This window comes from Parambassis ranga, chromosome 24 (assembly GCF_900634625.1).
Source record: "Parambassis ranga chromosome 24, fParRan2.1, whole genome shotgun sequence".
NCBI classification, from domain to species: Eukaryota; Metazoa; Chordata; class Actinopteri; family Ambassidae; genus Parambassis; species Parambassis ranga.
Window position 1 is genome coordinate 12,371,133 of NC_041043.1, and position 121,896 is coordinate 12,493,028.

The following is a 121,896-nucleotide window of genomic DNA, read 5'->3' on the forward strand; positions in this document are numbered from 1 at the left end:
CTATCTGGATTGTTTTGTCACACACACTCACTTTCTCACAATCCTCAGGTTAATGAAATGGAGTGGCAGAAGCCGCTGTACTCTTGCTTTTCCCAGCCACATGCTGACGAGGAAATTGATTTTTCACACCCACCTTCTCTTCATTCCTTCAAAGCTCCACCGGTTGTTTTGCTTATCCACTTGGGGGCAGCACAAAGAGCCATCACCGACATACTATATTATACAGGCTTTGTTTGACTCTATGTTTCAGGTGTTGTAGTTGGAGACTTAACAAAATATATGTGATGTCAACTTTATAGTTTTTTTTTGCAGTCTGTGTTCATGTTCAAGCACTTTATTTCCATTGTGTAGCACAACAAAAATGTAGCTCTCAGCGTAAGTTCAGCCATGAAGACTCTATTTCACATCATCCACCACTTATCTCTATTCGCTTCCCTCTACCTCTTCACCATCCTCGCACTCTCTCTCTCTCACTGCACTGCACTCCCTCTAGTGACATAGTTAGGTGTTTAATAGATGGAACCTCCCTCACCAATCAGCTGTCGATCTGTCCCTCTCCTGCCCAATCATAGCGTAGCAAGAAATTTAAAAGCCTCTGTCTCTTCTCCAGCTGCCTCCTGATCGAATCCGGCAACCCTCCTCCACCCCAAGCACCTCCCGATACTTGCAGTTCAAGGCCTCCTCTCTCCTGCTCTCCTGCTTCTACACCACAACCAGGTCTAGACCCTATTGTATTAATAAATCTTTCTCATTCAGTTCACTGAGTCTCTCATGATTGAAATGACTGTTGCTTTGTGAGTGGTAATCACAGCTTGTCCTCACCAGGAGAAGGTAACATCAGGTCACTGTTTGAGTGTTTGAAAAAAGAACATTAAACTACAACAATTAGCAGCAAGTGAATACACAACAGCTCAGGGTGTCACGGTACTCGAACCCTGGACTCCTGAGTTAAAGTCCACCTTGTTGTATGTATCTGTGGCTGTATTAGTCCTATGATCCAACGGACAATACGATCATTGTGTCACATTTCGGGCAACATGTACTGCATAAATGTAACCATGTGTCGTATATGGTGGATGTATTATCAACTCCATGTGTTGTATATTTTCGCAAGGTCGTGTTTACAAAAACAGTTATGGTCTATATTGACAAGTTACTGGGGTTGAATTCTGAAATAGCTTACTCCATTGAATGATAATACCTGCCTTCCCTTTTCACCTTTTCACCTATATCCTGATTAACCAACCGTTTAGGCTATGATGCCGCTGAAAATCTTTTTTTCTTTGCAGAATATGTGCAGTTAGTTAGTAAAAGCTATCGTTGCAGTCTCCACCATCCCCATCCTACCCTCTAATGGCCTTTCTACACTTTGCGAATATTAATATCTTAAAAGACCATTGCATGACGCACTACACAACGTGAATCTAATAAACTTTGGTACGATCGCCAAGTTTGATGCATGTAGATTGTAAGATGACCATTCACTGTTATGTCATACGTCAACATGCGAGGAGGAGGAAGACGTGGATGCAGGGTTACAGGTCGTAGCAGCTGTCACACTGTGAGTCAGTCATCCTAAATTTCTGACACTGCTAGAATTTTATCTCAGCTTGTCTTTGGTCGCAAGACACTGAAAACGGCCGTCGTAGAACCTGTCTCACAGTGCGATGTAAGACCACCGATTTAGAGCCACGACCAAAGATATCTCCACAATTCTCCTGCGAAGCTCGTCTTTCAGCCCAAACTCGCACAGTGTGAACCGGGCATTACACAGCTGCTGTATCAGTCCTATGATCAAATGATGTTTTGAGGCTAATTGATCATATGTTCCATAACCATGTGTTATATATGGTGAATATATTTTTGACCACATCTGGTGTTTTTTTTTTGTGAGGACATGTTGAGTAATCAGAATAAAGTTACACACTTTAAACCAATATTGGCATCAGTATAGTAGCTAACACAGTCATGTCTAGCTAACAAGCAAACCCCTGCATGAAAACAAATCAATTTACAGCTTGCATGATGTGTAAGAAGATTCTAATTTATTAATTTACTTTTATTTTCAGAAAGCCGCATGCATCCATCCAAGAAGCACAGTTTAGAACAAACACTGCCCTGGCTCACTTAGGATATAAAGCCTTGTTTTTTTTTAGCAAAGCACCATTGGAATTCACTTAAATGTGTGTTTCCGTGGTTTTCATGGCTATCGATTAATAAAGAAAATATCACTTTCTACAGCTTTGTGATACGTCATCATCAAAGCTAATGGCTAAATAACCGAAACTAAAACTGATCCATGCTCCTGCAGGTCAAAGACATTCTCCATTTGACAAAAAAAAAACATGACTACCCTGAAATATTTATTTAGTCATACAGATAATTTATGATTTATTTTTCTGGATTTTATAGCATGTGGTTTGCTGTAAAAACTCTCACACTGTGAGCTGCAGGGCACAGCCAGTCTTAAGCTGCTGCCGATGGATTATTACAGTACGGTAGCTGCATTCCAGTCATACAGCCAAGACACACACAGCACAGTATACAGCTACGAGCACTGCTTTTTATCTGCTCTTCCACTCTGTCTTCACCTCCTATTCCTCTGTTTTTTTTTACTTTGGTGTATTCAGTGCATTTCCTTAGCAAACCATGTTTTTCTCTGTTCCATATACAGTAGTTTTTTTTTGGTGAAATGCCTTTGCAGTCTGTCTCCATGACATGTTCTGCCTCTCTTTCATTCTCTTTGCCTTTTTTTTTTTCTTTCATCTTTTGCTAAGTCCTCCTGTCTGGAGAAGTAAATGAGAGAGAAGATGAACTGACATTTGGTCAGGACGGAAAATAAAGACAGGAGGAAATAGAAAAATGGGGGGGGGGGGGGGGGGGGGGGTGAGAGAATGAGAGAGTGAGGGGGGGGGGGGGCAGAGGTAGAGGAAAAGGGGAGGGGAGTTGGGGGAGTGAAGAGCAGCTGCCAAAGCCAGTCAGTTGGAGGAGAGTGAGGAGTAGGGAGATAAGGAGACAGCCAGAGAGTGGGAGCTAGCAGGCACCCAAAAGAAAGACACTGATACCCCCTCTCTCTCTCTCTCTCCCTCTCCCTCTCTCACTCGCCCCACCACCACCACCACCACCTCCTCCTCCTCCTTTCCCCTTCCTCCCTCCACTCCCAGCCTCCTCTCCTCCTTTGTGCAGTGTCTCAACAGAGCTGCGTTTGAGTGGCAGGCCGTCACAGATCAGCTAGCAGCTAAAGCAGAGGGCTCTGTGTGTGTGTGTGCGTGTGTGTGTGTGTGTCAGCCAAGGCAGGGGGCTGCCAGCCTAGAGTGAACAGATCAGGGGAGAGTCTAAGTGGGTTTATCAGTGCCGCCGAGAGCCAACACACACACACATACAATACATACACACACACATCATACATACGAACACACAACTGTCACACACAACCCAAAAGTAAAGAAACAAAGAAGTGAGGAGTATAAGACAAACATGAAGTCAGATTTGGGCATATGCTCATGTGTGGATACACACACATATACACACATAGAGAAAGGGGTATTAGACCCAACCAAAGCAAACCTGTGAGCGTGAAAGCGCCTTACTGCCTGCCTGCTAGCAAGAGATGTGACTGGATTCTTAAGCAGCCAGCTAGAGAGTGAGGACTGCTAAATACACTCTCTCACACACACACACACTCTCTCTCACACACACACGCACTCACACACCCTGCTTATATCTCAAGGTTCAGACGAAGGCTGGTGCCTCACTCCTCTTGTAGCACAGTGCCTCGGAGCCCCACCATGCTTGCTGAAGTAACGATTAGGTGTGTCTGTGATTTCCCAGTGTGTAATATCTTCATTTTGATCACGTTTATTGACTTTTTTGGGGGGGTTATTTTTAAGACAGTGAGGCTTTTATTAGATAGTGCAGTTTAGATTACAGAACCAAAAGAGGAGGGGGTGAGTGGGATGTAAAGCACACCTGCAAGGACATCCCAACTGATGCAATTTGTTTGACTCAACAGTGACTAACAGAGCTGAACACACTCTACTGCAATATGTTCAGATGATAATTTGTAAAATGAAGTGCTGCTTTTCTATTTCTTCTCTTCATTCAACATTTTAGCATCTTTCAGCTCATCATTTTGGCCTAGAACTTTGCTGCACGAAATATAAACACACAATGATAAAGTTTAGAGGTTTAAAACAATCAAATATATTTATTTCCAAATAGTTTTTTTCCCCTATATGTTACATTTGCACCCCTAATAACGATAATTAAAATGCATGTTTGCAAAATGGTTTGAGCCTCCTCTCTCCACGAAGTGTCCTCCTATAGTCTCTGTTATATCTTTGTGTAGCAGAGGAACAAGCAGGCCTAATTACATCTTTAAGTGTGTAATTAGAGGCAAGTTAAATTGGTGGTTTGCACACACAACACACTCCTGACTGGAAAACACAAATCACATCTGACACTGTGCCTAACATGGCTGTTTGCTGCACCCTATGACAGGTGGTGCAAATATATATCTGTATAAATACATTCACACAGTGGATTGCACACACACACACAAGTATATGCAGTTTCTTTAAAATCAAATAAAACATATTTGTATAAATTAATGTGATGATGTAGTAGTTGCAGTTATTAGCATCTTGGATTAGCATGGACCATTTGTGGTGCATGTGGCTTACACTATTACTCCTGAGCAGTGGTGGAGGAAGTACTGAAGCTTGGTACTTAAGTAAAAGTACAATTACCCTGCAAAATATATACTAAAAGTATAGTAAAAGTAGAAGTGCTAGATCAACAATCCTACTTAAGTAAAAGTCTTAAGTACTTTTAAATGTACTTAAAGTATTAAAAGTAAAAGCATGCACCAAATATATATTATTAATTTCCATTGCAAAGGATCTGAACAGGTTAAAATAATCAAAGAAATCATCTTAAAATTAAAATGTGTAGTTAATTTACATTTCCAGTACCCAGAAGCAGCTATGGACAGGTATGTGTGTCATGAGGCAGGCTGTGGGCATCAAGTGAACAGAGAGGCTGCTGATAACAAACAGGCATTCAGCATGTTTACTGTGTCAGTATTCCTGCTTCAGATTAATGTTATGATTTATGTTAAACAGACATTAATGGTTGGATCTGTGTTAGCAGACAGTAGCTAACTAGATAGCTAACTGAGCCAGAGCACCGGCATCATGACTGAGGCTCATTATAGAAGCACAGCTGGCAGCGTGACACCACCTCCATGCAGAGTCTGACCTCACATCAGTCCAGCACTGTGTTCATCACATGTAACAAGTAACTACAGACACTGTAGAAATGTAGTGGAGTAGAAAGTACAGGTAACAGCTGCAAAATGTAATGGAGTAGAAGTATATAGTATGCACTGTTATTTTTACTTAAGTAAAGTATAAATACATAAAAAAATTACTTACCGTAATTACAAATACTTACACTTGTAGTGGTACAACTAGGCATTATGTGAGGCTCGTATAGACTATACATGATCATGTACACATGAGTGAAGCCAAAACATGTTGATTGTCCCCTGGTAGATAGGGTATTAGGTCAAGTGCTAAGATGCTAATGTGTTTTCTGGTTGCGGGCCTTATTCCTTCAGCTCTCATACTGCTGCAACACAACATATATTAGTGAAAACAGGCATTACGTAGGCATAGCTGGTATTTCTTCACATTCTAAACTAACTTTACAAATTACTCCTTAAATTTAATACTTCAAAAAAAAAAGTTAGAAGACAGTATAGTAATAAATCTTCATCTTCAGTTTCCCAGAGGTTGTTTCCAGGTAGTGGGACAGTGAAATATGATCCAGAGATGCATTATCAAGCTCTGAAACTGAGCACAGCAGTTTTCACTGACACCATAATGCTAATACTGAACTTGCTCTTTCATTTACAGTACTCATGCACACAAATCATGCACACACCCTCTCTTAGACACATAGAGGAGATAGAGGAGGACAGAGGGAGGCAGGCAGAGGGCGAGTGATTGACAGGGCAGGCCTTCAGCCTCTCTGCTGTCCACAGAAGGTCTGTTTGTTTAGAGGAAATGACACATGCTGCCGAGGAGGAAATGATCTGCTTGGCCCCATGTAAGATCCTCCCTGGCACAGAGATCACTACACTCAGCTCTTTTTCTCTCCTCCAACACGCCCTCACACACACACACACACACACCACCACCACCATCAACACCCCACCCACCCACCCTCCGTCCCTTTCTTCCCTTCATCTTCTCAGCTCTCCATCCATCGCTCGTCTGTCACGGCAGGAGTGCAGCCAATCCATCACGGGTCGGAGCTAGGCGAGCCGTTAGGGTGTGCGTGTGTGTGTGAAAGACAGAATATGTGAGTTAGGTTTGTGTATCAAAGTATCACTGTAGTGCACACATTGAACACCCAGTCCATTTTATGTTTGTATGCAAGCTTTTGTACACACACACACATACACACACACACCTTTCCTCGCTCTTTCACCTTTAATAAACAGTGTGTGTGTGTGTGCATCCAAGGAAAGGAAGTAGATTGGTGCTGCCTTCCCTGTGCTCTGCTGACAGATTGTTGGACCATGCAAGGCTGTAAAGAACCACACCATGCTGCGATAGAGACTTATGATGAAATATCAAATTATGTACTGGGGGAGTGTGTCTGTGCGGGGGGCCTTGCCTGCACACACACACACACACTCACATATGCACAGCGACATACCTAATCGAACTGTTGCTGTATTCAACTAAAAGTCTCCCACTGTGTCATTATGATCTGCTGGTGGCAACAAGCCAGCATTACTGATGGCGTGTTGTTTTATTTACATAATACATCTCCTTTAAGCCGCTGATGTGGTCTCTGTAAAACCACTTTGGATTTATGAGGCCATTTTCATGCTTGTTACCACAGGAAATATGAGGGTCTATCAGCATGTGTTAAGAGAGGAAAAAGAGTGAGAGTCCTAGCTTCACATACAGTACACACACATACACACACGCACACTTCCAGGTCGCTGTGCTTTGTTTTCTGGTGACAGTGAATTGTTGCTGTGTGCTGAAAGCCAAATTCAGGCTCATAAAACATAGCAGAGCTGAAGCTGTGCAGGGCACTATAGGAAGGAGTGTGTGTGTGTGTGTGTGTGTGTATACTGTATGTATTTCAGGTTAACTGCAGAGTAGATCTTCAGAGTTGCAAAGCCATCAGGGGCACACTGGGATCAAGCTAAGCCCAGCAGGGAGCACTTGGTGAGGTATCAGTATGCATCACCACAACCTCTCTACACTCACTTTTCATCAGTTGGATGTGTGTGTGTGTGTGAGAGAGAGCACTGATCTTACGTTTGTGGCTATATTTATTTCATGTAAAAGCACCAGTGTGCGTTTTTGTGCTCGTGGTTTTTGTTTGTAGAAGACTCTGAGTGAAGGGTGTTCACAGCTGCGCTGAAGGCAGAACGATACTCTTTATCCAGACTCATGATAGCATGAAGTGGTCAGCTGAGAGCAGTCATAGTATCCAGTTTGACTCTAATCCCATTACACATTTCATGCAGTTGTATGTAGCCGCTTTTAAAGTGATACAAAACAGTGAGTGTGACACTGTGTACAAGAGGTGAAGATAAGAAGATAAGTTATTGATCCCAGAGGGGGGAAATGTTCCAGCATCACAAAGAGATGAATGAAACCAGAATAACAGTTTTAAAATAAATATTCACACAATAATCTATCATTGCAGAGGATTAATAAAAATTTAGCCCAGCGGCCATGTTTGTGTTGAATAATAATAATACGATTCTACACATAAAATAGCAACAGAGAGACAAGAAGACTATGAAATATATTTCCAGTATAATGATTAAATGTTAATTTGTTTCTGTTAAATAGCTCAGAGATACTTAAACCGTTTTCATCATGATCAGCTCTGTTATATTGTACAAATATTTGCATTATGCTGACTGAAAGGTAATTAAAAGCAACAATTATTTATTTAACTGCTATTTTATATTATAATCTATAGCAGAGACCTGAACTGAAGAGACAAGGCGCTTCTCCATCAGTGAGAGAGAAGCATCGACAGTAACTGTGGATGAAACTTCTGTAACGTCACCTGTGGGTTTCTCAAGCTCTGTTTTGAGTCTCTGAAGGCTCCAGCTGTCACCATGTTGGCAGCATCACAAACTACAAATGCAGATAAAGAGGGGGGAGTTGAGGTGGGCGGGCAATCACCAAAGCAGGAAGCTCGAGCTGTGACACGGCACAAGCCTGTCAGTCAAAGCGGCCACGTCCATAATGAATGAATGAATGGATAATTTTATTTTTGGTTTTATACAACGCAGTACAATTACACAATACACCTCAAAACCACAAAAAAGGGAATAGGCTGAAGCACCTAGCTTATTTTTGCTTATCCTTAAATTCCCTAAATTCACCCAAAATGTCAGCCAAACAAAGATTTTACTAAATTATTTTTGTATTTGTATTATTTTTTTGTACCAGGCTGTGAACAGTACCACTTTAAAAACAAACAGAGAAAGGTGTATGTTAAGGGGGTTTAAAGACATCTTGTTTGAGCAAGTTCCACCTCATTATGAAAATACTTAAAAATATCTTAACACTTCAGTGATTATTTCTCTTAATGAACCTTAAGGTGTCACGATTTAGAAACTCAGCGCTGAATATAAATATGCAAGAATACACCTGGCCTGAACATAATAACCTTATTAACTAAGATTGTAGATCTGTATTTCAGAAAATGTGTTTTTTTTTTCTCACCCAAACCTGAGCCAGGTTATTTGGAAACTCTTAGATTATTAATTTGTAACAAAACAAAACGGTTTCTCTGCACTAATTCATGAGGTGGTGGATTCATTTCTGTGTGCCACAACTCAAATTACAACAACAAGATGACTTAAATGACAATCAAATCCAGATCACTGGGGAAACACACACACACACAGAGAGAAGCAGAAACCCTGTGAATCAAAAGCAATTTCAGTATTGATGGCTCATGTTTCAATAAAAATCAATGGTGCTTGCCTCGTGTCAGGCAGGGTCAACTCTCCAATTCAATTTCCTCCTGAGGTAGAGCTACACCGACAGAGGTTACACAGAGCTGTGTGTGTGGTGGGTATATGAGTATTTGTGATGTTGTGAGATCACACCTCCACCTGCAAGGTGCAAAATAAAGCCCTTCTCGTTGGCTACAAATCATGTATGAATGTATTTTTTTCCCACATTTTCATCAGGATGTCGTCCTTAGGTTTTAAAAGGAGGTATTTAAGTGTGGTGTCTGGCTGTCACCACTCTGGTTTCACCTGACTAAATCCTCTTTAATCAAACAGAAAACACATACTAAACATGTGAAGCAAATGGAGGAAACAGCATCAATATGACACTCTGTACAGTGATATACAACACAGCAGATACACTGTTAATGTGTATTAACATTAATGTATTCATAGAAATACAACAGTCAGTAAAGGAATTCAGGGTCTGAGGTTCGAGTCCCCCAACACTGCGTGCTGTTTTGTTTTCACCTGGTATTAAATTTACTGGTTAAGGTTGGGCATTAAAAGCAGGACAAGGAGTTAAAGATCTAAATGCTATAACACACAAATTTATTAAAGCAACATTAAACACATTTCACAACCATCTGGAGAACACATGGAGATGCGGTCGGCGTAACACTCAAACTGACTGAAATATTGACCTCATGTTTGTTTAAAGGTCTTGGGCCCAATATGTTTTTTGTGCGAGGCTGTAAAAATATTACTACCTGTGTTTGTGTTGCTGTTTGACCTTTTGTCGCCTCCTGTAAAGAACAGTGAACTTTTTTCGCACTTTTACTACTTTTTGGCTGATCAGCTTTATGCCCAGTTTGTGACTTTGAGCTGTCGCAGACGAAAGACGAGCATCGTAGGAGAATCGTGGCGATATCTTTGGTCGTGGCTCTAAATCGGTGGTCTTACATCGCACTGTGAGACAGGTTCCACGACGGCCATTGTCAGCGTCTTGCGACCAAAGACAAGCTGAGATAAAATTCTAGCGGTGTCAGAAACTTAGGATGACGGTCTCACAGTGTGACAGCTGCTACGACCGGTCACTCCACGTCCTCCTCCTCGCATGTTGACGTACACCATAACCTGTGATTGCCTGCGATCAGTAAATGGTCATCGTACAATGTGCACGCATCAATCTTGGCAATCGTACCAAAGTTTATTAGATTCACGTCGCATAGTGTGTCATGCAATGGTCTTATAAGATCGCTAAAAATCGCACAGTGCAGAAAGGCCATTAGATGGAAGCATTGTGCCATTTCTTTACATTTATACTTGAAAATACTTACTCTGCACCATGTACTTTCTGTTAAGCAAATGTAAATATTAGGAATACATTTTTTCCTGAAAGTGGAAACATGGCAAACACTCTGTCTCTCTCTCTCACACACACACAGACAGTGAACAATTTTCATTTGCTGTACGATCACATACAAAAAAAAAACATCACAGATGAAATGTAGCTCTTCAGAGAGAAGGCAGAAGATCACCTCCAGCCTCCACTCAGACCCCCTTCTCTCTCTCACACATACATGCGCTCCCTTTACACTGGCTACGTGCTGATTGGACATGGGCAGGGGTTTGCAAACAGAACTGCCAGTGACAGGAACTACACAGGGAAAGGGAGAGATGAGAGGAGCCCCTGCAGTGCTGAGGATTGGTCCACAGTCCTTCATACTCTTAACGATGAAAACATCAAAAACGAGACGAGACAAGACACACACACACAGAGGCCAGCAAGCGTCTTGATACACACATAAGGATATACACCTGACTGGCCCTGGGTTTTTATGTCTGCCTTGTAAACTGGAGACGCATCTCTCTGTTCTCATGTGAGTTAAGAATGTAAAGGTGTGTTACAAGAAAGAAAGAGCCAAAAGCAGGATGGATTCCCATTCCCATTCAGATTGTGTTGCTATTTCCCGTCTGATCTATGCCATCTGGCTGTGGATCTAAATTTTGGCACCCCATCCATGTGGAATGCCCCGACACACGGCTCAGCTCGCAGTGAAATGAAGGGAAAATGAAAATGAAATGAGCTGAGCTTCTCTCCTGATCCTGGTCTCAGCTCTGTCCTCTGCTCAATCTCATCACCCCCACCCCCCTCACCCCCTCTCCTCGATCCCCTCTGTATCATCATCCTCCTCCTCCCACTCCATCCTCTCTCATCCCCCCCCCCCTATACCACCCTCAACCACCTCCTCCTCCTCCTCCTCCTCCTCCTCCTCCTCCTTCTTCCTCCCACCACCCCCCCCTTGGGTAATCAGTGTGCTCTCTCATTCTGTGGCACACGGAGACACATTGATCTGGCACTCGCGCACCTACACACACACACACTAGAATTGTCTCACACACACACACATTGATCTGGCCCGCAGGTCAAGTTCAATAGGAACAGCCAAGCGGCCCTTTTTTTATTTTTTTTATTTTACTGACTTTCTCTGCAGTACACTGCAAGGAGCTTTCAATCTCTATCTATCTTTCACACACACACAGACACACACACATACAAACAAATACACACTCCTTTTTACTGACCATGCCATCCGAATCTGACACTATAAACTACATCAAACGAAATGAGCTCACATACACCCTGTGATTTTAACACTTCTTGTGGTTAAATTTCCTGTCATAATTATTATTATTATTATCTACAAAATAAAAAAACACCAACTTTGATCCATTTCTCTACAAATTAGTGTGTATTTCCCTATGAGATCTCTCAGAGAAGCACAAATACTATAAACACACGCGGCGTATATAACCAAAGACATGCTGAGGAAGACAGACAAAAAAATCACAGCAACTCTCACAACACGCTGGAGACACATAAGCCAACATCTCAGTAAGCAAAAACATGCTGGGATTGTTTGGGGAGGGAGAATCCCACTTGACTAAAATCTCTCTTTGCCTCTCTCTGTAATGTTTTTTTTTAAGTCTTTTATGATTCTGGAGTAATTTATCCCTCAGAGAGAGACAGAGACAGACAGACGGACATACAGAAAGGATGAGAGAGAGAGAGGCAGAGAACGTCCCACATTTGGCACTACACTTTGATTTAGCGAAGCAAATTTAATTTTGTTTGCTTTATGCAAAAAAAAAAAAAGCGGCATCGACCTCCACTTGTGTTGATTTCCACTGGAGGCAGAAACATCGCTAATGGGAGCTATAGCGCCGCGCTCACCACGGCTACAGGGCTATACGACACTAACCGAATTAGCCTCATGCATATATTTAATACAGACCTGCTACACAAATTAGCCTAGTGGTATGTAGCCTAGCACCTCTCCAGCGAGACTTTGAGATCTGAGCTGCAAATTAATTGGCTAGGTTGCCTCCAAGACTAGCTTCTGTGTGTTTTCTTTTTTTTTCCCTCCACCCTGAATTATGCTTTTCAATTGCTGAAATGTATTTGATATGCACGGAGGAGGAGGAGAGAGCGTGTTAAATCAGTGTTCCTTCACAAAGAGCAATGTGCGCTTTCATTCCTTTACTGCCGCTCATATAATAGGTTGTATATGAGTCAACATATAAGACATGAGAAACATACACACATCCTCTGCTTTTATTTGAAGGTGAATTTGTGCGTTCATTAGGAGTCACACAAATTCCACATGCTGAGAGACACTGTAATGAACTTGAGCACATCTGTATCCCTTGGTGACTACTGTAGAGACTGGAAATACTGCCAGACAATCCCTTTGAAGATCTGACACCCAGAAACACACACACACACACACACAGTTCCTCCAAAGTAAAGGTGGTGCAAGGGAGAGAGAAAAAGAGATACTGTGATTGTGCTGGTGTGTTAGAGACAGAAAACAAGTAAGAGAACAAGACAGAGATTAGTTTGATTACCAAGCGGAGAACAACCATTATTGCTCCCCCAGGTCTCTCCCCTCTATCCATCTTGGTTCGATTCCTTGGACATACATCTTGGCTGAGTTTCAGGGTCTTTAAATGTAGTTGTGCTTTTGGTTTCTCGCCGCTGCCTGGTTGTCATTGTGTCTCACATTCTGACCTTCACTGTGACCTCGTAGAGGATGGATTTTTATACCTGCTTCAGCAGACGATGATTTAATGCTTTTAAAAATGTATATATAAATCATGCTGTTTACTCTCAGGTTCCCATAGATTTCTGGCATGTCTACTGACATGGACTTTAACACACTCCACAGATTTTCCTTCAGATTCAAGTAGCTTTGTGCAGAGCAGTCAGAAGTCAAGTCAACTTTTATTTAAAAGTGCTATACAAATACAAATTGACTTGACTTTGCCCTCCTGCAGTTAGTTCTTCACCAGAACAGACGTATATGCTCTGGGTCATGTTTTAAGAGAAAACCACGACCAAGACGGAGCATTGCTGCCGACTGCTTCAGGTTTTCTTTCAACACATTCTGTCTTCTTTTGATTCCTTTCCCAGTTCCAGACACACTGAAGCGTCCCCACCCCACAGCATGTTACTGCCACCGCCGTGTTTGACTGAAGGCAACTCCTCTATAACCAAACCGCTTCAAGTTTCATTCCTTCCAAGCAAATGGCACACTTCCAGTGTGTGTAATCGTTCTCCAGGTTGTCTCTAGCATCCATCAGTCTCACTTGGAGGTGCCTTTTCTGCAGAAGTGGAGTTTTTCTTGCTCTGCAGCCTGATAGTCCACTCCTCTGCAGGACTCTAGTGACAGTCTGACACCCTCAGTGTCTCAGCATTTTAGGCAAAAGAGTAAATACATCACACACGGAACTAAATGGGGTTCATGTATTTGTGCATCTAAGTACATGTGTGCACTGTGTGATGGTTTAACTTGGAATGTGTCGGCCCTTCAAATATTCTAGATGATGCCACCCCACCCAGCCCAGTGCGTTAAGGTAGGGTAGAAGATTTCAATTTGATGTACCTTTCGTTAAATTAGTGTAACTTCTCTTCCGATAGCAACCAATTAGTTCGGCAATTTCTCATTAAAACGAAGAATATGAATCATCTGTGGAAGCTATAAAACACTAAAAACATCAGCCAATCCTCCGGGTGGACCCTGCGCGGAGTATTGGCTGGTTGTCACTCTCTTCCTGCTCTGCGCGCACCAGAGAGGTACGTGCATGATGGCCGAAGTCACAGACCGCAGCTCGTCTTCAGGTAATGCGCGTCCGTGTGATTGGGAGGCGTGGCTTCGGGGTGAGCTCCGAGAGAAAGGGGCGTGTGTTTACTTTCCAAATCTGGCTGACTCTCACTGAGTTTTCAAAATCTCCTACCCTACCTTTAAGGTGGTGGTAATAAGGGGCGGGGAGAACGAGGAAGCAGGAAGTGTTTGAATGTGTGGCGCCAGCGGAGGTGAACAGCTGCAGGCCGCCGAAAGCTGCTCTGTCCGTGTCAGGTGTGAACTGTATGTGGAAATATGACAGATAGAGGAGACCCGCTGCGGCACAAGGGGAAAAAGGAGTGAGGTCGGCCGGCGAAGGTGCGTGGGAGTCCAGGTGTCGTACCAGGTGGAGGCCGCGGTGACTGGATGTGTGCGTCGAATCCAGGATGGAGAGCCGTGAGAACTCTGGTGAGATTGATCCGTTTCTTTTAGTGTTTTGATTTTAGGCTCTTACTAGTTTTTCTACTGCGCTGTTTGATCATGGTAACATGTCTTTGCTCTATTAGACACAACACAGAAAATATGTTGTTCTATTTTCATAGGGGACAAATAATTGTGTTTCCAACTGTGTGCCACGTTCTCCAGTCAAAGTCTCAAAGCCTGGGTGTCTGTGGTTGGCAGCAGTAGCTGGGGTGGAGTACAGGTAAACAGCTGGGGACTCCAGACATTAAAAAAAGTGTAGGTGATGAAGAATAAACACACAGCAAGTGAGAATAAATAGACATTTCACAGTAAAAATGTTGATTCTTCTTCAGCAGTATATGTGGAATGTGTATTGTTTCCTTGATATAATGTATTCTGTATCTGTAATGGAAATCTAAAACAATTTCCCCACACGGTGCGATAAGTTGTAGTCATGAAAGAAACAGACCCGATAACTGAAATAACAAAATAATATCTGCCTTGTATGCATTTAGCAGGATGATACAGCCTATAGTCCACACATAAAATATATTTTTTTATCCAGGTTCCAAGGTAGAACTCTTCCTCCTTTATACTGTTTTCTCCATCCTCTTCTTCTTCTGCATCCACTCATCCTCCCCAAAAACCAGACCTGCACCTCACATCTTCTTTTCAAATTTGTAAGAAATCAGTTTAGTTATTCAAACCATCACTGTGGCCGACTGTTTGTCTGCATGAATATGTGAAACTTTATGTGAGTGCGATTTTGAATTTGAGCTCCTTCGTTATGATCTTCATTCCTGGGTGGCTGCCGCTGTGGACCGCTGGGCTTGTCTCGATGTAAGATCGCTCCCTTCTTGATTTTCTCTCTCTGTTCGGAGATCAGTGTGGCACAGGCCTGTATCGGCAGCACTTTTTTCATGTAGCCCACCAGCACCACACACTTCTCAACCTGCCTGCAGACGTTACCAGTGAAGGGGTTTTCACCCCGTATATTTTTCATCAAGAGTTTAAGGACCTTGCAAACATCATGGATGTTGTCATTGGTCTCCAATGAGGCGACTTTAAGAGGTCATACTGGATCATGATCATGGGCTGAGTTCATTTTCTCAGACATTGTACTTCAGGCTTCCCAGCTTCGTATTTTATCAGTGTTCTTGTCTTAGGCCTTGTCCACACAGAGATGAGCGTAGGTGTATTTGTAAAAGGTTTTTTTTATCGTATTTCATTACAGATCTGGCGTTTTGGGAGCCTGAATACGCAAATTTTTGAAACTGGGTCCCAGAGTAAATAGATTTCCCTAAACGCAACTTTTCTGAACAGATGGCGCCACATCCCCACCTCTCTATGAGTTTTGTGCGCATGCCTCATGTATTCTTCTGTCTTTGCCATGTGTCTGTGGTAACGTTACAGTGCCACCAACAGGCCTGGCATATATACTACAACGTTTTCAGTGGTTTTGTGTAAATAAGTCTGGACACACACTATTGATTTTGGCGATAAGTGCCTCGACGTGATGACGCATTTTTGTGTGCGACGTACTCTCTCCATCACCCGCAGGCGCGCACATGTGAGCTCATAATAACAAAAATGGCGGAAGGCAGTTGTTTTCTTCTGCTGCTGTTCTACAGTGTGAGTGAAAACATGCACTAGTGTGCGACATATTCCAATCACAGGTTAATTTGGACAGACACATTTTTTTAACTTGAAATAATCACTGATGTGACTTTTCTGAATGTATTTGTCCTGTTTAATTTTAATGTTGATATGCACTGCTTTGTGACCTTAAGATCAGAACATTTGAAGGACAAAGTTATCTTTAAATGTTTGCTTCATTATTATTTTGAAGCAGTTTGTGCATCTGTTATCAATACATATTTCAAACATGGCTGGTTTTAGACTAATCACTACTTACCAGCTTAACCTGTTAGAATGAAGTAGTTACTTGACTGAGGATTTGTCAGTATCATTTTAGAATAATCTGGTGATTTAGAGTCAAAAACATGTCAGTGCAATAGTCAACAATTAATCGTTCTCCAGTCAAAGTCTCTACCTGGGTGTCTGTGGTTGGCAGCAGTAGCAGGGGTGGAGTACAGGTAAACAGCTGGGGACTCCACACATAAAAAAAGTGTAGGTGATGAAGAATAAACACACAGCAAGTGAGAATAAATGCACATTTCACAGTAAAAATGTTGATTCTTCTTCAGCAGTATATGTGGAATGTGTATTGTTACGAATTGTCACGAATTCAAAAACATGTCAATGCAATAGTCAACAATTAATCGTCAAATTAATCATTATCGGCTAAATGCCACAAATAATCGTGATTCTTTTTTTTAGTCTTAGTAAGAATGGCGTGTCAAGTGTTATTACTGCACATTAACCCTAACCCGACCACCATCCTCAGCCTGCTTTGTCATTCTGTGTTTGAGTGACATGTCCTGTGATGTCAGCCAACATGTCAACAATGTCTTATTTTGGCCAGATACACCTTATAATAATATGCAAGTAGCGTAAAACGCAAAAGTTACTGCACACAGCATGTTATTGAAAGTCAGGTGCTATTGATACACTTTGGATTATAGAAGACAAAAATATAAAATTTCCCAAAATGTAAAGCTTTATTCCGTTACTTCTGTCATCAGTCTTCAGTCCGGCCTTGCTTTGTGTTTAAAAGTCTGTCATCAACGATTACAGGAAACATACTGATGAAAGAGACACAATTATAGCAGTTGGTAAGAATATAGATGTCCAACAGCCTTTCCATGCCACTGCCTGTCCACATGGCTTCATTGATCAGTATTGGTAATTGATACGCAGTCCTGTGCTTGTAGAATCAATCAGTTGGTGTGAAACGGTCAATCATGCATGTCAGCTCTTTGTCTATTCGTCATTCTCTCCTCCATTACAGCTCGGTGGTGTGCAAACAAAAAAATATGACACACCCTGCACCTCCTTCACCAGAGCTTTACTCACAAATTCAAATTTATTTCCTCAATCTTCTGACTGAGACAGAATGTATATCCAGGTGGACACTGCCTGATGTGTCGCTGCTGAAGGCCTTTACAGCGCTCTGTTATATTGACCGTGCTCACACAGTAACCCATTGTGTGTCCATTTGCATGGATAGCTGTAGATTTATCTGTACTGTAGGCCACAGTGCAGACTTGTGTATGGACATGTATGGAGATTTACTCCTGTTTTAACCCTGGGGTTAGCCATCAGTATTGATTGGAACAGACTTAGCCTGATTTTAATCCCTGCTTGGCCCAAGTCTATCGATCAGGGCGCTGAGCTTTCAAGTGGGTTTAACGACCTACCTGCCCCCTTCTCCCCTCCCTCCCTCCCTCACCCATCCCACCCCCCTCCTTTTTTATTTTTTTATTTTATCGGACGTGCTCTTTTTCTGCTCGTGAAGGAAAGGGAGAGGTTTGTTATCGCATCCCAAAGCAGAAGAGACGTGAAGCTTGAAGCCCCCACCCCACACCACATACACAGACTCCTCCTGCAACACCCAACCCTATACTGCAGAGTGTCACAGCAAGCTGCCAGTAAAATATGACTGCACTCATGCTTCTCCTATCTGGAGTTTGTGTAGGACATTATAAAGCAGGAGACGAGATGAATCTGTGCACCTCGACAGCAATGTCACGGTAAAAATACCTGCTGGTGAATTATGACCACTCAGCCGGTGGTAGGAGCGTCCCTTTATGTCTTTATGGGTTCTCGGAAGACATTTATATGGGACAACATGGGAAGTCTTATAGTGGCCCCGGTGCCTTGGGACTTGGGAGAGTGTTGTGAATTTATTGTCCTACAGAATGGTCACAAGTCTGATTGGTCCGGTACAGTAATGCTAGAAATGGACATCCAAGTTTTAGAGGTATTTGTTTGCTTGTATTTTCCAACCCTATGCAGAAATATGAATTTGAGTGTATCTTTGCTTGTGAAAACATTTATCACCGCTGGTGTGTGTGTGTGTGTCTGTGTGTGTGTTTGTGTGTGTGAGTTACTGTGCTTGGCGTTTCTCCTCCATTTGTCCTCCCAGAGGCAGATCAGGCGAAGGGGAAATAAATTGGAGAAAGAGAATAAATCAATGCTAAACTGAGCACCAGTGAGACCTTCTAACCCTGACACTGTCACTCTTAGCACACACACACACACACACGCATACATGATGTCAAACACGTCCAGGGAAATTAGTGTATACGTCCATATATCTATACAAACACTATACAAGCTGAGAGAAGAGAAAGTGACTGCTGCATGCACGAGGTGTTTACACCTACAAAGGAGGAACTCATGGTTACATGAATATTCTGATTTCTGATGAAGATGAATATTTTAAAAAAATCAGTAAAATGTAGGTGTTTTTTTTTCCAACCTGACTTTCACATTTTACAAGATTCACCAAATTGGCACAAATGCAGCTTTGCTGCGTTTTTATTTTCGCTCTCATGTTCCTTTAGTTTGGCACAGTGAACGTTTTCTGACAAGCATTTGTTGTTTGTAACACAACAGCAAAGCAGGCAGCCTGGTGGCAGCCATGTGTGTTTTTTTCATCCACTCTGGGACATAAACATAATTTGAAGCTGAAACTCAACACATCCACTGACACTAAACTCAGAGGTGGTTGTGGTCATTTTACCTGCTTTAATGATTATGTGCTTAAATTAAACGTAGCTGGACTTGATGTGTGATCCTCAAAACATTTGGCCTCAAATGGTCCATGAACATTATCATGTGTCCAGGGTTAGGGTTCTGACATTTATATATGTACCCAATATGCACTCAACAAGCACTAATTTATAATAAATATATTTATATTTATTTGCATCTTTGTACAGGAAACATACATGTTTCATTACAGCAGGAAGGTTCTCGTGTGGGTTTTCTCCCACATATCAAAGATGTGCATGTGTGGTTAACTGGTGACCCTAATTTGGCCCTTTTCATGTGATTGTGGCTGGTTGTTGATCTTGTTATGTTAGCCCAGTAATAGACTGGTCACCTGTCCAGAGTGTATCCCGCTTCTCACCCAGTGACAGCAGTGATAGGCTCCAGTCCCCCCTGTGACCCTGTAATACAGGACAAAGTGGTTGCAAAAATGGATGAAAGGTGGTCTTGTGTATTATTATTATTAACACTTATATAATGATAGTAGAAATGCAAATGACCGTCCCTCCCTTTGTTTTAAGTAACAAACGGCTCAATCTCATTGCTGTTTTTTTTTAATATATGGGCCACAGTTTTCAACACAACACTGCAGCTCAACAAGCTTTTTGCCAGTTGGTGGGTGGAACCGCAGTGACATCGCATGCACACCCTCCATATAACGACCAGTTAGCTTAGCTTAGCTTAGCTTAGCACAGCCACTGGAGACAAACTGGCTCTGCACAGACTACTGGAACCTCTAGTTGACAAATTAAGTAGCTTGGAACTGCGGTGTCTTTATTTTTGTTTTATGACTTTTTATGATAAACCTAAACTGAAACTATGCTTCATTTGACTTTATTAAATTGCTTTTGAACTTCACTAAATTTCAGCTACTTTTAGTTCTTTATTAAACTTCCAATGAAAAGACAAAGATTTTGTTTAGTGTACACTTAAATGTGTAACTTTTTAAAGTATTGTCTTAAAAAACTCTGAGTGTATTCTCTATTAAAGCACTGACACAGAACCTCCTGACTTTACTGAGCAGGTTTTACAGACGCTGCATAGTTCAGGCTGCAGATGGAGTCGAGCACAGGCGGTTGGGGGCCAGAGGGAGTGTATAGATTGGGATTATGGGGGTGCATTGGGGAAAGGCCCTTCACTGTGTTTTCTATTCAACCTAAGTCCTCTAAGACCTCCTCATCTCTTCTGAGAGCAGCAAGCTGAGATCTGATCTAATGCTGAGTGCCACATGTGAGTGAGAGAGACACAACACTTTGATGAGAGCCTGCTGGGGATGGGAGTGTGTACGGGTAATGAACGAGCCCGAAGTGTGTGTGTGTGTGCGCTTACATTTAGGGGTAATGAATTAGTCCTGGGTTTATATATATTTCTGTGTGTGTGTGTGCACTCTCCTGGTTCTCTGAAGGGTTGTTTGGGGTATTCTGTGCAGGTTTTGCTCAGGGGGGGGAGGAGGAGGAGGAGGTGGGTTCTCGGGGTCTTGCATTCAGATGTAATTAGCCCAGACAATGGCCTGGTTAAAGCTGGAATCCTCCGAGCCCCCTCTTCCTTTGATTGTGTGGGCCAGCTGTGGAGGAATGGCCATTATCTCCCTGTGTCCGGCAGCATAAAGAAGTCCCCCCCCTAGCCACCCACCTCTCTGCCCCAGTTACCCTTGTGTTAGGGTTCCCACAGGGGGAGGGACATGAGCCGGTCACATAGCGGTCTGAAGAAAGTGAAAGCAGCTAGAATGCGGCTTGGATTGCAAACATCCACTCCTATAAATGGCTTCACCTCGCACTTGAACCATTCTTTTTTTGCTAAATCAGTGGAGGAGAGTGGTTGGCACAATTTACACAAGAGCAATAAAAAAAATGGCTTTTCACATCTGGATCTGAATAGTCCTGGCCTTGAATATTGCTCTTAACTTTACAATGACGCTTCATAACTAATAGTGAGAAAGATAACAGATGCTTTTATTCTCTAGGTGTTTTTGTTTTCGTTCTGCCTGTGTGTGTGCCTTTCAATCCTAAATATCTCATACAGAGTTCTGCCTCCGCACAGGGACGCTTAGGCCCATTAGACCTGCGAAGAAATTGAATCTTTACAGCACTGGGGCCATATAATTACTGTTAATTTAACGCTCAGAATCTCTGTCATTAACTCTCGCTCTTGAATACAGACAGGGAAACGGAGACAGCATGTGTGTGCGAAAAGGCTGCCTGTGTTGACAGCGTACCCAACCCTTTGACTGAATTAACAGCGACCTCTTCGTCTTGTAAGAACAGGACTTGCATCGTTTATGCGTTATTAAGTCCTGTAATTGGGCAGCCAGTAGTTTGCATATTAGTCTATTAGGGTAATATGTTTTGCCTCTCTCAACACACGGCTTGCCACAGCCCCTGGCGACACATTTGGTAATTCTGCGAATTACACCCTAATCATAAACCAGTGTTCTTTCGATCCCTTTAATTCGGTGTGCGTCAGTTTGTGTCATCGCGTCCATGGCGTTATCAAAGGATTTGTTGGTAAACCTGTCAGTGATTTTTATGTATATGGCTTTTAATAAGCTGTACAAATGTCTTTGTGTGCGATGTGTGGCTTATATTTCCGTTGGCGTCCATGTTGTTGCACCATCCATGTGTGAAGGTGAACCACGGATACTTTTTGTCCTTTGAGGTTCCTTTTAACCTCATAATAGCTGCGATGTTTTACAACCAGTGCCCCACTTTGAGCCAATAAAATCGCATCTCCTAAATACCAGTAGTTGCCAAAGTAGGTCCAGGGACCCCCCCAGGGGGTCTGAGATGGTTTCAGGGGGACTCAGCAGAATGGAGAATAGTTTCATTTCAATATCACTGCATTAATTTAAAGCTAGGACCAGCAGATACTGCAGAATTAATGCACCATTGTGATCTTGTGTTACAATAAGGGAAAGGGAGACTTTTATTTTGGTGGCAGTGTAATACCATAGTTTATATCAAAAGTATTCATTCAAGGAGGGACAGTGATATAACAGTGATTGTATAATATTCATAATGATGATTACTGCCATTGTATTATAAAATGAAAGAAAAGAGAATTTGGCCAGTTTTGGGTAGTTAAATCCTAGCAAAGTAAAGAGACTATTAAGTGCTGGAACTGCATCAAATATTCAAGTAAAGTTCCCCCAAAGTCTAATTAAATAGTAATTAAATGTTCTGTTCCTCATTTGGGAAGCCCAGCCCCGCGTGTGCCAATGTGGCTGCATCCATCTCAAAGTTTACCCAACAAGCAGGTGGGAAGGGGGGGGGACACGGCGCTGTGCAGAGCAACCCTGAAGGATCCATTCTTGCTGTCTCCTCTCTTTGGCCCCGAGCTGCCCTCTCCGCTCAACGCCCCCCCTCCCCGCCATTATTTGTCCCGACGGCCGTGCGCGCTGCCCCAATGAACCCTTTTGGAACGGAACGAAAAGAAGGAGCGAATTGCAGCTGTGACGTGGGCGTTGTTGTTCCATTCAACGCTCTCGCCATGGCAACGGGGCAAAAGCTGGAAGCACGCAGCAAGCCCCTCTCTCCTGGACGGCGTCCTGAGGGCAGAGAGGCAGCTGGAAGTTTCTCTTTCATGGTGCAAAAGATCCTCGAAATACACTTAAATACACAACAAAACTGTGTTAAAATAAGATGTAGATTTGGCACTTTGACGCAGAAACTTCTCATAATTGGTTATTAACCTGCATCATATACCGAACATATCAAATCCAACTTTTACGCAGCGTTTTGACGCACGAATCTGGTAAATTTGACCCAGTGACCCAGATCAAAGTTATTAAACTATGTTCAACAAAAAGGGGGAACAAATCTTCTTTTTCTTCTATCCGCTGGTGTTCTGTGTGTTCTGTGTTTACACTCCGCAGCCTGATTTCTCCCTCCACTTTGTACTCTAGCGTGCTGCAGGACTGCTAGTATTGTTGGGCAGAGTGATTGGGGTTTCTGTACAATCTCCCGTGACCAATGAGCGGGGTGCTGTCAGGGGTAACCACATCTGTCAACCGTTCTTGGCCAATAAAGAGCGGAGCGAGGCGGACCACAGGTGCGCGCCTCTGCGTCCCCTTGGCACAGCGCCCGGGAGATGCTGGAGAGAGACGCCTAGCTGCCCCGTGGCGCAAAAGAGTTACTGTCAAAGGCAGCTTCCTTTTAACTCCAGCTATCACTCTGGCTCCGATAGTTATGGCGACCGCAACGTCCAACCACTACAGCGTCCTCACTACCCCCAGCAGCGCGCCGCCGCCGCACTCGGAGTCCGGGAGCATGCAGCAGGCGGCTGCGTACAGGGACGCGCACACACTGCTCCAGAACGACTATAGCACGTTACCGGGCGGTGGACATCCGCTCAGCCACGCGCACCAGTGGATAACGGCGCTGTCTCACAGTGACAGCGGAACGCCCTGGCCATCTAGTCCCCTCGGAGAACAGGACGTGAAGCCCGTACTGCATGACAGTGACCGAGAGGAGCTGCAGAACTCCAGCAGTCTGCAGCAGCAGCAACAGCAGCAGCAGCAGCAACAGCGACACCCTCACCTAGCGCACCAGCAGGCGCATCACGACGCCAGAGCATGGCGAACCAGCACGGCCACCACGCACATCTCCGGTATGGCGACATCTGAGGGCCAGAGCCTGGTCTACTCCCAGTCCGGTTTCGGTTTGATGCCGGGGGGAGAGCAAGGGGGAATGCACCACCACCCCCTGCGGGATGAGGACCACCACAGCCACAGTCCGCACCTCAGTGAACATGGAGGCGGCCCAGGGGCCCACCAACAGTCTCTGTCACATCATCACCAGCACGGGGGCCATCAGGACCAGTCAGACGAGGACACGCCGACCTCAGACGAGTTGGAGCAGTTTGCCAAGCAGTTTAAACAGCGACGAATCAAGCTGGGCTTCACCCAGGCGGACGTGGGACTGGCTCTTGGGACCCTGTATGGAAACGTGTTTTCTCAGACCACCATTTGTAGGTTCGAGGCGCTTCAACTCAGCTTCAAAAACATGTGTAAACTCAAACCGTTGTTGAACAAGTGGCTGGAGGAGGCGGATTCCACCTCGGGGAGCCCCACCAGCCTGGATAAAATCGCGGCACAAGGACGAAAAAGGAAAAAGAGGACCTCCATTGAGGTGGCTGTCAAAGGGGCTCTGGAGAGCCATTTTCTCAAATGTCCAAAACCAGGAGCAGCGGAGATCAACTCCCTGGCGGACAGCCTGCAGCTGGAGAAGGAGGTAGTCAGGGTTTGGTTTTGTAACCGGCGGCAGAAGGAGAAGAGGATGACACCCGCTGGGGGACAGATACCAGGAGGAGAGGACATGTACGGAGACACCCCTCCTCACCACGGAGGACAAACACCTGTGCAGTGACGCCAAGTCCGTGTTTCTGAGCAAAACACGGACCCTGAACGGAGGTACAATACCTCCTTATTTGTTTAATTCTCTGTGCTGGACCGCTCGGAACTGGACCTCCATCCAGTTTAGATGTTGGACCCACGGACACACACACACGGTCACAGTGGCGCTCGAGCACTAAAAATACTCATAGCAGAGCTGGATAAGGTTCCATGCCAGGCACACATCGGGCTGCTGTGCGCTAACCAAAAAAAAAAAGAAGAAGAAGAAGAACACAAAAAAAGCAGCGACGTCGAAACGCTTTTTTTCTATATCTTCTACCCAGGCGCCAGTGTGTCATTATGTAATGTGTCATTAAAGAAAGGCAGTGTGATGTGGACAGGAGGTGTCCGCAGGGGGACAAATATATGAAAACAAGCTTCGGGCATGATGATTTAGTCGCAGTCAGTGTGGGTAAATAAACGCCATCTTTCCATCATAACAAAAGCAACAGGGGTTCTTCGCAGCTTGTGGCAAGAGAGGTCTGAAATGGCAGACACCTGCTGTACAACGTTCAAAACGAAAGCCAATACCAGCCAGCTGCTTTTATATTATTATTATTATTATTATTATTATTATTATTATTATTATTATTATACGTTCAAAAACCACATTTATTGTGATTTATTGACTGTAAATTCGTTTAATTTTTAAATAAATAAGTGCAATTTCTTACATTTTAAATGTAGTAAATAATAATATTATTATTAATAATAATAACAATAATAATAGTGCTTTTCTGTGAAGACATCTCTGTGCGCCTGTTTACAGTGAGCGTGTTTTTGCTGTTTGTTATTTCTGTACTTTTCCAAAATGCTGTGATGAGAAAAGACCGAGACTGTCCGGCTGGAAACACTCAAAGCAATCCAGCCCATTTTGCCTTCCTTTCCTAAAAAGAAGAAGAAAAAAATAAACACACACACTCACACACACACACACACACAAAAACACTGAATATATCCTGGTACCAGCTCTGGCCACAGTGGCTACACTACTACTGCTGTATGACTCATTCATTCACGGAGATTCGTGGGATGTATCTGCATTCGTTTTTGTATTGCTTCGTTTATTTGTTTGTTTGTTTGTCTGTCTGTTTTTTTTCTCTCCTGTCAGTCTGTGCCAAAGCACAAACACAGACACGTGTTGTTGTGCCACTTAAATCCTGTGATTAATAACCCGGTCTTGTGTTGGAGATGAATTTCTCTGACCAAATTTAAAAATATAAAAAAAAATCAGAAACTCAAATGCAGCTGAAAAAATGTCAATAAATGTCAGCAGGAGAAAACAGATGTTTTTTTTTATTTTAAATAAAACACTTGAGTTTTTGCACTTTAAAACTTTTTAAATATTAATTAACCACTGTTTCGTCAAACATTTAAAAATAATCAGTTATGTTTGACGTAATGATCTGCAATACACACACACAGGTGCGTTTTCTTTATTTATGGTTACACACAATAATTCGTCTTTAATTTAAATAAAAGCCTGACTACACCACACCTCTGCTGCATTTGAGGTTCTGATGTGAGGAGGAGGGGGGAGGGGAGGGGGAGAAAATTTAAAAAAACCAAAACAACAACAAAAATATATCATCGACCTGAAATCTGTGAAGAGGAAATACAAATCAACGATTGCACAATTTCTATATGCTTTTTGTCATTAAATCGTATTTGTTTTCTAGAACACTGCAGGTTTCTTTATTGAGCTTCAGGGGGGAAGAATTATAACACAATACTTGTCAATAAGCTGTTTAATGCATTTATTATTGTTCTCTTTCTAATGTGCGGCGTGGCATTATAATTCTGTATTTGATCAATTGGTTTCGGTTGTTTGGAAAATTTGTCCTTCAGCTGTGCTTCGGTGAAGTGTTCAGTGCCGCTGATGCAGCTGAGGAGAAGATGCTCAGACAGGCGGCGCACGATGAATGGCCTGAAATCCATGATTTGAATCAATTAATATTTTCATCTGGATAAATGTGGAGACTAATTGATAGTCATGACGAGACGCAGTTTACAATATCAAAACAATAGAGTGTGTGTGGGTGAAAATGTGTACAGGTGCAGCAGGTTATGCAACACAGATATTATTGGTGTGTTATGGAGCCTATAATCAGGCCTGTTCCATCACAAATCATTCAAAATGTGTCATCCCGTAATGCTGTGAGCAAATGTAAAAATGTAAAACAAAGTGTGCAAAGACTGCACTCAGATTTATAGAATGACAGATTTTTATTCAATTAGAAATCAAAGAAGTTTGAATCCTCTGCCGTTTTTACATTTTCACCTGCTAGATGTGTTACAAATATATATATATCTATATATATACATATAGATATATATATTATAGCACCCTGTGTTTTCACCAATAGGCCTGCATATTTTATTTCCACCTGACCTAATCAATGGTGAAATCTGAAGCGGTGTGCTGGCGCCACCTGCTGGTTAAAGGATAGCTGTGTGTGCAGTCAAACTGCTGCATGAATCGTGAATATGGATGTAATCAGGTCGTTTTGTTCCGACGGGACAACACTTGCTTTCAATCTGCTCCTTACACACCTGTTCACTCAGTGCTGTTTGATCCAGTAAGTTATTTTTATTTAGTTTTGTTGTTTTTGTTTTTTTAACATTTAAATCAACAAGTCTCCACCTTTCCTCCATCCTTCCTGCATGGCTGCAAAAAATAGGAACTCCTTAAATATACATTTCTGAATCTTTCCTAATAATTGTATTTGTAACAAAAAAAAAACAAAAATCATTTTAGTGTTCAGCTAATGTGTTAAATTTTAAAGTAATTTTCCTTACACATACATTTCTTCGAATAGCTTCTCTGAGGAAATAATTTTTAGTTAAACGTGAGAATTTATTACCTTATTAAAAGTTTTTAAAAAAGAGAATAAAACACACTGTAAAACAAAAACAGATTTTTACAGCCCAACATGAAATGGTCAAAATCTCTAGGCTAATTTTATTAATGTATATATATGAATAACATATAGAGGAGAAAAAAAGCAGCAGAAAAACTTCCATCTTCAAATGTTTTATTCATTTCCAATCAATCTTTAATCAATAACCAAAAAGTATATACTGCAGCTTTTATTTTGAAATCCGAGCCAGTCTGTGCAATTCTGTTGCAAAAAGAGAGAAACAGAGAATTCTGTGTGTGTTTCTGTGTGTTTCCATGTGTGTGTGTTAAGCTCGGTCTGAACCCAGCTCTCTGGAGGACCCGGTTGCCTGGATTCTGTCCTATCAGCAGACGACCATCTGCCCTCCTCCCGGCCCTCACGCTCCTACAGGCATCTTCTGCATTATTCATAATTTCACGCGTGCACACAGACACACACACACAGACTCACCCCTCACTGCACACAATGTGCCATCTCACACATAATGCATACAGCCACGTGTTAGACACACACACACACAGCTGCTACCTCTGACACTGTAGCTCTGACCCACCAGAGATGGTTTATACTCTGGTGTCATTGTCAGTTCTGAATTGTCTCCTCTGTCTTGTGCTCGATCTCTGTGGTATTTTCACACAATGCTCTCAGAAATGAAACCAGCCAAAGCCATCAAATATCATTCATCTGCTCACCACTGTTTGTCTCTTTTTCATGGCCTTTTCTCACCCACAAACCCACGCTCCGTCCCCACAGCAGCAACAGCAGCAGCAGCACTGCTCCCACATACTCGCCTTTTATCCATCTCTGCCCTTCTCTTTTTTTTTTTTCCACTCGGGGTTTCTCCAGAGCTTCAGCACGAGCACAAAGAAAAGGGCACAGAGCTAATCCTCCAGCATTGTTGGGTGGGCTTAGCATTGTCATACGGTAGCAAGCACAGAGGGAGAGGGATTATGAGACAGATATATGCAGGAGCATACCCACCTCAAATGCTGATAAGTTTTTAAAAAATATGTTTTCTTCAGGTGAGTTAGACACAAAAACTGACACAACACCGGAGTAAAATATCACAGCTATATTTAATGAAATAGAAGTTGTCATACAGCCTCTAGCTATGTTACATTCATAAGACCTTACACAACAGTTTTCTTTTAGGTCATTTTCTGGCTCTCTTATTTACAGTATGATGAGATTCTACAAGTGTTTCAGCACACCGACACACAATGCAATATGGCTTCTACAAGCAAGGAAAGGGTCACTGAGGACGAGGCAGGGCTGTGACCCCTGACCTCTAAATGCTGAAGAACACTGAGACAGATGGTCACAGACGCTGAAGGATTTCTGCAGTTTTGTCCTTGCAGTGGGTGAAACTTTATGGATCAAGTTGATCTGACATCCAGCAGGAGGCTTATAAGGGTATAAGGGATATAAAACATGCAGAGTAGAGCATGTTTTTTTTTTTTTTTTTTTTAACAGTTACAGAATGGCATCTCAAAAATGTGGGCGTACATGCACTGAGTGGCAGCACAATATGCAGCGGTTACACGTCAGTAGACGTCTGAGGAGGATCTACAGTATTTTGCACTATAACAGACAGATCAATAAATCTGAGAATAAAAAAAAGTGAATGTAAAAATTGCAAAATCACACCATTGTTTGCTAAAATAAATAAATTAAAAAAATAAATATAAAAACAGAAGTTATATGCTGGCACTGGTATAAAGTAAACAGTTCTGTTTCCATAAGGCTAAATCTGAATACTGATGATGAGAGAAGGCATGCAGGAAGAGGATTTATGTATTTTTTTTTTAGTTCAGTTTTCAAACCGTGAAATTCATCTGCAGTACACACACACTCAGAGAGAGAGAGAGAGGCTGCCCACCTCCTAAAGGCTTGGGTTTCAGCCCAGTGACATTATTTTGAGAAGCAGAGAGCACACACATGCAGGAAAATTGTGATTTCTATATCATCATCCTCATTATTAGCAGCAGCATCTTCAATGATCAGAAGACCTTACACATTTTAGAACCTTCAAATTCAAATTCCATCCATGATTCCTATTTCATAATAAACTGCTACATGTTAATGCTACATATTTTTGTTTTAAGGTTCACACGTGTAGCAGCTTCACAAACAGAACCAGGCTAAATGAATGGATTTCAGGCAAATGTCAAAAAATACACATTTTCATCCCGTAAATTTAGAATTGTGACCAATATGTCTGGAAAATATGTAGAATCATATTTTTGGAATTAAACACAGACCTGGTCTAACTGCACTGGCAGATACACTGATCACTGTGTGTATGTGTGTGTAAGTAAAGGTGGAGCTGTGAGTCTGCTTACTTTATGACCAGCATGTTTGCATCCATACTCTATGAGCATACTCAGCATACAAAGTGTTGTGTTGATATGTGCGTTTGCTGAACGACCAACGCACATAAAACCTGCAACACCCATAACAACCACCAGCTTAGCATAAAATTAAAAAAAACACATAAGTGGACTTGTCTGCTCTGTTATTGCTTTTTTTTTGTAGCGACGTCAGTGACAAAAACCTATATGGCTACATCATTGTGTGGCTAATTAGGCACATGTAAACTTAAAAAAGGCCAGCTAAAGAATCAGCAGTGTAAAGGGAGATTATCATGGGCACGTACCAGCCATGCATTTTATATATTTTATATATATATATATTCTGTTTCTACATTGATTGTTTGACTCGCTCTCAATGCTTGAATGTAATTTGGACCTAAAGTTACTCTCCTCAGTGATAATTCAGGGATTTTTTTGGCAAAATAACTGTCTTAACCAGACAAAAAGTGCTTGTGGAAGTTCGCATCCAGTATCTTTAACATTTAACTGCACCGTTTGAAGACGTTAATGTAATTTCTATGGCGTGGAAACACATAGTACATAACAGCAGAATGTGTATCAACACATGAAACACCTACAGTATTTACACCATAAGACAAGAGGAGATGACCCTACATACATCTATACTATTTATATATATAATCAAATATTCTACCCAGCAAATCAGATTCATTTATATATTTACACTGACTTCATTCACATGAATCCTGTACAGGGTTCCAAAAAACACACACACAAGGCTAGGTGGTGCTACGAGGGACAACTGGCGGGGTGGTGGTGGCACACACACACACCCACTCGTCGTTGCCATGGTTACAGCTATGTGACAACAGGCAGAAGGCCGTGACTGCAAATGATGTTGAACCATGTGGAGGAGTTTCTCAGCAGCGGCGTCATTTACTCCTGTTTCTCAAGCTGTTCTTCTTCACTGTGTTTTCTCCTCCTTTACTTATTTACTTATTTTTCCTTTGACTAAAGTTAAACTCTCCACCAACACAGGCAGCACCCCAGACATTTTCTCTTCTAAGAGGTAGGAGGAAGAGTAGTGGGGTGTGTGTGCACCAGAAGGGATGCAGCTCCTTCCTGTGGTTGAGTGTGTACTATGAACACATCAGTCATCAACACTTGAGCTGGTCTGTCTCGGAGCACTCTGTGTCCATGTCGGAGTCATACAGAGAGTGGCCTGTGGGGTCACTGTCAGGCGACGGTGGGTCTTGTATTATGTGAGTGTGTGGAGGAGTGTGTGAGTGTGTATCGTCCTGGGAAGTGTCCGTGCGGGAGTAGAGGCCCAGATCAGGAAGTTTGGAGGCTGAGTCGCTGCACTCTGTGGTGCAGTCGTTGTAGCGGAAGTCCTCTAAATCCACAAACCATTCGGGCCAGAATCGGCGGCGGATGCGATCACAGTACATGGCCAGGTTGATCAACTCACCTGGGTGAGACAAACGTCTCAGTGAGTTTAAATTGTTGATAGATTAACCTTTCAATTAATGGTGTGTTTTATTCTTCTCACCTTTGATTAGCTGCTCCGGCCGTGAACCAGGTAGAGTCCACATAGCAGGGGCCAGGTGGCTGAACACTGCAGCATCTACTGTTGAAAGCTTAGAGCCCATAATGTACTTCTTGTCACCTTAAATACCATACAGAAAAAATACATGTCAAATAACACATATAAACACATAAACTAGAATGAAATGTATCACAGTTCAACAGATTAATCAATAACTCCAAGATACATTTTACCACCAGAGGTCAGTGTTGGGCTATCATTGCCCCCATTGAAATCTACGGGGTCATTCCATGTGAAATCAGCCAGCTTCAGGCTAAATGACCCCCTCAGATATTTTTCAAAACATTCACTATCAATATTATGGAGAAATCCAGAAATTTGGGTATGTAATATTTATTTTTCTTAGTTTTAGGCCGATTTGCTTTCAGCATCGCCTTTACTGCACAGCCTCTGTTACATGTAGGAATCTGGTGTTTGCTCCACAGGGCTATCTTTTCCCATAGAATTAGAAAATGTAATCATTTTTTTCCTACCTCGATAAGTTTGGGTGTGATAAAGGCCAAAAAAAATGGCGGAGAACCAATTAACACAAACAATTTTCCAACTTTTATGCATCACTGGTCTGCAAATATGCAAGATGGAGAGTTTATAAGCAATTTCCCTTCTGGGATTATTAAAGTATTTCTGATTCTGATTCTGATATTTGGTACAGTTATAGTGTTAATATGTCTCTACCAGGAAATACCACCAGTATATTTATATCTTGCAAAGAAATAGTAGTATTTTCTATGTCGTCTTTTTTCACAGCCATATTTGACCGTGTTGACAGTAATCCAGCTCCACAGGATCTCACTAATCTCAGCATGATGTGGCATGAATATGGTTTCGAGGCTAAGTAAACCACTCACCTAACAGAGTGGCCAGGGTGCGCATGTCTTTCTCCATCAGGGCGTAAACCTCCTCTTTAGAGAACCGTCCGATCCCGTGTCCGTACATCTCCCTCTTGACGATCCCACCTGTCAGGTGACTCAGGATCCACTTGAGGAGGTCGCTCAGTGGTCCGCTCACCGACAGCATCTTCTGGGTCTCCTCCAGATTGTCCACCCACTGACAGTAAGCTATTGTCCTGGGACACAAAAGATATGTTTTTTTTTCTTAATACAGTTCACTCAGTCACTCAATGTTTTCTTCTGCTTCGTGTTTCTCTTACCAGTACAAGTGTTCTTCCACCATTTTGGTGATGGCGCGAGACATGGCCTTCTCCTGCGTCGTCAGGCTCTTGTTGAGGCCCACGCCCAGCCTCTCCTCCAGGAAGTCGATGATGAATTCAGTTCCGTACACCTGCTCCTGGTTGTACTCAATCCATGGCATCTTTCCCTGCGGTGAGAGCTTCCCATCAAAGTAGTTCTAGAGGAAAAACAAGAGAAGAGATTTGGTAAAGTGATTTTTAAGTGAATTAGTACAAGAAAAAATACTGAAAATGAAACTCCAGAGTCTATTTTTACATAATATCAGACAGAATCAGCAGCCTTATTTGCTGTTTTAGAAGATCAATCTGAAACAGTTGAATGACATGTTCTGTTGAGGGACCCATACCTGGTAGGGCAGGTCAACCATACGGAGGTAGGTCTCCATCTTAAGGCAGAAAGGGGACAGGGACGGGACGCCAGTTTTGGGCCTGGAGAACTGGTGGAGAATAATGGCATCTTTAGAGTCCAGCTCTTCTTCCTTTCTGTGTGAGGTAAAGAGGAAGAAGCAGGAGAGAAGTCAGTGTAAAATCTAAGTTTATGGTGACAAACTACAGAATCATAAAAAAATTAAATACAAAGAAAAAGGGGTAAAACAAGCACATGAACTGTTCCCTACTACATGAACCCAGGATGAACTGACTCAGTGCAAGAGCTTTTGTTTTGACTCTGCCTGCGTCACGTTAGTTTCTCTGAGTGGTTGTATGTCTGCACAAGTGAATCCAGAGATCAGACTAATTCTTTTTATAGAAGAAAAAAAACAATTAAGATAGCTGCCCAGGCTAGCTCTAGCTTTAGCATTGCAAACCGAACCCAAACATGGCTCCAATACTGTGATGTATCACTACACCCCGAACCACTGCTGTGATGATCACTTTGTGCTAATTCTACAAGGTCACTGATCAAGAGGACTTCCATCCATCCATCTATCCATCCATCATCTGAACCTGCTTTGTCCTGCAGTGCAGTGTCACAGAGGGCTGGAGCCCATCCCAGCTATCTACGGGTGAGAGGTGGGGTACACCCTGGACAGGTCAGCAGTAAATCACAGGGCTCAAGAGGACTTCCTGACCTCTTTTTGTTTGTAACAGTTCTTTGACTACAGTTACAGTTGTTACAGTCAGGGCCACCCAAGAGCCAACAGACTTCAAATCATAGCAGTGGCTAATGACAGTAACCCTAAATCCATTTACTCATGCTTTTATTGTCATTTATTTTGAAAGACAATAAAAGCAAAATAAGCGAACACATTTTTGTCAATGTTAGTGTACTTTTAGCATAATGGTGCTACTGGTTAGAGAGGCCCCCTGTCAACGTTTGCCTGGAGCCTCATCAGACTCTTGTTGCACTTCTGACTTCAGCTGCTGTTGACGCTGCACTCCTTATTTATTGAATTAAACATTAAAACAACCCCTTTAGATGGACTACCATACATGTGTTATTGTGTCTTTATTCATAATTAGAAATTTAAATTTTAGGTTAGTCTCCAGTAAATAGATGTAAAGATAAGCCTTCTGTGTGTGTGTAAAATAAACTTTCCCATCTAGTCATGGTCAGTGGTGGAAAGTAACTAAGTATTTGTACTTCGTTACTGTACTGTACATTTTTATGTATTTATACTTTACTTAAGTAAAAATAATAGTGCATTCTCAATACTCCATTACATTTTGCAGCTATTATCTGTATTTTCTACTCCACTACATTTTTTTACAATGTCTGTAGTACCTGCATTTATGAATACAGTTGTGTTCATACAGCTGTGCTGGACTGATGTGAGGTCAGACTCTGCATGGAGGTGGTGTCACGCTGCCAGCTGTGTTTCTATAATGAGCCTCAGTCATGATGCCAGTGCTCTGGCTCAGTGAGCTAACTAGTTAGCTGCTGCCTGCTAACACAGGTCCATCGATTAATGTCTGATTAACATGAATCATAACATTAATCTGCAGCAGGAATACTGACACAGTAAAAATGCTGAATGCCTGTTTGTTATCAGCAGCCTCTCTGTTCACTTGATGCCCACAGCCTGCCTCATGACACACAGACCTGTCCATAGCTGCTTCTGGACTGGACATATAAATTAACTACACATTGTCCATTTTAATTTGAAGATGATTTCTTTGATTATTTTAACATGTTCAGATCCTTTGCAATGGAAATCAATAATATATATTCGGTGCGTGAGTAATAATTAAGTAGGATTGTTGATGTAGCTCTTCTACTTTTACTTGAGTATATATTTTGCTAGGTAATTGTACTTTTACTTAAGTACCAAGCTTCAGTACTTCCTCCACCACTGGTCATGGTTAAGATGAGGCTTTGAATGTCCTCTTGTGTGTGTGTGTGTGTGTGTATATGATTGATTGAATAAATCAGCCGAGGTCCTCCGGCCCTGAGTGACTGTCAGCCCGGAGCCATTTATACCAAGCTAAGACAACTGCAGTGTCAAAATAATGCAGCACCGTCCTGTGAGGGAGTCACGTGGACGACACACTTATAACTGAACAAAGCACGAGCCTCGAAATGGCAACAAATTCACGTGCGGAATTAACAGGGAGCTGTCCACTGTGCGCGGTGCTGAAATGTGAGCAGGCAGCAGAGGAGCTGCTGACATGCGCCCTGACGCACAGAGGCTCTGTTGGGTTTATTTTTCATAGAATATCCTAAAGAAAAAATGGTTATATGAAACCCAGCACACACGCGCGCGCGCGCACACACACGCACAGACATCTGCAATATTTCACAACACAACACTCTGCCTGCCTGCATGTCTGCCCACCGCACATTATTAGATGAGGTTTGGGCTTAACCCCATCCCCTCCCTATTAACATTAACCCGTGACTCAAACATAATAATTTACTTTTTTTTGTGTTACAAATGAGAAAAAAGAAGCCCTTTTTATCCATATATGCAGATTGGAGCAATGAAGTAAACACAGCCTGAACCTATAGAATGCTTCCTCGTCCTTGAAAGACAGACAAATGAAAGTGACCTGTACTGTAGGCCGTGTAGTGTCATTTCAGGGCTGTTTAGAGGCCTGCAGGCTGGCTAACTTCAACACACACACACACACACACACACACACACACACACACACATAGGAGGATAATCAAGGTTTCGTTATAATGAGGTTTAATGGCCAGGGAGGAAATGGAAGCTGCTCTTGTTTAGCGCAATTTAAACACAAAAATAAGACAACTAGAGATTAAAGATCTCTAATATTTGTGTGTGATTTTGTGTTTGTGGGGGTGGGGGTTCCGTTACATCACAACCCACCCACTCACGACTCCTTATTCTCCACCGACTCCTCGCTCTCACCCCGCCCAACCAGACGAGATTAAGTAATATCAAAAAACCCAGTGAAAATGCAGCAGCAGAGAGAAATTATAAACAGATTATAATCCACAGCCTGAGCTCTGGCCCTGGTGCAGCGTCTCCTCTGACAGCCTCTGTGCTGTTGTTGTTGTTGTTGGTACCTGATGGCCAGCAATTCGTGCAGCAAATAAGCAGCGGCAGCCAGCAGAGCCCCTCCGGTTATATACAGCGTCTTCCGCCACCACGAGTCCGAGCCCAAAGCTGACATTATCCCGCCGTAGTCCTGCAGTGGGTAGGCGATGATGTACCCATAAAACGAGAGCTGCTCATCGGAGCCCAGCAGGCCGAAGGAGAAGCTCTGGTTCTGGCCAAAATCAACCACACACGACCGCGTCCAGGCGAACCCGACGCGCCAGTACATGCTCTCCGTCTCCGGCCACTTTCCGCCTCACTCTGGCTGCTCGAGGCTTCATCAGCGGGGGCTTCATGGATGCTGACGGGTGGAGGTACAGGGCACCTGGACAAGGTGCAGCCGACTGGACACAAGCATCCCGCCCGGAGCTTGTCCCCGCAGCGGGGTGGACATCCTCCGAAGCCCGCTCGGAGATCACTGTACGATCTCTGCTCTAATTATTGTCAAGTACCAGACTGCACGACGACGCTTCCGGTTTGGTATTTCAAAATAAAAGTGGGGTTGCAGGTCTTACAAAACTCACTGTCTTGTTTACATTACCTTTGCAAACCCTTAGTGGATTATTAAAATAAAATTTATACACGTGAACCATCAAATCTGAAACTAGATCGTGTAGAAGAACTTTATGGAAGCTTAGTTACTTAAAACAGATACATGCATTGATACAGCCTGATTGCTCACTTCCACCCAGTTCTGAAGCAAAAAAGTGTGTGCAGGAGAGCAGGTACTGAAACAAACATCCTATTACTGGTGCCAAATTTTTAACGTTCACCGCAGGAAGCTGCAGGTGGTGCACACCTACCATTAGAATATATAACCCAGTTACATGTTACTAATGATGTATAATTGAATTATGTTATCTAATAATGTCTTGAAGATGTTGTTTTTCTATTGATTGGGTTTATGTTACACACAATCTTAGAACAATCCTATTGTGATGACATAAACTACTGTCTGTTTCGTTGTGATCCAAATTCTGATGTCAATCACTGCTGGTACTACTGCACACTAACCCTAAGTCAGAGTTAGGAAGGTCACAGAGTTGGGGTTCAAAGTTTATAACATTCGGCTCACTGAATCCATTATGGAAATGTCTCACTTTGAGGCTCTAACCCTAACTCGCCAACCGTATGTCCTAGAGCAAAGGAGATGTGACCCGTCTTACATAATTCGGCCACGGGCTTTCCATCGGCGCCATCCTCAAGCCTGTGCGACCTTCCGTTCCGGAGATACCGAATAGAGATTGTAATAATAATGACACATTATAAAGTCTATATCTCCGGAACGAAAATACCTACGAATTATGGGGGGTAGGTCGCGAGATATCCAAGTTTAAGTGCCTTATTTGTCTTTATTATTACTTCCGGTTCTATGGTTGAAAAAGGACCACTTCCGGTTTTATTTTGAAACACTTCCGGCGAAAGCGGAAGTACTGCGCAACGGTGTTGCTGCGAGTTTAGCTTTTGCGCACACAGCTTGGCCCCAAGTGACAGGAAAAGAACAAATGTGACGTATCTCTGAAACGGAAGCTCTCAGCGACTTGGGAGTGCCACCAATGGAAATTTCACCCACGAAAATGGGGGGATAGGTCAAGGTTTTATCAATCTAGGTCATACGGTTCAAAAGTTATTCAGGACTTGAGAATCGTCACACCGCTCTAACCCTAACCCTAAAAGACTGGAAGACCAACAACACAGCTGTGTACAAGAAGGCCTGCAGCAGACTGCACTTCCTGAGGAAGCTGAGCTCCTTCAACGTGTGCAGCAAGATGCTGGCTGGAGATTTATTACCAGTCTGTTGTTGCCATCACTCTGGTCGAAAGTAAAGCTGTCGACATTTTCAATTCAGCTCTTCCGGCTTTATTTTTGAAAAGAGATCACTTTCGGTGTTATTTTGAAACCGGAAGTACTGTACAACGGTGTTGCTGCTCGTGTTACTTTTGCGAACACAACTTGTGTGCCAACAAGTGACAGAAAAAATTAAATTCTGCTCTTCCGGTTTTATTTTGAAAAGAAAAAACTTCCGGCATTTCCAACGTAAATAAATAGGCTACAAGTGCTCCACCACAGAGAGTTCGTTGTCCAAGCCTTGCAGTGGAACCAACAGTGAGTATGTGTGCACTTGGTTTATATAGTTTCGTGGCAATGCAATTTTCAAGGTGATGTTTAAGATGTTTATGTTAAGTTAAACAAAGACCACGCTACACTATGCTAAGGCTAACCGTTAGCAAGAGGCTAGCTAAGCTGTTAAGATGTTTATGTTAAGTTAAACAAAGACCGCGCTACACTATGCTAAGGCTAACCGTAAGCAAGAGGCTATTTTAGTTTATTGCTGAGTCTGTATGTGTGTGTTTATTGCAATGTAGTATGGAAAAGGTTTTTGTGTATCTGTGCACTACACCGTGTATTTCTTGTGTTGCAGTTTTGCAAACACTAACTGAGAAGATTCAGTAAGCAACCTCAGTCAAATCTACTGGGTCTCTCACTTTGTTCGCTATCTGTCAGCCAGCACAGAATAATTTATTGGCACTAAAATTATTTATCTTCGAAAATCATAACTGTAAACTGAGTCAACTGGTATTATCTTTGGTGTGTATGACATCACTTAAGCCATCTCACCTTTATTGGCTTATAGCTGAGATGGTCACAGTGTTTCACACATTGTACTTTAAGTCTACCTCGTATGTAACACGGGTAACACCCCTTTTTCAGCTTTCAACTTAATAGTTTTGCTGTGCTCATTACAGGTGAAATGGAGAGGCACCCAGTGTTCTGCCTGCTTTGCAACACACGCCAGATGGCAATTCACTCCCACCTGAAGGTTGTTTGCATGAAGGGCAGCAGTCCTGAGGAGATTAAAACAGAAGCGGCTCGAGCAACTGCCTCCCAGAAGGCCTTTGCAAAGGATGGACGACTGTGGGACTTTTCTGAATTGCAGGGATACTGCAAAGATGAAGAGTCTTGCATTCGGCTGTGCAATCGCCTTCAGAGTCGGGGGTTTCTGGTGACCAACGCTCCCCAGGCTTGCCAGACTGACCAGCCAGCATCCAGGTATGGTGATGGTCTGCTCACCTCAGATTTATTAATGGACTATTTATGTATCTATGTTGGTTACTTTTTAATGCTTTCAGTGATGCCATAGATCTATTTTATTTATCACCTCTGTGATCTATGTGTGTCACAGGTCCACAACAGAGGATGTGCTGGCTTTTGCCAAAAAGGATGTGGGATACATTCACCAGAAGATTGTCAAGGGTGAATTTGTATCTCACACGGCAGGTACTACCTTGAGGTACTACTGTGAGGCCATCCTCCTGCTGGAGCACAAGCTGCCACGGATGGCGGTGATGGAACTCTGTGTAAGGACCTTTTGCATTTAAAATGACAATTTCAACAATGGCTGTATTTGTAATTTCACCCCACTTTGATACAGGTAGCATCTGTAATGAAATTGTCGCGCGCGTGTGTCTGTTTGTTTCTTCTTGCAGGTGCAGGACTGGGTGAACAGAAGGCACATCGCAAATGGGGTCACCGTTGAGCTGAGTTCCACGCACAGACCAGAGACCTTCACGCTGACTAAAGAACAGGAAGAGGTGCGTCATTTAACCTTGCACAACGTGCGTTCCCTTTACGGAGGTTCATGCGTGGTGTAGTAACAGACGGTTCCTCTGTCTGTCTCGTGCAGATATTTGAGAGTTATTTCAGGAGCATTAGGCCGCTCTTCATTCACAAATCAGGGCAGAGGAATGACATGGGGAAGTTCTTCGTGACGGAGAGCGGGGCACCCCTGAGCAACCCATCTTCAGACCTGAAACGCCTGAAACTCAAGTGAGTGCTCAACATTTCCATATTTGAAAGCATCGTTTAAAACCCCCACACTGCACCTGTTTTGTGCCTTACACGCACCCTCGTTTTTACCACAGGTACCTGCCATTGGATCAGGAGGAAGCCAGAGCGGCCACCTCTCCACAGGCTGGACAAAGTACAGAAGAACAGGCCAGGTAACCAATGTGAAACAGCAGGCGGGCTGCAGAGAGCAAACCTGTATGACCAGACTGCAGAATCTGACGTCTGTGTTTTCTTTCGTTTTTCTTTTTGTTTTTTAACTTCAGTTTTTCCTTCTCTTCTGTTTCCCCATCCTGCAGTGCGATGCCCCAGAGTGCCCACAAAACCCCCCTCCTGGACTGGGATGCATTCCGCCAACAATTCCCGGTGACACTAACGGATGAGCCACCATCAAAAAAGAGAATTTCAGAAGCTGGTTTCCCAGTTAGCCGGAAACTCTCCCACCGCTGGAGGTATCGGCAGCGACAGGAGCGCATCAAATATGTACTGAGTAAGTTTTTGCACGTGTTTTCTTGGAAATACTCTCATTGTGTTATTATTTACCACTTATTCCCTGTTTGTCATCGATCTCCTGCTGCCCAGCTCGTTCCACCAACAGGAAAGGCAAAGCCCCCCTTAAGAGCCGCATCCAGGCAGTGCTGGACAAAGAAACCACGTGGGAGGGGAACAAACCCACTTGTAAAGAGGTTTTGGCTGCCTGGGTCCCTCCTAAGCAGAACACGGAGGAGGAGAAAAACAAGTCCCAGGCCAGAGCTATCACAGAGCAGGACTGGAGAGGCCTGACAGTGAAAGATTTTGGCATGGCAAAGGGCAAGGGTAAGTTGTCCTCCCATCTATGCTGTATCCTCCACTGGTGAGGCAAATGTTGATTTGCGCGTGCTGACAGCTCTCTGTTCATCCCTGCAGGTGTGGTCGCAGCCATCCCCTTCAGCAAAGGGGACATCATCTGCGACTACCACGGTGAAACCATCACAGAGGCTGAGGGGAAGAAGAGGCAACAGTCGGGGTACTTGTTCTTTTTCAAGGCTGAGGGAGGAGCAGGCCTCTGCATTGATGCCACCGCGCCCCATTGTGAGTGCCATCCGGAAATGCAGACCTTCGGGAGGCTGTTAAATCACTCCCGCAAAAATCCAAATGTCGCACCACGCAGGACTTTGGTGGATTTTCCCGGTGGGCCGCAGGAAGTCATCCTGTTCGTTGCGCTCAAGACAATCAACATTGGCGATCAGCTGGTGTGGGATTGTGGGGAAGCGCATTATTAAAACAATATAAACATTTTCACGGGTGACATTGGGGGAGGCACGCTGCATCACCTCGGATGCTCTCCTTTTGTGTTTTAAAGATGTCTTTATCTTTTCATTCAAAAAATCCAGCATGGAGCTGCAGCCCTCTGGCTTCCAACCAGGCAGCCAGATATTGGCAGAAGTACCCTCCTGCAATATGCGGGCCGCCTTCTTATGAAGTTCCCATGCATCTGTTATGAAACAAGACCAAGACAGTTAGTGAGTTATGCAGTGTGTGAGCTGTGCCGCATGACGGCAACATGTGGATGCTGCAATAAGCTCCGACTGCTGCAGGGTGTTTTTCAGCAATTTAATACAACAGTTACCTGAAATCTGGAGCTTCTCCATCTGATACTTGAAGAAGGCGAGTTGCAGTGGTGACAGCTTCTCCCGAGGGGAATTTGGACTTTTTTTCATATAGCGCCGGAGCACAGAGGCCAGCTGTGGTGGCAGGTCACGGAGACGTGTATCGGCAGCGCCTCTGCTGCACCTGGACGGGGAGGAGAAAGGGTTGCTTCCTCATGAACATCCGTGCTGGGCAGCGGGGTTGACGCACGCTGCGTGGTCTCTGTCTCCTGTCGCTTCAGGTGCGTCAGGATGTCAGTGTGAACATCCTTCATCCTTCGCTCCACAAGCTGGATCATTTGTCCCTCCAGTTGCCCCATGCGCTCTTCTATTCTGCCCATGGCCCTGTCCTCCAGCCGTGCAAAGTTTTCACTAAGCTCTCGGCTAAACGGATCCAAGTGCTCCCTCATCTAAAAAAAAAAAATTAAATTCATACATATCTATTGAAAAAACACAGAAAACAGGGCTGTGAGCCACTCGAGGAGCGTCCTGTGTGTCATTTGAGCTTTATTTTCTTGATACAACTCCTAGTGTAGACTGCTGTTAGGGGAGGGGAGCAGAACTGGGGTGTGAAGGTAACACCGTGTTTGGTATACTCGTTTCGTATACGACACGGTATCGAGTTGGTACTCAAACTAACTGCTAACATTAGCAATGTTGAAAATCACACGTGCAACTGGTGCCATCACTCTGTACAGGCTACATACACGATTGCACTCAGTGAAAAATTTAATATTGCTGTAAGTTAGCAGACTCTTTGCTTTGCTGTGTTTTTTATTTTATTTGTTGTTCATAATATGTTCATATGTGTAAATTGTAAATGACACTGTTATAAATAAAGATTAAAAAAAGAACTCCTGTTGCTGTGAAAAAATTCAAAACTGATCCCAGGGCTTTAGCTACCGAATAGAAATTGTTATAATAATGACACATTATAAAGTCTATATCTCCGGAACGAAAAGTCTCACGAACTCGCCGATGGCAGCGTTGGAAAGCCCGACTACGAATTATGTCATCCATTTCTTCACTGGCCGGTTGAAAATTGCTAAACCTGGCATTTGTAGCAGGATTCAACCGCCAAGCGCCCCCTAATGGCTTCACGCGGAACTGCCTGTGTTGTACAAGAAGGCCTGCAGCAGACTGCACTTCCTGAGGAAGCTGAGCTCCAACCATTGCACTACTACAGATATATTTGGATGATATTTGGGGTGTATGGACTTACTCTGAGGAAAATTTTACGGTGTTTCTGGAGACCCTCAATAACCACAATGCCTCAATTGAATTAAAAGCCACGACACGCAACAATTTGGTGGATTTTTTTCGACACGACTACATTTAAAGGCCCTAAATTTACAATTGATAACAAATTAGATGTTAAAGTTTCTTTCACGGACACAGACACACATGCACAAAACAGTTACCATCCTAAACACACCTTTGCAGGACTAATCAAATCTCAATTGTTACGATTTTACAGAATTTGCACACAGCCAGAGGATTTTAAACAGGCCACTAAGGTGCTGTTCTTGGCTCTGTCCACTAGAGGGTAGTCAAGGACTTTCCTCAGGAGCATGTACAAGTCCTTTTCTCAGAGTAAACCTCCCTCTCATCACCACCTTCTCACCATCCACTACAAAATTGGTCTGGAACATTAAGAATAATTTTAACAATATTATGGCAGCAAATTGACCAAATAACAACATAAGAATCATTGCAGCATTTAGAAAAAATTTTTTTTAAAGGACTACCCTGTAAGGTCAAAGGTCATATCTTCCCAACAGCTCAAAACTGGTCCACAGGATTCTTTTTTTTCAACAGGAGAGATGGGTTCATGACTCCTACAGTAGAAAGGTTCATAAAACAGCCACATTTGGGAGTATTTTTTCAAAGAATTGTGTGTATTTAATTACTTGTGAAGCATGTGGCAAAAAAATACGTAGGGGAAACAAATTTGAAATTGCATATTCGGTTCACCTGTCACAAATATAACATCATTAACCAAAAACAGACCTGCCGCCATGTAGTCCACCATTTTGGATCCCATGGATGGAATTCAGTGCAGGCATTAATATTGGAATGTAACCCACACTGGTCCACAGCCCAGCGAAGGAGAGCGGAAAGAAACTGGATAAAATTAGGCCCATTACATCCACAGGTCCTCAATGAGAGGTCATATTTCAGACAATAAGGACAGGATGGTTTATGACAATGTCTCTTTTTGTTTTTTATTGTTTTTCCCTGATTTTTGTTGATTGATTGTTTGGTTTATTGGCCTGCACTGCAATCCCTATTTGAATACCTGCTCTGGGGACTTCACTTACTGGGCCTCTTCCTCTAACCCTAACTCCCAGGGCCCCCAGCCATCAACTTAACCACATCCTAGGGGCTGGCCCTAAACCTAACCTCACTGGAGCCCCGGCTCTAACCCTAACCATATTCTTCTGTTTCTTTTTCTTTTTTTCCCCCCCAGAGGGAGGCTGGATGGAGCATGCACGGAACCCACACGCTGTGTAGTTTTCTTTTTAAGACTGCACTGAAGGAGTGTTTCTCACCCAAACCTACCGGCAGACACACTCACAAGGACACACACTGAGTTTTTTTTCTTCCATTTTGTATGTGTAATAAGTTCACTTTAAATGATAGCTTCCTGTATATCTCCGGAACGCAAAGTCGCACAGACTTGAGACCTAGGCCGAATGAAAGCCCGTCCTGACAAACGGGGGGGCAGGTCTTGATCCCGGGGCTCTAGCTCGTACGGTTCGGGAGATCCGAGCGATCAAAGGAAACAGCATAGCGCAAAATGGAGGTGTCAAATTTAAGACGCTTTCCTTCATAACTCGCCAACCGTACGTCCTAGGGCAAAGGATATGCGACCCGTCTTATATAATTCGGCCACGGGCTTTCCATCGGCGCCATCCGCAAGCCTGTGCGACCTTCCGTTCCGGAGATACCGAATAAAACTTGTAATAATAATGACACATTATAAAGTCTATATCTCCGGAACGAAAAGTCACTCGCCGATGGCAGCATTGGAAAGCCCGACTACGAATTATGGGGGGTAGGTCGCGAGATATCCAACTTTAAGTGCCTTATTTGTCTTTATTATTATTACTTCCGGTTCTATGGTTGAAAAATGACCACTTCCGGTGTTATTTTGAAACACTTCCGGCGAAACCGGAAGTACAGCGCAACGGTGTTGCTCGTTGTTACGAACAAAACTTGTGTGCAACAAGTGCTCCACCGCAGAGAGTTCGTTGTCCAAGCCTTGCAGTGGAACCAACAGTGAGTATGTGTGCACTTGGTTTATATAGTTTCGTGGCAATGCAATTTTCAAGGTGATGTTTAAGATGTTTATGTTAAGTTAAACAAAGACCACGCTACACTATGCTAAGGCTAACCGTAAGCAAGAAGCTAGCTAAGCTGTTAAGATGTTTATGTTAAGTTAAACAAAGACCACGCTACACTATGCTAAGGCTAACCATAAGCAAGAAGCTAGCAAGGCTGTTAAGATGTTTATGTTAAGTTAAACAAAGACCACGCTACACTATGCTATGGCTAACCGTAAGCAAGAGGCTAGCTAAGCTGTTAAGGCTATTTTAGTTTATTGCTGAGTCTCATTTGTTTTGGGAGACTTTATATCTTAATTGCTGCACTTTATACTGTGATTATTTCCCTGTGAGGAATTTATGTGATGACAGTATGTGTGTGTTTATTGCAATGTAGTATGGAAAAGGTTTTTGTGTATCTGTGCACTACACCGTGTATTTCTTGTGTTGCAGTTTTGCAAACACTAACTGAGAAGATTCAGTAAGCAACCTCAGTCAAATCTACTGGGTCTCTCACTTTGTTCGCTATCTGTCAGCCAGCACAGAATAATTTATTGGCACTAAAATTATTTATCTTCGAAAATCATAACTGTAAACTGAGTCAACTGGTATTATCTTTGGTGTGTATGACATCACTTAAGCCATCTCACCTTTATTGGCTTATAGCTGAGATGGTCACAGTGTTTCACACATTGTACTTTAAGTCTACCTCGTATGTAACACGGGTAACACCCCTTTTTCAGCTTTCAACTTAATAGTTTTGCTGTGCTCATTACAGGTGAAATGGAGAGGCACCCAGTGTTCTGCCTGCTTTGCAACACACGCCAGATGGCAATTCACTCCCACCTGAAGGTTGTTTGCATGAAGGGCAGCAGTCCTGAGGAGATTAAAACAGAAGCGGCTCGAGCAACTGCCTCCCAGAAGGCCTTTGCAAAGGATGGACGACTGTGGGACTTTTCTGAATTGCAGGGATACTGCAAAGATGAAGAGTCTTGCATTCGGCTGTGCAATCGCCTTCAGAGTCGGGGGTTTCTGGTGACCAACGCTCCCCAGGCTTGCCAGACTGACCAGCCAGCATCCAGGTATGGTGATGGTCTGCTCACCTCAGATTTATTAATGGACTATTTATGTATCTATGTTGGTTACTTTTTAATGCTTTCAGTGATGCCATAGATCTATTTTATTTATCACCTCTGTGATCTATGTGTGTCACAGGTCCACAACAGAGGATGTGCTGGCTTTTGCCAAAAAGGATGTGGGATACATTCACCAGAAGATTGTCAAGGGTGAATTTGTATCTCACACGGCAGGTACTACCTTGAGGTACTACTGTGAGGCCATCCTCCTGCTGGAGCACAAGCTGCCACGGATGGCGGTGATGGAACTCTGTGTAAGGACCTTTTGCATTTAAAATGACAATTTCAACAATGGCTGTATTTGTAATTTCACCCCACTTTGATACAGGTAGCATCTGTAATGAAATTGTCGCTCGCGTGTGTCTGTTTGTTCTCGCAGGTGCAGGACTGGGTGAACAGAAGGCACATCGCAAATGGGGTCACCGTTGAGCTGAGTTCCACGCACAGACCAGAGACCTTCACGCTGACTAAAGAACAGGAAGAGGTGCGTCATTTAACCTTGCACAAGGTGCGTTCCCTTTACGGAGGTTCATGCGTGGTGTAGTAACAGACGGTTCCTCTGTCTGTCTCGTGCAGATATTTGAGAGTTATTTCAGGAGCATTAGGCCGCTCTTCATTCACAAATCAGGGCAGAGGAATGACATGGGGAAGTTCTTCGTGACGGAGAGCGGGGCACCCCTGAGCAACCCATCTTCAGACCTGAAACGCCTGAAACTCAAGTGAGTGCTCAACATTTCCATATTTGAAAGCATCGTTTAAAACCCCCACACTGCACCTGTTTTGTGCCTTACACGCACCCTCGTTTTTACCACAGGTACCTGCCATTGGATCAGGAGGAAGCCAGAGCGGCCACCTCTCCACAGGCTGGACAAAGTACAGAAGAACAGGCCAGGTAACCAATGTGAAACAGCAGGCGGGCTGCAGAGAGCAAACCTGTATGACCAGACTGCAGAATCTGACGTCTGTGTTTTCTTTCGTTTTTCTTTTTGTTTTTTAACTTCAGTTTTTCCTTCTCTTCTGTTTCCCCATCCTGCAGTGCGATGCCCCAGAGTGCCCACAAAACCCCCCTCCTGGACTGGGATGCATTCCGCCAACAATTCCCGGTGACACTAACGGATGAGCCACCATCAAAAAAGAGAATTTCAGAAGCTGGTTTCCCAGTTAGCCGGAAACTCTCCCACCGCTGGAGGTATCGGCAGCGACAGGAGCGCATCAAATATGTACTGAGTAAGTTTTTGCACGTGTTTTCTTGGAAATACTCTCATTGTGTTATTATTTACCACTTATTCCCGTTTGTCATCGATCTCCTGCTGCCCAGCTCGTTCCACCAACAGGAAAGGCAAAGCCCCCCTTAAGAGCCGCATCCAGGCAGTGCTGGACAAAGAAACCACGTGGGAGGGGAACAAACCCACTTGTAAAGAGGTTTTGGCTGCCTGGGTCCCTCCTAAGCAGAACACGGAGGAGGAGAAAAACAAGTCCCAGGCCAGAGCTATCACAGAGCAGGACTGGAGAGGCCTGACAGTGAAAGATTTTGGCATGGCAAAGGGCAAGGGTAAGTTGTCCTCCCATCTATGCTGTATCCTCCACTGGTGAGGCAAATGTTGATTTGCGCGTGCTGACAGCTCTCTGTTCATCCCTGCAGGTGTGGTCGCAGCCATCCCCTTCAGCAAAGGGGACATCATCTGCGACTACCACGGTGAAACCATCACAGAGGCTGAGGGGAAGAAGAGGCAACAGTCGGGGTACTTGTTCTTTTTCAAGGCTGAGGGAGGAGCAGGCCTCTGCATTGATGCCACCGCGCCCCATTGTGAGTGCCATCCGGAAATGCAGACCTTCGGGAGGCTGTTAAATCACTCCCGCAAAAATCCAAATGTCGCACCACGCAGGACTTTGGTGGATTTTCCCGGTGGGCCGCAGGAAGTCATCCTGTTCGTTGCGCTCAAGACAATCAACATTGGCGATCAGCTGGTGTGGGATTGTGGGGAAGCGCATTATTAAAACAATATAAACATTTTCACGGGTGACATTGGGGGAGGCACGCTGCATCACCTCGGATGCTCTCCTTTTGTGTTTTAAAGATGTCTTTATCTTTTCATTCAAAAAATCCAGCATGGAGCTGCAGCCCTCTGGCTTCCAACCAGGCAGCCAGATATTGGCAGAAGTACCCTCCTGCAATATGCGGGCCGCCTTCTTATGAAGTTCCCATGCATCTGTTATGAAACAAGACCAAGACAGTTAGTGAGTTATGCAGTGTGTGAGCTGTGCCGCATGACGGCAACATGTGGATGCTGCAATAAGCTCCGACTGCTGCAGGGTGTTTTTCAGCAATTTAATACAACAGTTACCTGAAATCTGGAGCTTCTCCATCTGATACTTGAAGAAGGCGAGTTGCAGTGGTGACAGCTTCTCCCGAGGGGAATTTGGACTTTTTTTCATATAGCGCCGGAGCACAGAGGCCAGCTGTGGTGGCAGGTCACGGAGACGTGTATCGGCAGCGCCTCTGCTGCACCTGGACGGGGAGGAGAAAGGGTTGCTTCCTCATGAACATCCGTGCTGGGCAGCGGGGTTGACGCACGCTGCGTGGTCTCTGTCTCCTGTCGCTTCAGGTGCGTCAGGATGTCAGTGTGAACATCCTTCATCCTTCGCTCCACAAGCTGGATCATTTGTCCCTCCAGTTGCCCCATGCGCTCTTCTATTCTGCCCATGGCCCTGTCCTCCAGCCGTGCAAAGTTTTCACTAAGCTCTCGGCTAAACGGATCCAAGTGCTCCCTCATCTAAAAAAAAAAAATTAAATTCATACATATCTATTGAAAAAACACAGAAAACAGGGCTGTGAGCCACTCGAGGAGCGTCCTGTGTGTCATTTGAGCTTTATTTTCTTGATACAACTCCTAGTGTAGACTGCTGTTAGGGGAGGGGAGCAGAACTGGGGTGTGAAGGTAACACCGTGTTTGGTATACTCGTTTCGTATACGACACGGTATCGAGTTGGTACTCAAACTAACTGCTAACATTAGCAATGTTGAAAATCACACGTGCAACTGGTGCCATCACTCTGTACAGGCTACATACACGATTGCACTCAGTGAAAAATTTAATATTGCTGTAAGTTAGCAGACTCTTTGCTTTGCTGTGTTTTTTATTTTATTTGTTGTTCATAATATGTTCATATGTGTAAATTGTAAATGACACTGTTATAAATAAAGATTAAAAAAAGAACTCCTGTTGCTGTGAAAAAATTCAAAACTGATCCCAGGGCTTTAGCTACCGAATAGAAATTGTTATAATAATGACACATTATAAAGTCTATATCTCCGGAACGAAAAGTCTCACGAACTCGCCGATGGCAGCGTTGGAAAGCCCGACTACGAATTATGTCATCCATTTCTTCACTGGCCGGTTGAAAATTGCTAAACCTGGCATTTGTAGCAGGATTCAACCGCCAAGCGCCCCCTAATGGCTTCACGCGGAACTGCCTGTGTTGTACAAGAAGGCCTGCAGCAGACTGCACTTCCTGAGGAAGCTGAGCTCCAACCATTGCACTACTACAGATATATTTGGATGATATTTGGGGTGTATGGACTTACTCTGAGGAAAATTTTACGGTGTTTCTGGAGACCCTCAATAACCACAATGCCTCAATTGAATTAAAAGCCACGACACGCAACAATTTGGTGGATTTTTTTCGACACGACTACATTTAAAGGCCCTAAATTTACAATTGATAACAAATTAGATGTTAAAGTTTCTTTCACGGACACAGACACACATGCACAAAACAGTTACCATCCTAAACACACCTTTGCAGGACTAATCAAATCTCAATTGTTACGATTTTACAGAATTTGCACACAGCCAGAGGATTTTAAACAGGCCACTAAGGTGCTGTTCTTGGCTCTGTCCACTAGAGGGTAGTCAAGGACTTTCCTCAGGAGCATGTACAAGTCCTTTTCTCAGAGTAAACCTCCCTCTCATCACCACCTTCTCACCATCCACTACAAAATTGGTCTGGAACATTAAGAATAATTTTAACAATATTATGGCAGCAAATTGACCAAATAACAACATAAGAATCATTGCAGCATTTAGAAAAAATTTTTTTTAAAGGACTACCCTGTAAGGTCAAAGGTCATATCTTCCCAACAGCTCAAAACTGGTCCACAGGATTCTTTTTTTTCAACAGGAGAGATGGGTTCATGACTCCTACAGTAGAAAGGTTCATAAAACAGCCACATTTGGGAGTATTTTTTCAAAGAATTGTGTGTATTTAATTACTTGTGAAGCATGTGGCAAAAAAATACGTAGGGGAAACAAATTTGAAATTGCATATTCGGTTCACCTGTCACAAATATAACATCATTAACCAAAAACAGACCTGCCGCCATGTAGTCCACCATTTTGGATCCCATGGATGGAATTCAGTGCAGGCATTAATATTGGAATGTAACCCACACTGGTCCACAGCCCAGCGAAGGAGAGCGGAAAGAAACTGGATAAAATTAGGCCCATTACATCCACAGGTCCTCAATGAGAGGTCATATTTCAGACAATAAGGACAGGATGGTTTATGACAATGTCTCTTTTTGTTTTTTATTGTTTTTCCCTGATTTTTGTTGATTGATTGTTTGGTTTATTGGCCTGCACTGCAATCCCTATTTGAATACCTGCTCTGGGGACTTCACTTACTGGGCCTCTTCCTCTAACCCTAACTCCCAGGGCCCCCAGCCATCAACTTAACCACATCCTAGGGGCTGGCCCTAAACCTAACCTCACTGGAGCCCCGGCTCTAACCCTAACCATATTCTTCTGTTTCTTTTTCTTTTTTTCCCCCCCAGAGGGAGGCTGGATGGAGCATGCACGGAACCCACACGCTGTGTAGTTTTCTTTTTAAGACTGCACTGAAGGAGTGTTTCTCACCCAAACCTACCGGCAGACACACTCACAAGGACACACACTGAGTTTTTTTTCTTCCATTTTGTATGTGTAATAAGTTCACTTTAAATGATAGCTTCCTGTATATCTCCGGAACGCAAAGTCGCACAGACTTGAGACCTAGGCCGAATGAAAGCCCGTCCTGACAAACGGGGGGGCAGGTCTTGATCCCGGGGCTCTAGCTCGTACGGTTCGGGAGATCCGAGCGATCAAAGGAAACAGCATAGCGCAAAATGGAGGTGTCAAATTTAAGACGCTTTCCTTCATAACTCGCCAACCGTACGTCCTAGGGCAAAGGATATGCGACCCGTCTTATATAATTCGGCCACGGGCTTTCCATCGGCGCCATCCGCAAGCCTGTGCGACCTTCCGTTCCGGAGATACCGAATAAAACTTGTAATAATAATGACACATTATAAAGTCTATATCTCCGGAACGAAAAGTCACTCGCCGATGGCAGCATTGGAAAGCCCGACTACGAATTATGGGGGGTAGGTCGCGAGATATCCAACTTTAAGTGCCTTATTTGTCTTTATTATTATTACTTCCGGTTCTATGGTTGAAAAATGACCACTTCCGGTGTTATTTTGAAACACTTCCGGCGAAACCGGAAGTACAGCGCAACGGTGTTGCTCGTTGTTACGAACAAAACTTGTGTGCAACAAGTGCTCCACCGCAGAGAGTTCGTTGTCCAAGCCTTGCAGTGGAACCAACAGTGAGTATGTGTGCACTTGGTTTATATAGTTTCGTGGCAATGCAATTTTCAAGGTGATGTTTAAGATGTTTATGTTAAGTTAAACAAAGACCACGCTACACTATGCTAAGGCTAACCGTAAGCAAGAAGCTAGCTAAGCTGTTAAGATGTTTATGTTAAGTTAAACAAAGACCACGCTACACTATGCTAAGGCTAACCATAAGCAAGAAGCTAGCAAGGCTGTTAAGATGTTTATGTTAAGTTAAACAAAGACCACGCTACACTATGCTATGGCTAACCGTAAGCAAGAGGCTAGCTAAGCTGTTAAGGCTATTTTAGTTTATTGCTGAGTCTCATTTGTTTTGGGAGACTTTATATCTTAATTGCTGCACTTTATACTGTGATTATTTCCCTGTGAGGAATTTATGTGATGACAGTATGTGTGTGTTTATTGCAATGTAGTATGGAAAAGGTTTTTGTGTATCTGTGCACTACACCGTGTATTTCTTGTGTTGCAGTTTTGCAAACACTAACTGAGAAGATTCAGTAAGCAACCTCAGTCAAATCTACTGGGTCTCTCACTTTGTTCGCTATCTGTCAGCCAGCACAGAATAATTTATTGGCACTAAAATTATTTATCTTCGAAAATCATAACTGTAAACTGAGTCAACTGGTATTATCTTTGGTGTGTATGACATCACTTAAGCCATCTCACCTTTATTGGCTTATAGCTGAGATGGTCACAGTGTTTCACACATTGTACTTTAAGTCTACCTCGTATGTAACACGGGTAACACCCCTTTTTCAGCTTTCAACTTAATAGTTTTGCTGTGCTCATTACAGGTGAAATGGAGAGGCACCCAGTGTTCTGCCTGCTTTGCAACACACGCCAGATGGCAATTCACTCCCACCTGAAGGTTGTTTGCATGAAGGGCAGCAGTCCTGAGGAGATTAAAACAGAAGCGGCTCGAGCAACTGCCTCCCAGAAGGCCTTTGCAAAGGATGGACGACTGTGGGACTTTTCTGAATTGCAGGGATACTGCAAAGATGAAGAGTCTTGCATTCGGCTGTGCAATCGCCTTCAGAGTCGGGGGTTTCTGGTGACCAACGCTCCCCAGGCTTGCCAGACTGACCAGCCAGCATCCAGGTATGGTGATGGTCTGCTCACCTCAGATTTATTAATGGACTATTTATGTATCTATGTTGGTTACTTTTTAATGCTTTCAGTGATGCCATAGATCTATTTTATTTATCACCTCTGTGATCTATGTGTGTCACAGGTCCACAACAGAGGATGTGCTGGCTTTTGCCAAAAAGGATGTGGGATACATTCACCAGAAGATTGTCAAGGGTGAATTTGTATCTCACACGGCAGGTACTACCTTGAGGTACTACTGTGAGGCCATCCTCCTGCTGGAGCACAAGCTGCCACGGATGGCGGTGATGGAACTCTGTGTAAGGACCTTTTGCATTTAAAATGACAATTTCAACAATGGCTGTATTTGTAATTTCACCCCACTTTGATACAGGTAGCATCTGTAATGAAATTGTCGCTCGCGTGTGTCTGTTTGTTCTCGCAGGTGCAGGACTGGGTGAACAGAAGGCACATCGCAAATGGGGTCACCGTTGAGCTGAGTTCCACGCACAGACCAGAGACCTTCACGCTGACTAAAGAACAGGAAGAGGTGCGTCATTTAACCTTGCACAAGGTGCGTTCCCTTTACGGAGGTTCATGCGTGGTGTAGTAACAGACGGTTCCTCTGTCTGTCTCGTGCAGATATTTGAGAGTTATTTCAGGAGCATTAGGCCGCTCTTCATTCACAAATCAGGGCAGAGGAATGACATGGGGAAGTTCTTCGTGACGGAGAGCGGGGCACCCCTGAGCAACCCATCTTCAGACCTGAAACGCCTGAAACTCAAGTGAGTGCTCAACATTTCCATATTTGAAAGCATCGTTTAAAACCCCCACACTGCACCTGTTTTGTGCCTTACACGCACCCTCGTTTTTACCACAGGTACCTGCCATTGGATCAGGAGGAAGCCAGAGCGGCCACCTCTCCACAGGCTGGACAAAGTACAGAAGAACAGGCCAGGTAACCAATGTGAAACAGCAGGCGGGCTGCAGAGAGCAAACCTGTATGACCAGACTGCAGAATCTGACGTCTGTGTTTTCTTTCGTTTTTCTTTTTGTTTTTTAACTTCAGTTTTTCCTTCTCTTCTGTTTCCCCATCCTGCAGTGCGATGCCCCAGAGTGCCCACAAAACCCCCCTCCTGGACTGGGATGCATTCCGCCAACAATTCCCGGTGACACTAACGGATGAGCCACCATCAAAAAAGAGAATTTCAGAAGCTGGTTTCCCAGTTAGCCGGAAACTCTCCCACCGCTGGAGGTATCGGCAGCGACAGGAGCGCATCAAATATGTACTGAGTAAGTTTTTGCACGTGTTTTCTTGGAAATACTCTCATTGTGTTATTATTTACCACTTATTCCCGTTTGTCATCGATCTCCTGCTGCCCAGCTCGTTCCACCAACAGGAAAGGCAAAGCCCCCCTTAAGAGCCGCATCCAGGCAGTGCTGGACAAAGAAACCACGTGGGAGGGGAACAAACCCACTTGTAAAGAGGTTTTGGCTGCCTGGGTCCCTCCTAAGCAGAACACGGAGGAGGAGAAAAACAAGTCCCAGGCCAGAGCTATCACAGAGCAGGACTGGAGAGGCCTGACAGTGAAAGATTTTGGCATGGCAAAGGGCAAGGGTAAGTTGTCCTCCCATCTATGCTGTATCCTCCACTGGTGAGGCAAATGTTGATTTGCGCGTGCTGACAGCTCTCTGTTCATCCCTGCAGGTGTGGTCGCAGCCATCCCCTTCAGCAAAGGGGACATCATCTGCGACTACCACGGTGAAACCATCACAGAGGCTGAGGGGAAGAAGAGGCAACAGTCGGGGTACTTGTTCTTTTTCAAGGCTGAGGGAGGAGCAGGCCTCTGCATTGATGCCACCGCGCCCCATTGTGAGTGCCATCCGGAAATGCAGACCTTCGGGAGGCTGTTAAATCACTCCCGCAAAAATCCAAATGTCGCACCACGCAGGACTTTGGTGGATTTTCCCGGTGGGCCGCAGGAAGTCATCCTGTTCGTTGCGCTCAAGACAATCAACATTGGCGATCAGCTGGTGTGGGATTGTGGGGAAGCGCATTATTAAAACAATATAAACATTTTCACGGGTGACATTGGGGGAGGCACGCTGCATCACCTCGGATGCTCTCCTTTTGTGTTTTAAAGATGTCTTTATCTTTTCATTCAAAAAATCCAGCATGGAGCTGCAGCCCTCTGGCTTCCAACCAGGCAGCCAGATATTGGCAGAAGTACCCTCCTGCAATATGCGGGCCGCCTTCTTATGAAGTTCCCATGCATCTGTTATGAAACAAGACCAAGACAGTTAGTGAGTTATGCAGTGTGTGAGCTGTGCCGCATGACGGCAACATGTGGATGCTGCAATAAGCTCCGACTGCTGCAGGGTGTTTTTCAGCAATTTAATACAACAGTTACCTGAAATCTGGAGCTTCTCCATCTGATACTTGAAGAAGGCGAGTTGCAGTGGTGACAGCTTCTCCCGAGGGGAATTTGGACTTTTTTTCATATAGCGCCGGAGCACAGAGGCCAGCTGTGGTGGCAGGTCACGGAGACGTGTATCGGCAGCGCCTCTGCTGCACCTGGACGGGGAGGAGAAAGGGTTGCTTCCTCATGAACATCCGTGCTGGGCAGCGGGGTTGACGCACGCTGCGTGGTCTCTGTCTCCTGTCGCTTCAGGTGCGTCAGGATGTCAGTGTGAACATCCTTCATCCTTCGCTCCACAAGCTGGATCATTTGTCCCTCCAGTTGCCCCATGCGCTCTTCTATTCTGCCCATGGCCCTGTCCTCCAGCCGTGCAAAGTTTTCACTAAGCTCTCGGCTAAACGGATCCAAGTGCTCCCTCATCTAAAAAAAAAAAAACATTTTTTTAAAAATTAAATTCATACATATCTTTTTGTGAAAAAACACAGAAAACAGGGCTGTGAGCCGCACTTTCTGGTTGAGATAACGGTCCCCTACGCGTCTATGACTGCGTTCAGAGCCGCTTTTCAGATGTGCAGACGACTCAGCTAGTCAGGGGAGAGACTTAAAAGAGCCCGACTTGGAAAGCCTGACTTCGAATTAGAAGGGGGGGGGGGGGGGGGGGGGTAGGTCGCGAGATATCCAAGTTTAAGTGCCTTATTTTTCTCTGTCATCCATTTCTTCACTGGCCGGTTGAAAGTTGCTAAACCCGACATTTGTAGCAGGATTCAACCGCCCAGCGCCCCCTAACGGCTTCATGTGGAACTGACCGGTTGAAAGTTGCTAATCCCTGGCATAATCCCGGCATTTGCAGGATTCAACCATTGCACTACTACATGATATTTGGGGCACATGGACTTACTCTGAGGAAAATTTTTACAGTGTTTCTGGAGACCCTCAATAACCACAATGCCTCAATTGAATTAAAAGCCACGACACGCAACAATTTGGTGGATTTTTTTGGACACGGCTACATTTCAAGGCCCTAAATTTACAATTGATAACAAATTGGATGTTAAAGTTTCTTTCAAGGACACAGACACACATGCACTCCTCCATAAAAACAGATACCATACTAAACACACCTTTGCAGGACTAATCAAATCTCAATTGTTGTCCACTAGAGGGTACTCAAGGACTTTCCTCAGGAGCATGTACAAGTCCTTTTCTCAGAGTAAACCCATCCAGATTTCTACTTCTCTCCCTCTCATCACCACCTTCTCACCATCCACTACAAAATTGGTCTGGAACATTAAGAATAATTTAAACAATATTATGGCAGCCAATCGACCAAATAACAACATTGCAGCATTTAGAAAAAAAATGTTTTTAAAGGACTACCCTGTAAGGTCAAAGGTCAAATCTTCCCAACAGCTCAAAACTGGTCCACAGGATTCTTTTTTTTCAACAGGAGAGATGGGTTCATGACTCCTACAGTAGAAAGGTTCATAAAACAGCCACATTTGGGAGTATTTTTTCAAAGAATTGTGTGTATTTAATTACTTGTGAAGCATGTGGCAAAAAAAAACACGTAGGGGAAACAAATTTGAAATTGCATATTCGGTTCACCTGTCACAAATATAACATCATTAACCAAAAACAGACCTGCTGCCATGTAGTCCACCATTTTGGATCCCACGGATGGAATTCAGTGCGGGCATTAATATTGGAATGTAACCCACACTGGTCCACATCCCAGCGAAGGAGAGCGGAAAGAAAAAAAATTAAATTAGGCCCATTACATCCACAGGTCCTCAATGAGAGGTCATATTTCAGACAATAAGGACAGGATGGTTTATGAAAATGTCTCTTTTTGTTTTTTTTTTTATTTTTTATTGTTTTTCCCTGATTTTGGTTGATTGATTGTTTGGTTTATTGGCCTGCACTGCAATCCCTCTTTGAATACCTGCTCTGGGGACTTCACTTACTGGGCCTCTTCCTCTAACTCCCAGGGCCCCCAGCCATCAACTTAACCACATCCTAGGGGCTGGCCCTAAGCCTAACCTCACTGGGGCTCTGGCCCTAACCCTAACCTCACTGGAGTCCCGGCTCTAACCCTAACCCCAGGGACTCCTGGCCCTAACCCTAGATTTCACCCTAACTCTAACCCTATTGCAGAGCTTGGGTTAGGTTCTTGGCCGTCATGTGGCTTAGAGACTCAAGTGAGTCAATTGAGACACCAGCCTCCAATTCGTACTTCTCCTGGACTGGCAAAGCACCACTTAACATCTGACTGCAGTCCTTACACCGGGCCGCAGCAGGCCTCCTCCATCCATTTGTTTTTTTCCTCATAAAAGTAACATCTGACCCGAACAGAGAAGATTTCAGCTTTCTGGAGCTATTGCCTCCACTGGCACCCTACAGTCAATCACTTCCTTTCTTTTCCAAACACGGCAAAACATTGAACCACACCCACCCACCCACCCACAAGGTATAAACACCTACAGGCAAATAAAGGTAAACACATCCTGATCAAACTATTCATTGAATTAAATAAACTGTGCTAATTCGAAACAGGAGCTTGTTTATTTCTTCTTGTTAAATGGGATTTTTTTTTAGAAATGTCAAAGTAAAAACTGCAGACTTTAAACCAGGTCTATAAATTATTTCTTGCATTCACCACTAGGGGTCCTTGTAAAGCAGCTAGTGAGCTGACATTGAAGTTAGGTAAAAGGGCTGTATGTGACTTTTTTAACATGCTGGAAGATTCTACATGACATGAATATGACATAAGAGCTTGAATAACAACAGCAACCTGCTTTGTTTTGCACACCTTACATTTTATTAACATTACTCATGTTCAAGTATGACTTAATTAAACAGTCTGTTTTTGTTGTCATCTTTTTCCAAGAATGGTAAGAATATTCAGGTGGGTGAAGCCCTTTTGATTTCATGCCCATTCATATAACCAACAGCTGGAGTCTGCGAAGCAGAACAAGGCTGCATCTGATTTGCCTTCAAGGACTCATGTCGATTTAAATAAATCTGCCATGAACAAGATGTTTTTGTACCTTGTTTATCCTGCAGATGCAACCAAGTCCTGCAACAATCCCTCACATATGTTTAACCTGAATGGGGCAATGTGCTTTTCTTTTTTCTCTGTAAGCAGCAGCTTTTATTTTGTAAGGCTTTCAAGCACCTTTTTTGAGTACAGCCACACACACAGCTCCCACTGTGATACAACACAAAAATATAGATATCTACAGGTATATACACATATCATCACAATTCAGTGATTAAATATATGACAGAGGGATGACAGACCAAATGTACAACCAAATCTTGAATGATTGTTGATTTGCATTTACTTAAAAAAAACAAAAAAAACAAGTACATCCGACTGAAAAACCTTTTACAAAATAATGCAGCTTCACAAAATAAACCACTAAAATTAATAAGCTTTGCAGCAGGCAAATAGAATCATGACAGAGAAACAAACAGGGGCACTTTAATGAGAAGCACGAAGCTAAACCAGCTAATGATCGCCATCAAAGTTTCCACAATAAGCAAAAACATGAAAGATAAAATAAGTGAAAAGAATTATAAGGCTATTTACAAAAGGGGAAGAGGGAACTGGAGCTGTCACGATTCAAAAAACAGTAAATTCTGGTATTCAAAGAGCTCTTTTCTACCTTAAAGAGGAGGCTCTCTTGGGATTAAACCTGCCACAGCTCTTCAATGAACCAGCACACACCCTCTAGAGGGGGAAGGTGTATCCTGGCACATTGAAGCTGCACAGGCTGACATCCAATGAGATCCACACTCAGAATCAAGCCATTTTACAGAGAAGACTACTGCAATCCCTGAGGAATGATAACCCACCCAGACTCATGCACAGGCACACACACACAGACACACACACACACAGTACTTGTGATCAAGTTCTTGAATCCCGCGGAGCTCCACGTGGAAAGACTCGGCTCCTCTGGGCTGTTCAAGGATGTCAGGATCATCGCAATGACAAGTTCCTACTGAGCCATCACATCTGTTCTTCCATCCGGTTTCCACACATTCCCCCTTCCCCAGTTTTAGTTCATTTTCAAGTCCGAAGTGGAGAGGAAAGCATCAAACAGCACCGCCGTCATCAATTCACTGTGGCTGTCTGCTCGATCCATAACGACCCAGAGAAGAGGAAAGTGGTTTGTTTTTGTTGGGGTTTTGTTCTGACATTGCAAACATTGTGTTGTGTGAGACTTTAAAGCAATCCATTCCTCCCTATGTCGACATTATGGAATCCAAAGAAAATACAGACACTGTGCTAAGACTGGCTGTAGGAGTTGCTCTGGCTTCCATTGGAGCTCTGATCACTCTCGCTGCAGACAGACAGAGAGAATAATTACACACAGCTCACTGACAAATGTGACAGATGTGTTTTCACACCTGCTGCTTTGGTCTGCTGACTCCAACACGCTTGGTTTTAACCTTTTCTCATTGCTCTCTGCTAATTTTGTTTAAGTGGCATAAAGGCATTCAGCATCTAGTCGTTCTGCTGGTAGATAAGAACACCCACTTTGTTTAGTTCTGCTTCAGGATGTGAGCCTAAATTCAGCCTGATGTTGGTTACATGTTGCTTATTTTATCCACTGTTCTTTAAGATGTATTCCTTATAAAACCTCAATGGGTTAAATAAAATGTGCATGTGGCAAAGGCAACATTATGATCCAAGTCAAACACACCTGTTAGGGGGTGGTTTGGGTTTTGGCATCTTGTTTAGGACAGCAGCAATCTCCTTCCTGTCATCAAAATTCTTCCACTGGTCGTAGAGCTTCAGAATGACACGGATAATCTCCAGGATCTAAACAAGCGCACATGAACACAGGTTAACTTACATTAAAGCAGCTCAATACAAACAAAATTACTGTCAATGGGATCTCTTTTTATCTATAATTCGTTTCCTTGTTCAAAGTTATAAGACAATAATGCTTTATCAGCTTATCATTCCCGAGTGAAAATTGTATTTTAATTAGTTTAGTCTCATTTTATGGGGACACACACTATTAAAGGTAGGGTAGGAGATTTCATTCTGATACACTTTTTGTTAAATTGGTGTAACTTCTCTTTACAATCCGATAGCAACCAATTAGTTCGGCAGTTTCGCTTTAAAATGAAGAATATGAATCATCTGTGGAAGCTATAAAACGCTAAAAACATCAGCCAATCCTCCGGGTGGACCCTGCGCGGAGTATTGGCTGGTTGTCACTCTCTTCCTGCTCTGCGCGCACCAGAGAGGTACGTGCATGATGGCCGAAGTCACAGACCGCAGCTCGTCTTCAGGTAATGCGCATCCATGTGATTGGGAGGCGTGGCTTCGGGGTTTTCAAAATCTCCTACCCTACCTTTAAAGGGTTAGGGTTAGCATTGGTGTTGAATGTGTGTATGAATATGTGTGCTAAGCAACAAAACATTGAAAGAGAAATGAGTCTAACTTTGTCCATGTCGACAGAAAGCTCTGCAAACCACTGCCGGGCATCTTTTTGCTGCACTACACAGGCAACATGTAGACAGGCTGTGGAAGAAAAGAAGAAGAAAAAAAAACACATTTGAAGTCGGTAACTATATTTACTTTACCGCACTTAGAAATGCATGGGTGAAACTCTTACCCAGAGCAATCATGAAGGGCGGGTAGAGCAGACAGAGATCTGTCCGGTATGTGTCATTTACTATTCGCCTGGTAAAGACAGACGACACGATCGATTACAAATAAGCACACCAAATATACCTAAAGGACATAAAGCTTGCATAAACGAAGGCGCCATAAATACCAGGCCAGAGGCAGCAGCATGTCCTCCTGTCCCATATCCTGAACATACTGCAACAATGGTCTGTAGGGGTGGTACACAATCAGGCAGCAGTCCTGAAATAGAAATATTATCAATAAGTCATCTAGGAAATTATTCCAATATCAACAGCTCAGCTTTCTCTGTCGTTCTACTCACCATCAACTCCAAAAGGTAGAACTCACATTCTAATATCTGTTAAGACACAAATTAGAGCTGTGTTCAGTAGGTAAGACATCAGATGAGATTCAAACAAACTACTGTGACACAGTAAACACACAGCAGCTACATGTAGAGCCTCACATAAGTTAGTACCCGTCTGAGACTAACCTGTCTAAGTTAGTCTGTAGTTAGTACCACTCAGTGCAGATGTTATCGTTATATTTGCTTTGCATAAATTTATAGTGTGAAGTAAAAGGAACCCCGCTAGCGCATGCTGATATGAAGGATTGCTCTGAATTGCTGGAGAATCTGCAATCTGAATTTAATTTGCTGAAACACGGTTAAGAATTTGGAAAGATGAAGCTCTTATTTAAGTCATGACCTTACAAAGAATAGCCTGTGAATATACCATATGAAAGGTCGGAGGCTGGAATAATACCATAAGCTTATAAGAAACACAGGCTGTGTGATTTGAATGTAGAAAAGTAGTATACAGCTGAAGGATGATCAATATGACACATATAATGCTTAAAATGTGATAAAGACTACAAATATGGCTGCTTTGTATGCTTCTTGTGTGTCAGCCTGTCACTATGGTAACAGCCCTGCCTGCCATGTTAAACTCAGACCTCAAAAACCACCTCAACTTTGAGAGCCTGGCGCGTGAAAATGACTTGGAATTAGAAAATTATGAATACAAGTTTGATAGAGCAGCATCTAATGAGCGTTTCAAGACTAAACTGGAGTCTGTAGCTTGAAATTTGTAGGAGGAGATACATTAGGCAGATGACGCCAAAATTGCCTAATAATTTGAAAAACTATAATTTTTTGACCCGGAATGTCCTCTGTGAGATGAACATTTTGATAGTTGAATGGTTGAAATCGGTCAATGTATGCTGAAGATACTCTGCGCCAAAAAACGTACGGAAGATGAAGAAGAAGAAGAAAGAGGGTGAAGAAGAAGAGTTCGACTTGCAGCAATCAAACTAATAATCACCGCTGTATGTTCATATGTCACCATCACTCTCTTTTATTATGTCTGCAAAGTAGGCATGAAAAATAGTTTCGCAGTCACAGCACCTTGCAAACTCATTCCCTGCTGTGTGAACCACTCCCTCCTTTTATCGCTTTGCGGTGGCTGTCTATAAATAATGGTCTTCACAGCATTTTAGACAGGCAGCGTGTCAGGACAGCTCAAGTGACGTCCTGGCAACTCTGCTGTGATGCAGGATAAATAAAATGCTGCCATCTAATACGACTTGCCACCACAATGAGAGATGCTCTGGTGGACAAATACGTGTACCGCTGCTCATGGGACGACACCATCTCCCACACCAAACACGTTCTTTATCATAGAAGTGCGAACATTAGCTAAGGAATCTCACATATTGATACACTAATGTGGCAACACCGTGATAGGGTGTAAGAGGTTCTTGGTATGCTGTAATGCAGCATGGGAGTGCATAAATAACTGCAGAGGAAGCAGGAAAACAAATATGGTTTAGACATAACCGGGCTAACCTACAGACATGTGTTTGAGTGGTTTACATCCTTCTCAGAATTGCAGTTTAAATCTGTTTCAGGATAAAAAAAAGGCTAAAAACCTAAACTCCACAACACCCGTCATCTCTAATATCATTTATACTCCAAGTCTCATGTTGTTGCATTTACTGTATATCACTTCTAGCCTTGGCCTTATTGTTATGAATACATATTTTACTTACATGATTCATTCTGTAAGGGAACTCCTTTGGAAAGGCATAGGAAAACCTTGTTTTCACTGTGTGAGAAAATCAAAATGTATTTATTTTATCACTGCACAGGAAACAGCTTGAAACACCTTTTGGTTTTGGGAACGTGTACATAAATCTGGTCACTTACGCACAGACGTTGCTGCAGAGATCAGCCTGGTATTAGAGACAACACCAAATTCCTAAAAAAAAAAAAAAAAAACAATTATCTTAAATTTGCAACAAAAATTAAATGAGCTAATTGATTAAGATTTTCGCCTCCCTGGCAACATAAGCATGTTCATACCTCCACTTTAGAGGCCAAGAAAACACAGGTAGGAGCCATGAGCACCGGATCTATACTTTTCAAAGAATACCTGTGTGCAAAAAAAATACATAAATAAATAAACAACTTGCATATTGATGGTAATTTATGTATCCCCATGTACTGTTAAGATAAGATAATCCTTTATTAGCCCCCCCACAGGGGAAATTCAGTGGCACACATAAGAAGAAAAATGTATACATGTACATTGACAGTACAAAGCTAATATATTCACATTATGAATATTAGCTGTAGCTGTAATAGGCAAAAAAAGCATAGTCGTCCCATCATCAACATTTCACAGGAGAAGTATTCTAATGGTCCTTACCTGGCATAAAAGCGCTTAAAGTACACAGTTGCAGTAGCAATGACCTGCTGCCGCAGCTTCAGGTGTTCACCCAAAGCCTGAATCACTACAAAGGACATAATTAAATAAATTACTTCTTATTTGATTTATATTTATCAACTAAAATACACCCGTTTTATTTACGATGACACCAATCAATGTTTTTAACAGCAACTAAAGAGCTAAATTAAGTAGATTAATTTCACGTATAATCTAATAACATTAATGGATCCATGCTTAGGTACATGTATAACGATGCTGTGTAACTTAATTTAATCTGCATCGAAAGTCTATGTTAATAATTGTTTTTTAGCAAATACCATTGGCAAAGAATATCTGTAGTTTCCAGTACTCCTCCTCTGTCAGGAACTTCAGGTCCTTTTGTCGCTCTTTCATCAGGTCCTGTTTATCGAGGACCCACTGCAGACTTTAAGGGATACATTAAATAATGTTATTTCAATTTCTGACGCGCTTAACTGTCAAACTATAAGACACAGAGCAAGCTAGCTAGCAGGTAGCCTAAGAGTTACAATACAAAGCACTGCGTCAGCTACTGATGTAGCCGTAGTTACAATATAAAAGTAACCTCGCATAGTTAAGTCTTTAACAGCAGGGCTTTTACCTGGCATCGTTTTATTTTTAGTAACTGTTTATTTAATATTATAGCGATGGTTCGAAAGATAGCGTTAGTTACGATGTAGTCGCTCAGCCACAGCTAGGCCTCACAACAAAGACGGCGAATTACAAAATAAAGACGTAACATGTCTAAATGTTCGTGAAAACTTACTAATGAGAACTCTGCCAGAAGTTCCCCGCCATGTCGTAGCAGTTGAGGTAGAGAAATAAGACTTAAATGTCTTGTTTTTCGCCGACAAAGAAGTGAATACCTATAGGAAAGTAGTTATGCTAAGCAGAAGCCGGAGTAACAATATAAACCTTCCGGAGAGCCTAATACAATGGTTCCCGATCCTTGGTTCCGCCTTTAACAAAGAATTATTTTTTTGCCTTCATCTAGTTTTAAAAAAAGAATTAAATGTATTTTACTGATTAAATTAAATTGTACTGCAGATAAGAGACAAGCCATGATGATTAAATTGAATAAATATAATTTCATTCTGCATTTACTGACAAAAGACTGCATTACATTAGTCAACACAGAATCATAATTGAAGAAGTAATATTCTTCCCACTGTCTGCAGACCTAATGAATTCCTTGACGTAACCTTGATAGATGTTTGTAGAGATATTCAGCCTTGGGTTGGGAAGGTTCAACATTCCTCTGTAGTGTTAAGGGAAGGGCTGTGGGGGGATATAAAGACCCCAACATGGGAGAGACAGAGGGACACTTCCAGTCTTCAGCTGAATTGTTCAGAGTTAGGGCGATCAACATGAGCCGCAGTCCAGAGAGGATGTCTTCATACCGCCGCCATTTCGAGGGCACTGTGGCAGCTGCTCCTGTGTACCAGCTCCGGGTGTCCAGCCCATCTCCCACCCGCAGGGAATCCCGCCACCGGTCAGCAAGCTTCACCCGAAGTGCTGGGACGATGGGGCACAGGGCCTTCACTTCCAAGACTCGTATGACCAGGTGGGTCACCTATACTAAATTCATGTTCACACCTAGCTTCCACTGGCTCTGCCAATCTGTTTAAAACCTACTGCCTTCTACAGCAGCACCAGTATGGGAGCACTGTGCTTTGGTATGTCCTTGGGGCTTGGGCCCAAATTGGACCTGGATGCAGCTGCTGCAGAGAACCAGGCCTTTATGTTGACTCGCACCAATGAAAGGCAGGAGATGGTTACCCTCAATGACCGCCTGGCAGTGTACATTGAAAAGGCAAGAGGAAATCCACACACACACACACACACACACAGCTGAAAAAACTGACAGTTCTGTATCAACTATCCTCTTTTTTTTCTGTAGGTGCGAACACTGGAGTCAAACAACAAGCTGCTGGAAGCTGAGATTGAGGCCCAGAAAGGTCGCCATGTCAGACCATCAGGCCTCAGGCAGCTCTATGAGTCTCAGCTGAAGGAACTCAACAAAGAGGCTGAGCAAATGAAAGTGCAGAGGGTAAGAGAGAACATGTTTTAATCACGGTTAAGAGGACCCTTGGTTGTATAGAAGTGTGACCACTGTATCCCTGGCCGGTACAGAATTCCTCTTTGGTGGCAAAGGAGGCCATGATGGCGCAGCTGGACATGCTGAAGGCCAAATATGCCGAAGCTGTGGAGGCCAGGAAAAAGACGGAGCATGACATTGAAGTGCTTCGTCCGGTAGGACACAATGAAAAGTTTTTTCACAGTTATGAATTAAGCACCTGACAATTGCCTGTCTGTCTATTTGTCCCAGGATGTGGACAAAGCTACCTCAACCCGAATCGCACTGGAGAAGCAGCTGGAGAACCTGGAGGTGGAACTGGCCTTCCTGCAGAGAGTTCACAAGGAGGTGACACATTCTTGTACATACTGTGTATATGAGTCAGTGGCATGCCATTCATTTTATCGTTATTGTTTCAATGGGAAGGTAATTATTGCTGTGACTGGTGAGTAAGACCATGAACATGGTAGTAATCAGTATCATGAGAAAGTCTCAAGAAGCTGAAGGGGGAAGTTGTGACTGACTTGAAAAAGGACCATTCCCCTTTTTGTGTGTATAACAAACTATTCAGGTTTGTAGTCTGAGTGATCTTACATGGGAAAAAGCCCTGCCACAAGCTGCATATCAAATACATATTAATTATTTTATGGTCCCTTAATAACCAAAATACATCACTTTACAACTATAGCCATACCACATTAAATATATAATATATATATATATATATATAAGCATTTAATCAGCACCCATCTCAATTATCACTTTTTCCATAACTGTGACCCCTTGAAAGGAAATTGAGGAGCTGATGCTGCAGATCTATTCAGTAAACTCCGTGGTGGATGTGTCCTTCGGCCTGCCAGACCTCTCCTCTGCTCTAAGGCAGATTCAGTCTCAGTATGACAGCATTGCTGCTAAAAATCTACAGGTATGTTATTTTTTAACTTTTTCTTTTTTGTTGTTGTTGTTGTTGCTCAAAATATCATTTGTTCTCCATCAGGAAATGGATGCTTGGTACAAAGCTAAGTTTCAAGACCTGAACAACGCCTCCAATAAACACGTCCGCAGTGTTCGAGGCCTGAGGGAGGAAATCGCTGGTTATAAGAAAGACGTGAGTATGATTTTAATCGTCTTATTTTATAGATGATTTTACTACCTCCTGGTATATGTACTGTACACGTGCACGTTTAGATCCTTAACAAGACCCGTGATTTGGAGGCGCTGAAGACGAAGAACGAGTATTTGGAAACCCTGATCCATGAGCTAGTGGAGAAATACAAGCAGAAGGAGGAGGGCATGCAGGTGAGTGACTGCAAGTACATTTAATTAATTAAGGTCCCAAAAACACAGCGTAACTGTATCAGTGTGGTCTGTTGCAACAGGAGCGCATTGAGGAGATTAAACTGGATCTGAAGGTGACCAAGGAGAAAATAGCCCTGCTGGTGAGGGAATACCAGGATTTACTGAATGTCAAGATGGCTCTGGAGATTGAGATCACCACCTACAGGTGAGCATACTGTTAATATGTGGTTTAAATTTAAAAAAAATGGACACTATAGAAAATAAAAATTTGTTTTTTTTTAAATTGCCTGTTCATTAGGAAGCTGATTGAGGGGGAAGACAGTCGTCTGAGCACCATGGTGCAGAACCTCTCCCTAACAGGAGGTGGGCATCTCACTGCCAGTGTTAGCAGAAGCACCACCTCTGCTTCAGGCTTAGTGTCAGCCTCAGATAGCTCATCTGCCACCGCAGCGACCTCAAAAGTGGATGGAGGTCCCAGCAACACAATCAGCAAGGTGACTGAGAAAACTGCCAGCGCTGCCCGAGTGAAGGTGGCCTCGGCAGACACCCAGACGGACGGAAGCTTGGAAGAGCAGGCAATTGAGATGTCTGAGAGGAAGACAGTCCTCATCAGGTAAAGGATAACTTTAGCACAGGATGCTTATTGCATAAAGTTATGACACAATAAACGTTCTCACCTGTATTCTTTCCCCTGTTCTCACATTTCCCCAGAACAGTTAAGACAGACGAGGACACTTACGAGAGCAACACACAGCAGTGCACCATCATCATTTCTGGGGCAGCTGATGACACCGATGAAGAATAAACCATTTACACCTGCTGCCTGTGTGCTGTACACCGATGTTTCCTGCCATGCGGAGTCAGATATTAAGTCTCAGTAGAAATGAAAACAATGTACAGCATCACTCTGTCACTCTGCCCTGCCTGCTCCTAACTCCCTGCCTCTGTGCTTCTTTAATCCTCCCGTGTGTGTGCTGTGATAATAAAAGTAACAAAAATAAACAGCAAGCAAGAGAGTAGTGTTGTTGTTTTCATTAAAATCAAAGGCATCTTTTTTTTCACCCTTTTCATTATTTATTTAAAATGAAAGCAGCTGTTTTCATGTAAACTTTTGATTTCCCCATTTTAAAAAGTAAAAATAAATTACTGAGAGCAATGATTCAAAAAAGTTCAAATCACAATATAACAAGAAGATAATGTATTAAAATGTGTGATAATCACAGTGTATATATTTACACTATAGGAGCTAATTTCTATCACACAGAAACCTGCCTAGGCACGTGGCAGCCTTTTTGAGCTACAATCACATCCTGTTATTGTCCCCCGTATTGTGTCCCACAGCATCTGAGTGACAGAAAAAAGTAGTACCAAAGTGTATTTTACATTATAAATCCATTTGGCACCTCCCTGCAAAAAGGCAATTCTTATAAACTGTAGTAAGAAAGAAAGTAAGAAGTGCAGTAAGTAAGTGCAGACTGATTGGTAAACATTGCCTGCTTAATGCGCTTCTAGTGAATCGGTTTGGGTTCATCTCCCACTCCCCCAGCAAGGCGATACACAGCCAGGCTAACTTCATGTGCCAGTGCATCAGCGCTCTCCTACAAACACATAAACAACATGGAGAACAACAGTGTTATTCATCAGCACAGCCCTCTCTGTAGATAAGATTCAGATGCAGAAGAGTTCTCACCTGTGTGTCTGCCTCTGCGTAAACTCTCACCACATCCTCAGTGCCCGAGGGCCTCACAAAGGAGCGAGCCTGTCTGTACTTCTTCACTAAACCGTCGATGGCCTCCTGCAGTCCTGCTGGGCTTACTGCCCGTCTCTCTGCATCAGTTGTGTCTATCACTCTGCGGTCTGCCACCTACAGAGGAAAATATCGCTGCCTGAGAACTCCTTAAAAGACACTGAAATCCCTTCGAGGTTTCAGTTTAGTGTAGTACCAGGTGTACCAAATTCAAGTATGTTTTTTTGAAATATGTATATTAGGCTGTGTTCACCTAATATTGGAGACAGCAAAACAGAAATATATGAACATGTCAATAAGCTCGACTGGATTTAACAGTTAACAAGTGTTTTAATAGCTGCCCCTGCACATTGAAAGAGTAGTGTACCAACAATCTGTAACGGATATATGTGTGTACCTTAACTTTAAGCTGCCTGTTTGGCAGGTCACTGTAGATGGCGTCCCACTGCTGCACTGTCATCCCTTTGATGGTTAATATGGCTTCAATCAGCAGCATGTCGGAAATGGCATCTCCTACAGTCTTTAAAGGAAAGACAAAAGGAAACAGTAGGATTATCAGTATTATTGTCTTTTCGCCATAACAAAGCACCACATACATTAATTCAACATGGTTGTGGGTGTGTGCACGGTACCTGGTTGATGACACTGACAGTGTTCTGCAGCAGCAGAGCTGCTCTCTTCTTCTCGTCACTGACGTTGCCGTCTTCAGCTTGCTGCTGGATTTTCTCTTCAGCTGCTTTACTGAACAACACCTGAACACAAACTCACTGTGACACACTTATCTCAGTGTTAAATTCATTACACCATGTGTGTGTCCACTCACAGTTCCGTGTCCATTGGCTTCAAAATACACTCCAATGTCAAACTCCTGGGCTGCATGATGTAGATGCTTCACTCCAGTCTTAGTACAACACACTGTTACCTAAGTCACATCACAAGCTATGAGAACTTCCATCAACACAAATATATGTATATAGAATTGCACTGCGTGTGTTTGCTCACCTTCATTGTGTCCTCCAGGTAGCATGTAGAGCTACCGTTAGCATAAGCAGTTTGCACCACTGCGATCTTCAAGTCTAAACCTGCCTGTAAATTCAAAGGAAGAAAAAACAATTTAGAAAATGTGTCTACATATTGGTTAATAACATGTTTTGTATTGAATATACCTGCATGAGCAGCTCTTTAAGATAGGTGCTGATGAGAGTGGCTATCTTATCTCCATCCAGCAGGTGAAAGGTTCCATCAGAGCCAGTGTAGTAATAAACTATTCGGTCTGCATCGCCGTCAAAGGAACAGCAACGTTCTCCTGGGTTAATCTCAACGCCTTCATGCAGGGAAGAACAGCATGCAAGACAGAAGAATCGGATGACATTTTTTAGTATATGACCTACAATCCAGTGACCCATGCATGGGTTTACACTGGCTCAAACTCAAATTATTGTACATTCTGATTGTACCTGCAAAATTCACTAGATGGCTCACATTTTAGGCTATGCATCAAATACTGCAACAATATCTTTAATCTGGTAGTTTACTCCCTCTTGTGGTGAAGCTCTACACTGTTTTGTTGGTAGGATGTTAGCTGTAGCTGATGTAACACTGTGTTTTCTGCTGTGGCTTCTACTGATGTGTCTACAGTCACACCTGTGGGAGGTTTCTGCTGCACTTTAACAAAGTCGGCTCCGCACTGGTGGTTGAGCTTCCCTTTGTTTCCGTCATTGAAAAGGGAAATCTGCAACTCATTCCCAAGGTAACTTTCCATCTCTCGCACCTTCAGAGCCCCGATACCATTTGCACCATCTATACAGAGGTATTTCTGGTCATCTGTGCGGTTGGATGCCTGAAACAAAGAAGACAATGTTGTTGAGTGTTGCAAAAAAAAAAAAAAAGTCCACACAACCCAAACATGCAGTACTTGAATTCCATACCCTATTTTCTTACATTCTTGGTGAGCCGGATGAAAGCTTGGCAGAGTTTCTTGTAGTACCCTTCCACTGTGGCATCTCCATATTTACCTTGAGTGTTCTGACAGCAAACCATGTAGTGGAGTTGTGGCGTGGTCACCAAACCATAGTCTGACAAAGGGCAGATAGAGAGTAAAAACAGAGCAAAACAATAAAACTAAAACAAAGCATGCAAAAAAGGGAACATTATTCGTACCCTTGCTGAGACCACCAAGACAAGAAACTCCATCCAGCACTGCTTGTGAAAGACTTGCACTGCTGCTCCTACGGGGAGACAACACATAGAATGTGAACACATATTTTCAGCATTTGCTTTAAATCTATTTGACTTTTTTGGGGGGAAGTATTAGTACATACCTGGTATCTTTTCCCACAAACACATGAGCCTCTTGGCTCATGTTTATGGCCTCCTTCTGTATAATATCCTTCAGAGCTGTGAGTAAATCTTCCTGCTCTGCATTGGCCAGCTGAGTAGCGTAGTCCTCCCATGCCGGTGTCACCATCTCTCCCATTGGGTCAATCAGCTTCACCCCATTATCCTCCTACACAAGTGCAGATAAAAACAGACAGAGATAAGAATGCTTATCTATATCATATCATAGGTATTTATATCTAAACAAGCACTGCAGAGCTTATAATAGAGCATTATGATTATTTCTAACAGAAACATGTGAAACCAGTCAATTTCCAATCACTAAACAAGTCTATGAAAACCGTCAAAGATGTCTGAACACAATTCAAACTGGAAAACAGTATTGCTGAATTCCTGTCTCACCTCAGGGTTGTGTGATGCAGTCACCATGACTCCGATGGTGGCTTTGGTTTTTTTGGATCGAAGCGTGGCCAGCAAGCCCATCCTGAACATGATGTGATCCAGCTGTTTGGCATTGGTCCTAAAGCCTGCAGTGCCGTACTGCAAAATCAACCCTGCAGGCTTCGGGTGCAGACTGGACTGCCTTGATACCTCCTGAAACTGGGCCATCGCTAAAAAAAAGCACAAAAACACAAACCTGTGAGTGATGGAGGACGTATTTAATTACATTACTTTCTTTTTAAATAAAAGGCTTTCTGATATTTTGTTTGTTTTAATTTTTTTGTAGGAGAAACAAGGAACTATTGTTTCCTTAATCTGAATTTTAATGCTGACTTTAGACTAAATGCACTAAGTTGAATTCTGGGTTAAACACTGACAATTAATTCGCCAAGAATACGTATTGTCAAATATTTCTACACATTTGAATCAGAATTAAAACAATTCCTGAATGACTGATCATTCACAATTCAAGGAGAGGGCAAAGTATGCAGAAAGAAGATAAGGCTGATAAGTTCATTGAGCAGATCTTCATATTAAGTGAATGACAGATTCTCCACTACTACAGGACAGTTGAAACGACCTTATATCGCTGAACAAACTGTGCTTCCGGCGCTAAAAGTAAAGAATGTAACTAAAACTTAAACAGTTCTCGCATTAAGTTTTTAATCAACTTACTGTTTTCTTCTTCTGAAGGATGAGAAGTGTAGCGTACCTAATCAAATGAAAGACTTCCTGTTTCTACCCACCACGGTTCCGCCTTCTTCTGACTACGTGGCTACATTTCCGCCTACGTCACGTGACGCACATACGCTAAGCACGCCTGTCAGAGCTGATCCTCTCCATTCTCTCTTTCAATGAATTCTTCTTCTGCTCTGCTGCAGGGACGCCACAAATACGCCAAAATTAAACGATGTTTTCACTCGAGTCTGTTTTTTTTCTGTGAAAATAAATTTGGAAAACATATTTTTAAACGAAATTACCTTAAAGAAAATCATTAAAACGTCAAACATGGATGCAGCCTAACAAAATACTGCCATCCAGATTCCATTCACCTTTATCATGCTGTACGTGCACAGCCGTGTGATATATAGCCTACATGCAGCAGAGCAGAATCCACAGTCACGCTCTCATATATTAACCCTTTGGCGCATAGTGATAGCAGATTCTGTACAGTGACCCCCACGTCGACACCCCCCCTTTTAAGAGAGACGTGCGGATGCGACGTGTGCCATCCAACCGTGTGCAAGAACCCGCTGCTGGGGGGGGGGAGGAGAGCAGAGTCTAGATGGACATATAGATAGACCAAATAAATAAACAAACGACAGACAGAGGGGGGGGGGGGGAGGGGAAAAGGAAATTCCCTTCTGCTCTTTTTCCTGTTCCTGTACATCTTGCGCTGCGCAGTGTTGGCGACACCATCGGGGAGCGGTGCGCATTTTTCTGTCGGTTTGAGGAAAGAGGGACACGGCAGCCGAAACGGACAGATCAAAGAGGGAAGAAACAGCGCAGTCCGCAGTCAATACGCTCTGGACATTGCGGGTTCTTCTCTTATTTTGAAATCCTTGGAGGGACTGGGAGGGAAAGGTATACAGCCGAACTGGATGTCCCCTCCAAACGGAGTATTTGACCGACCTAAGGAGTATTAATTCACAGTTTTTTCTAAATATATATACAGCTGAAGATCAGGGGGGTTCTCGCTGTCGCAGGATTTTGATTGGCCTGTTTTTGAAATCATTGCTGCGGGGTGAGGAAACAGCTCCCATCGCCAGCTGAGTGTTACATAACCGGGTGGCTTTAGCTGTCCAAGGTGCTGAACTGAACGGACGGAGCCTATAACGGGACGAGCCGTGGGGAATTCACCAACCTTGCGTAAGTCTACCCATGTCATCGCGCATATTATCAACGTGACCACACCGTTTTGATGAGAAATTAACATGTATGCGGTGGTTTGTGCTCATATTTTGTGTGTTTTCTTCCGCCCACACAGAAGGTCACGGGCCTATAGCAGTCGGGAAGACCCCCCCATCTCACTGAAGCACCAGGAAGCCTCTGGGTTTTATTCTGATTTTTTTTTTAACCATCGTCCCGTGCTGAAGTAGATTTATTTCTGAGGTGGTCGATTCAGCGGAGAGAAAATGTCGGGGCAGACGCTCACGGATCGCATTGCCGCTGCGCAATACCAGCTAACGGGATCAGATATGGCCCGGGCTGTCTGCAAAGCCACCACTCATGAAGTGATGGCGCCCAAGAAAAAGCACCTAGAGTGTGAGTGTGGTCCTCCTTCCTCTTTCCTATAATGCATGGGCTGTAGCTACAGGCCTCTCTCTCTGTCACTCTCTCTTACACACACAGACACACAGGCCACATGCCATCACCAGCACTCATTTGTTAATTCCTTTCACTTAAATGGGTGTGGTGCAGTAATGAATTGATGTAGCCATGGTGATGACCTCTCTGGTGACCCTTTGTGTCCAGTGAAGATGATGATGGAACCATAGAGAAGGAGAAAGAAAAAGGTCATTTCATGTGTTCATTGTAAAGCCACTGTTAATGTGCCCCTGAGGTGTAATTATTAAAACCCAAGCTAGAGACATTTTAGACTTTTTTTCAGTAAATTTAAAGTCACAGCTGAATGAAATTATCAAACCTCACAGCTTTATTGACACATCTACAGATGACAGCAGGGGCCACCTTATGACAAATCGTGATTAATCACTGACATCCACCACAAATACTGAGTCAAACCAAAGCAGTGGCATGGCACTGAATACAGATGATGGATGGTCTGATTGGCTCTACATTACATGTGCCTGATTCTGGGTCTATGTGTGTGTGTGTCCATGAATGTGTGTGGTCGCCGGGCAAGCCTGGTCCTGTGTCTTCTGCTATAGGACCTTATATCTTGTGATCCGCTCCCGTGCTGAATAATTTAATAATCAGCCAATGACTGCCTTGCATTATTTACACAGCCAAAGGTGACAATGCTAAGGCTAGAGCACACCTGAGACTGCTGTGTTCTCTGCTCTGTCCATGTGTTTTCTGCCTTTAGTGGCCTGTTTGTAAAGGAACCACCTTTTTCCTCCAGCTGTATGAAAGTACTTGTTGATCATGTGTGGAAATGTCTTCATGAGACACAGCACACAGACATGTTTTCCCATTTGGATTTTATAAAATGGGGTTATGTTGTGTGCCTATATCTAGGACAATTCAACGGGCCTCTGGTATGTAGGCCACTGTGCTTCTGTTGCAGCCTTTGCTGGAGGAAATTCCTCACCTCGAAACACTTTACGCCAAAATCAACAAGACATCCAAGGACAGGAAAAATGATTGTTTAAAAAAAAGAAAGAATTGTTATCATTTAAAAAGCAGATATTTGTGATATTGACCCTTGGGGTGTGTGTGTGTGTGTGTTTGGTGGTGCAGAGTAGTTGCCATGGAAACAGATTGAGAGTGTCAGGGTATGGCAGTGTAATGACAGAGAGGAACTGTGAGAAGGAAGAGGCCAAATGACAGGCCTGTCATCTGCAGAGTGCACGGACAATCACCCACTGTGATTGTCTGTGCACGGAAATACTGAATAGATGAGTGTGGCTAAAAAAAATATAGAAAAAAAACCTGCTGTCATGTTCGATTCACTGACCTTCCATGGTGTTACAAGTGTTTTTTTGAGGGGGGAGAGGTACAGAATAAAACTCTGTAAGACAGAAGAAGTGTGTAAACGTACGACTATAAACTACAAAATAAAAGCAGCTTATAGTATATCAGATTTCCCTCTATATGAAACAAAACTATAGATGTTTAAATAGTATGTACACAGCTGCATTTGATTTAGTAACAGACATTGGGACATAGACACGTGTTACAAATTTCTGAACAAACAAATGTTCACAGGTTAACTTAATTTATATTGTATATATATATATATATATATATATATATATATATATATATATATGCATTTGTGTTAAACAGTCAAACGCTAACCACCTGCTAGCTGTAGTGTGGATCTCTTTGATCAGTGTTCAGAAGGCAGATGTTTTTCAAAAAATGTGTACAAAAAAATTAATTATTTTTTTTAGAACAACTTGTATGAGTGAGAGTCTACCAAGACTTGTTGCCATGGTAGCCAAGAAAATAGGCTGCAGATGAGTGGTTAGTGTTGTTAAATTGTCTGCTGTAACCATGAAGCATGCTCTCTTTTTAAACCTAGCCAAGTGGTTTGTCTTTTCTGAGAAACAGCTGACGATCAAGGTGATGTTCAGTCACAAGATACTAGCCCCTGGCTGAAAAATCTGCATTTGTGTGTTAGTACCGCCATCCACCCCACCATCCCTGTTAGTGGACATGGCGTCCTGGTGTTTCAGGAGCAAATGACTGTCTCTGTTGTTTATCATGTGTAGCTGTATCCACTCTGCTGTGGTGTACCAGCCACGTCAGATGAGAACACTTGAGGTCACATAATGAGACATCTGGGTCAGTACAGAGACCACAATATTAATAGACCACCATTTTTCTTGTATCTAAATTCAAAATGGTTTTATGTTTAAAATGCAACTCCTCATCTCTGTGTGTGTCTGTAGTGCAGACCGTGAGCAGCCCTTTGTGTTGTAAAGCCTGGTGTAAAAAAAAGTGTAAAACACAAATGACCAGACAGACTCAAGCACAGCCACACACAGACATACGTACACTTACACAGCAGGAGGCCTCACAGTTCATTCTTAGAACTCTCCACTGGCTGTGGATTACTGTAAGAGTCTTTATTTAGCTCAGCCAATCCTCATTATGCACACACACCACTTGTAGTGTCAGTGTGTGTGTGTGTGTGTGTTTCAGGTTATAATAGTACAACATAAAACATGGATTATAGCCTGTGATATGGCCCATATGGCAACACAATTAACACCCACAAAGACAAGTTATGAGCTCCTCAGAGACTGAAGAAATGGATGGAGCTGTGTTCATGACGCTGCTGCAAATATTATCTTGTAGCTGTGTCACTGATATGATAATGTTATATAATCCAATTTCAGCTATTGTGGTGCTTGTCTGTGAATGTGTGTGTGTTACATGGAGATTGTCATCTTTAGCTGTTTTATAGAAAAGTGAGAAAACTTCCTGTAGAAAAACAAAAATCCTGAATGCTGTCTTAGCACAGATAGAGGGAAAGAGTCTGATGTCACAGCATCCTTCATTAAACATAAAAAAAACATCACAGCAGTAACACTGTGGCTCTCACCATCTGGTCAGGCTGTACAGATGGATCTGTGTATAATTAGTTCCACAAAGATCAGAAGAATATTCGTGACTACACCACTCCCTTAAAGCCAGATTTAAAAAACTCATAAAACTCATATCTCACAATATTTTGTTGATATTGTTGTTTTTGTTTAGGTCTGTAAAGCAGGTTTGTGCAGTGCTGTGCAGGATCAGTGATTAATCTGCCCTGTTAAACTGCTAAACACCCCCCAACCCCCACATCCAACCTGTCGCCCCCCGTTATGACTTTGACCAGCCTCACTGCTCTCATGCCATCTCAGTTTACTCAGACTCTTGTTCCCTTGTCCGTCACCTTACTGTATTTTTGGTCCAATATAGTAAGTGTAGTATATTTGAGTCAGGTCCAAGGCCTATTCAATATAACGACCTTCCTCTTCTTCCATTTAAGATGCCAATATCAGCATGCAATCATCTCTGTGTGGATACACTCAGCCTGTCCTTCCTTTTCAGTCAATGTCTGGTAGAAGGACGTGATAGTCAATTCAGTATGTGAAAGGAAATTATGTTTTCATTATTTATATCCGTTATATTATGCTCCGTGTCTCTATTATGTCTTTTGCAATAATCCAAAATGTATTTTTTTAAATATTTATTTATATTTTTGTATTTTTGTTGTTCTGGGCAGCATAAATCGGCTTGGGTAGGACTTTTTATGTCTTTATCTTTGCAGTATCTGTGCACTCTATATTCCATTTTGTATTGACACAGCAGTCTGGACACGTTACTTTTAGAAACCTCTCTGTCTGAATGTCTGAACTGGTAACCAGGGAGCAGAGATGACAAAGCATCTTTTTGTCTTTTTTGCACAGTCAGTGGGTGTGTACCTGCATAAAGTGTGTGTGTGTGTGTCTGTGTGTGTGTGTTTGGAAGTGTTCCTGCACAAGAATTATTTTGTATGTGCATCAGGTCTTCCATAGGGATTAAGATTCTCATGGGTGTCTAGAGCAGCTCTGCAGCAAATTATGTGGACATTTAACTGAGAATAAAGCAGCCATGACTTCACTATTGTTGCAACACAGGAAGAAACACACACAGTGAAGCTTTGACACATTAAGCAGCATGTTTTCTGTCTGTGTTGCAGACCTGGTGTCAGCCACCAACACCACCAATGTGAACATCCCTCAGATGGCTGACACACTGTTTGAGCGATCCACCAATGCCAGCTGGGTGGTCGTCTTCAAGGCACTCGTCACCACTCATCACATGTGTGTCCACGGCAACGAGGTTAGTGACTGAATTACACTTTTTAATTAACTGACTAATATAAAAGTCAATATATAAACAGTCATATATGAATAAATGACTTTAGATTGAGCGTCCAGTTGTGATTTATATTGTGGTTTCTTTTCCAGAGGTTCATTCAGTATTTGGCTTCCAGGACTTCCTTGTTCAACCTCAGCAACTTTATTGACAAAACTGGCTCTCACGGTAAGACTGCACTGTCTACTCCTTGTGAATTAAGTAAACAGATCATCTGACTTATAGATAAGCATAATGGCTAGGGTCTTTCTCACTATTTGGCAGGACCTCAATGTAGGTTTAGTCAGTTACATGACTTATCTTTACGTTACAAGCTTGGAAAACATGTTGTTTGACCCAAAAAAGCCTACATAGGAAAAAAGGTTATCACACATGCTGTTGAGGATAGGCATCAAAACAGGATGACAGGTTTGGTATAGATCAACTTACTAACACAGGAGAATACCACAAAAAAACCTCAGCCTCCGATCAAACCCTTCCTGACATGAGTTTCACTCTCTTCAGGCTATGACATGTCAACATTCATCAGGCGGTACGGACGATACCTGAACGAGAAAGCCTTTGCTTACCGCCAGATGGCTTTTGACTTCACCAGAGTCAAGAAAGGGTAGGTCTCAGCATCAGTCATTCCCAGCCACACACCTCCTCCCTCTGTCAGCTCAGTCATAGCCTGAGGCCCGGTGCTATATACAGCATTTGTTCTGAAGTGTTCTCTCTCTCTGTTTGTTGTGTTGCCTCAGTGCCGATGGAGTGATGAGAACCATGACCACGGAGAAGCTGCTGAAAGGCATGCCTGTCCTGCAGACACAGATTGACACACTCCTGGAGTTTGATGTGCGTCCCTGCCTTGATTTACAGTCTTCCCATGTTTTAGACAGCTTTACTCACATTCCGTCTCCTCTCAGGTTCATCCCAAGGAGCTGAACAACGGGATCATCAATGCTGCGTTCCTGCTTCTCTTCAAGGACCTGGTCAAACTGTTTGCATCCTACAATGACGGAATCATCAACTTATTAGGTCGGTAGTTCACATGTGAATAAACGGATGGTTGACTCTTCTTGCGTGGGAACCTCACAGATGATGATCAATCTTCTGGTTTTCAGAGAAATTCTTCAAAATGAAGAAAAGTGAGTGTAAGGATGCACTGGAGATCTACAAGAGGTTCCTGACTAGGGTGACAAAGATTGGGGAGTTCATGAAGCTAGCGGAGGTAGGGATCAACTTTTCCGAGGACTCCTATGATGCAATGTGGATCCCATGATAGACCTGATCATTTCTTTTTTTCAACAGACAGTGGGAGTTGACAAAAATGACATTCCTGACATCAACTATGTAAGTTTTACCATGACTGTTACATTACTGCTTTGTTTATAAGAAGGATTGGAAGAACAGAATAAACATGAATGCTGTTCACACCATCTCACACACACACACACACACACATACATGCAGACACACAGCTGTCTCAACCACCACCATCTCCCTACTTAGTGTCTCCACCCGGGGGTAGTGGTGGATCTAGCAGACTCAGATGACGAAGACTGTCCCTTTAAACCCCTTGAGGACCCGGTAACCACAGAAACAAAGGGTGCCCTGGCTGAGTGCCTGTTTACAGGATGAAGTGTCGGCATGTTGACCTTAATTTGATTTGAAAGACACGTCAGACAAATCATAAATGTGTGTGTGTTTATATGTGCATGTGGGAAGTGCAGTGAGGTTTTTTGAGGATGAAGAGTTGCGAGGAAAATATTGTTTATTGATAATTCCCATTTTAAATTTGTTGTCAGGCTCCCAGCAGTATCCTGGAGTCTCTGGAAACACACATGAACGGCCTGGAAGACGTGAAAGGAGGAAAGAAGGGGTAAGAAAGTATTAAACGACATGTTTTTTTGAGATTTCAGGCAGGTCAGATAACAACAAGAGAGAATGAGATCTGGGAAAGTCAATTCAAAAATGCTGGAGGTGTTGTACTTCTATAATATCTTTCCTCCTCTCTTATTCTTCTTTATGTTGATTTGGAAACACCAGTGAAGGGTGAGCATATACTGTATGTTTTATTTGGAGATTTCAGACTTAGAAAACTTTAGGAGTATTAACCATCACCCCCCACCCCACCCTATAGGTACAATGTACACATTATTCACATGAGAACTGTGAAGGTGTGCATTAACACGCACCACATCCATGTGGAAATGTGTGCTTTGGTGTGATTACATATGTGTTCTCTGATAGAGACACATGTTCCGAGTCACCACATGTGGACTCTCATTTCAATATGCAATGTGAATCAGTATATGAAGGGTTCGATTCTCAAGTTAAATTGATCGTTAACACACAAATGTCTGAGGCAGCGTGTTGCCTTTTTGCACGGATCTAACATGCAGCTTTGGAAATGAACTCTTCATATGATCACATATGATGCAATCTAACGTCCACATCTTGTTTGATGTCAGAGTTTTAGACTTTTTCTGAGCGATCGTAATTATTTTGAGCAATCACATTCACATTTCTTCCTTCTCTCACACCTTCAGGTCTCCAACAAAGGTGAGATGCACATTTAAAATAATCTTTATTTTTTTCCCTCAGGCTCTTCTAGTTTAATCACTGATACGGAGCTTTTCTGTCTGTCTTCCAGGGGTCTCCAACAAACAATGTGTCTCCAACATCCACTCCAGCCAAATCTTCAAACGCTGTTCCCACACTGCAGCCTCCTCCTGGGGAGAGCGCTGCCGGTGCCGCCGCATCAGCTGCTCCAGAACCAGCCGAGGAGTAGGTTTTTCTTTTCATTAAAACCTTCAACCAGCCTCTGTGGTCCGGAATGATATATTAATAATGATGAAAAACCATCAGATTCATGGATCCTTCTAGATGAATCCCCGACAATTTTGGTTTAGAGGGAACATCTTGACATGTTTTCATCTTGCTTGCATGTGTTTCAATAAGTAAAATTGTACAGATCTGTGCAGAGCCAGATGCAGACCAGTTATCAACACTATTTAATGCTTGAGTTTGGATTGGACAATGGTGACAGTTGTACTTTGGACTAACAAATCAATGCAAATGCAATTCACAGGCACTCCATCAGAACACATCTCTGATTTTAGATTACTTCCCTTCACTAAAGGACCAATGTGTTGGATTCATTGACATCTAGACATGAAGTTGTAGACTGTGGTCGTCATCATTTACTACCAAGAGTAATAGAACATTTCCAATAGCTACCACTTAAACATAAAAACTGCAAAAATTGAAAATAATAGCAGACTGATAGGGACAAATGAACGTGCTTAACGCAGCAACAGTTTTTTACCTGAGCTGTATGTTGTCATTTTCCAGTTCGTTGTTGGACCTGGATCCACTGTCGTCTTCTGGACCCTCCGCACCGTCAGCTGCCCCCACATCTTGGGGTGGTAAGTAGTCCCATTTTCTGCCAAATAAGCTGCTCGTCCACCTGAGAGAATCATCATCATTACTGTGAATGGAAAAGAAAAAACAAGTAACACACATATATTTCATCTCCTTGTATTCTGCTTGCATAGATCTTCTCGGATCAGGTGAGTGTCTCTCCTGTCTTACTCCTCCTCGACGTTCTAGTCTAGACATGTGTGTGTAGTCTTCATCCTCCAGGTTACCTCAATTTCTTTTTTTTTTCCCAGCACACCTAAAATGAAATTGAGGTGACATGGAAACGTTATTTTAATTAAAGTCGAACATAAAATTAGTCTTTTGTAAATTGTACCGATGTCACATGGTTACCTCCCTGTTTGTCTCCTCAAGCTGTTCTCTTTAGTCTGAGTACTCTCTTTGTTTCTCTTTGCCTTCTCTCTCCCCTCCCTCCACATACTCCACTGTCTGTTTTTGGTTTATAATGGGGGCTAATTTGGTTTATTTATTCTTTGGTTATGATGGATGATGTTTTTTTTCATGGTCAAATCTAAAATGATCTGACCTGGGTTTGATTTGGATTGGACCTTTGTTTTGTTTCTTCTCTGTCACCACGGGGACTCCTCTGGTTATTTTGGTTGCACTTTTTTTGGGGGGATTAAAAAAAAAAAAAAAAAAAAAAAAAAACCTGCTGGTACTGGCAGAAATGGGCGATTCCTTGCTATCTGAACCCACCCTCACAGCAGAGCCCACCCCTTCCTCTGCAGCAGCAACACCCACTCCTGCAGCAGCAGAACCTGGAGTCTCTCTAGCTCCTCCCACTAGCACAGCAGCCGCCACCTCCCCTGGTGCCGCCAATATGGATCTGTTGGGAGGTCAGTGGGCTTCCAGAAAATTCTCTACGAAGGAATCACTCTGGGAAGCTCAGATTAAAACTCATCACACAATATGATACAACACATGACGACTGCATGCTCGAACACATACTACACTATGTAGGCTGGACTTTGCTGGTTTATTGTCTGCACACTGCAAGCAAAGTTGGATCATCAAAGACACACACTGCCATCATTTTCAGCTCTCTGTTGATTACAGAGCCGTGAATCATTTAGTTTTAGTGCTTCTTTTGAATTATTGCACGGTATTATTGTTGATACTGCCTTGATACTGTCTGATTTGGAGCTCCTTTCCCGGCAAACTCATTTAAAAGCACATTTTTCCCACACATAGACTCAATGTTTGGCCTTGACATGCTGCTACACTCATTCTCCACGTGCATCCTGTTTGATAGGCCTTCATGCTTTTCTTTGATTTCAGTGAAAAGCAGTTCTATCAAACCCTACAGATGGCTGCTGTAACATTTGTAGATCTTTGGCTCTTTGTGCTGTAGATAAATCCTTACTCTAGCGCCTCCTGTCTGTATTCCCATTTGTCCATTCACCTGTCAGTCATTAATGTTATATCACAATGCTTTTTAAAATTTCTCACACATTTTTCTTCTGAATCTTTGCAAATTTACCTGATTTCTTTTCATCTTTGTGTCTACATTTCTGTCTGTCTGTCTGTCTCTCTCTCTCTCTCTCTCTCTCTCTCTCTCTGTTGGTGCTTCTGTCCTCTCCTGGGTTTTGGGTGAACCTCAGATGCTTTTGGAACACCTGCTCCTGCCACTGAGGCCTCTGCAGCAGCAGCAGCAGCTGATGGTGGGGCTGCCGCTACCTCCACCCCAGCTGCCACCGCTGGAGCTGGTGGGTGACTTGTAAAAAAAAAAAAAAACTGCCTGTGTGTGTATGTGTGACTGAGTCAGCTGTGTATATGTGTAACACTGACTACTTTGATTAGTACAAAATGGATTATAAAGAAGCTACAGTAAAGAAATGCTTAGCTTAGCATAGCCTGAGGGCTAAAGATGTGATGCAACTGTGAAGGGCTGCATCCTTCGACGGATGCATTTGTAAGCTGATTGCATCACCGCATCTGGAACTTTATCAGCTGTCAGCAGGTTGCTAGGCTACCAGAGCAGCACACCTTGATAAACAGGAAGTCTTCCACAGACCAGACCAGCTGTTGGTGTGACCTTTGTGGCCTAAATCACATCCTTTAAGGGATGCAGCCCTGCAGTTGTGATACAGCTTCCATTAAAGCTATAATAAAATTGCATTATGAATTGCTGGATAAGCTACATAACCTGCCTGATGCCAGTAAGTGTGTGAGAGAGTAAACCATAGCCTGCTGAAGCTTTGGTTTGTCCTGTCCATTGATATCTACTCCCTGATTGATCTCATTTATTTGCATCAGAAAAGCAGCCATGAGCTGCTGTGGTGGCTGTTTACAGCAGCTCAGGCTTCTCATTGCTGGTGCAGTAGTGGATAGATTCAGGTTTTGTTGGCGTTACTCGTAGTAGTTCCTTGCATTACTTCTGCATGATTTATTTACCCCTTGAGTCAGTTTGATTTACAACCTTGGTATCTATAAATCGTTTATATTTATGCAGTTTGAGCAAATGAAGTTGTGTGGGTGTGTGCTGTATGCTTGTATTCTTGGCATACTTTTAATAAAGGTTTCATTTTAAGTCTTTGTGTAAGAATAGAAGGCAACATAGATTTGCTTTTCTCTGTAAGGGATGTTGTTACCATGGCGATCAAGGACAATAGTCAGAACGGGAATATATCAGAATCAGAGTCAGAATTTTTATTAATCCCAGGGGGAAGTTGCTTACATGCTGTCTGTTAAGGAGAAGAGCGGCTGTTTTTATCTGTGTGGACTGACAGCTGGAGTGTGTTGGAGCCTCTCTTCTTTACACTTTTCTGTCTCTCCCTCTTCCTCCTCCTCATCCTCCTTTCATGGTTACTGCAGTATTTTCATCATCATTATGTGAAATTTTGTCTAACATCCCCCTTTCTCTCCATGTGTTGGGTCTCTTTCTCACCCCTAACCCCCCCCCCCCCCCCCCCCAAAAGACCCATTTGCTCCTTCGGACGGTAGCTCCATTACAGCTTCTTCAGGTCTAGATCTTTTCAGCATGATGACCATGGAAAATAATAACCCGGCTAGCGCACTGGACGCCTGCTTTAGCTCTGCGGTGTCCCAGCCTTCCCCGTCCCCTTCCCCTTCATCACTCTTCACCTCCACATCCAGCACCATCACCACCACTGCAACCATTTCAGCTCCCAACTCTGCGACTGACCTTTTCAGCGGTAAATGTTAAAGAGATGTGTGTGGTCCGGTATTAATCTGCCTGTCCTGTCATACTGAATTTGCATCTTCTTAACTCTCTGGTTTGATGCTGCTTGCCATCCTGTCCTCTCTCATCACACCTCTTTAAATCTGTGCACTGATTATTAGCTTGCTATGAGTAAACAAGAGTTGGAGCATTTTAACATTCCTGTTGTTGGGTGCGCATGTGTTCGTAGATATCTTTGACTCCATGCCAGACACCAGCTTCTCCACAGCAGATCCCACTCCCAGCACTGACTTGTTTTCAGCAGGTACCCGTTTGCACTCCATCTTGTGTGCGCTCTCCCTCTCATATCCTGTCCTGCTGTGTCTGATTTGTCCTCAGCTTTGATCGAGAAAAAATAAAAGGGAATGAGATTGCTTTCTTATGGGTCAGCTGAAAGCTACTGAGCTCTCTCAAACATTTAGGGAATGACTTTCACCTCGGTCCATTTCCAGCATGTACTCTCTGTGGCTGCAGTTTGTTCTTATAGTGCATTGTGCATCATATTGAATCTGTGTGAATAGTTTGGTGTCTAAACATCATCTCCACCTTGCCTTCTCCAGCGGATGTGTTCAGCTCCCCTGCCCCTATCCTCTCCTCCCCAGCACCAACACCTAAAATTGACACAGGAGCCATCATGAACCTGTTTGGTGGTGGGTACAGTAATCCACATGACTTCCTGCCCTCATTCTGTCTTCACTGAAAACACCATCAAAGAAGAGAAGCACACAAAACAACAGATGAAGTTTTTTTTTGTGGTCATGGTTGCAGGGTTTGTTGCTGTGTGAATAGTTAACCTTAGACTACCTTCTGCTAGCAGATGTTGAGTAATGGCTTTGGTTTTTGGCCTGAGCAGGTATTTAAAAAAACAAGTGTTAATATGAAAAGGCTTTATGGTGTGTGTGAGTGAGTGAGCGTGTTTAAATCCATGTTTCAGTTTGACTTGTGATGCTTGTGTTTTTTTTTTCTAACTCTAAACATTTTGTCTGGTGTTACTAGTGTGAAGCCGAAGGCTGATTATTACCCCTTCTTTGCCCCAAATGCTGCGATGGAAATGGCCTTAACCTACTTTGGCCTGGCATGGAATGGAATGGTGTGGTTATTTTTTGGTTGACCTACCAGATTCCACAGGAGGAGACGCCCCAGCTGCTGCAGCCGCTGCCGCCCCTGCTGCCCCAGGAGCTGAGCTGATGTCAGGTAAATCCTCAGATATGCCGACCTGCATGTGTAAAGCGAGGGTATATCAATGTGTTGCAGACGTAGAGTGCCACAGGGATGACAACTTATTGCAGGTTATAAGCTTAGAGGCATAAAATCGATCAAAATGAATTTGGATTAAGGGTCACTGGCTGAAAATTCCTTTCAAAATAACCATTAGATTAACTTAAATATAAGAGCAGTGAGTCTTCAAATGCCATCGTGGCTAAACAACTAAATGAGGGTTGGTCAAATGTGTCCTTAATACATGCCAGAAGTAAAACAAAACACACACTACACTACAGTGAGTTGCTCTCAGCATCAAGGGCAGCTTGACTTGTTCAGTGTGACCACACACACTATGTCTAACCATTGTATTTTCCATTACTCACTTGTTTACAACCAACCAATTAGTGGAAGATTTATTGACCAGTTTTCAATATCAGGCATTTAACCTTCAAAAAATACACTGGAAGGAACCAGAAAGGTCATTCCTGTAGCACTCTTATTTCACATTATGTACACTATGTCCATTTCACTGACTGCAAATGTAGCCATGGTTCTCATAAGTACATGCATGATAGTAATCATAGTATAACTTAATATTCTTGGTGGTTGTTTTGTGGTGACACATTGTCAGTCACTGTTTCTATCAACTTTGGAAACAGCTAATGAAAAAGCTTATTAGCTGCGTTCATCCATAAACACTGTGAAAACTACCACAGAAAGCTTGAGTGTAAGTTTTGCTTCTGGTTCGGTGTCAGTAAAGACACTGAATCTGATGTGTACGTACGGCCATGCTTACTTCACGCCATCACTGGACATCTCACCCATTTGTATATCACTGCTGAGGTGATCCGACTTTCTGGGGGGAAAATTCCTCCAAATCGGTCTCACCTTTCATGGTAACCCCACGGTTACCATGAAACTGACATACTTGTTACCATGGCAACATGGCCCACAGCCTCACCTGGTCATCTCTCCCTCTTTTGTGCACATATTATATAACTGATGGTCTGCTATATACCAGTGCTTAAAGGCTTAACTCTTTCCCTCTCTTTCTGTCATTCATGCAAAATGGTTTCATTCTGGCCTACTCCTTTAAAAACCTCACTGCCTTTTTTTTTCTTTCTCTCTTGCATTTGTGCCTTTTTTACCCTCCTCTCCTCTTTTTTTTCTATCAACTTCGCTCTCTTTCTCCATCTGGCTCTTGGGCTGGCTCATTTCTTGCTTCCTGCCATTTGATTGGGTGAGTTTCCCTGCTCTTTAACACGCTAATTTCCCACAGTGCACTGCAATGCAGTGGTGCAAGGCGAGCTCAGCTGCACTGTCCCATCCACCACCAGATGCTTGATGGTTACAAAGAGTTTGTGAAGTAGCAGTAATATCTTGTGCCCCAGTAGAAAATAAACTAAGCGCCAGTCGAGCTTCAACGCTTTTGGTCTCAGACATACAACAGAGAATTATTAAAATAATTTATATGACCACTAAACATTTGTTTGTTACTGTAGAAAGTTGCAGGTCTGTTTGCCACACATGACTAAATATTGCTGTCTAATTCTTATTTTGTCAGACCATGGTTTAAATTACGACAAATTACTCTTAATATTACTATACTGTCATTTTACAGTCTACACAAAAATGATTTTTACTACTGACGATCTGATATACTCTACACAGTAGTTCACATTCCAATGCATCTCCCTTCCCTCTGTTGTCATGGAGACATCTATTGGTTGTCATGGTAATGCCCAGTAGTAGGGAGGCCTGCTACGTAGTAGTGGTAGAGTGTGAAGATAGCCTGCTTTGAAGGATGCTAATGTCTCCCCCCTTCCCTTTCCATCCTCTCCCCTCCTTGTTTTCTCCTCAACTCCCTGCTGTAGTATTTGATGGCTTAGGGGATGTAATGAAGCCCACTGTGACCCCTCAAGGAGGGGATGTTGACACCTCCATGGCTAACATGGCAAGTAGTAAGTAGTAGTAGTAATACTTAATTTTCCCAAATTTTCAATCAGCTAATGTAATTTCATCATATAGAAAAATGATCACAGTTATTTTGCAGCATCTCTCTCTGTCTCTCTTACAGATCTCACAATGGGAACCACAGCGGCCCCACAGGTAGCTCCCCCCAGTTGGGGTGCTCCCATGGTAAATGTTGTCTGTGTCTTATAGCATGGAGTGGAGCCGCATGGCAGCGACAGACAGGGCTTTCCCGTAGCTGCACTCACAAGCATTCTGGCTTCATCCATCTCTCCAGGTGTAACCACAAACATAGCAAAAAAAAAACAGATGGGTGTAGCTGCATAGAAACCAAGGAAACAAGACACTATTCTATTCTATCCAGCCTATAGCAGAGCTGATGGATGACAAATCTGCAACACTAACCCTAACCCTAACGCAGTTCTTAAACAGAGATATGAAGCCTGGTTCTGGAGAACTTACTGGAGAGTGATGAAGTGGCCAATGAAAACTAAGAAGCTGTTGCTTGGAAACAGCTTCTTATTCTTCTAACTCTATGAAGTCTGTTTGAATTAAGGCTCGCCACCCACTTCTCCCTTCATAGCTCAACTCACCTCTTCATTTAGAAATTTTGCAACAAGTTTTAAAACTTCCATCTGAAGACTACGTGCAACAGGCTTCCCCTCTGCTCTCGAAATCCTCGTGCATGTGCTAAATGTTAGGGGTTTTGTCTTGGCGTGTCTTTGTTTCTTGTGTGCCATGTTTTTTGTTTTTGAGCTTGTCTGTCTTCAGCATCACTTTTGTGTGTAATTTGAAAACATGTATGCATCCTGTATGTTTGTTTTAATGTCTGTCTTATATGTAGTGTAGTAACGTCCCGACTCCTCCTCCTCCTCCTCTCCATCCCCTCCCCTTCACACCTTTAGACCATACCCATGGGTGTCGCTCCTTTTATGGGGACTTACCCCAGCTTCACCATGGTAAGACCACAAGTCCACTCCAGTAAAGTCCACTTTGGACATTACTGGACAGTGAGATGGACAATCAACCCCTTAGGTGGCCCTCACGCATCCATCAGATGGCAGACATGTTGTCTGATTGTCTCATCTTTTCATCTGTCTTTATGTAAGGCTGGGGCACCAGTTGCTGGAGCTCCGATGATGCCAATGGCACGGCCAGGCTTCCCTGCCCAGGGAGCGACACCTGGAGGACCGGTAAAAGCACTCAGTACAAAATAGAATCAATTTTTATATATACATATGGAGAGGGATCAGAGCTAAAATGAGATGTGTCTGCAGATCGCCCCTGGAGTGGCCCAGAGCCCGAGAAAGCCTCCACCACCCAGGAACGCCCTGGATGACCTCAACATTAAGGACTTCATGTAGACTGATTGACCCCAAAACCCTCAAAGGTACCTGTGTGCTGTGTTCTTGTGCATGCATTACTGCAGATTGACAGATGTCAGCCTGTGACTGTGTGACTATAGTACATGTTACTTGGTTAATAATTCACCTGCCAGATATGACACATTGTGCTAAGAGAACATATGATCAAATTGCCTGATGTCATGTGACCAGTCGTTGAGTTGGACTTTCACTCCATTTCCATTTTAAAAGACTGACATATCGACCTCATTGGGTCCTTCAATAATGTATGAGGCGTTCTGTTGCATCAGTTATTATTAACCACACACACACATAAAGCTCAGAAGTCATTGCTTTAGGTGCACACTGTTACACAGTAATGTAAAGTTTTTAAAGTGTATATTTGAACAGTTGAACTTAAACAGACTCTGTATTTCTCCTGAGTATCTTCTCTCTCCTCTGCAGGTTTGTCATCATGTCTGGAGCTCTGTGGATGTGGATGTCTGCACTCCCACCTTCCTCCCTCCTCGTTCTTTCTCTCTTACCCCCTCTCAGCCAACCAGCCATTGAACTCTTTTACCCTCTGACCTCCAACCAGCCACTACCCCCCCCACTCCACCTCCACACACAACAACCCCCTCCTTTATCTAATGTTGTAGCACAACTGTGAATGTGAACCCTAGATACAAGAAAAGCAGAATTCCGTTTACGTGTGTGTGGGTGTGCGTGTAATTCAGTGTTAACCTTTACTTAATATACTATGGAAAAAACAAAAAAACAAAAAAAAAAGAAATAAAAAAAAATCAATGTGTATTTAGATTCATTCTGGATTTTGGCGTATCAGCTGACTTGGAATGGTGGATATATATGTTGGTTTCTTTGCGCATCTCCCCGACGAGGACTGTGTTGTTAAATGTGGACTGTGTTCAGTGTGACTTCACTGGCCGACCCCCTTTTTCTCTCCCACTCCCTTCCTCCCCCCTGCCCGTCTTCCATTCCTCTACCCCTTGTCGTCCAAACTAATACTGAGCTGATGTTTAATGTCATTGAAGACTTGGTTGTACCTATATCTGCTTAGCCATCCATCCATCACACAGCACCTGTCTACTTCAAGTTTTTTTGGAGAACAATTATCAAAAAATGTACCTTAACCACAACCTGCACTGCAAATCTGGACTTATCATTGAACACAGCAGAGAGTGTTCAGTTTTATTTTTACTTTTCTTTTTTATTTAGTGATTGTATGAAACATGCAAAAATTTGTGAACTGTGTTCAAATTGACATATGCATTTTAGACTATTTTAAAAGACAGATTATACATATTTTCTTTATTTTGAGTGAAAAAAAAATGTATCATATATTTTAGTTACACTAAATTGTATGGTTGGAAAAAAAGCAGGTAGTTAAAAAAAAAGGTTTCCCACTTTCTTTGTACATACCTCTCAGTCTATATTAAGAGGCGGTAATGAATGGAAATGATGCTCAGAGTGTGTACTGTTGCGCCCTTTGCTGGTGTGCAGTGGTACTGCATCATAATGTCCCCGCCCAGGTCGATCTGGGATGCATTCGAGTACTCTGAGAGGGCTCTTTTCCACAATGAGTAAATCTATTAGTCCAAGATATGAGAGGAAGCTTTTGTGTTTGTGATTGGAAAGCTTTTATCAGGTCATTTTGTGATGCAGCAGTGGATGGCAACGTTCGCCGCCGCCGCTGAAGGACTCACTGTAAAGCACTCAAGTATACGCTGGATGTTCTGTGTGTTGTTTATTTCCAAAAAGTGACTGTATCTTAGTCCATTGTGTTGAAAGAAAAATAAAGGTGACTATGACACATATAAACAAAAAGAATGTGGATAAATAATGTTTTGCTAAGTATTCATAGGAAGACTGTTCTGTTCTTGTTTTGTTTTTGTTATCATGGATGGCATCGTCCTCCCTCCCTCAACTCAACCTGCATGTGAGTCCAAATGAGATGCAATAAAAGACAAATACACGGATCTGAATGACCCTCATGGCTCATCACTTATCTCCACCTCAGTTTCTCAATTTTATGTTGTAAAATTACCACATTTGTACGAGTTAAATGGTCTTTTTGTACAAGATAAAGGTTCACTCACAAACAAAAAAACAATACAAAAGATAATGTTACTCCTTTTTTAATACATCAGAAAATGCATTGTTACGACAACGAAACATGATGACCGTAGCGGCCTTGAACTCAAGGTTGGTCAATGAACATTCCTGGAACAGATGGTGTAAAATGTGTCTTTTTTGTGTGTATGTATGTTGTTTTTGTTTTTTGCTTTTTACTATTAATAACCCACATTTTGACTGTGACTTACAATTAAACATTCACACAGATACGAAAGGTTGAAGACCTTAAAAAAAACAGTAATAAAAAAGTGGCATGTCAGAAACCTTGCTTACTGCATACAAGTTATAATTGTATAAAACTTTTTAAAGCCACAAAACAATGGTCACCCATTTTCTTTAAGCTGCTCTCAGCTGCTATTGGTGGCACACATCTTCCTGAATCTCCATCTAAAATGTGAGTGGTTGAACTGCATTGTGGGTAATGTGGTGTGTTTTGCTTTGACATGAGACATGGGCTGTGTCACAAAATCACTCCCTACTTCCACATACGGGGAGTTTAATGTAGGGCACCATATAGTGAATTTATTGTGAAAGCATTTTTGGACATTTTGGACACTACCTTTGTCATTTTCGAAGGTAGTGTCCGAAAATGTTCACCATATGGTGCCCTACATTGAACTCCCCATATGGGGAGTAGGGAGTGAGAGTGAGTGATTTCAGACACAGCCATGATGTGATTACTACATCCTTCTGGAGATTGTTCAGATTTAACTGATATCGTACAGATACTCTCATTAACTGTTTTATTTCTGCAAATTACAAAGCACTGTAGAATATAAACTGCTGTTGAGTAACTCCTTATAGTCACTGCTGTCTGCACTTTGAAGAAAAAAGTTACTTTTGGCTTCTTCTTCCATTGTTTACCCAGACTTTGCTGAGATAATGGTTAATACCATTCAATGTACATTTACGCAAACAGGCCCTGATCTCTGAGCACCTTTTTCTCTACAGTTCTGACAGTTTAAATCTCTTTACAGAGACTTGGATCTCCACGGATCCACTGGCAGATCTGAGCGTATTTGAGAGGTGTGATCCTCACTGCAACATTAAAGTCCTTTTCGTCTCCTCCCTCAACATCCACCCACTGATGACCTGCAAACACCCCGATCACCCTCCTCTGCCACTTCCCTTTCTGTTCCTCTTCCTGTCTCAGACGAATGTAAACACCAGCGCCCATCGCCCCGGGCTGTGCGTCGCAGTGCTGATACATCAGATCGTTTGACTCCTTTGCCACTGAGCAGAAGCGATAAATGACCTTTTCGTCCCCGTGCCCGTCCAGCAGGCTCTTATCAGCGTCAAAGCCTGAGAAGTGGATCCGTGTCAGGGGTGCAGCAGCAGGTGCCACCCCAAGCTCCATGTACCTCTGCTTGACTGGTCGTCTCAGCTCCAGAAGGGCGTAATTATAGTCAGAGGAGACAGAGTTGTTGGAGCTCATGCTGAGGATCCATCCCTGAGGGATTCTGGTTTGCTTAACTCGGGTCCAACGAAACACAGGCTGCTTTCCGGTTTCAGTGCTGCGTCGTATACGACTGAGGGTTCTTAGCTTCCTTCTTCTTCCCTCAAATCTATCAGTTACTCCCTCCTTACCACCTCTTCCCCCTCTATGTCTTCTGCCTGCTCCTCCTCTTCTCCCTCTCTCTCCATCTATACTATTCTTCTCCTCACCCCCTTCCATCAGCTGCTCCTCAGCTTTTTCCTCACCCCCACTTCTTCGTCGCCCTCCTCTCCTCCTGCCAAACCTTCCTCTTTTAATCTTCAGCTGTAAAACACCCACTTTAAGCTTCCTGGAACTCTCCAGGTAGTCTTTACCATCGTGGATGCAGCGTGCTGCTGTTAGCACATGTTTTGGAGATATCAGGACTCCAGAGCAGCCTGTGGAGAGGCGGACGGCTGCGGAGAACGGGTAGTTGGTGATGAAGTGGGAGTCCGAGATTACAAAACGTCCATCTACTCCGTAAACCTGTCGTTTCCTGCGGGTATGAAAACTTGTGTGTGCTCCAGATGTCATATTGAACCCCAGCAGACTGACATCTGTATGTGTGCGAGTGCCATTTTCATACATGGTTTCATATCCCAGAATCCTCTCTTGCTTCACCTGATCCATCGGTGGTAGGCTGCTTTGACACTCTATTCCACAAATTGTGGTTCCTTTGTCTTCTTTTTCCTCCTTTCCTATGAACAATGGCGTGTTTACAGGTGCTGTGTGTCGGACTAACAGCTCCGGGAGGCTCTGCCTCGTCCACCGGTACACATCACTTCTCTCATTCTGACCTAAAACAGCAGACACTGTCAGGGCAGCTGCACAGAACAGCACACACATAACATATCTGAGGTCCATCCCTATAAAAGCAGAGAACACGGAAATGATTAAAGGGACAGTTCACTCTTTCTGTGGCTTGCAGCACTGTGTATCTGTTTAATTCTATTGTATTTGAAAGCTAATACAAAACTCACAGAATAAACCTCACTGTATGCTAGGGGACAAATAGCCAGCAGATGGCGCACCATCTTAATGTATAAACAATTAAATGGCAGCTAAATGTCTCTAAACTTTTACTGCAAAATTTACCATAATAGTTCAAAAATAGCATTATTACATGCAACACAAACATCCTGATATTAATATCATCTATGATAAGGCTGCAGTAGACAGCTTGGGTGATGAAGCGTTATTTAATGATAAGAAAAAAATACAATAAAAACATACATAAAAAATAAAAACATAAAAAGTTTAGAAATCTAAAATTAAATTGGTGAAATCATGCAAGTCAATGCAAAATATTCCTACCTGCAAACATTCAGAAAATCTCCTCCAAAACCTTCAGAAATTGTGGTTTTCATTCATGAACAAAACTCCAAAACTTTCAGCAAATGTTCCTAATTAATAAAAAACTTCCCAGCACGTAGGTGCCATCATTTCCTGGGTTAGACCAAAAAAAAACTGAAGTGCAAGGAGAGGCTGCGTGCAAGGTTCTCATAGAAATCTACATCCCACTCTGATGTAGAGGAGTGAGCCAGCCCAGCAGCATGAATGAAGGTTTTGATCATGTGACGACATCACAGTATATATAAAAAAAAAAAAAAACGAGGCCATGTGCAGTGCTATTTTTCCCGGATTCTGCAAATGTTTTCATTATCAAACAGTGACAACATTCAGCTGGAAGTAAATGAATTTAGAAGGAGAGCTATTTACAGACAAAACGATCATTTGACTGCATGTTTATTCGGTGCTTTTGTGGTCAAAGGTGTGAGTTTAAATTTATGTCAGATGGTGTTTGAACGTGCACAGAGAGGATGTGAAGACCACTGACTTACTGCTCCATGCAACAGGAGCTCATTCATGCATGAAGCAGAATATACAAATTCAACTGATCAAAAATAGCCATGCCATGCAGAGACGGGCGGCAGTGATGGAACAAGTCATAATGTGTGATTTTACTGCATTTGCACCAGCATTATAAATTCCTTCCTCTTTGCATCAAGGCAGAGCATTTTGTTCCAGTGACTGTGCAAGTTTCTATCATCATTTTGTTCAGTGCACCACACAGAGATTCTCAGTCAACATGGAGACAGCCAACTTCACTGCAGTCACTTCTAACATGTCCTCCTCTGCTGCTGGACATACTCCTCACCTCGCCTGGGTGTCCACCGGTCTGGTCCCTGCAGTGCTGATGTCTTTCTGCTTCCTGCTGGGAGTTCCTGGAAACATCGCTGTGATCATTCTCAGACCTAACTGGCAGCACCTGTCCAGTCAGAGTCAGAGTTTGATGCTGAATCTGGCTGTGTCAGACCTGTTCTGCCTGCTTCCTCTTCCCGTGTGGATATACGCATACCTCTACAGCTGGACCTTTGGCCTTGTGGCCTGCAAGCTGGTGACATATTTGATATATTGCTGCGTTTATGGCAGCATGCAGACTGTGACAGCAATGAGCGTCCAGCGCTACCTCCTGGTGGTGCAGCTACAGCAGAGGTGTTTCCAGCTGGTAGGAATGAAGAGGCTGCTGGTCCTACTGTGGCTGGTAGCCGTGATCCTGTCCATCCCTGTTCTAGTGGTTCGACAGCTGACAACAGTTCAACAACAGATACATTGCCAGGAAAAGTACTCTTCTGATGCCCAGCGGCTGGCTAAGCTGCTAACAGAGACCATAGTGGGAATTTGTTCAGTTACTATTGTGGCATTAGCATACCTCTGCCTCCACAGGAAGGTGAACCAGGCAGCCCTGTTCAACAATCCACAAACAACCAAACTGATCACCAGTATCATCGTGACCTATGTTGTCTTGTGGACACCATATATTACCATTAATGTGTTGGCTGTGGCAGCTGTTGCTCTTGGGCATGAGGGGCTGTTGAAGTTTTATACGGATACATGGAGGATAACTGGAGCTGTGACATTTGTCAATAGCTGCGTAAATCCGTTACTGTATGCATTTACTTCTTGCAACATATGTACAATATGCCAGAAACCTAAAGAGTTACTTCAAAAACTCAGATTTCCACAAATTCCACCTAGGCCACAGGAGAACTCTTAGAGAGATAACTGTGAAACTAAAAACATATCCTTTTAGTCTGAAGATCCAATTTGCTGTGCTGACACACACAGGCGCAGATGAATTGACTATTCAGTAAAAACTACATTATTGTGCTTAAAATATATTTTACATCTAACATCACTTTCTAAGTATGGAAATTGGATGTTTTAAATTTTCACATCCACAGAGCTGGTGGTGTGATGCTTTCAGTGCATGAAGCAGAATATACACATTCAACTGATCAAAAAATAGCCATGCCGTGCAGAGATGGGCAGCAGTGATGGAACAAGTGATAATGAGTGATTTTACTGCATTTGCACCAGCATTATAAATTCCTTCCTCTTTGCATCAAAGCAGAGCATTTTGTTCCAGTGACTGCACATTTTCTATCATCGTTTTGTTCAGTGCACCACACAGAGATTCTCTGTCAACATGGAGACAGCCAACTTCACTGCAGTCACTTCTAACATGTCCTCCTCTGCTGCTGGACATACTCCTCACCTCGCCTGGGTGTCCACCGGTCTGGTCCCTGCAGTGCTGCTGTCTTTCTGCTTCCTGCTGGGAGTTACTGGAAACATCGCTGTGATCATTCTCAGACCTAACTGGCAGCACCTGTCCAGTCAGAGCCAGAGTTTGATGCTGAATCTGGCTGTGTCAGACCTGTTCTGCCTGCTTCCTCTTCCCGTGTGGATATACGCACACCTCTACAGCTGGACCTTCGGCCTTGTGGCCTGCAAGCTGGTGACATTTTTGATATATTGCTGCATTTATAGCAGCCTGCAGACAGTGACAGCAATGAGCGTTCTGCGCTACCTCCTGGTGGTGCAGCTACAGCAGAGGTGTTTCCAGCTGGTAGGAATGAAGAGGCTGCTGGTCCTACTGTGGCTGGTAGCCATGATCCTGTCCATCCCTGTTCTAGTGGTTCGACAGCTGACAACAGTTCAACAACAGATATATTGCCAGGATAACTACTCTTCTGATGCCCAGCAGCTGGCCGTGCTGCTGACAGAGACCATAGTGGGAATTTCTTCACTTACTGTTGTGGCATTAGCATACCTCTGCCTCCACAGGAAGGTGAACCAGGCAGCCCTGTTCAACAATCCACAAACAACCAAACCGATCACCAGTATCATCGTGACCTTTGTTGTCCTGTGGGTACCATATATTACCACTGATCTGTTGGCTGTGGCAGCTGTTTCTCTTAAAAATGAGGGCCTGTTGAAGTTTTGTTCATATGCCTGGAAAATTACTGGAGCTGTAACATTTGTGAATAGCTGTGTAAATCCGTTACTGTATGCATTTACTTCCCACAACATAAACACCATGTGCCAGAAAACGAAACAATTATTTCAAAAACTCAGATTTCCACAAATTCCATCTAGGTCACCAGGTATCACTATGGATACAGGACAATAATAGAACACTTAGAGATAACTGTGAAACTAAAAACATGTGCTTTTACTCTAAAGATTCTGATTTCCTGTGCTGACACACACAGGCGCAGATGAATTGACTATTCAGTAAAAACTGCATTATTGTGCTCGAAATATATTTTACATCTAACATCACTTTCTAAGTATGGAAATTGGATGTTTTGAATGTTCACTTCCACAGAGCTGGTGTGTGAGGAAGCAGGTTATACAAATGCAGTACCTGATCAAATATTAGCTGTGCCATGCACGGTCCAGCAGGCCCAATGGCACACATGGTTACTTGTGATTTCACTGCATTTGCATGAGCATTGTGAATCCCTTCCTCACTGAACCTTTGACTGCGCATCATCACTTACTGCATGCACAACACTGAGATCTCTGCAAGCAAGCGTATGGAATGGAGCCATCAGACTACACTGTGGATGTGTCGAACATCTCCTCCTCTCCTCCTCGTCTCGCCTGGGTGTCCACCGGTCTGGTCCCTGCAGTGCTGCTGTCTTTCTGCTTCCTGCTGGGAGTTTCTGGAAACATTGCTGTGATCATTCTCAGACCTAACTGGCAGCACCTGTCCAGTCAGAGCCAGAGTTTGATGCTGAATCTGGCTGTGTCAGACCTGTTCTGCCTGCTTCCCCTTCCGTTGTGGATATATGCATACCTCTACAGCTGGACCTTTGGCCTTGTGGCCTGCAAGCTTTTGACATATTTGATATACTGCTGCATTTATGGCAGTATGCTGACTGTGACAGTGATAAGCATCCAGCGCTACCTCCTGATGGTGCACTTACAGCAGAGGTGTTTCCAGCTGGTAGGAATGAAGAGGCTGCTGGTCCTGCTGTGGCTGGCAGCTGTGATCCTGTCCATCCCTGTTCTAGTGGTTCGACGGCTGTCAACAGACGAAAACCCGACACAATGCTGGGATCACTTCTCCTCTAAGGCCCAGCACCTGGCTAAGCTGCTGGCAGAGACCATAGTGGGAATTTCTTCATTTTCTGTCATTGCATTAGCATACCTCTGCCTCCACAGAAGGATAAACCAGGCAGCCCTGTTCAACAATCCACGAACAACCAAACTGATCACCAGTATCATCGTGACCTATGTTGTCCTGTGGACACCATATGTTATTGTAAATGTTCTGGCTGTGGCAGCTGTTGCTCTTGGGCACGAGGGCCTGAGGACGTTTTATATGGATACATGGAGGATTACTGGAGCTGTGACATTTGTCAATAGCTGCATAAATCCATTATTGTATGCGTTTGCTTCTCAGAATGTGTGCTGTGTGTGCCACAAAACCAAACACTTACTACAGAAACTCAGATTCCCACAAATTCCATCTAGGTCGGCCGATATCACCACGGATACAGACCATCAATAAGACGTAGGGCCTGGCACTAAAAGAGTTGTGGTTCAATTAAAGATTCAAGAGGAAGATTGCATGATACAAAATGTGTGCAGGCTGTAAAATAATGCAAATGCTTCTTACTGATCTGTCTTGGCATCTTTAGTGGGAGAGATCCGGTCGGATAGGAAGAAATAATTAATAAAGACATTCGATAAATGTTTGCATTGGACTTCATCCAGAGATAAGAACGAGCAGCTGTCTCCACGGTTTAACTGTGCTCCTCCTTAAGTAACATAAACAGATGATTATCTTTTCTTTTGACATTTTTCCTACATGTTCTTTGGGCTGTATAAAACAACTATACGCTGTAACATATTCAATATTATAGAAATATTTAAGCTTTTAAAAAGAACAGCTACAAAAACATTTTTTCATAGAACAGATAGGATGATGAGTGGGGGCAGACCGGGGCTTGTTGTCACATGGGTACGTTGTCACACTTGCAATAACTTGACCACAAAGGGGGTCTACTCAAAAGTGGAATACTAGTTTTGTGCTTAAACATAATGTGATGTCACATCCTGTCTGGGAAAAACAAAGCACACTGTCAACTGAACTTTTTCTAGCTAAATTTAATTTGGAATATTAATTAAACTGAAGTGTTCTTGTTTTATTTATGCCAAACATGTGTGACGTATGCTGTGACAGCTTACCCGCTAATGGGGCAGCATGTCACATGTGTGCACCCCCTATTTAAATGCTGATAAGTCTGCACAGAAAAGAGATATTGAAATGAAATGAATACAAAGTTTGTGCCCAAGACTTTGTTCTTTCCTTTGGTAAGTATTTTTTAACCATCTGATGAACTAATGTTAAGACATATAACAGAGTGTAAAAAGTGTGACAACAAGCCCCGGTCTCCCCTATTTCATTCAAATCTGTGCTTTAAACTGCATTATGTAGCCTAACTGGTGCAGACTGAATTTCTCTCCATGCTGAAACTCTTCAATGTTTTTAAAACACACAAACCATGGCCACAAAATGTCAATATGACACATGGAAGAAGCACAAAATAACACCACACCTCTGTCTGCCTGAATGTAAGGTGGATGTAAGGAATGTAAGGGGGATGCTAGACTGTATCATAATTGGCCTAAATCAGGCTGTTAATATAAAAATAATAAGCTTTGAATAACCTGGGAGTTGATTTTGTTTAATTTCATCTTGCTGTTGATTTTCAGCGAATGATTTAAAAGCACTTGTGAATGTTATCTTTTGATTTTGGAACACATTTCAGTACTTTATATAGCACAGAAGTTGTGAGTCCAAAGACAACTTCCACAGAACTTCTTTGTTGATGTTGAAGGTTTCACTTCATTTTCTCAAGAAGCCCCTGTGACTCCATGTATTCACTGTACAAATAATTCTCTGTAAAGCCCTGTATTGGTGTTTAATGATGTGTCTCATGATATTTTGCTTCATCTGTGTCTGCATCTTTTCATTTTCTTTTTCCCTCTACAGTCCGAATTTGACCTCTTGTGCTTTCTTTTCATTAACTTACCGAGGCACTGGAACTGACACTGATTTGTTCAGCGACCTGTAGGTGATCCGAAGGGAGGGGGGGAGGTCTTCCTCTATGCAGTGTAGGACCTGGACTTTCTCTTGGAGTGTCTCCGCTGGTCTCGCCTTCAGACACAGAGGAAATACAATCAGTTCTCTCCTCAGGCGTTGTGGACAGCAGTGTGTCAACAACTCTTTTTTAGTACAAGACTCTGTCTAGACATCACTGTTAATAAATCACATCCATACAGAGGGTCAGGACTACTGCAGGAGTTTGTGTGTGTGTGTGTTCTGTTTGTGACTCAGTATTTCTCCCAGCTGTTCCTTTGGGCCCAGGCAGGGTTTACTCTGGCCTGTTTTCAACAACGAAAGAATAATTTTCTCATGCACGGATGACTTCCCCCCCAGATTCACTGTATTTACTCGTGCCAAGATGCTCACTGTAGCACAAACTATTAGTCACTGAAGGGGTATCTTGACCCCTGGCAGACAAAAGAACACATCAAGACGCTGTGTCACTTGTAAATGTCTCTAAAGTCTTGTGTTTGTTTATATATTTGAAATAAAATAAAGTGTATTATTTGTGTGTTGTCCATACACCAGCCAATGAAGCTCGGTCAAAGTCACACCAAACATAAATCGTAGCGTAATTATGGCAATGATGCCTATAAATCAAGAGTTAAGCATGATGAACAGTTACAACTCACCACAAAATCCATCCAAGGAGTACACAAAGGCTGTGCCTGCTTTTGCTCATCAATAACATGACATTCAGGAATTCAGAGCCTGCTGGCTTTGTTGCCAGGAGCTGGATAGAGGCGGCTCATGACTAAAGTCAGCAGCCGGTTAGGTTAGCCTATCGCAAGAAGACCCAAAACATGGAAACAACTATGAACTAGCTCTTCTCATTTGTTTGTTTTAAATAGTGTTAGCTGCCGGCTTAACACAAAGATTGAAAATAATAAAGGAAACCACTAACTCTAGCAGTGGACACACAACGCAACACATTGTAGTACTTTAGGCATCACAGTAGTGTCTCCCACTTAATACTGTCCAGTGCTTTTATCAACAAGTCCTCACAAAAAACTGCCACATTTGTTGTTGTTGTTGATGAAGAAAAACACTGTGCCTCTGGTATGGTATGTAATGACATAAGTACATGTTAGCTAAGCTAGCCAAATGCAGGTTGTGGCTTAAAAAAGGAATCTGTAAACATCTACAGCACATTTTGAACTTAGAACAGCAAAAAAAAAAATAGATAATTTAATTATCAAAATGTGGGAAGAAAGTGGTCAACTGTGGTCAACATGACTCATTGAAAATAGTAGGCAGGGTCCGGCCTTTGGAGAACTACAGATAACAGAAATAATATTCCCCTGAGATGGTGATGACTCATTGTTGCTTGTTAATTCCCCTCTTCTCACGCATCTAGGATTTTCTTTCTTTCTTTCTTTCTTTCTTTCTTTCTTTCTTTCTTTCTTTCTTTCTTTCTTTCTTTCTTTCTCACTGAAGTTGGCAGCAGTGATTTCCGTGAAACCAGGTGCAAAGAGGACACGGGGAGAAGAAGGTTTACCTTGGCTTCTCACATCTCTCTGCGTGTCTTGTAATACAGCTTTTCTGATTCCCTTCCAACCATAATCCTTAGTTTTCTTAAAGGGATTCTGCAGTTAAAGCACCGTGTTCAGGCTCTGTGTGATCTGCTGTTTCTGATAACGTGGCCTTGGCATGGCCTAACATCTCCAGCTCCAAATCAGCAAAGTAAATCCTGATTATTTTTTCTTCTGCAGTTTGTTTGAGGAGAAACATTTGTGGAAAGTATCTTGAAATGATTGTGTGTTTGTGCTCATTCATGTGCAGACATGTCACTGGGTGAGTTGTTTTGAGCATTCCAAAGAGCCATTAAGAGTGCACACACTGAAATGATGCCATGACGTGTCAGCATGCCTGAAGCCTGAAGTAACTTGGATGTATGGTGTATTTTTTTTTTTTTTGTAACAGTATGCAGAAAGTGAAGTCATGTGACCGGTACACAAAGTGAATGTCAACATAATGCACACATGTGTTGCAGCAGTCATCAGTGCAGCAGGTGGTGGCCTCAAGGTGCCAATACAAACAACTGGAGTGATGGTTAAATAAAAATGCTGCGGACACGTATGCAGTGACAGAACAAGGGGTGATTGATAAGTATGAGGCCTCAGGGAGAAGAAGCCATTCTTCAACATGGACTCCATGACACGCATACATGGGCTGCATCAAGTTGCAGGGAGAGTAAAGCTTCATTGCATGGGGCTGCATGGAGCTGTGCATAAGAGCAAAATCCAGTTTCTGCTGCTGGAACCAGGGATGACCCACATGTCAGGCATTGTATCTGACCTCTATGATGTATCTTGTGGGTGGTGGGCCCACATGGCCACTCCTCACTCCCTATTATGGGTTCTAGTTTCCCTGTTCTGGGCAGGGTGCTTAATCACTTCATCCCTTTCTTCATCAGAGGTCTGTATTCAGATCAAAATCGTCTGGATCATCACGCCAGACCTGTTTGCCTTGGGAGGACTTATAGAGGCACAACATTTTAATAATGATACTGCTCATATAATCAGCACATCATCTCTGAGTCCTCTCTATCTTTCATCTTAGTCGGTAGAAGTGACACTTTTGTGTATGAAAACAATAGTTTCTGAAAAGCTGTGTTCTTTTGAGCAAAGGCTTAAAGGTTTAAATGTGAAAAAGAAGGACGACTAATCATACTGCAGTTATGCAATAAAATCTGCACATACCCCCGAGCATCTTTATCCAATTATATTTTTTAACTGTAGGTCACACGAGCTCAAAGCAAACGCATCCTAATGTGCTCCAAAATTAAATGAAGAAATCACTTTAAGTGGCTTAAAGATTTGCCATCTTGGTGTCTTACTGCTGTGAAAAGCAACGTTCTGATAAACAAGCTGACGTGTGCAGCAACTGTCATCAGGCCGTCGCTCCAAATCCGAACAGATGTGTGTGTCTGCAGAGCTGTGTGTGTGTCAGTGCTGGTTGTTGGTGGGTGTGTTGGTGTGTTGGTGCTATGTGTGTTTTCCTCTCTTTCAGTAAAAGTGTGTGGTCCATACATGGTGTTTATAGTATGTCTGCCATGGGATTGGGCCACCAGTTTGCGCCCCTGTTGTATTTATGTTCTTTTATCGCTAAGCATTATGCACTGTAAACACGAGCACCATGTGTTTACCAGTCAGACGGCGCTGCACACTGAACACATGTATCACAGTGCTGCAGCTGTATCTGCACTCACATCAGCATTTCACCAACAAATCCCTGACCCACCTCCAACCTGATGTTTTGGATGTGAAGCTATGAGCCCACCCAAAAGTCAGCAGACACACTCACTATTTGTCTTGTGGTTAAATTGTTAGTTTTGGAATGATCTGTAAAAAAAATACATGTGTGTGTTATGTTCATTGTTTGTTTTCTTTTGGCAATGCAGTGTACAGTTTGTCTCTTTTGCTTGGAAAACATGGCTCCGCATGTGTTTGTTAATGGCTGAAAATGCTGATTAAGCCTCATCACTGTGTAATAAGTCATGGTAAAAAAAAGTTAATTGGATCTATATTGGTCTCACTTCATCAGCTCTCATCAAACTTTGAATTACAAACTCTTGGAAACAAAGTCAGTGCATCATATTTATACCAGATGTACTAATTGTATTCCATAAGAAAAAGGGGGATTTTCATGGAAACTAATCTAGAATTAAATCCACATAACATTTGGTTACAGTTAAAATTACTCCACGGGCTAATATTGTTCTTGGATCCATCATATTTAGGTGGTTTCTTTCACGAAGGCGAAGTGGGGATTATATTCTTAATACACTTTAACAGATTCTGATATTGTGTGTGTGTGTGTGTGTAGTTATCTTTGTGAGAACCATTTAGACGTTTTAGACCATTGAAGTGGGGCCATGTTTGCAAAGTGAGGACATGTTGGCCAGCACCTGCATCGGGTTTCTACGGTTACTCTGGCTTTTTCTTTAATACTAAAACCTGCATGCTAGTCTAGGGACTCTAAATTGGCGAGTATGTGAGTGCGATTGTTTGTTTCTCTCCCTATTTTTGCCCTCAAGAGATGGGTGACCTGTCCAGGGTGTACCCCAACCACTCTCCCCTTGACAGCTAGAGGCACAGAATGCCCTCAGAAAGACAGCTAAAGTGTGTGTGTGTGTGTGTGTGTGTGTGTGTGTGTGTGTGTGTGTGTGTGTGTGTGTGTGTGTGTGTGTGTGTGTGTGTGTGTGTGGGCCTTGCTATAGAAGAAATGAATTTTGTTTCTGACCTTGTCCACTCCAGTTCATTGCTTTCATGCCTTCTGTCTGCTTGTGCAACCTGGAAGTTTGCCGGCCGCCGTCTACTGTAGCTAATACACTGCCTGGACATCTTAACTACAAATAAACTTAACTGTCCCTTTAAATTGTGTTTTTTTCTGCAGGAACTAAATAACATGTTATGAGCAAGACTATGAAGATTTAGTAGCTCAAAAGTGATGCTACCTCACATCATCTGTGCAAAGTATGGACGGTTGTGCTGCACTGTAATCTGGCTTCAGACATGACGCCCTCTGACTGCTCCAGCTGTCAGATTAGAACATGACTTGGCAGGAGATCCTCCATGTTTCCAGGCTGTGCTGTTTTTGTTTCAGCCTCAGCAGATGAAGGATGCACCTTTTACAGAAACGTTGCTGTTCAGGTTTTAATGTAAACCATTGCCACATGTCTCTTTTATAGGTCTATTAATGCACACTGGCAGGCTTATGTGAGTTGTTGAATGTAGCAGTGTGAAATATAACCATCAGACTTAACTCTTAATGGAACTAGATTTATTCGTTCTCATCTTCCTTTTCTAACTGCGTTTTTGGCGACCCCTCACCCATCTTTGTGTTCTGCGGCGCTGTCACACCATGCTACAGGCTTTGGCAGCCTTCCACTTGTTAAAAGGAGCTGGATTCAAACCACACTCAGCTGTGTGAGATAGTGGGAGACATTTCAGCCAGGGTATGGCTTCATGTTGAATACATAATGACACATGGATAAATCATTCACCTCTCCACTGTATGTTTTTCTCCTTCTTTATCATCTTTGTCTCCATCTGGATCTATGTGTATGGAAAAATATAGTTATCGTATCCAAGTTGCACAACACGCAAACAGCTACTTCCACAGTCAGGAATGACTCCACAGCACTTCTCATTCGATTTTTATTTGCAATTTCCCTGTCCTTATGTGACTTCTGCATGTCCAGACAATAGCTGATAATCCTCCCATTTACCATGACTGCCAACCACCTGCAGGCTGTAAATACCAAACAGAGGTTATCATGTGGCTGATAGTCCAAACAAGTGTTTGTTTCTGCAAACTGCAAAAGCATTTGAAGAAACTATTTGATGTCATCGTACTCAGTGGAAATACAGAGGATCCAGTACTGCACCATCAAGGACAGCCATTCAGAATTTGCCATCTCTCCTTCTGCCACACAGTCTGATAGATTCAAAATGAAGACTGGAACAAATGAGGCAAACCAGGCTTTGGCCTCCATCTACCACCCCTGCAGCAACACCCTGGTCTCCACAGACCCAGCAGACCTTGATGTTGTTGTCTGTTGGACGATTAGTTGCAACTACTTCTTTTTTGTCTCGAACTGAAAGCTAATGGTGCTGCTAACTAGAAGGCAAGTGCCTGCCTAACTTCAAACTACAGCAGCAACAATGACTCTGACACTATCCACCAAAGTTACAAGCGTTGTGCATTTTCAGTGACAATAAAAGCCAGAATAAGGATGGATTATTGGGTTTAGATTAATCATAAGATCATGGTGATGGGCAGTGGTTGGAGAGGCCACGTGTGTGTTTTTTTGTGTTACTGGCCCACAGGGTAAATTCAGCAGCTAGCTATTTTCAACTCTATGCAGCACTCTTGTTCACATGAGGCTTTCTTTTTAATAAATAAATAAATCTAATCTAATCTAAAAAAGGATTAATTTGAATAAATCTACCCAACATTTTTGAATGTTGGGTAGATTGCTACAATAAAAATATGACTTACTGACATTAAAGCCGTTAAAGTGTCCTGTGTGTGTTAACTGTGCGTTAACTGATTGGACTGAAGGAAAATAAAGACTGGATTTATTATTCAATCTGTTAAACTAAAATTGAACCAAATGTGCACATTTTTACAGTGCTGATCGATACTTGAACTGTAGTTACATTAAGCTTTGTTTTTGTTTGTTTTTGTGAGGAATAACAGTGAAGTGGAACAGCAGCTGTTGATCTTAATCTGACCATCAAGATATTTGCACATTCTCATGATTAAATTCCATAAAAACACCAGCAGCCAGCTGGCAGCAAACTTTGAGTGGTTATATTTTGAAATATGCTGGAGAGTGACCCAGACTCCCAGAACTAGCTTGACAAAGGTGTGATTACCTAATTACACTTCTCACTGAGTGATACTCAAACAAAGACATAAAGCAGCATTTAAATCTACTGTTGGAATAAACAATGAAGTATTGGTCCAGCTCAGCATGCAGAGAACACACTCCAAAGCCATTTACTGTATGCACACGCATTCTTCTCTCTGACCACGGTCTACCTTGAAGTGTCAGTTCTCTTCCTGCACTGATTATAAACACACAGCCGCTGTTTATGAGCCAACAATGAGGATTCCAGTCTAATAAACACTTGTCATAAAACACTGATATGGACCGAACGTTTCCAACGGCAGTGATGGTTAAAAGAGCTTAATATGAAATGCACATTGTAATGGTCGTTCATTAACATTTAACAACAAGAAGGACTTGCAAACACACACTTTGAAATGAAAAGTAAGACAACGACCTCCACAAACTGCAGCAAGCTCACATTTAGCATTAGCATTAAAGGTAGGGTTTCGCGTTAAAACGAAGAATATGAATCATCTGTGGAAGCTATAAAACGCTAAAAACATCAGCCAATCCTCCGGGTGGACCCTGCGCGGAGTATTGGCTGGTTGTCACTCTCTTCCTGCTCTGTGTGCACCAGAGAGGTACGTGCATGATGGCCGAAGTCACAGACCGCAGCTCGTCTTCAGGTAATGTGATTGGGAGGCGTGGCTTCGGGGTGAGCTCCGAGAGAAAGGGGCATGTGTTTACTTTCGAAATCTGCCTGACTCTCACTGAGTTTTCAAAATCTCCTACTCCTCTCCTACCTTTAAGAGCAACACGTGAGTGAAGCAACACATCCTCTCGAAAAAAAATGTCATTTGGCCAACTAGATGTGACATTTAACAGAAGATATGATTGCATTTGCCCAACATCACCCGATCATGTGACCCATACAGCTGCAAAAGTCTAAATAAATAGGCTGGTTGGAGATTGTGGGGCTACATGTGATGCTTCAAACACCTTTACTCAAGAGTCTGAGGTTCACGTCCCACTGATACCACAAGCTGTCGGCCATATGGCTTTGCCATGCAACCATCAAACCTAAAATACGTTAGCTTGTAAAATATAGGAACAAATCTATGCAACATATTAAAAGAACCAATTATTTTGAATGTGAATGTTTTTACTCTCAGACTAATGATGCAGATTTTTTTTGTGTTTTTAACACATGTGCAGACACAAACTGAGGCTATATGCCATATGTGTGTAGCTTGTTAAACCTGTACCAGATCCTTGTGATGCTGTAGATGTTCATTTTAATTGGACTAATTAGTCATTCAATAAATGCCTTTCTCAGTACATGGCAGAGAAAGTTTAAAACAAAGTAAAGAAGAAAAGACTAAAGGCAGTCCCGTGTAAGGTAAAAGGAGAAAGCTGCGGTGGGCCCATGTGTGTGATATCAGGCTTGGACGGGTTGAGGTGGTGACGTGGTCCCTCTCGGGCTTGAGTTTGCAATTTTATTTCAGGCTCTTCATCATCTATCCACCTCTGCTTCTAATGTTTTGTTTATGCTTCACCCCCTCCTCTCATCCCTTCCTTCTCACCCCACCCCGATGTCCAACTCATCATCCAGCTCTTTTATTCCACTCTCATGTCTCTTCATCCAAGACCTCAATTACACATCTGTTAGACAATATCCTCTTCCCTTCCATCACCCACTGCTCGGTGGGAGAGTGAGAGGAGTGCACCTCACCCTAAATCACAGAGGTCCATGTCGAGACAGAAGACTGGGGCTCCACCCTGAACCTTTCATGACAGAGCAAAGCGCCAAATGACCGACCACGGCACAAAATTACTGCCACATCACCTGCAGCTGCAGCTGCAGCTCGCGGAGGGCTTCACCAAACCGAGCCAGGGTGGATTTCCCTCCATGAGTCTAACGCAGACTGATTGCTTTTACATGTAGGGTGTGACTGCACATGTGCTTCTATTTTTCTGTGCCATTCCCACATACTGAGTGAATGAAGCTGGAGATTATTATTTTTATTTTTTAGTTTCAGTCATCATGGTAGCTAACAGGTTGCAGATGCTTCAGAGGAAACACAGTGCAAATATCATCTTTCACATGCAGAAAAATCCAGGCAGTCGAGATCACAAACAGACACACGCATACACACAAACAGGCAGAACATTTCTGCGTTAGCACACTTTGTGGCTATAAATCATTTTGCAAAGTCAAAACAAAGCTCAGCCTTTGCTTCATGTAACTAGTCATCTGAGTCATCTGCCCCACAGAGGAGGAACAGGCCGAGCTGTTGCTATATAAAAACGCTGACACAGGTCAACAACAAAAAACACTGCAGAAGAAGAATGAAAGTTTATGAGGTCACCGCCTTAATAAATGCTCCCGAAAGCATCACTCACATACGATCCATATGATCACAGAGAGAGAAAAATGATTGATAAGCAGTTTGTGTGATTCAATCATAGCTGCATGTATTTAATTAAAGCATTTTACCCAATCAGCTTCTAATAACTGAAGCACGATGCACTGAATTAAAGGATAAAATGACCTAATTTGGCTCTTGAGTGACAGTGTTTACCCAGTGCAGCTGTATAAATACATGTGTTTCTGTGGGAAACTGAGGCCAAGAAGAAAAGAGAACGTGCTCAACTGGTGTGAAAAGAGCGCCACCTAAAGGAGATGAATGTACTCTGAATGAAGAGAGACTAAGTGGGCTTTTCTTTCAGTGCTCCTGCAGATGGCGCTGTGACGCCTTCTTGCTGTTGTGGCCTTTGTTGGGACTGGAGAGGGGTTTTCCAGTTTCCTCATGAAATTGAGAAGAACAGAGAAAAACACAGTGAGAGTGAAGCTGAAATTTTGAGTCCTTTCACAGAATCAGGAACACATTTCTAGTTTAGTGTAATGATTTCCAACCTCCTCAGCTTGTTACCCTTTAAACAACACTATTGTGTTCCTGTAACTCCATCCACCACTAGATGCTGTCTCTCAAGGTTATGAACTGAACTTAAATATCAGTGGGTCAACATGAAAGACAGTTAGGCCCCAACCTCAAGGTATAAATAAAACGTGTAACTGTTGGATGCTGAATACTGCAAAAATAAAGGGACCGGTATATTTTAAGCATCATTTTTGTGCATTTATTGGCATCAGTAATCCACCTAAAACCAACATCCCCTGACCTCTTCCAAATTCAGACTTGATTCGGGACATGTATTCCTGTTTACTTCTAGTTGTTTGACTCAAACACACACGCGTGTGTGTGTGTGTGTGTGTGTGTCGCTCGCACACACACACACACACACACACACACACAATATCACTGTGGTATTGGTATCTCAAACCACACTATCATTCAGGAAGTTGTGTCACAGAACGATCGCTTCCTGTTTATTCAAAAAACTTGCTGAACTTCGTCATGAGAAGTCGAAAAAGCAGAACAGACTGTCAGAAAAGTGGGGGTGCAGTGGCAGAAGGTGGAAGGATTGATTGTGTGAATACCAGAGGCTGCTTTAAAACATTAACTTTTCCATAGTTGCTGGAATAATCTTTTTGCTCTTGCTGAACAACCTTTTGCATTTACAGTAACAATCTTAGTGTGCTTGCTTGAGCAATACACATCTGAAGCTTGCAAGCAAACAAGTGTGGTCAGATGGTTATTACTGATAAACACACAAGTGCCTTGCACAAGATAAAACACAAGAAACTCTGCAGACTGTACCTCTACTGCACTATGACTGTCTTCCTTTCATTAACATAGTCCCAGTTGGAGGATCTTTTCAGAGCTTACAGTGCAGGGCATGCCAGCGAATCTCATTAGTGGCTGTGGAGTTTAGTGGGGGGGGCTTACACTACTGAGTGTGCTCTCAGGGGTTGAGCAAGGTCAACAAAGGTCACATGCTGGGGTCAAGGTGAGAGGTGAATGGAAAATATTGCTTCAAGGTTCATCTTTGCCTGGACACAGGTCTATATCAGTCGTGTCAAAGTGAAGCGCGCCGAATACTGAGACTTTCAAACCGAGCAGAAAAAGAAAGAAATGTAAAATAGTAAGAGAAGACAACAGATTCCATGGCCTAACCAGCATGAATCTGGACGTTGTGTTGATCCTGAAGCTGAAACACAACAACAACAATACAGCAGCACTGTCGAAACACGTAGATATGAAGTACAGCTGAGATGGCGTTCCTTGGATGACAGGAGGTAAATCTTTATTGTACAGTAACTCTCCCATGGACTGAAATATAAATCAGCTTTCACCCTTTTCTTGAAGTTTTGTGGTTTATAAAAAAAAGAGAGAAAGAAAAAGAAATCCAGTTGTGCTAAACTGAAAACCATCTGTGCTGCTGCCAAGTAAAAGCAAACATGTCTGCTAAAGGTGCTAGTTTGAAACAAAGTCGGCATATTTCGCTGTCAGTCTAATTCGGTGGACCATGTAATGAGCGCAACAGTAAATCTTTCCTACTAATGAAAATCCAGACGGAAGCGTAAAAATAGTAGAAGCTGATAAAGAGGCGAGGTGGGACTGGAGGCACGTTCGCCAAACGTGTTCACTCTAATCTCTTAATGAACCTCCACGTGTAGTAATGTTGAAAATGGGAATGGGAGAGAGGATATAAGGGTAAAAAAAATAGGGCTTGAAGGATCGGCTAGGAAGGAACGATGGATTGATAGCAAAAACATGGAGAGGATAATTAGAAAGCAGGAAGCATTCGACTTTAGAATGAAGCTCCTGCATTTACATCACATCTGCCTGAATAACTGGCGCAGGAAGAGACGGACAAAGTGGTCGGACAAAATCACTGACTTGCACTGATGTCTTTTCCAATATTGATGCATGTAAATGCACCAATTTGTCTCCATGATTGATTTGGCAACATGACAAAGGGTCTGTCTGAAAATCCCCTCGACAATCCCCTGATGTCGTCAGACACTGGTAACCAAGCCGGTGTCATCCACTTGACAGGTCAGAGGTCAGGTAAGTCCTGTAGCTGCTGGGGTAAGTATCCCAGGCAGTAAGCCTGACACTGAGCCAGTTGGTGAATGGGGAGAGTAACAAGCATGACTGACCTGATGTCTTGAGTCAACCTGCAGAGCTACACTGTGGAAATGATGAGCAGCTATGTTTTTATAAAATATGTTAAAGTTTGCATTGCAAAGGAAAATACCTTTTAGTGAGACTGCTGTTGAAAAAGAAGCAGCAACTAGAAGTGAACATGGCTGGCTTCATGAACAAAAGGCAATTGAGTGGCTCAAATAATGACAGATAAGCATAAAAACCAACTTCATAGTGTTCATGTTGTAACTGTGCAGCTTGGCCTTCACATGTAGGAGCTGTTGGAGGTTGTCTTGAGAAACTCCTTGAGCCAATTCTGATTGTAAAATGTGCTTTATAAATAAATAAAATAAATTGAACTGACTTGTCTTTACATTCTAAATTCATTACTTCTTTGAGTAAAACCTTTGAAACTTAAGGTCTGAGCATGCACACCTCTGTCTTACTTCTTCTACGTGTGTGTGTGTGTGTGTCACTGCACATAGAGGGTAATCTGTGATAAGCTGGTTTATAGGCTCGTCTGCAGTGACGCAGATATATGCACTGACAGATTCTCCATGACAACCTGCCGGCGGAAGATGTGGCTCTTAGCCTACATACCGACAGACAGCTCACATAGTATTTATTCTATTAGATAACACACACACACACACACCTGTTATGTATTCTTACACCTTTGTCTGACTACATCCATAAAAAAGAGGAGAGGGCCTAATTATGAGGGGTGGGCAGAAAAAAATAACACCTCTAGAGGGCGTGCTAATGCATTCTCACCCTCACCTGTGAGTGGGAAGAATAGTTCAGAAATGAATGGTGTAAATGTGTGCATCAGTTAAAGAGAGATCATATGTATTACTGTGCATGACGCGCAAATTTCTGAATAATTTCTTTCTTATGTTTCGACACGTAAACAAAGGAGAAGTGAAACTCTAAAGTTCTGATAAGCACAATGTACAGCAATTGTGCAGTCGTTGTGTGTCTGGTGAAGAAGAAAAAAAGAAGAAGAAGAAGAAGAAGAAGAAGAAAAAGAAGATGAGCAGCGATAAAGGTCTTGGTTGGGGGTCACGGTCCAATTTGACTTCTCTCTCTCTCTCTGTAACGCCTCTTCTGCAGACACGCCTCCGTCTTGAAGCTTGCAGTCACTCAAACGAAACTATGGGAAGTGTGGGCAGCTATTAGTAGGTGTGTGCTGTCAATCAATCCGTCCCGCCTTAACGCTCCTCAGACGGGAAGCGCACTTCTCACAACTTCTCCAGCAGCTGTAGAGTGGGTCCTCCGCGGCATCACGCAGAATCGCACAGCTTCAAACGGCCAAAATGTAAAGGATCGGCATCCGTACACCGCTTTCTGAAAGTAGGTGTGCGTCAGTTGGAGACGTGCGGTGGTCTTTAAACGATGTGTAAAGTTCTTATTGCGCAGCATGGATGCGCAATAATCTGTGCGTAAAAGTGAGCCAAAAAGCGAGGACAGAAGTAAAACTTGTGCGGTGGATGAGATGGGGTTTTCTCTGAGGATATGGATACATCAGTGAGTCTTTGGGACGTCGAGACAAGTTGACACCGAGAGAAACAACCGCTCTCCAGAGTTTGGCGACAGAGACTGGGGCAGAGCGGAGCGCGCAGTCGGGCAGCAGATTCTGGACAAGCTCAAGAATTTGCCTGCAGACTTTATGTAAGAAGTAGGACAACACCGCCCAACTAGTTCTTTCCGTCAGACGTAGAGACGTTTTGTCGTGCAGCATCTTGTTGTTATGATAGACTTCAGTTTTGAAGGGTCAATTCTAGAGAACGGTGCCGCCAGCCGATGCCACTGTTCCAGCAAGAGTTAGTGGAAAGTTTCGTGGTTTACACGCTGCTGTCTACCTCTTAGCAACATGGACGAGATACTCGTGTCTGCTGCGGCCAACAGCTGCTCCTCGGACGGGGAGAGCATCAACCTCAGCGTGCTCAACTGGGAACAAGTGCAGCGGCTGGACACCATCCTCACCGGCTCCATCCCTATCCACGGCCGGTGGAGCTTTCCCACGCTGGAGGTAAAGCCACGGGATATCGTGAAGGTGGTGCGGAGCCGCATGGAGGAGAAGCATATACATGTCCGGGAAGTGCGACTGAACGGATCCGCGGCCAGCTACGTGCTGCACGAGGACAGCGGTCTGGGATGGAAAGATCTGGACTTGATATTCTGCGCAGAGTTGAAAGGAGAGATGGAGTTTCAGGTAGTGAAAGATATAGTCCTGGACTCTCTTCTGGACTTCTTGCCCGAAGGAGTGAATAAAGAGAAGATCACACCAGTCACCTTAAAGGTAAAAAAAAAATATCCTCACATGCATATAAAGCAAGACACATTTGTCTTAATGATTTTGGCTTGTGTGTGTGTGTGTGTGCATATTAAGATCTTTGAAACACATTTCCATTTATAAATGCAGCTAATTATCAATTATCTTACAAAAACAAGATTAAACTCTGCCCTGAATGCATCAAACTAGCACACTGATATAATCCCTCTAATAGTAAAAAGGTTGGTTTCCAATTCAAAGAGGATTCTGTCTAATCCAATTGGAGTCGGATCCACATTAATCAGTCGGGCCTCCAGTTACCTGGATACCAAGGACTATCCAGGCTACTAATGGCCAGCCAACAAATGTGATCAGCAAAACATCAGACCAAATTTTTATCTGCTGCTAATAGCATTAATGTGGAGATGTGGATGCCTGCTTAAGACTGCAGTTTTATTTTTGAACCACAATCATGAACATATCAACATTTCAAGAAATGCATACATTGCAGCTGTGAAACGGAGGAAGAGCGAGGAGGAGGAGTTGATTAACATAGTGAAGGTCTGTGTGAGAGGGCCTGAAAAATGTATATACTCAATTTATACTCCCACACCTTTTGTTAAATGAAGAATTATTCTGTGTATGTATGAACAACTTCAATGTTTCTCTGATGACAGCTCATTTTTTGCTCTTTGTTTCTAGGAGGCCTACGTCCAAAAGATGGTGAAGGTGTGTAATGACTCTGATCGCTGGAGTCTCATCTCTCTTTCCAACAACCGCGGCAAGAATGTGGAACTCAAGTTTGTGGACTCTCTTCGGAGGCAGTTTGAGTTCAGTGTCGACTCCTTCCAGATCCGCTTGGACTCACTTCTCCTCTTCTATGAGTGCTCTGAGCACCCCATGGCTGCCACCTTCCATCCCACAATCCTCGGGGAGAGCGTCTACGGTGACTTCCCCACTGCGCTTGACCACCTGCGCAAGCGCCTCATCTGCACGAGGAGCCCGGAGGAGATTCGAGGCGGGGGCCTGCTGAAGTACTGCCACCTGTTGGTGCGGGGTTTCCGTGCAGCTTCTGACGCTGAGATGAAACTGCTGCAGCGCTACATGTGCTCGCGCTTCTTCATAGACTTTTCGGATGTGAATGAGCAGAGGAGAAAGCTGGAATCCTACCTGCAGAACCACTTTGTGGATCTGGAGGACAGAAAGTACGACTATCTGGCCACACTGTATGACGTCGTGCAGGAGAGCACCGTGTGTCTGATGGGACACGAGAGGCGTCAGACGCTCAGCCTCATCTCATCACTGGCGCTTCGTGTCCTGGCCGAGCAGAACGCCATCCCCAATGCTGCCAACGTCACCTGCTTCTACCAGCCAGCGCCCTATGTCTCAGATGGCAACTTCAGCAACTATTACGTGGCGCAGGTTCAGCCCGTCTACTCCTGTCCTCCTTCATCACCTCAGCAGTACCTTCCTCCTGTGCAACATCCCATGTACGCTACCTGGTTGCCCTGTAACTAAACCTTGTGTGCAGCCATCCTTTTTTCGTGTAACTGGTGGAACTCACACCACCTTGAAAGGGGTGATTGACGATCTTTCCATTCCTTCCATGAGATGGGAAGTTGAAGGAAATGAGAAGAAAGAGAAACAGGAGACAAAAGAGCGAAGACAAAAGAAGATAATACAGGAAGGAAGGGAAAATGGGGACAAGGAACTCGGGTGAAGGCGGTGTGCCAGTGAAAAGCTTTCTTCTTGGTTAAGGTGCCACAGTCAGAGGAGGAGCTGAGCACACAAAAAGAGAGAGAGATGCCAGAGCGAGACAGGGAGGCTAACCTGTCAGGTTAAGAGTTTGTTAAACCGAACCACAGCTGAGCCTGGAAGTCATCCGGCTCACAGAAGCTCACATTTGAAATGCTGAACATGTATTATTATATCTTTTCTTCACATTACAAAAAAAAAAAGACGCTCCAAAACTGCCACAAAGAGTCACAAATGCAGATATTTTCCATGTGCACTGTGTGTGATTGTGTGCGAATATGTGTGTGTGTGTGTGGGTGGGTGGGTGGGAATAACTCTTCACAAACAATGCAAAAACAAAAGGGGAACTGGATACTGTTTACACATCCAAAGATCTACTTTGATATTGAAAGTTTTTCGGAGGAAAAACAAAAAAGAAACAACAAAACAATGCAGGAATATTTTTAAGTGCCTAGATAAAGCCTAAAGGGAAAGAGGTTCTTCATCATAGGGGACTATTGAATTGACATTTTTAAGGTGATAATGAATGTAATGAGGAGAGTCAGAGGATTTACCAATGCTGAGCAAGGTCTCTTACACTGAGGCAAGGTATTTGGACCTTTGTTACTCTGCTCTCATAACAGCAGTCCTGCTGGATGAGTACACATCCTGATTACCAAAGAGGAAGCAACTACATAATCTCATCATCTGTAGAAGTGGGTGGGAGTCGGATTAAAAAAAATGTGTTTTTTTTTCAAGAACTGTACACACAAATGAAGAGATTTGGCTGCATTAGGACACATAAGAGCAAAGATAGGGTGGATCGATGCAACAAGCAGGCGTCACAGAGAGCAGATAATCTAATCATTTGTTGGGGTTGCAAGAAAAAGCAGTTAAAGTCAATGCAAATTAATGTTTCAAATACACCATTCAAGCTTATTTAAAATGCCCCGTGATATCTTCTTGAATGCACTGCAGTTGTGTCTGTTAATCGGTGTAATGATGTGATAGCTAGTGTTTATTGAGCACTGTAAATGATACAAGCAACAATATGGTGCTATGTGAATCACCATGAACTCTACAGCTAAAAAGATGTCGTCTATTTCCAAACATGACACTGGAAAGTTTTAATGCATTCAAAACCTTTCATTTTATAAATTCTTTGTTTTAATGAACACATAAAATGATCATTTTTAACCCTTTCTGGATGCAGTGTAAAGGTATTTTGTCATAATTTATGCACTAAATCAAAGTGCAGGATTGTTCAGCGGACAGAAAAAAAAACTGATTTGGCCACAATGCAAGTTTGATTCTTTCTTCCAGCAAACATTTTGATCTTTGTGAGTAAATGATATAGGAAAATGTACAAGTGAACGTAGTCACATGGATGTTGGAGATTTTTGTGATGATCATGATGTAAAATTTTCAGCTGTAAACGTGCAACACATTCTATCAAAACATGTCAGATCTCCTATTTTTCTATCAATCTCTATTTTTGTACAGTTTGTGTTTGGCTGATGTAGCAGAGTTTGTGTGTGTGTGTGTGAGCGAGAGAGTGTGTGTGTGTTTTATTTTGGCTGATGAAGAGCACCCCAGCACAGACACAGTGAGAAAATGAACTCCTGTCGGCTGTGGCTGTGCTCTGAGCTGTTTATGGATTTCTGTTGCTGTAAAGAGATTGTTTCATTGTTGCTTTATTGTTTGTCCTGTTTGGACGTGGAATTAATGATAATTGTGTTCAAGTTCACCAACTTGATAAATAAAAGGATAAAAGACTGTTTCACAGAAGTGTTTTTTTTTTTTTTACTTATGATCCTCAGTTCAGCTGAGGTGATCAGTTACAGCCTCTTGATTTGGTGCCTGGGCTGTGACAGACTGTGGACAAGTCCTCTGTAGGTCAACGCTCTGAGGTACCCGCACAGGCCCAGCCGGCGTGACTTTTGCTGCCAATGAGCGACAGCTGAGCGTAAAGGATTCCCTACCACAAGACGTCATGGATGAGCATCACTAGGCATTTGCTAACCTCGTTAGCTGCGAGAGTATCTGAAACAGCAGGCAGATGTGCCATGTAAAAGCATGGACCTTGGTACCTGCAGAGCCTTGGGCTCCTGACACACATGGCAACATGCTGAGTATTTGGGTCTGCATCACTCTAATGCCCACAAGCCAGAGGCTCCAGATCTCTGTTTCCCTGCTGACACTGAGGAAAAACATCTTTTCATCTTTTTTTTCCTTTCGTCCTTTCTTGTTACTCTGCTTATTTTCTCTCCAAACTTCCAATATGTACAACTCCAGTTCTATAATGTCTTTTTCTTGTCTTGACTCATCTCAACCTCTTCGAGCTCCTGGATGAATTTAAGCAGAGTGAGATGAGCTACGAAGAGGAGAACAGGGCCAGCGTTATCCCCTGTTAAGAGGGAGAAAGTGGATGCTAAATATAGGCACCCCCCCCTCTCAGCCACTGCGAGGACATTAGCCCGTCTGCCGCAAGCTGATTAGCCTCCCTTCGTATAAGCATGTACTCGAAGTTCTGGTGTGGCAGACTGCAGAAAGATTTACTGGCTATTGTACTGTAACACATACCAGGCCAATCGTCTGCCATCTTTCAGGTCACTCTCGCTGCAAAGGGTAGAAAAAAATCAGCACACTTTATCGGGGGCCTTAAGGGGAAATGAGAACAGAGGACTGAGGAAAAGAGCCAACCCAGTAACACTGTCAGCTTAGGAGGAGTGTTACTATAGGACCTTTAATGATGTGGCTCCACAGGTGTGCCAAGCTAAGGAGGTGTGTCATGCAGTTTTCAGAAAGTTTCACAAAATAGAAAATACTTATTATTACTTATTATTACTAGTTAACATCATGCAGCTTCAAATTTTAAAATGTCTGCTAGATTTTGAAAAGTTAGATGGCAATAAATGTAAGTTAAATTAAAATTGTCAGCAGTTTGTGGAAAAAAATACAAGTTATAGTGTCATGCCTGTAAAATGCCTGTTTATTGTGTAGCAGGGACTGCATTTAGGCCCCATTCACACTGGAGAAAGTTAATCCAGTTAGAGTAGGATTGAACCCAGATAGCCTTTAAACTGGATACGTTCAGACCTATTTTCAAATCCGGCTATCACACAAGTGTGTCTGCACTCAATCTAGCTTAATCTGGCTTGTTAGTTGTCCTCCAAACCGCAGAGACTGTTATGGTCGCGGTAGGGCCGCGTGCACGCATGTTTTTTTTTTTTGTCTGTGTGGCTCGTTCTTTTGTTTTTTTTCGGTTCAAAAAGCAGTTTATTCCTTTGTAGCTCAGGGCGAAGCTGTCATAGTTCGACGGCTGTTTACGTGCGGCTTTTGTACAGATTCGGACACTGTCCCCGTGAACCGGAAGTATCACATTGCTAGCCGGATTCGCTAACCGCATTTGCATTCAGACCTAAGCCACATGTGAGCCAGAATCCTACTCTAGCCGGATTGATTTCCACATTGTGAACGGGGTCTTAGCATGCAAACCAGCAGGCTGCACCTTCATTAAAATCCACTATCCACCCATTTTCTAAATGTGCTTTGTCCTGTATTACAGCATCAATCACACACACTCACACTCACACGCTAACTAACCAAACATGCACGGTTTTGTGGGAGGAAGCTGGAGTACCTGGAGAAAAGTGGGCAGAACCACTGTACCACCTTCAGACGGGCTAGAGAATCAATAGTCACTTTGACCTAGAGATAATAATAAAGGAGGTCGAAGATTCCTGCTTTGTTTGGCCGTAGCTTGTTCACAAATCTTTGGCAGAAAACATAACAGTGAGGTGGATTAAAGCTCTGCAACAGCACTGCAATGAACAGTCTGCAGGTCAAGAAGAAAGAAGGGGCGCTTTAACACACCTTTAAAGAGGCTAGGAGTCCAAATCATCCATCTTGCTCTCGATACTTGCCCTGAGCAATACATTGACCTTCATCTAAACTCAGTAGCTGATATGATGTATTTGCATCAACCTTGTGTTAGCTTTTAGTTACACGTTGTCACTGGTGGAGGAGTGGAGCGACTCCACAGCTTATGCTTCAACCATAACGATGAAAAAAAATGCACTTTTATCTCTCTCTGAGCTTACATCAGTTACCCATGATCGCAAAAGCACTCATATCAGACTTTTATACATATCTCTGGAACACATGCATGTACACTTAAGTGCCCTGCAGCCCACATTTCAGCCGTAAAAACAAGCTGTAACTTTCTACTATAAACACTGCACAAGCTCGGTAACTTATTGTGGACATATTTCAATATGTAAAACTTTTTACAGTGTTGATGATTAAGATAAAGGGGTTATCTTGTAGACATATTACCGGAATTTTCTCATTTGATGAGGCAAAATACACATTGAAGAGGGTTTTTTAAACTTTTCAAATTTAAGTTTAACATACAAACATATTTACCGTATATATCAAGAGAGCTGAGGGTTGAACAGTAAGGGAAAATGTTTCAGACCCCAGAGGGATGTTAAGCCAGTAAAAACTAATATTAAAGCAGAGATATGGTGCAGCCTCTGTGTCTCTGGAATGTTTAACAGACACAGCAGTAATCTTCTTCTAGACCTTTAAATGAACTGGCACGAATTGCTCTTTTCGGCACGAATACATTATAATGATATTGCTGCCTTTACCCAACATATAGTAAGAATGCTATAAACTATGTCTCTAGGATGTTTATGTGTAATCCACAGCGAGCAACTATATTAACTGAAGATTTAGGGGATACACATGTGAGAGAGAAAACAGTGGGAATCCCACATCTGTTCAAACGCTATGATGGACCGCCTTCAAAGATGTGACTTTATGTTTAGCAAAATACCACAGCTATGACTTTTAAGAAGAGCCATCAAAGAAAAAATAAAGAAAAAACTCTATTTGATTTATCAGTTCAAAGGAGCACTGACAGATTTACTCAATGCAGATTTAGAAATTTCTCATAGTCCAGGAGGATGTTATGAGTGTTTTTTAGCTCCTCAGATACTGATTCATACTAAAATGACTCACTGCGGTGAAGCAGCAATGTATGCATATTGGATGAAATGCAAAATATTTGTTTGATATTCTATATAAAATGAGTCTCATCTTCATCTTTTAGTTCAAAAAGAGTCATTGTTGTTGTGTTTTTTTTTAATGAACACAACTGTTATGCTCTCAGGCTCATGTGTGAGTATTTTCACAGGCAAAGTTCAGATGGAGTCACATCACTGTTGCCATCTTTAATCAATTTAAGCTTCACAAAACAGGAAATGAATAACACCAAAAGGTCACTTAGCAGCTTGTTAAACACTGGATTTATGGCTTTAGTGCTGACAAGAGTTTTTATTTGTGTCGATGAGGACGACTTCATTTTGTTTCACTCTTGTCTAGATGCTGCAAGCTGTTCAGGTGAAGAAGTGTTTGGAAAGCAAAAAAAAAAGTCCACCACCAGGGTTATATGTTGAATATGAACCAGTTGGAAGAGCAGCGGGGCCGTGAGTCCATCCGGCTTAGCCCAGACAGGGTCAGAGGTCACAGAGTAAATCAAACAACACCGAGACGAGACTGTGAGAAATAAGCACTTGTCTGTGTCTCGTTTTCAGTGTCAGACATTTGTAGTACCCATAAGTGACTCTTGATCCTCTTGATTATTCTGCAAGTCAGTAAAAATAATTCATACTTGTGGAAGAACCCAACAACTGAGACATTTTTTAGATGCCAAATAACTGGTTAGCTGTAGAAATAAGCCAGATTCATCCCTAATCTGAAGTGTTTACGCCTATTGGTCTAAATAGGTTGGGCCAGCTGGAAAGGAGCCATCTCTGGAAAACAGTGCAGCTAACACAGAGAGAGAGGCCACTCTAGTAATCTGACACACAGCAAGGAAATTAATAGGAAGAGGAGTTTGTAGGTCCAGAGATCAGCTTTCACATGTCTGCATGTTGATAAGATGTCAGTGAAGTTAGAGGCGTTAAGAGGCTACGTGAGGCTGCACTCATAGGTGCAGAGGTGCTTTGAGAAAATGCTAATGTCAGCATGGTGACGTGTTCAGTGACAAAGCCCACACATTGAATACTGCTGTTAAAGGTAGGGTAGGAGATTTCATTCTGATGCACTTTTTGTTAAATTA

At 43.0% G+C, this 121,896-nt stretch overlaps 14 protein-coding genes across 23 annotated transcripts; 10 read left to right on the forward strand and 4 right to left on the reverse strand.

Annotated features, from left to right (window-relative positions):
• The first annotated feature begins 23,444 nt into the window (after positions 1 to 23,444).
• Positions 23,445 to 24,710, forward strand: pou3f2a (POU class 3 homeobox 2a). The gene has a single exon (XM_028397430.1). It carries the CDS (start codon positions 23,460 to 23,462, stop codon positions 24,636 to 24,638), a length of 1,179 nt encoding a protein of 392 aa, XP_028253231.1. The 5' UTR covers positions 23,445 to 23,459; the 3' UTR covers positions 24,639 to 24,710.
• Positions 24,711 to 29,758: 5,048 nt separating this feature from the next.
• Positions 29,759 to 36,424, reverse strand: faxca (failed axon connections homolog, metaxin like GST domain containing a). The gene is made up of 6 exons (XM_028397594.1): positions 36,165 to 36,424; positions 33,040 to 33,175; positions 32,654 to 32,850; positions 32,352 to 32,569; positions 31,447 to 31,563; positions 29,759 to 31,365 (listed from the first exon to the last, which is right to left on the reverse strand). The coding sequence occupies exons 1-6, from the start codon at positions 36,422 to 36,424 to the stop codon at positions 31,055 to 31,057; spliced, it is 1,239 nt and encodes a 412-aa protein (XP_028253395.1). The 3' UTR covers positions 29,759 to 31,054.
• A 1,844-nt stretch (positions 36,425 to 38,268) lies between these two features.
• LOC114428908 (uncharacterized) lies at positions 38,269 to 42,385 on the forward strand. Its single transcript, XM_028397688.1, has 9 exons — positions 38,269 to 38,301; positions 38,943 to 39,246; positions 39,380 to 39,554; positions 39,684 to 39,788; positions 39,881 to 40,023; positions 40,119 to 40,196; positions 40,341 to 40,531; positions 40,624 to 40,857; positions 40,948 to 42,385. The coding sequence occupies exons 2-9, from the start codon at positions 38,948 to 38,950 to the stop codon at positions 41,301 to 41,303; spliced, it is 1,581 nt and encodes a 526-aa protein (XP_028253489.1). The 5' UTR covers positions 38,269 to 38,301; positions 38,943 to 38,947; the 3' UTR covers positions 41,304 to 42,385.
• Positions 42,386 to 44,844: 2,459 nt separating this feature from the next.
• Positions 44,845 to 49,211, forward strand: LOC114428905 (uncharacterized). The gene is made up of 9 exons (XM_028397683.1): positions 44,845 to 44,951; positions 45,774 to 46,077; positions 46,211 to 46,385; positions 46,511 to 46,615; positions 46,708 to 46,850; positions 46,946 to 47,023; positions 47,168 to 47,358; positions 47,450 to 47,683; positions 47,774 to 49,211. The coding sequence occupies exons 2-9, from the start codon at positions 45,779 to 45,781 to the stop codon at positions 48,127 to 48,129; spliced, it is 1,581 nt and encodes a 526-aa protein (XP_028253484.1). The 5' UTR covers positions 44,845 to 44,951; positions 45,774 to 45,778; the 3' UTR covers positions 48,130 to 49,211.
• Positions 49,212 to 51,670: 2,459 nt separating this feature from the next.
• LOC114428737 (uncharacterized) lies at positions 51,671 to 57,777 on the forward strand. The gene is made up of 9 exons (XM_028397407.1): positions 51,671 to 51,777; positions 52,600 to 52,903; positions 53,037 to 53,211; positions 53,337 to 53,441; positions 53,534 to 53,676; positions 53,772 to 53,849; positions 53,994 to 54,184; positions 54,276 to 54,509; positions 54,600 to 57,777. The coding sequence occupies exons 2-9, from the start codon at positions 52,605 to 52,607 to the stop codon at positions 54,953 to 54,955; spliced, it is 1,581 nt and encodes a 526-aa protein (XP_028253208.1). The 5' UTR covers positions 51,671 to 51,777; positions 52,600 to 52,604; the 3' UTR covers positions 54,956 to 57,777.
• Positions 57,778 to 58,106: 329 nt separating this feature from the next.
• Positions 58,107 to 64,599, reverse strand: ccnc (cyclin C). Its single transcript, XM_028398087.1, has 12 exons — positions 64,475 to 64,599; positions 64,008 to 64,114; positions 63,670 to 63,754; positions 63,324 to 63,393; positions 63,168 to 63,219; positions 63,011 to 63,066; positions 61,284 to 61,319; positions 61,110 to 61,201; positions 60,948 to 61,015; positions 60,774 to 60,853; positions 60,024 to 60,142; positions 58,107 to 59,660 (listed from the first exon to the last, which is right to left on the reverse strand). The coding sequence occupies exons 1-12, from the start codon at positions 64,504 to 64,506 to the stop codon at positions 59,606 to 59,608; spliced, it is 852 nt and encodes a 283-aa protein (XP_028253888.1). The 5' UTR covers positions 64,507 to 64,599; the 3' UTR covers positions 58,107 to 59,605.
• Positions 64,600 to 65,046: 447 nt separating this feature from the next.
• On the forward strand, positions 65,047 to 67,878 carry ngs (notochord granular surface). Of its 2 annotated transcripts, none has more exons than XM_028398103.1 (11): positions 65,047 to 65,272; positions 65,356 to 65,521; positions 65,609 to 65,758; positions 65,842 to 65,961; positions 66,038 to 66,133; positions 66,576 to 66,710; positions 66,783 to 66,893; positions 66,974 to 67,084; positions 67,165 to 67,289; positions 67,383 to 67,697; positions 67,801 to 67,878. In XM_028398103.1, exons 1-11 carry the CDS (start codon positions 65,076 to 65,078, stop codon positions 67,802 to 67,804), a joined length of 1,530 nt encoding a protein of 509 aa, XP_028253904.1. In that variant the 5' UTR covers positions 65,047 to 65,075; the 3' UTR covers positions 67,805 to 67,878. The 2 variants fall into 2 exon arrangements, with proteins under 2 accessions (XP_028253904.1, XP_028253905.1); XM_028398104.1 differs by having other exon boundaries at positions 65,076 to 65,272; positions 65,359 to 65,521.
• On the reverse strand, positions 67,771 to 72,396 carry pgm3 (phosphoglucomutase 3). Of its 2 annotated transcripts, XM_028398101.1 has the most exons (13): positions 72,285 to 72,396; positions 71,571 to 71,779; positions 71,153 to 71,337; positions 70,992 to 71,059; positions 70,773 to 70,906; positions 70,476 to 70,671; positions 69,998 to 70,155; positions 69,834 to 69,917; positions 69,655 to 69,753; positions 69,464 to 69,583; positions 69,229 to 69,351; positions 68,775 to 68,948; positions 68,593 to 68,682 (listed from the first exon to the last, which is right to left on the reverse strand). In XM_028398101.1, exons 2-13 carry the CDS (start codon positions 71,775 to 71,777, stop codon positions 68,593 to 68,595), a joined length of 1,638 nt encoding a protein of 545 aa, XP_028253902.1. In that variant the 5' UTR covers positions 71,778 to 71,779; positions 72,285 to 72,396. The 2 variants fall into 2 exon arrangements, with proteins under 2 accessions (XP_028253903.1, XP_028253902.1); XM_028398102.1 differs by lacking the exon at positions 72,285 to 72,396 and having other exon boundaries at positions 67,771 to 68,682; positions 71,571 to 71,777.
• A 554-nt stretch (positions 72,397 to 72,950) lies between these two features.
• On the forward strand, positions 72,951 to 91,252 carry LOC114428677 (clathrin coat assembly protein AP180-like). 8 transcript variants are annotated; one of them, XM_028397294.1, is made up of 28 exons: positions 72,951 to 73,478; positions 73,597 to 73,874; positions 77,968 to 78,110; positions 78,239 to 78,314; positions 78,651 to 78,753; positions 78,887 to 78,980; positions 79,052 to 79,163; positions 79,250 to 79,356; positions 79,437 to 79,478; positions 79,638 to 79,715; positions 79,934 to 80,007; positions 80,175 to 80,180; positions 80,678 to 80,690; positions 80,782 to 80,915; positions 81,483 to 81,556; positions 81,686 to 81,700; positions 82,235 to 82,405; positions 83,171 to 83,275; positions 84,488 to 84,724; positions 84,941 to 85,015; positions 85,311 to 85,400; positions 85,870 to 85,944; positions 87,828 to 87,914; positions 88,031 to 88,092; positions 88,830 to 88,883; positions 89,034 to 89,117; positions 89,202 to 89,314; positions 89,733 to 91,252. In XM_028397294.1, exons 2-27 carry the CDS (start codon positions 73,745 to 73,747, stop codon positions 89,286 to 89,288), a joined length of 2,328 nt encoding a protein of 775 aa, XP_028253095.1. In that variant the 5' UTR covers positions 72,951 to 73,478; positions 73,597 to 73,744; the 3' UTR covers positions 89,289 to 89,314; positions 89,733 to 91,252. The 8 variants fall into 8 exon arrangements, with proteins under 8 accessions (XP_028253095.1, XP_028253093.1, XP_028253094.1 ...); XM_028397292.1 differs by lacking the exon at positions 84,941 to 85,015 and having other exon boundaries at positions 88,830 to 89,117; XM_028397293.1 differs by lacking the exon at positions 84,941 to 85,015 and having other exon boundaries at positions 87,843 to 87,914; positions 88,830 to 89,117.
• Positions 91,253 to 92,073: 821 nt separating this feature from the next.
• On the reverse strand, positions 92,074 to 94,408 carry LOC114428797 (serine protease 23-like). The gene is made up of 2 exons (XM_028397503.1): positions 94,210 to 94,408; positions 92,074 to 93,761 (listed from the first exon to the last, which is right to left on the reverse strand). The coding sequence occupies exons 1-2, from the start codon at positions 94,217 to 94,219 to the stop codon at positions 92,383 to 92,385; spliced, it is 1,389 nt and encodes a 462-aa protein (XP_028253304.1). The 5' UTR covers positions 94,220 to 94,408; the 3' UTR covers positions 92,074 to 92,382.
• A 576-nt stretch (positions 94,409 to 94,984) lies between these two features.
• Positions 94,985 to 95,953, forward strand: LOC114429075 (leukotriene B4 receptor 1-like). The gene has a single exon (XM_028397925.1). It carries the CDS (start codon positions 94,985 to 94,987, stop codon positions 95,951 to 95,953), a length of 969 nt encoding a protein of 322 aa, XP_028253726.1.
• A 432-nt stretch (positions 95,954 to 96,385) lies between these two features.
• LOC114429076 (C-C chemokine receptor type 4-like) lies at positions 96,386 to 97,369 on the forward strand. Its single transcript, XM_028397926.1, has one exon. It carries the CDS (start codon positions 96,386 to 96,388, stop codon positions 97,367 to 97,369), a length of 984 nt encoding a protein of 327 aa, XP_028253727.1.
• Positions 97,370 to 97,783: 414 nt separating this feature from the next.
• On the forward strand, positions 97,784 to 98,758 carry LOC114429077 (C-C chemokine receptor type 2-like). The gene has a single exon (XM_028397927.1). It carries the CDS (start codon positions 97,784 to 97,786, stop codon positions 98,756 to 98,758), a length of 975 nt encoding a protein of 324 aa, XP_028253728.1.
• A 14,249-nt stretch (positions 98,759 to 113,007) lies between these two features.
• On the forward strand, positions 113,008 to 115,595 carry LOC114429024 (terminal nucleotidyltransferase 5A-like). The gene is made up of 2 exons (XM_028397870.1): positions 113,008 to 114,059; positions 114,735 to 115,595. The coding sequence occupies exons 1-2, from the start codon at positions 113,631 to 113,633 to the stop codon at positions 115,548 to 115,550; spliced, it is 1,245 nt and encodes a 414-aa protein (XP_028253671.1). The 5' UTR covers positions 113,008 to 113,630; the 3' UTR covers positions 115,551 to 115,595.
• Positions 115,596 to 121,896: the final 6,301 nt, after the last annotated feature.

Coding starts and splice junctions, on each gene's coding strand:
- pou3f2a (XM_028397430.1), top strand. CDS start 23,460: ATGGCGACCGCAACGTCCAACCACTACAGCGTCCTCACTACCCCCAGC.
- faxca (XM_028397594.1), bottom strand. CDS start 36,424: ATGTACTGGCGCGTCGGGTTCGCCTGGACGCGGTCGTGTGTGGTTGAT. Junction 33,176..36,164: donor CACGAATTGCTGGCCATCAG/GTACCAACAACA, acceptor TACCTCACACAG/AAAGGAAGAAGAGCTGGACT. Junction 32,851..33,039: donor TGGTTGACCTGCCCTACCAG/GTATGGGTCCCT, acceptor TTTTTCCTCTAG/AACTACTTTGATGGGAAGCT.
- LOC114428908 (XM_028397688.1), top strand. CDS start 38,948: ATGGAGAGGCACCCAGTGTTCTGCCTGCTTTGCAACACACGCCAGATG. Junction 39,247..39,379: donor ACTGACCAGCCAGCATCCAG/GTATGGTGATGG, acceptor TGTGTGTCACAG/GTCCACAACAGAGGATGTGC. Junction 40,532..40,623: donor GCGCATCAAATATGTACTGA/GTAAGTTTTTGC, acceptor CCTGCTGCCCAG/CTCGTTCCACCAACAGGAAA.
- LOC114428905 (XM_028397683.1), top strand. CDS start 45,779: ATGGAGAGGCACCCAGTGTTCTGCCTGCTTTGCAACACACGCCAGATG. Junction 46,078..46,210: donor ACTGACCAGCCAGCATCCAG/GTATGGTGATGG, acceptor TGTGTGTCACAG/GTCCACAACAGAGGATGTGC. Junction 46,616..46,707: donor TGACTAAAGAACAGGAAGAG/GTGCGTCATTTA, acceptor TGTCTCGTGCAG/ATATTTGAGAGTTATTTCAG.
- LOC114428737 (XM_028397407.1), top strand. CDS start 52,605: ATGGAGAGGCACCCAGTGTTCTGCCTGCTTTGCAACACACGCCAGATG. Junction 53,442..53,533: donor TGACTAAAGAACAGGAAGAG/GTGCGTCATTTA, acceptor TGTCTCGTGCAG/ATATTTGAGAGTTATTTCAG. Junction 53,677..53,771: donor CTGAAACGCCTGAAACTCAA/GTGAGTGCTCAA, acceptor TTTTTACCACAG/GTACCTGCCATTGGATCAGG.
- ccnc (XM_028398087.1), bottom strand. CDS start 64,506: ATGGCGGGGAACTTCTGGCAGAGTTCTCATTA. Junction 64,115..64,474: donor TTCTGGCAGAGTTCTCATTA/GTAAGTTTTCAC, acceptor TATCCCTTAAAG/TCTGCAGTGGGTCCTCGATA. Junction 63,394..63,669: donor TTTAAGCGCTTTTATGCCAG/GTAAGGACCATT, acceptor TTTTGCACACAG/GTATTCTTTGAAAAGTATAG.
- ngs (XM_028398103.1), top strand. CDS start 65,076: ATGAGCCGCAGTCCAGAGAGGATGTCTTCATACCGCCGCCATTTCGAG. Junction 66,134..66,575: donor TGCAGAGAGTTCACAAGGAG/GTGACACATTCT, acceptor ACCCCTTGAAAG/GAAATTGAGGAGCTGATGCT. Junction 66,711..66,782: donor TTGCTGCTAAAAATCTACAG/GTATGTTATTTT, acceptor GTTCTCCATCAG/GAAATGGATGCTTGGTACAA.
- pgm3 (XM_028398102.1), bottom strand. CDS start 71,777: ATGGCCCAGTTTCAGGAGGTATCAAGGCAGTCCAGTCTGCACCCGAAG. Junction 70,156..70,475: donor GCAGCAGAAACCTCCCACAG/GTGTGACTGTAG, acceptor CCCTGCATGAAG/GCGTTGAGATTAACCCAGGA. Junction 68,949..69,228: donor ACAGGCAGCTTAAAGTTAAG/GTACACACATAT, acceptor TTTCCTCTGTAG/GTGGCAGACCGCAGAGTGAT.
- LOC114428677 (XM_028397292.1), top strand. CDS start 73,745: ATGTCGGGGCAGACGCTCACGGATCGCATTGCCGCTGCGCAATACCAG. Junction 78,981..79,051: donor ACACACTCCTGGAGTTTGAT/GTGCGTCCCTGC, acceptor GTCTCCTCTCAG/GTTCATCCCAAGGAGCTGAA. Junction 83,276..84,487: donor AGCTGCCACCGCTGGAGCTG/GTGGGTGACTTG, acceptor CCCCCCCAAAAG/ACCCATTTGCTCCTTCGGAC.
- LOC114429075 (XM_028397925.1), top strand. CDS start 94,985: ATGGAGACAGCCAACTTCACTGCAGTCACTTCTAACATGTCCTCCTCT.
- LOC114429076 (XM_028397926.1), top strand. CDS start 96,386: ATGGAGACAGCCAACTTCACTGCAGTCACTTCTAACATGTCCTCCTCT.
- LOC114429077 (XM_028397927.1), top strand. CDS start 97,784: ATGGAGCCATCAGACTACACTGTGGATGTGTCGAACATCTCCTCCTCT.
- LOC114429024 (XM_028397870.1), top strand. CDS start 113,631: ATGGACGAGATACTCGTGTCTGCTGCGGCCAACAGCTGCTCCTCGGAC. Junction 114,060..114,734: donor TCACACCAGTCACCTTAAAG/GTAAAAAAAAAA, acceptor CTTTGTTTCTAG/GAGGCCTACGTCCAAAAGAT.